Below are 144179 nucleotides of genomic sequence, written 5' to 3'. Positions count from 1 at the left end.
GTAGGTTTGTCTGGCTAGAGAATAGAAACAGCTTATTCAAGGAAGGTCAGGAAAAAGAGGGGGTGAAGAACTGATGGTGCAAAGCCCAGGACCAAGAATCGAAGTGGGATTAAAAATTCATTGGTCAGACATCTCTGGTCAGGGGAAGACCAAAGTGGCACCAATTATACGGTCTACTGGGGCAGTTAGGCAGTGCAGCGGAGAGAGGGGACGGGGCGTGGGACCTGGAGTCCAGAGGTCTGAGTTTGAATCCTGCCTCAGACACAACATAAAGCTGAACCCATCTTCCCCCTGTCCCCGAAAAAAATCCTTTCCCTCTTCTAAACTTCCTTATTTCTGGTGAAGGCATCACTGCCTTTTTTCAGTCTCCCAAGTTCATAACCTAGACATCGTCTTTGACTTTTCACTCCACATGTCCAATCGGTTGCCAAATTGTACCTTCATAAGAGAAGGGAAAATAATAAGCATGTACATAGTGCCTACTGTGTGCCGGGTACCAAGTATTTTTACAAGTATTATCTCACCTGAGCCTCACAACAAACCCGGGAGGTAGGTTCTACTATCATTTCCTTTTTACAGTTGGGGAAATCGAGGCAAGGAGAAGTAGAAGGACTTACCCAGGGTCACACGGGTAATAAGTACATGAAGCTGGATTTGAACTTAGAGCTTCCTGACTGTAGGCACAGAGCGGGCTCTAATGCGCCACCTATCGGTGCTATTGTATTAAATTACAATTTAATGAATTATTAACAGTACTCTAAGTGCTGCATCACCAGCTCCCTCACAACATCTGTCGCTTCCAACCTCTTGTCTCACAGACAGTCCCTAAGTTCAGGCCGCCATCATATCTCACACTGATTGTTGAAAAGGCCTCCTCGTTGGCCTCCCTGCCTCCAGCCCCTCTCTCCTCCACTGGGCTACCAGAGTGATTTTCCCTAAGCATAGATCTGACCATCTCACTCAATCAATTCCAGGGGCTCCCATTACCTAAAGATCAAATATAAATGTTTTTTAAACCTCTCACAAACTGTCGAGGACCTATCTTTCAGTCGGTCAATAAGTGTTCATAAGTGCCTACCATAGTCAGGCACTGTGTTAAGCACTGGGGATACAAAGACAAAAAAAGACAGTCCCTACCTTCAAGGGGCTTACAATCTAGTGGAGTAAAACAACACACAAAAGAGGGTGAAAAACGGGGTGCAGGGGAAGGAGGGAGAAGGAACAAGGTACCCAGCAGAAGGGGCCATGCATGATGGAAAAGTCCAAAAGCAGGGCCCCTGGTGGGAAATGGGAAGAAGACTGCTCTGGGCCCCCTCTTTAAACACTGCTTGGGAGCTTTGAACATTTATTCCCTGTAGGACCCAGAAAAAGATGGCGTTGGGCTGGATGGCCTTCTGACTCTAAATCTATGATTCTTCAGATTTTCCAGTTCCCCAAGCAGGCTGAGAATGAAAGTAAGGTCACCTTCACAACCCCCAGCCCAGGACTCTACCCAGGCTGCCATGCTGCCTGAGCCCCTCCAGATCCAGATTTTATCAGAATAACCCTCATCTATTCCGTTTCCCTGAGTGGGGGAAGGGAGGGAGGTCTGAAGGAGAAGGGGAGGGGAGTGTGGGAGGTGAGGAATCATGGTGGCTTGATAGCACAGTAACAGGACCAAAAGGACTGCACCCTCCTCTCTGTCCCAGGGGTGTGAGGGGTGAAAGAATACACTTGACCTACATGCTGGGCCTCCTGCAGACTTTACGGAAAGCCGACCAACGAGGTCTGTTCGGGCCCTCTGCCAAATCACTAAAGGGCCTTTGTTTGGAACAGTCACTGCTGAACATGGAATTCTACCTGCAGAGCACAAATGATGTTATCAGGAAGGCAGCATGCTTTCTCTTAGAATGCCCTTTCCCCTCCCTAGAAACACATCTGGCTGGGTTAGGAGTGAAATCAGAGACAGAGGAACAGAAGGGCTGTGTCTGAAGCTAACCCAGATCCGATTTGACATCTTGCCTCATCCACGCTGTACTGTACACATTGAAATGAGCACTATCCTCCATCCATCAAATTATTCAATCAACAAGCATGTATGAAACACCTCCTACGTGCCAGAGCCCCAGGGAGACAATGACAGAGAATGAACCCACTCACTTAGCTGCAGCTGTGGCCTCAGTTTCCTAAACTGTAAATTGGAGACAATAATAGCGCCTCCCTCAGGGCTGTTTTGAGCATCAAATGAGATAAGATGTAAAAGCACTCTGCACAGTGACTGCCTATGTTATGTGCCAAGGACATAACAGTCTTATATGTGACAATGTATGTAATTACATATAGAATATATAAATATATGTGCAAATACACATAGAATAAATATAAAAAGAAAGTGGTTAAATACAAGATAGTTTGGGAGGGAGCATACCAGCTGCTTTGGGGAGGGGTGGAAACCAGGAAAGGTTTTATGTAGATGGAGGTACTAGACATAAAGCTTGAAAAAAGAAGAGGAAGGAGGAGTTGAAGAGGAGGTGCCTTCTAGGCATGTGGGATGGCCAGTACATTGTTATCATGTCTAAACTTCCTTTTCTTGTTTTTCAAAGCCATTTATCATGAGAACTCACTCTAGTAAACCAACTTTATTTCCGCACTACTCCCCAACTCAAACATTCTATTACAATTGGTGTGGTCTCCTCACCATCTATGCACTCTGCTCTCATTCCTTTCTCCAGGTCATCCCTCACTTTATCACACTCTCAAAAGACCTTACTTAAAAAGGCCCTGCTCTCCCACTGCATCCAGGGCCATCTCCATCCTGTTCTATATCTTGTCACTGGACCCAGATGGCTCTGGAAGAGAAAGTAAGGCTGATGACTTTGCATAGCCCTCCCTCACTTAAATCCAATTCACTTGCAAGTCATGGCATCACGTTCCTGATGTCATGGTCCTTTTCAAGAGAAAAGGACATAGGGGCAGCTAGGTGGTGCAGTCAGTAGAGCACTGGCCCTGGAATCAAGAGGACCTGAGTTCAAATCCGGCCTCAGACACTTGACACATGTACTAGCTGTGTGTTCACATGTACTAGCTGTGTGACCTTGGGCAAGTCACTTAACCCCAATTGCCCTGCCAAAAAGCAAAAAAAAAAAAAAAAAAAAAGCAAAGGACAAACACCAACACTCTAAAATAGAAAACAAAACTAGAATAATGGAGGACTGACCATACCCCTCTCAAACCTAGAAAAATCTAACCAAAATGATAAGCAAGGAATAAGTTAAGGACCCAGATAGAACCTTAGGAAAAATAGATAATAGATCTCCAGTGATTAAAGAATGGGAATGCAAAGTCTTAAATGGCATCTTTACAAAAATTGACCATGTAGAAAAGCAAAAATACTAAAAAGCATAATTTACTAATTACAATACAATAAAAATTATGTTCAATAAGGTTCTTGAGGAAAGAATTAAAAGTAATTGGAGTCTAAATAAAATTATTTTAAAGAACTAGTTGGTCAAAAAATAAATTGTAAAAATAATAGAAAATTTCAAAGAAAATTACAAGAATGAAAGACAACAAATCAAAACTTATGGGATATATGGGAAATAAAACATGGGATGCAGCTAAAGCAGTTCTCAGGGGAAATTTTATATCTCTAAACACAACAAAAAAGAGAAGGAAGCAAATGAACTGAATGCTCAATTAAAAAAAAAACTTTGAATCAAATCAATAACAAATCCAAACACCTCAACTAAGCAACAAAGTAGAAATTGTAAAATTCGAAGGAGAAATTAATAAAATTGAAAGCAAAAAGGAAATAGATAAAAGTAGGAGCTTTTTAGGAAAAAAATGAATAAAATAAACAGCTTATCTGATTGAAAAGGAGAATTTGAAATTACTAGTGTCAAAAATGAAAAAGAGTTGAAAAAATTAAAGAGGAAGTAAAGGAAATTTATCAGAAATTATTTTGCCCAATTACATACAATAAATTGATAACTTTGAGGAAATAGATCAATATGTAGAAAAATATTAAAATATTATAAAAATATTAAATATACAGATTTACAAAAGAATATTTAAACAACTTAATATTAGGAAAAGAAGTGTTCATAAGATACAAATAAACTCTCAAATTAAAAAAAAAAACCTCTGGAATCAGATAGCTTTCCAAGTAAATTCAAAGAATAATTGATTCTAACATTTTATAAACTGTTTGCAGTAATAGGAAAAGAGGTTATCCTACCAATCTCTTTCTATGACACAAATAGTGAGTTGATAACTAAACAAGGAGAAACAAAGGAGGTAAAACTATGGATCAATATCCTTAATTAACACTGATATAAAAAAATTTACATAAAATATTAGCAAATAGACTACAAAAACATATTAGAAAGGTTATATATTATGACCAGGTTGGGTTTATACCAGGAATAAAGGATTGGTTCAAGAAAAGGAAGACTATAAATATAATAAATCAAGTTAATAACATAAAATAAAAACTGTATAATTATGTTAATAGATGCTGAAAATGATTTTGACATAATCCAACATGCATTTCTGTTCAAAAATAAAAACTCTAGAAAGCAAAGGAATAAATAGGAATTAAGGTCTATAACAATAAATTTTCCTTAATATAGCAAATGATATCTATGTAAAACCAAGAGCAAACATCACATATAATAAAGTTAGAGGCCTTTTCAATAGGATTAAGGACAAAGCAACGGTGGCCATTACCACCACTACTATTTAACACAGTCCCAGGAAGATTAACCATAGCAATAAAACATGAAAGAAAAATGGAGGTAATAAGTATAGGCAATGAGAAAACAAACTATCAATTTTTGTACGTGCTATGATGATTTACTTAGAAAGCCCTAAAGAGTCAAACAAAAAAAAAACTCAATGAAAGAATTGATGATGTCAGCAAAATTGTCTGATAGGAAATAAATCTGCAAAAATCATTAGAATTCCTGTATGTTACCAACAAAACCCAGAAGAAGCTAGAAAACAAAATTCCATTCAAAACTACATAAGTTATAAAATATATGGAAGTCAACCAACCAAGACATACCAAGGAACTCTAAAAATTCAACTATAAAACACTTTGCAGAAATAAAGACAGACCTAACTAATGGGACAAACATGAGTAGGATGAACTCATGGCTAATGTGATGGTTGAGCCAATATAATAAAAACGACAATGCTACTTAAATTAACTTATTATTCCATTCCACAGCAATCAAACTATTAAAGGGGTGTTTTAGCTTTATAAAGCTAAAAAAAATAATTAAGTTCATATGTCAGAACAAAAGGTCAAGGATCTCAAGGGTAATAATGAAAAAAGTAGGAAAGAAGGGGACCCAGCAGTACCAGATCTCAAATAATACTGTAAAACATTAAAATTATAAGGCAATGGTCAAAAAAAACCAGATAAATCAATCAACGGAGTATTAGGCACACAATATATTATTGTTGTTTGTCCTTCACTCTGGAAGAGGACCATGACATCAGGGAGGTAAGGCCATGACAGGCAAGTGAATTGGATTTAAGTGAGGCAGGGCTATGCAAAGTCACCAGCCTCACTCTCTCCTCTGGAGCCACCTGGGTCCAGTGACCAGATATCAATCAGGACAACTAAAGATGGCCCTGGAGGCCATGGCATAAAACATACAGAAGCAATGGAGACAGTAACAGCACTCTGTTCAACAAACCCAAACATCCCGGTTACTGAGGCTTACATTTGACAAAAGCTCTCTGGAAACTAGAAAGCAGCTTGGCAGAAATTGGATCCAAACTGATGTCTCACAGCATATACCAAGACAAATTTCATGAACACATGACTTAAAAATAAATGGTGACATCATAAGCAAATTCAAACAGCAAAGAAACTACCTTTGGGATCTATCTCTGGATAGAGGAAGTGCTCGTGATCAAACAAGCTATAGAGACAAGATAAAAGAAATTTTAAAAGATAAAATGGAAAATTTTGATTAAAGTTGTTACACAAACAAATCTGATGCTGTAAAAATTAGAAGGGAAACAGGTAATTGGGGGAGAAATATTTGGGGTAAGTTTCTGAAATAAAAGTCTCATGTCTAAGATATATAAAGAAATGATTCAAATTTAGAAGACCAAGAGCCATTCCCCAAAAGATAAATAGCCAAACAACATGAATAGGCCATTTTCAAAAGAAGAAATCTGAGCTATGAACAGTGTGAAAAAAAATGCTCCAACTCAGAAATAATGAAAAAAATTGAAAATTAAAGAAATTCTGAGATTCCACCTCACACCTGTCAGATGGGCAAAGATGACAAAGACAGGAAAGTGACCCATGTTGAAGAGGCTGTGGAAAAACAGGTACACTCACAGATTGTTGGTAGAGGTGTGAATTGGTTCAAATATTCTGAAAGGCAATTTGGAACTGAGTCCAGAGAGTTACAAAGCTGTGCCTACCTTTGGAGCTACTCTATTCCTACTGGCCCTATGCTACAAAGAGATTACAAAGAGGGGAAAGTCCTACACAGTGTCCGAAACATCTTAGTATAGTTTTAAGCTATACTCACTTTTACTTAAAGCTAGTATTTATATTCTATTAAATTATATTACATATAAAAATTAAAAATACTTATATCAAATATTTTATTTATCATTTAAACGATTAAAGCCTAAAACTACACTACGATTTTGGAATTACTCTGTACATACAAAAGCTGTTTTTGTAGTGGCCCCAAACGTTAAATGACCTGAGTGCCCTCCAATTACCGAATGGTTAAACAATTGATATTGACAAAAAAGGGCAGCTTGAGAGAAAAGTGAAGGCCTCCATGAAGTGAGGCAAAGAGAAGTGGGCAGAGTTGGGAGAAGAATTCATACAATGACAGCTACATCAGAGATAAAGATACCTTTGAAAGACTCCAGATCTCTGATCAAGCTAATGATGAGTACAAAATATGCCACGTTGCCAGAGATCAATGGACTTAAAGTGTGGAGACAGGTATTCTGGACATGGCCAATGTAGAATTTGTTTTGCTGGACTACACATATTTGTTATGAGGGCTTTATTTTGTGGTTGTTGCTTTAACTTAAATTTCTGTCAATTGTTCAAAGAGAACAGTGAGAGGAGACACTCATGTTCGCAAAAACTACTTTTGAAAAGTGGGGAGCTGCAGGGGCAGTTTTAAAGGAAATTCATTTGGAAGTTGGTCCAGAATGCACAGCTTTATAGACTAAACTCGAACGATAGAGAATTTTTTAAAGTAAAAACCAGCATTCTTAATCCTCTTGAAATGCGAGGCCTCCCATAGACATCTCTACCCCACCGTCTGTCCTCTCCCCTTGGATCCATCCTACTACATATGACCAAAGCAACCTTCCCAAAGTAGATTTCTGACTGTGGGAGTTTGGGAGCCAATACTGGCATCACCTGCATGTTGTTCAGTCATGTTCGACTCTTGGTGACCCATTTGGCGTTTTCATGGCAGAGACACCAGAGAGCTTGGCTGTTTCCTTCTCCAGCTCATTTAACAGAGGAGGAAACGGAGGTCAAGAGAAACAGACCAGCCCAAGGGTCACACAGATAGGATCAAAGATCTAGGTCAATTCCATTCCTCCCTGCCCCCCCTTTTTTCTTACACATGAATAAACTGAGACTCAAAGCTTTAATTACTCACTCAAGGTCACACAGGTTGCAAAGGCAGAATTAGAACCCAGGTCCTCCAATTCCCAACTCACCACATGGATACAGTAACCCAGCATTTATCATACTCCCCAAACAGAAGAGAGAAGACAACGTGAACTACAAATTACTAACACAGAAAGAACAAATTGTAGGCCAGAACCTTTCCCCATTATGGTTCCACGAGCTTTCTCCCAGAGCCCCTCCGCCATGGCAACATTCTTGGCAGCCCTGGGTGTATTGACTAGAATTCACATTGTAGCCCTTTGAGTGGGGTTAGGGGAGGAGAGGGAGGATGCTTCTCCCCCGGGAGAGCCAGCAAAAAATCAAGGTCATGGCCGATGGCTGCCCAGATGCCTGGGCACCCCCTCCAAGTCCCATGCTTTCTTCCCTTCCCGCCCCCCCCCCCCCTCAAAGATCTAGCAAGGCTGTCTCTCGGCCAAGGAGAGGCCAACAGCCTGCCTCCTCAACCCAAGAGAGACAGTGATACGGCTATGGTGATAAGACCAGAGAACTGGGTCAGGTATGTCATCACTGCCCACAAGGTCAGGGCAGGATTTCTGTCTTGACTCGGCCTGTTCCAGCTTGCTCACTCAACCTTCCCTCCCAATGAAGGAGGAGGAGGAGGAGGAGGAGGCCTATTACTGCAGAGCCTCACCTGCAAAGTAATGAGCTCCCTGTTACCCAGCAGCTTGGTCTGATTGTTACTTAATGGAAGTTAGGGTGCCCCTCCCTGAGGGGCCTCCATGGTCCCAGACACAAAGAAGAGCCAATTTATAACCATAGAACATGGATTCCATTTGCTGGCCCTCCCTAATGTCAGGGTGATGCCTTGGGAGTGGAGAGGGCTTCCTGAGTTCTTTCTATGCCCACATGCTTAAAAGTCACCAGAGCTACAGCATCTCAGATTTTGTAATTAGAGACCTCAGTGAGACTCGAGAACTCTTCTAGTCCAAAGTGTACCTGAAGATGGCTCCCCTGTATACGAAGGGGTCTTCCAGGCTTTGGTTTAAGGCCTCAATGAGCCTTGGAAGCAGCCCCTTCCCTTCTAATTCTCAAAAAGTCTCTTCTTTAACCAAATCTATATTTGCAACAACTTCCTAATTGGTTTTTCTGCCCTGGGCCTCTGCCTTTCCAGTTTATCCTCCACAACATTGCCAAAGGAATATTTCCAGTGTACAGTTCTAACATTACTCCCCTACTCATGGACCTTCACAGGCTCCCTGTTGCCTCTAAAATAAAATTCATCTGTTTTGGCCTCTTCTATATCCTGGCTTCAACCCATCTCTCTAGGCTCCTCCCCTAACGCAAGTTCAACCAAAATGGCACCTCGCCCATGGAAGACATTTCGTTTTCTGCCTTTGCCCGGGCTGCCCCTTGTCACCTCCAAATGCTGGAATTCATTGCTTATTGTGGAGGCTCAGCTCAGATGCCACCTCGGACAGGAAGCTGTTCATGATCTCCCCATGTGTGTGTCTCCCTGCCCCGCCCCCATCACCTTGAGAACTTGCTGGTAGTTGGTATCCATTGCTATCCATTACCCTGTATGGATTTTGTGGTTATTTATCTGTCTACCTTTCCAATTCTCTCCACACAACCCCTGACCCGCTTTTAGAATGTAAGTTCCTTGAGGCCAAGGGCAGCTTCATTTTTGTCTTTGTATCCTCAGTCCCTGAATAGATGCTTGTTGAACTGAATCAAATGCGGGCCTCAAAGAATCAACCATAGCCAAAACTCACCTGCTGTCCTGTGGCTGGCATTGATGCCAAGAGAATCAATCAGTCCATCGTTCCTGTGCCAGAAGCGGAAGACACAGTCAACTAGCCAGCACTTCTCAAACAGCTAATGTGTGCCAAGTACCATGCCAGGGACTGGGACACAAATCCAGAGAATGAAATAACCCCTTTCCAGAGGGCTTCCTTCCATTCTAATGGAAGCAACAGCAAGGACATGTGTAAGAAGATGCAGAATAAAAATAAGCTAAATAGAAATAAATATAATTGATCAGTAAACATCTATCAAGTGTCAGGCTCAGGACTGGCACTGAGGATATGAAAAGAGGCCAAAGACCATCCCTGCCTTGAAAGAGCATACGGTAGAATGGCCCTGGAATTAAGAAGGCCTGGAGAAGGCTTCGGGTAGAAGGTGGGATCTTAGTTGGGCTTCAAAGAAGCCAAGGAGGTGAGAAATCCATGGAGGAGGGAGAGTGTTCCAGGCATGGGGGGAATCAGAAAAAATGCCCAAGGGGACAGATGGAGGGTCTTGTTTCTGAACAGCTGGGAGGCCGGAGACACTGGATAGATGAGTAAGCTTCAGGGAGTAAGAGGTGAGAAGCCTGGAAAAGCAGGAGGCGTGAGTTGTGAAGGGCTCTGAAGGCCAACCAGAGCATTTTGTACTTAATCCTTTAGGCTCAGATATAAGGCAGGTGGGAAGGGAGGGCAGCTATGGAACAGGAAGTCATTGCACAGGAGCTATTTGAGCTCTATCCACCTGGTGAAGCAGAGGAGAGGAGAGAGTCCATACCAGGCCTGGGGGGCAACAACACAAAGGCAGAGATGGAAAAGAGTGTGGCGTATCTGAGGACAAGGAGAAGCTGGATCCCAGGGGTGAGAACATGGGAGTGTGGGAGGGGAGATGGACTGGGACCAGACTGCAAAGGGTTAAAAACAGTAACTAGAGGGATTTTATTTTATCCCTGAGGGAATAGGGAGCCACTGATGTTGATTGAGCAGGGAAGTCACGAGGTCAAATCTGTACCAGGTGAAAGGTGATTAAAGACCTGAATGAAGGTAGTGGCTGTGGGTGTGGAGACAAGGCCAGGTGTGAGCAATATTGTTCAGGGAGCTGGACTGGATCCGAGGGGTGAAGGAGAATTAGGGTCATTACAGAATGGTTCTATCCCCACTTAACAGATGAGGAAACTAAGTCTTGGAGAAAGAGGTCAAATAACTTCTGAGGTCACACAGATTGATAGTGTCAGAGATGAGACTAGAACTCAGGTCTCCGGATTCCTAGACTAGTGTTACTTCCACCCTTCCTGCCTCACAGCAGTAACAGAAAGAGACAAATGTGGTTCAATCAGGGAGCATTTACTAAGTGCTTATGGGTACTGGAGCTACAAAAGGGAGACTCTGCCTGCTCTCAAGGTGCTTAAGGAGACACTAAGAGGAAGGTGAGACCCTTTCAGTGAGAGACCTGGGAGACTGGGGCAGGGGGTGGGAGTGGGGAAGGACCTGATCCATCAAAGGAGATCCCCTGCTCCTCGCGATTCCCAACCACAAAGGGCCAAGGCCCTTACAGAGCAGTTAGCACCCATTCTGTCTAAGGGAAAAACATCCTAGGTCCCGAGGCCATAAAGTTCAGAAAGGGCTCACCCAGACGTGCCTAGGCTAGAGGACCTCTTTTCCAGAAGGTACAGAAGAAATTCTAGCTCAGCTAAAGGGCTCAGACCAGCTTCAGGGTCAGCCACCCTGGCCTGGTCTGAGATGACCTCAGTCTTGTGAAATGAGCCCATAAAAATCCCTCATCTCAACTGACCTAACTAGAATGAAATCTTAGCTAAGCTACCCAAGGGGCTGAAGACAGAAAGGTATTTCTGGCCTTCATCTTCCACTAAATAGAAAACCACTAGTCCATAAATTAAAAATAAAATTTTATAAACTAAAATAAAAGGTACCATAAAGAAAGGACTCAGCCAGGTGGGCTCTGGGCAGGAGACCAGCTAAGGAAGCTCCAGAGGCATGGTCCTGATCATCCTGAAGGGCAGGAATCCTTCCTCATTTTGGTCCCCCCTCACTACCCCAATGCCCAGCAGAGTGCCTCGAACTTAATAAATACTGGTTAGACTGAGTTTGGTTTAGGGGAGCTGGGTGGTACAGTGGAGAGTGCTGGACAGGAAGCCTTGATTTCACATCCTGCCTCAGTCAATTACTAGCTGCATGACCCTGGGCAAGTCACTTAAGCTCCTCTTCCGCACCTGGGTTTCTTGATCCTTAAAATGGCATTAACATGAGCAGCTGTCTCACAGGGTGGTTGTGAGGCTCAAATGAGATAATATACATGATATGTATTATCAAAGGAGGGACAGTGTGTAACACATCAAATGAGTTATGTATGTGATACATATTATCAAATGAGATAATATATGTAAACCTTAGGTGCCACATAAATGCTAGCTAATGTTACTGTTATTACCATCACCACCGTCATTATAATCACTCAGTTCACTGGAAGAGGTGACCTCTGGCAGTGGCCCCCTCACAGGGACTCCAGGAATGGGGAAATGGGAACAGGGTGGAGATAGCCATTCAGCTGTTGCATGCACAGGTTGTTCGGAAGTCAGATGGCTCACACTGAGCTCTCCTCTGCCTGTGATATAAACATAGATACAAGGTACAGGTTTTTACAGGCAAATCTGGAAACGGGGCCCTTCCAGATGTGCCAAGGCAAATACCAATCTGCCCCAAGAATATCCTGTGGACTGGAATGCCAAGAACTGCCCACCCAGGTTTGAAGGGCAGCCTATCTTTCACACAGTCCCCATGAGCACCAGGGAAGGGTGGGCAGCCCATCCAAGCCAATTCCAGCCCAGGAGGCCCAGAGTTCTCTTGAGCGTTCTCCTGGGGCTAAGCCCAGGCCAGATCTTCCAAGTCACTGGACTTCTGTGTCTCTCAGGACCTGCCTGAAGCCATGGAGAGATCATCCTTTAACTTGTTTTTCACAGCCTGCCCACAGTGAGTGGGCACCATGGGCTCTGTCCAGGCAAATCCAGGAAAGATTCAGCTTCCTTTGTGGATATGGCCACAATGCAGAAAGAAGCCTAATAACTGCCACTGCTTAATTAGCACCTGCCAGGAGCCACACCCCCGCCATAGAGGGCACGGCTGGCAGTCTGAGCATGGGACATGCCAGCTCAGCAGTTAGAACAGCCCCTGGGGACAGGAGGGTGGAAGGCCCCAACGAGCCCTTACACCTTGAAGTGGCACTTACCTAACCCTGCCAACCTGCTGAGCCAAGGCTTCTGCTCTCTGCACAGCAGAGGGACCAGATGCGGGTCCCTGCTTGCAGCACCTCGGGGTACAAAGGGAGGAGCTGGGACAAGCTGCCGACCCTTCTCGGGCCTGAGAATGCATGGGCCTCCCTGTGCCTGGGTTACAGCCCATGGATTCTTCTCAGAGCTCAGCCTCCTTCATCTCAGTCTGAGTTCTGACCCTACCGGATCTCTCCTTCCCCTTCCCACACACCCTCCTTCCTGGATTCAAAGCCTGGCTCTCCCTGGAGGCTCTCCTCCCACACCACCAACCATATCAGTCCCCTTTGCTTGACTGTTTTCTGTGCTCTGCCCACTAAGCCTGGACCCTCTTCACTCTGCTTTATCTCACTGACTGCAGTGGGTTCCACTACTCCCGGATTTAGACAATCCAATGCTTTCTGGACAGTTCCCACGAGATGGCCAGTGGACATCCTGACCTGGCCACTACTGAAACATCATCTCCCCTAAGCTTCCACCAAGCCTCTCTACTGCTGTCCAGGATGCCACTGTCCTGCCGGGCACCAGAGTCATCACCATTTTCCCTCTCACCCCCTCCAAGTGTCATGAATTCTAATTCCACAGTACATCTCACAGATCTCTTCCGCCACCCCCACCCCCCCGCCCCAACCCCTTCAGCTCCATTCTGTGGGTTGGCTTCCTCCATCAGAATGGAAGCTCCCAGAGGGCAGAGACCACTTTTTGCTCCTAGTTGTATCCCCAGTGCTTAGTGCAATGGTACATGGCACATGCAAGTGCTTAATAAATGCTTGTTGCCTTGCAAACATCTTCTCTCTCCTCACATGGCCACTCATTCACCAATATTATAAAAGACTCTTTTTGGTCTCCCTGCCTCCACTATACTCTCCTCGAGGGTTGGGACTCCCCTCTCCTTCCCCCTTCCCCCTTCCCCCTTCCCCATTCTTTGTATCTTCAGTGCTTAGCCCAGAGCCTGGCACACCACAGGCACTTAATAAATGCTTTTTGACTGACTGACTTAACCTCTCCAATCCACAGCTGCCAAAATAGTGCTCCTAAGTCACAGGTCTGAATGCTGTCAAAAACAAACACTTCTAAAGCATCTAAAGCACCTACTGTGAGCCAGGGAATGAGGGAGGAAGGAAAGGAGGAGGGGAAGAAGGCGGTGGGGGGGGGGGGAGATGGAAGAGAGGAAGGAAAGAAGGAAGGAAGGAAAGAGGGAAGAAGCATTTAACTGCTTACACGGTGCTAAGCATCAGTGTTACATAGACAAATGAAATTAGAGCCTGCCTTCAAAGAGTCTGGGTGGTGGGGGGAACCATTTTTAGTTCCCTCCTGCTCCAGATCCTTCCTATTATCTCTCCCAGCAAACACAGCCTCTGATTTCACAAGCCTCCCCTTCACACTCTCTCCATTCCAGTCATGCTGGATTACTGACCAGCTAGGCCCCAAACACCATTTCTGGGCATTTCCACTTCCTCTATGCTCATTCTGCCTTTCAGAATCCCCTCCTTCCTTCCTAGGCCATCCTACGCATCATCTCTTCCTTCTAGTTCTCTCTGCTCCCAAGGCCCTGGGAGTATAAAGACAAAAACAGAAACAGCGCCTGCCCGTGAGGAGTTTCCAATTTCCCAGGGTCCTCTCCCCTTCCTCAAATTCTCCTAAAGATTTCGGTTCACATCCCCCCTTTACCCCCACCTGAGCAAGGGTGTTTCACACTTATCCAAGCACGTGTCAGAGGTGCCCCCCCCCAAAAAAAAAGCCATAGGACCTCCTGGAGAACAAGGATCCTATTTTTGCTTTGCACACAGTAGGCACCTAGGAAATGTGTGAAGAGTGTGAAACTGGATGGACAGCTTGGGGTAGGGACTAGAGTTCAGGAAGACCTCGCTTCAAATCCCACCTCAGACATTTCCTGGCTGTGTGAACAATCCTGGGAAAGTGACTTCACCTCTGCCTCAGTTTCCTCACCTGTAAAATGAGGGGGCTGAACTAGGTCTTCCCTTCCTTCTTCCCTCCCCCTCTTCCAGCCCTAGGGTCCTATGATCCTAAATGTCTAAAATCAATTCTTTACCCAAACATTTTGTGTGTTCTGACGATCATTATGTTCCATGACCCCCCCCCCCCCCACCCATGCTTGAGTGTAAAGCACATCAAAAGACTCTTCCCAGCATCCCATCCAAATGTAATGGCATGAGAACTAACTGCTTAAAATGAAGCCACCCCCTTTGTTTTCTAGATTTCTTCTTTATGCCCCTCCAAATATTTGATGAGCCAGCTACACTGGCTGTTACACACAGACACAGACACACACACACACACACACACACACACACACACACACTCACTCACTCCCATCTCCCAACTACAGGCCTTTGCACTGGCTGTCCCCTGCCTAGAATGCCCTCCCTCCTCACCACCACCTCTGAAAAGCCCTCACTCACTTCCGTGCTCCCCTTCTGCAGGAGGCCTTTCTCCATCTCCCCAGCTGCTAGTGCCTTCTCTCCTTCTCTGTATCCTCAGTGCCTGGCACATAGTAAGCACTTAATAAATGCTGGCTGAATTGCCTGTATAACTTTTATATATCCAGTGATTTGCATGTTATCTACCCCATTAGAATACGAGTTCCCTGACTTCAGGAACAGGTTTTTTTGTTTTGTTTTGTTTTGTTTTCTACTTGGCCCTAGTGCTTAGCACAGTGCCTGGAAAACAGTTGGTTCTTAATAAATGCTCACTGGCTAATGACTGAAAAACAAAACATTTTGGAAAGGTGAATCATGGAACAAAAAGAATCTGGGGGCAGGGGGAACAACACAAAAAACCTGGGCAGTTTTATTATGATTAAATTTAATATCCTCCCTTCCCCCCTTTCCCCACCTTTTTTTTAAACAAAAGGTACATGGCAGCCATTCACAGTTCCACAAACAATTCTCGCTTTCATTTTGTTTTGGGTGTTTGGCTGTTGATTGAATTTATAATCTTTAAAAACCTTAAGGAAAGGCTGCTCAAGACAAGGTCATCATCATACCACTAAGCGAGCTGCTTAAGGCAATGTCAGGCTGCCAACATTAACGTTTGTTAGGAGTTGGTTCGTGTGTGTTTGTTCTCATCAGCAGTTCCTAAAAATGGCCTCATTTTAGGACTGAACTTTCTAAATTAGGAGAGCTTGTGAAACAAAGGAACCCACTTCCCTGCTAAGCTGCTGGGCTAAAGAGTATTCCCATCTCAGAGCTGGCTGCAGAAGTGGGGTGAGCCAATGGTTAGGACGTGGCCACAGCTCAGATTGATTTCAAGCTCCGTTACGGAAACGAGACTGAGTTTTACTTCATCACCAAAAGCCAAGGTCAGAGCAGGAAGATCCAGGCTCTCAAAGCATCCTATGCACCCATGGTGGGAGGCCCCCTATGTGGAAGGCCCAGTCTAACCGTGCCATGGCATTCAGCTGGTGGGTTTAACTCAACGAACACTTAGTGAGCATTTGGTACACAGGGCACAGTGCCCAGCTCTTGCAAGGATTCAAAGATGAATAGTACTGTAGGATCAGAAACTCGGAGATGGCCCATTCCATCAAACATTTTATGGGAGGAGTGAGTCCTAGGGGAGTGAAGTGATCTGCCTGAGGATAGACAGTTTATAGCTAACATATATACAGCATCTACTATGTGTCAGGTCCTGTGCTAAGTGCTTTACAACCATTATTATCATCAGATCTTCACAACAACCCTGGGAGGTAGGTGCAATTATTATCCCCATTTTACAGGTGAGGAAACAGAGGCAAGCAGAGGTAAAATGACTTGCCCAGGGTCACACGACTACAAAGTGTCTGAGGCTGGATTTGAAGCCCAGGCTACTGATCTGCCAAGCTAGCCAGCGCTCGAACCCAGGCCTTTTGATTCCAAATCTAGCCCTCTTTTTCTAATGCCACATCTGGGTATGTGCCATGTGGCCCTCAGGAGAGTGTAAGCTCCCTGGGGGAAGGGGTTATTTTCATTTTTGCCTAGCAAAACACCCTGCACGTAGGAAGCATTTTTAAAACACCTGTTTATTTGAATTTAACATGTACCCCAGATGATGAGGATGTCCCCTCAAAGAGAAACCATGTAAAATGAGACTGGCCAGCTGTTGAAATAACAACTTCTCCTCTGGAAAAAAAACAAAACCAAAACAAACAAAAAAACCCAGTGTGTTAAACAGTTGTTAAACTGAGACTGGGGAGACTCCCAGGATGCCCTTGAGAAAGCCGTGACTTCTTGGACTGTATCATAACTCAAGGTCTTGACCACCTTTGGGGTTACTACTCAGCTCTGACCAGCTCATCTGAGAGGACTGGACAGCGAAGAGACTGGGAGGGAGCCCAGGATCTCTGGAACCCTCAGCTGGAATGTAACAAATTGTAAATCAGACTCTACTCTCCATTGTACTCCATGAGTCCAAGACAATGCCACCACAGAAGAGTGGAGGCTGCAGGAAGCCTGCAGGAAGGATGGCCACCGGAGAACAGAATCTGTCACTGTTTACTCTGCACCATCCAAGGGGGAGAGACCCTAATCTGATGGGCAGAAATATTTACCCACAAAGAGCTTTAGGCCTGTGAAATTAAAGCAGATGCCTCCCATTTCTCAGCTCTAAAACAGGCACCACAGATTTAGAGAGAGAATGGACCCTTCTTCAACCTCCTGATTCTATAATAAAAGAAACTGAGGCCTACAGGCCTGGAAGTGAATTGAAGCAAGTGTCAGGGATGGGCGAGAAAATGGAAGTCATTTGTCTAGAGCATAAAACACTTGAAAGGGAAAATGGGCTGGTAAGCAAAGTAGGAGTCAGATGATAGGGTCTTCAGTGCCAGGATAAGGCATTTATGCTTTATTCAGCAGGGAATGGGAGCCATTGAATGTTTTAGAGACAATAAATGACCTGATCAGAGGGTTACATATTATGATATTACAGGTGGGTTCTTGCCTTGCCCTCTCTTGTCAAACTGACATTTGAGTGGATATAGGTTGTCCCAAAAGGCCTGGAGCAGTTTCATTACCAAGACTTTTGGGACACCCTGTATTTGTCTCTGTCTTCCTACTAAATACAAATTCCTGGAGCACAGGACAGTGAGTGTCTCATGCATCTCTGTAACATTCTGCAAGGCCTAACAGAGTGTCTTGCACATGGTAGGCTCTTGATCAACGTTTCTTGTATTGAAGTCACATGGATTTTATAGGGCAATTGGGTGGCACAGTGGATAGAGCATTGTGCCTGGAGTCAGGAAGACTCATCTTCCTGAGTTCAAATCTGGCCTCAGACACGTACCAGCTGTGTGACCCTAGGAAAGTCACTTAACCCTGTTTGCCTCAGTTTCCTCATCCATAAAGTGAACTGGAGAAGGAAATGGCAAACCACTCCAGGATCTGGCAAGAAAACCCCAAATGAGGTCACAAAGAGTCAGATACAACTGAAAGAACTGAAAAATAACATAAGGTTCTTAGAAAACTTCCTGACTTTTTTCAATATTTACGAGTTTTATTGATTTTTTTCTCTTCCATCTTTCTTTTTTAAAAAATTCTTTGTTATAAGGAAGGGCAGTCTGAGAGGAGGAAGGGAGAGATTATGTAGAGAAATATAGATGATGTAAAAGCCAAAGATATCAATAAAAATTTATCTTTTTAAAAAAGAAAACTTCCTGATCTAGCCTCCTCTTCACCTTACCAGAGTTGACCTGTTTGCCCCCTCCCCCCCAAGTCCCTCTGGACTCAATAGTTTCTAGGCTGCCTCTCCAGGCCCAAGTCTTACTTCGTTCCCATGTTCTCCTGGGGGCAGGGCTATGCCTCAGTGGGTGACCTGGGCCCCAAAACTAACCATCTCCAGCACCAGCCCTACCCTGAATGGGCCCCACCTGTCCAGGAGGTTGGTCTCTTGGGAGGCCTGGCTGGGATCAGAGTTTATGGTTCACAGAGGGCAGCTACCTACACACAAACTTTGGTCACTTGCTGGAAAGCCAGGAAAATCAGAGGCAAATATGGGTCATCATTAGGGTGATTTAGTTTGTCTCTTCGGGGGTTTTCCCACTTTAGTCACCAGGCTAAAGCTGTAACTCAAAAAACCACGTAGAGTCTCGGACTGTTCTTATTAAAAAGAGGCAGCCTCAATGAAGGATCTCTCTCTCTCGATTATGTCTCGAGTCCCAGGAATGGGGTCTGTGTTGGGTGTTTGTGATTTTCTAGTCTGGAAAAAATGTCCCCTTGAACAGCACATGGAGAAAGCTCTCCCATAGGTAGCTATAAAAATGAAAGAAGCCCCCAGTAAGAAACCAATTCAGAATTCACCATCGATGGACTAAGGCAGCAAGAAGCCCCCTACCCACTCTGTGGATCAGCCAATCTGTTAAGAAGAGCATCACCTGGTACTCCTTAAGACCCCACAAATTACTGATGCCCCGTCAGCTAAACCAGCCAAGTCGGAGGTTTTTAGCCTCTTCAGTGTCATGGGCCCCTTTGGGCAATCTGGAGATGCCTCTGAGCCATTTCAGAATACTGTGTTTAAATACATAAACTATAAATGCAGGATTGCAGAGGAAACCAATTACGTTAAAATATGATTATCAAAATAGTTTAAAAAAATAACAGACCCTATGATAAGAACCCCTACCTGCTCTATGCATAGGGAGCTTCCTCCCTGCACAAAACCTCAATAACTCATTGGGCTGAGCGTTAGTCACTCAGAGGGCTGAGGTCTTCACGAGGAAAGCCAGGCAGCCCCATGGACTTCAATTGGCACAGTGACTGCTCCAGTCACCCCACTTCAGCCCCAGAGACCTGGAAATCTACTTGAAAATAAAGGAGCCTCTTTGGAGATGTTTGCCTAGGGCCCCGAATGACTGAGGCCAGAGCGTCATCAATCACTCGTTGTCTCTTTTCTCTGAACAGCCGCAAACCGCTCACTCAAACTCAGGAGAAACAAGGGGCCCTCACAGAGCACTCACTCCCAGGCTTCTTGGGGACAGCTGGGACTAAAAAGAAAGATGCAGAAACCTAGACAGAACAGGAGCTCCTTATTTAAAAAAGTTCTGAAAAATAGATGAGTGGTTTTATACATCTACGCACATACGTATGCATTTGTATGTAAGTGTGTGTAGGTATGCACACGTGCACCACGTATCTATATCTGGATAGACAGAGTCTGGATGAGTACCAGCTACCGCCACTTTGGTCTTCCTTTAGCTCCAACAAAATGTGCAGCAAGACAATGGTGTCTGTGATCATTCAGGCCTGCTACCTCATCTTGCGGATGAGGAAACTGAGGCCCCAAGAGGTTAAGTGATTTTTCCAGGGTCACACAGCTAGGAGTAATGTCTGTGGCAGAATTTGAACTCAGGTCTTCCTGACTCCAAGGCCAATCTCTCTTCACTGCACCACCCCACTGTGCACGACACTGCGTCATTGGAGAAGAGGCCCTCTTTCCCAACACGGCGGGGAATAGCTCGAGTGCTCTTTTCTGCATGGAGAGTAAATCTCCAAAACAGCAACTACCTAGTATGTGTCAGTTTTTGGCTAGAAAATGGCAATACGATTAGTAACAATTAAAGCCTTTGTTTCCATAACACAGTTTTAAAACTATCCTGAAATAGATACATGAAAAAGTAAATCTGACCCCTCGTGACATCTCAGAATGACTCTGAGGCCCACGGCAGGAGGGACATCTCCGCTAAAGAAAAGATCCTGCCTCTCGCTGACAGGCCAGGGTGGGGGCTGCTGTTTTGTTTGTCTTTCATTTTCTAAGAGGACCACGGCATCAGGGAAATGATGAGGACACGACTGGCAGCTGACTTTGATTTGAGCGAGGGAGGGCTGCGCGAGGTCGCTAGCCTCAGGGGAATAACACCATTAGCACCACCACCACCACCACCACTACTACTACTGCTACTACCACCACCACCACCACCACTATCACTACTACAAGGGATATAGGCCCAAATAAGGAGGTGGAGGAATGCAAATGGAGAGAAGGTAGCAAATAGGACCAATTCTGTGGAGGTGGTAACATATCAGAGGTCAGGGAATTGAGAAAGGGGAGTGTCCAGTGGGGCTGAAGGTGTCCAGCCTGGGTAACATTGCAGGACGGAGTCAGTATGCGTCAGGGATGGGCCCTCGAACCCAAGTCCTCTTGACCTTGGGCTGGTTCTCTATCCACTGCGCCGGACTGCCTCTCAATGTGCTCAGTCCTGGTCAAAAGGCCTTGGACATTCCTGGCATATTCAGTGAGCAGGGACAATGCAGTATGGATCAGGCAGGCGCGTTCCAACTCAGAACACATGCAACAGGAATGATTAGGAAAAGGGATGACGGGGGCTGGTCTGACTGTTCTGGGGGCCAGCAAGGACCACTCCCTGCCTCTCCCAGCAAGGGACCGTTATCCCTTCCCTGTGGTAACTCAGGGTCAAGCCAGGCAGGCTCCTGCCTCCAAGACCCACTTCCTTATTCTGGGATTCTCATTCTGTGGTCTTTCCCTAACTTTCCACATAACAAAAATACCCCAGTGAGAGAAGGAAAACAAAAACCACATTAAAAAACCCACTAGGAGCCCTCAGAAAAACCAATAACGGTGATAAGATGCCCACGTCACCCGCTCTCTTTGCCTCCCAAACAAACACAAGACTCTTTCTCCCATTGTCACCAGCAGAGTAGCACCTAGGGCTGGAGGGCACCAGGCCTCCCTCACCCCGCAGACCACAGGCCCCCAGCTCCGGGGTTTCGAGGGGCCTTACATACTATCTTCTGGGCCAGCTCCCTCATTTTACAGGTGAGGAAGCTGAGCACCAGGGAACTGAAGTGGGTTTGAATCCAGGTCCCTAGATTCCCCACGCAGAGCTCTCTCTCTACTGACTGTGGCTGAAATTTTATGGTTTCTTTTGTTTTGCTTTGTTTGGGGATGCGAGGGAGAGGGGATGCCAAGAAACCATGACTTCACTGGTGTAGGGAACACCCTGTGCTCAGCAGCCCTTCTGTACATCAGCCTTAAGGCAGGGGGTTCTTAACCTGGGTGCACAGACTTAGAATTTCAGGGATCCCTAAGTTCAGATACTCATACCAATAGGCAACATTGATATAGTACCTACTGTGTGCCAGGCAATTCTTATCTTATGTGATCTGCACAACAACCCCGGGAAGTAAGTGCTATTATGATCCCTATTTTACAGATGGGGAAACTGAGGCAGGCAGCAGTTAAGTGACTTGCCCAGACTCACCCAGGACAGATTTGAACTCGGGTCTGTCTGACTCTAGGCCTGGCATTCTATCCACAGTGCCACCTAACTGGATGAGGGAAAAAGCTCTAACTGAAATGTTGCCTTTCCTTTTAATTTTAAATTTCTCAACATACATTATTCTGAGAACCATTAAGAAGGTGAAGGGAAACCACTGAGAGGTTAATTCACTTTCCTTGCCTGTAAAATGGGGACCTTAAATAGAGGCTGTGGGAATATTTCTAAATTGTTCGGCATAGTGCCTGGCACACAGTAGGTGCTTAATAAATGTTTGTTGTCTTTCTTCCTTGACAAGGGTCACACTACTGACCCATCAGCCAGTACTTATTTAGCCCCTACTGTGTACTAGGCTCTGTGCTAGGCCCTGGAGTTACAAGCATAGACAAAGAATCAATTCCTTCCTCACAAGGAGTTCACAAGGATAAAGCTGAGAAACAGATATACACACAGATGTCAAATACAGCGTGTCCCAAAAGTCTTAGTGTGATCTGAAGCTCTAAGAGCTTAATGTTCAATGGACTAGCACTAAGGCTTTCTGGACACCGTAGACAAGGTTCTATGGGTCAGGCAGGACCAGCCGTAATGAGAATGGATCCGTTTGTGTCCGAGCCCAGGTCTTCTGCTCACTAACCACTCCACCACACTCCCTCTCTTTCTACCTCATGTCTGGAAAGGGGGAGAAAGAGTTTACCGGAACTCTACAGGGAGCTGGAGGAGGGACCCTGGGGTATTCTCCGGCCACACCCTCTCCCCCAAGGGCTGCTCACTGTTACAAATGTGAAATACAGGGAGAAGCTGAAGGATCTGTTCAAGGTCAGTGAGCCATGATGGGAGGAACCTCCGCTGAGGGCCACAGTGACTACTTCAGCAAAAGACACTTGTGTGGGGACGGAAGCATGTGGTGATTCTAGGAGACATGTGGGGAAGTGACAACAGTATACCGAAGGTATCGTCAAACCTTTTTTCTTTTTTTCCAAATAAAGCTGATCATGTGGAGTCTAGCAATAACTAGGTGGTGCTTTAAATAAAATGCTGGGCCTGGAGAGCCAAGTTCAGATCCAGCCTCAGCCATTCACTAGCTGTGTGACCCTGGGCAAGTCACTTAACCCTGTTTGCCTCAGTTTCCTCATCTGTAAAATGAAGAATATAATAACAGCTCCCTCCCAGAGTCCTTGTGAGGATCCAAAGAGATAACATTTGTAGACTGCCTCACAAGAGAAGTGTCATATAAACACTAGCTGCAAAGAAACCGCTTTGCATTTTTTAAACAAACACCGAATTTCTGCATCTGAATGAATGCTGCCCTTCAGGTGGGTATCTGCCCCGGGTAGATCCACACACATTCCAAGCCCGAGCATGCTCAGAACATCCTTGGAATTAACTCTTCTATGGGAACTGCTCTGGGGTCAATTCCACAGGGAGTCGTCATTGTACGAGGTGCTGGGGATGAAAAGGCCAGCTGAAGCCCTGCCCTGTAGGGGCCACACACACACACACACACACACCCCCACAGTATCTACACACACATGCATATACCCTCCCTCCCCCCGCACACACATCTACACACATTTATCCACATATACACACACTCCCACACCTTTATCCACACAGATGCATATACCTCCCATACATATTTATACACACATACGCATACCCCCCCCCACACATATCTATACACAATACGTATATCCACATATACACACACATCCCTATATCCACACACATATCACATACGTATACCCACCCACACACATACATACAAACATATCTACACGCACACAGAGTCATGCCCACAGAAAGCAATCTGCCTTATTCCTTGGGTCATGGCGTCATGGCTGACAATCTCTCTTATTCCCAAGACACAACTCAGAATAACTTTTCATGATTTCCCAAAATGAGTCCACCCTGAGTGAAGCCTGGCTACCACTGGGCATATTCAGAGAACCCATTGGACTAGGCTCTGAGAAGCTGCTTCCTGCAGAGGGGAGGTCCTGGCGGGGTTTGTAGAACAGAAATCAGCTGGATCACTTTAGAGTCAACTTTGTTTATATTCAAGACAAATAAAGAAGGAGAATCCCGCAAGAGCTACGGTTTGGAGTTGGGAAGGGCCCTGGGGATCATCTGGCCCACAGCCCTCTCATTTGACAGGGCAGGCACCTGAGATCTCAGAGTGGGAAATGCCTCAGCCAAGATAACATAGGGAGGCCTTTTGCCTGAAGCTTCAATGCCCCTGCCACTCACTACACCCTGGAGGAACACCCAACTCAGACTGGCTGTCATGACCTATCTCAGTCTAGGGAACAGACAATAAAACACACCTCCCTTCTCTCAGTAGAGAGAAGAGGTGACAGTTCCTATCAGAAAAGAATGCAGGCTGTCAAATGGGCTGCTGGTATCCCAAGCAGAGCTGCCCGGGTACCCTGCTGCCCTGCCTGATCCTCTGTGAATAATTCACTGGCTCATGGCTAGTTGGCACATGAGGGCACCCGCCTTCACAGCCAGATGTGAAGATGGGTCAAGGACTTTATTCAGTGAGGCTGTTGGGAAAGGCCAGGAGGGTGGGCCCCAGACCCTCCCTTTTCACTACAGAAATTTGTTGGAAAGTCTTTCCCTTCTTAGCCTTTCATTTCTCTTTAAAAAGAAAAAATCTCAATGAAGCTTCCAGCTCTGTGACTTTCTAGTCTTATTAGTTGGGGGGATGGGGTGGGGAGGGGAAGTTTCATGGCAAAACAGTGATTACTCCTTGTTTTGAAATTATCTGTGCCACCATGGGACTCGATGACGAATAATGACAGTTTGAGTCTCACAATCCTAGGTACTTCCACACATGCAAGCCGACAAGGGGGATGGGGGGCAGGGGGCAAGGTTAAATCAGAGAGATTCTCACAGGATCGAGGAGCAGATAAATAACTTCCAACATCTTGTATTCATCCCCTCATCTCCCTTGCTACAGACACTAGCCCATCCAGGTCCTCAGCACATCTCATGTGGACCGTCACTCCTACTTGCTCTCCCAGCCTCTACCCAAGCTGGCGGCTTTAAAACAGTACTTTACAAATCGCCATCTCCTTTGATCCTCACAACCCTGAGAGGCAGATGCTATGATTATCTTCATTTTGCAGATGAAGAAACTGAGGCAAACAGAGGTAAATTGACTTTCTCAGGGTCACACAGCTCATGCCTGAGGCTGTATTTGAACTCATGTCTTCCCGATTCCAAGCCCAGTGCGCTGCTAGTAAGTAGTGGTTGTAGTAGTGATGGTGGTGGTGGTTATAATAAGTGGTGGTAGTAATGGTAGCAGTGATAACAATACATTAATTTTAACATAATTACATAATAACTTTACTATCTCTATTATACATATAGGTCAACCCGTGCTTTAAAAGAGCACAAAGTGGCCTCAGGCATTTTGAGGAAGGCAATATGTGTGGAAGAACCAAGGAAGATTCCAAGAAGGAGATCAGTTTGAGCTGGGCCTTGAAAGGTAAGATTAACAGGGGGACCTAAGGAGAAGGATGGGCATTCCAGAGAGAGGGCACAGCATAAGCAAAGATGAGGAAGCAAGAAAATGCAAAGAGGGAGCCGAGTTACTGTATGCTTGGCCTATAATAACAATGATCCCAATGGGCCTGAAAAGGCACAGGACTCTCACTGCCTTTCAGAATCTCTTAAGGGGTTCCCTACTTTATTCAAAAGAAATGGTCCTGAAAATCAATTCTTCATGAAGCAGTCATTCCAAGTACATTTGGGGAGCTCACTGTTTAAAGGAATCATCCCTTGCTCCTTTTGCAGAATGAAAAATTCTTCCTGGCCTACCGAAATCCTTCTCCTCACATCCATTCTTATTTTGTCCCCCTGCAAATGTGCTCTGAAATCCATATAGAACGCCAACAAACACCCAGCCCAGAACACAGAGCCTCAATTGAGCTAGGACATCAGGGTAAACAATCCTTCCTTCATTCAGATCTCTCCCCTTAAAGAGTAGGTCTGCCCTGAGAAGGGGGAGCCCAGCCAGACAGGCTAGAGGATCCCATCACTGCCACCAAGCTGCTCCTGTCAGTACCAGAGGCAACAACAAGTGGCCCTGGGTCCAGACAGCTTAGTTGGTCCATGGGACGGTGCTGAGAAATTCCACCTCTGCTGATTCTCCAAGACACCTCCACAGTCACCAACACCCACCTGCGGGGATGGCAATATTCAGGGGCTCCAGAGCAAGTAGCAACTCAGTTCCATCCTGAAAGGTGCTTAAGAGGACAATGCACTCCTGTATCAGACTGTGCAGTAATGTGGCTGGATGCCCAAATTCAAGCACCTTCATGAATATGTCTCTTTGAGAGAGGGCTTTTCTGACAATGCCTCTGCTACCTTCCTCACTGGTCTACTGTGAGGCTCAAATGAAATCATGCAAACCATAGGGCACCATATATAAATAAATGTCAGTTATTACCGCTAACTCTACCACCACTTCCTGGCTTCCTTCCAGACTTAGCTCATATCTCACCTTCTGTATGATGCCTTTCACATTACCCCCAAAGTTGGTGCCTTCCCTCTCAGATTGTCTTTCATTTGGCTATATATCTTATGTGAACGTAGCTCATTAGAATGTGAGCCTCTGGAGGGCAGGGACTACAACTTCGCCCTGTATCCCAAAGCACTGAGCACGGGGCCTGGCATGAAACAGGCAAACTAGCCAAACTCATACAGGATGAACTTGAACCCAGTTTCTCTGATTCCAAAACCAGTTAAACTAGTTGGCTTCTATTAATGAATAAATGAAAAAGCGCACCATTTATTTGGGGGAGGAAATTTCCTAGCAACCTCCTCTTCATCAAAGGCACCCTGGAGGAGCCATCGTTAATCCAGAATGACTGAGGACTCTGAGGTCGTGAGGACAGATGCCCAATACTATAAAATCTACCCTCAGCAGACCTCTGCAAAGACATCATTTGTACCCCCACACCTTCTTGTACACACAGTCTTATAAAGGTTTTGCAGGTGTATCTGTGAACCAGAGAAAAGGTTTGGGGGATTTTTACTTCAGTGACATAAACCACCAATTTTCTCCTTTGTTAAAAAGACCCATTATCAAGATATAAATTAAATACCTTTAGCTAGTCTTCTTGCAATATGTATGTATGTATGTATGTATGTGTGTGTGTGTGTGTGTATATATATATACATACATATTACACGCACACATACACACATTTTTCCTGAGTACAACACGTTTGGGACAAAGAAGAGCCCAGGAAAAGTTTTTCTCTAGTTTTAGGAGGCAAGGGTTCAAGACACCCCTACTTCAGAGCATGCTAAGTTCACATCCATTTTGCAAAAACAGAAAACCCGAGGGAAGGTGACTTCAACATGTCACATGGTCTTTCCTATTACTTAAAAAGTTAAATGAGTTTGCCCACAAATAAGTCGAATTCCTTCCAACTCACCCACCATCCCCTACCTTCAACCACATCACCTTCTCCATATCTTACCCTGTGCTGATTCCCTCTTTAATTTCGAAATGATGCATTGTCTAAGATATCAAGTTACCAGGTAAAGGAACTGTCTAATGGGGTTAGATGTTAATAAAGCTACCACACAATTTCACAACTAAGAAATGATCAGGTTTTTTGGGTAGCTAGGTGGCACAGTAGATAGAACACCAAGGCCTGGAGTCTGGAAGACCTGAGATCAAATGTGACCTCAGACATTAGCCAGCTGGGTGACCCTGGGCAAGCCACTTAGCCCTGTTTGACTCAGTTTCATCATCTGTAAAATGAACTGGAGAAGGAAATGGTGAATTGCTCCAATATCTTTGCCAAGAAAACCCCAAATGGAGTCATGGAGAGTCAGACACAACCGAAAAACAACAATAGCACGTGCCAGGCACTGTGTTAGGCACAGGGAATACTTCTAACAACTTTTGTAAAACGAATCAATATAAAATTGAATTGCAGTTGTACCACATCTCAGAATTATGTGCCTGGAAAAGATGCTCTATAAACTAGTTCACTAACTAGTTGTGAGATGTCTAGGTGACCTCTCTGGGCCTCAGTTTCTTGAACTGCAAAATGAGATTTAGATCCCATGACCTCTGACATTCTGTAACTGGTCTAAATTCATATGGTACAATCATCACTCATGTGTTTACCAGCATTTGAGAATGAGGTCTATTTAGCTGAAATATGCCCCTATAAGGATCAAACCTTTCTGTTTGTTTGTCTAACTCCAGTTCTTTGATGGAAGGAGAACCTGGGTTAAAATCCAGTTCTGCCATTTATTACCTGTGTAGACTTGAGAAAGTCACCAGACTCCTGAGCCTCCAATGTAACATGATGAGACCGGACCAGAATCGGGGGTTAAGTGGGAGTCTGTGAATTTGGTGGGGTTTTTTTAAAATATAGATAGATAGATAGAGAATTCTCTCAATGTGGTTGGGTGTCTTTGTCAAAGTATGTATTTTATTTTATGAAGTTAAAAACATTCTCTGAGAAAGACCCCACAAGTTTGTAAAGCATTTTACAGTAACTTGTTTGATCCTCACAACAACTCTGTGAGGTAAGGAGTGTTATTCTCTGCCATTTTACAGATGAGGAAACTGAGGCAAAAGGTGGTTAGTGTCTTGTCCAGGATCACCCAGCTATGGAAGGCAGGATTCAAACTCAGGTCTTCCCAGCTAACCTATAAGCATGTCTCCACCTAACCACTATGACTGAAAAAAGGTTTAGAGACCCTGAACCAGATGATTCAAGGTCCACCTTAGCTCTCCATTTTTGATTCCATGAACCCGATTCAAAAGAACATACATTGGGATAGAAGATTATCCGATCCCTCACCCAACATTCATGCATTCCACAAGGCTTAGTTAAGCAAGTGCCTAATGTGTGCAGGTAGCAAGGTAGTCAACGAGCATTTATAAAGTGCCAGGGGTTTGCAAAGCCGCGGGACACAAATGGTACAAAACTGGTCCCTGTTCTCCGGAGCTCACGTGGTAAGGGGGGAAACCAGATACAAACAAATCCGTCGGTCCTGGATGCACACTGGGGAGGGCCAAGAGAGCTGCCGGGGAGGGGGAAGGGTCTAGCAGTTGTGAGTCGGGTCCCGGGCACCAAGGGCACAGCTTCTGCCCCCAAGGAGCGGAAGTTACCTTCTCCTAGGGAAGCCCTCATAGGTGGGCGCAGGTGAGCGGAGCTGTCCGAGCAAAGCCAAAGTCCTTGGGCACGGGGATGGGGCGGGGGGGTGGGGCGCGGTGGAGAGACAGGACAGCCCGGGGCATAGGAGGGGGCGTCCTGCAGATGACAGGTGGCCAGTGCAGCCCTGCGCCACGGGGAATCCGGGGGGAGCTGGGGAGGGTGATCTGGGAGGAGACCCTGCCTCTCTGGCCCAGGCTGGGATCCTTGGGCTCCAAACGCTGGGGGATGGCAACTTGGGAAGTTCCCGGCGCTGCTCCGGGAGGGCTCTGGGACTGTGGATAAGAGGGACGGAGGGTCTGCTCAGCCGGCGGGGGTGGGCGCAGGCATAGAGGCCGGCACTCTGACCTCCTCTCACCCTCACCCGCCGCCCAGGCCGGGGTCCCGGGTCTCGGGGACGCCCCGCACGGACCCGGCGCTCGAAACCCGGATACTAACCAAGACTCCAGGAGCCGGTGGGCTCCCCGGGGCAAAGCACAGCCAACGTTGGGGAGGTGGAAGGCGAGGAGTGGGGCGGCTTTCTCAGCTATCCACCGCCCCCCGGGGACGCGGGGAGGCCTCTGGGGAGGGGGATGCCTTGCTCACCCCCACCCTCGCCCGCCTCCCTTCGAGGCCGGCACGCACAAAGCCGGGGGAGGGGTCCCCCTTCGTGCGCTCCCGGACGAGCCCCCCGCCCCCCAACGCCCCCCTGGCGCGCAAATCTGGGGGTGGGGGTAAACGACAAAGGCGGAGAGGGGCCCCTCCCCCACGCACTCACCTCGCGGGCCTGGGGCTCCCGGGCCGGGACTCGGGCAGGGCGGCTGAGAGCGGGAGGGGCGGGGTCTGGGCGGGACCCGCAGGAGGAGGGGCAGGCTCGCCCCTCCCGCTCCCCATACCCCCGAGGCACGGGGGCGGAGCCGCGGGGAGCAGAAGTGGGGGGTGCTTTCCTTGTCTCCCCACACACTCTCTCCCTCTAGGCGCAGACCACTCCCCCAAAGCCTCCCCCTGTGCCTACCCTGCAACCCGGGCGGCCGGAGCCTGGAGAAAGTTTGCTCGGGGCTGGGCCCGACTTGGCCTTGACCTTGACCCTGATCCTGACCCTGACTCCGACCCGGCTCGGTAGCTTCCTCTTGGGGCTCTTGCCCGCCGCCCCCTGAGTCTCACCTCCGTTACGTTCCTTTCCCTGGTGCCGACCCCACTCTCTCTGGTCAGTGGACGTCTCTTTCCTCTTCCTCCTTCCTCCTGGGCCGGAGGGGACTGTGTTGGGACCTGGGGGACGTCCTACTTCTGCCTGGGGTCCCCCCTCTAACCTAAGGGCTAGGGACCAGAATGGCGTCTTTAGGCGTCCTCCCTCTCTTGGATGCCCGAGCTCACTAGCTCCCTTTACAAATATTCTCCTTTGATCTCTCAACCACCTTGGGAGGTAGGGGATGTTAATACCGCCATTTGACAGATGCAGAAACCGAGGCAGACACACGGGGCTACGTGCCTTCCCCAGGTCGCTAAGTTCCTAAGGGTCTGAGGCAGCATTTGAACCCAGGTCTCTTTGAACTCACAGTCCAGCCCTGTATGCCCTGCTTTCCCTACGGAGCTGCCCCTAAGAGGATCTCAGATGACCTCTAAGTCCCCTTCCTTCCCTGAATCTATTACCATTCCGGAGCCCTTTGCCCACGGCCAGTGGCCAGGAGGGCATTTCGCAGGGGAAGGTCAGTACCTAAAAGTTTCTCAGCCAGCTAGTTAGCCTGCCTGCCCTTAGATGCTGGTGCCTTTCCGGAGACATTCTCCTCCACCCCCATCCTGCCTATATCTTGTTTGGAGGGGCTCATTGGCATGTTGGCTCCTCCATTAGACTCTCAGGTCCTTGAGGTCAGGGACTGTTTATAGACCAGTGCCTAGCACATAGTGGGTGTTTAATAGGTGATTACTGTCCCACTGAAAGAAGCACTAAATCTGGCATCAAAGGATCTGTGTTCGAATCCTGCTGCTATCACTTAGTGCCTGTGTGACCCTGGGCAAGTCACTTATAATTCTCTGGACCTCAGGCTCCTCAAACTTCTAAATCTATGATTCTGATTCTGTGTTCCCAAAATGGAAATCATTAGAATTCTTCCAAACCTACCTGTCCTTCTGACTTCCCTGAGTCTTTCCTGAGTCTTTGTGGACACCAGTCACTCAAGTTTGTATCCTTGCCTCTTCCCTCCTTAAAATACAATCTCCCTGGCTTGGTATTTAAAACCCTTTATAGTCTAGGCTGATTGCACACTATTTCCGCTAATCAGACTATCCTCATTCCATTTCCTACCTCCACACCTTTGCAAAGGCTGTCCCCTAAGCCTGGAATGTTCTTTGCATCCTCTGCCTCTTGGAATCATTTTCTCCCATCAAGATTCAGCAAAAAATGCCATGCCTGAAGCTTTTCCTGATATCCCCCTTGTTAGTACTCTCTCCCCCTCAATTAATTTTATATAAACTTACCTATGTATGAGTTGTATTCACTCCCACCATGTATACACACCCAAATAGAAAGCAAGATCCTTGTGAGCAGGTTTCCATCTCTGCATCCCCAGTGCCTAGTACAGCATCTGGTACAAGGTAAGTGTTTAATCATAATTATTAATAATTAAGCTAAAAGTTTCTTGAACCAAAGTGAGCACACACAATAATATTTATTAGGATACTTCAAGGGAAATCTGAAATGTTAGCTGCCATAAGCATTTATCAGTCTATGGACAAACAACAGCAACAGTAACTATCCAGAAGATGAACAAAAATGAATCAAACGTGACATACGATGAAAAATCTTGGCCAAAAGAAACATCTAGACTGGATAGGTAAATAGAGATCACTAGAGAACATGGTGCCTGCTCCATGCATGCTCCAGAGCTCATGCAAAGCCTCAGGAAGCTGGGGTACAGTGTATTCTGGCCCTGCCTGCTTGGTCCTGAGAGAAGACTGGAGCTGGGGGGAGGGGATGATTTTCAAGTGGGGAGTGGTTGTTAAGGGTGCCTAACGGAGCTAGCATGAACACCACATTTAAAACATCTCATTCTCTAAAGTCAGGAGTAGGAAATCCCTTACTATTTGATCCCCCTTGTGAAAGGCACCAGACTTGGCAAGAGTTCAGAGGACTGGATGGGAAAGATGAACTCTGGGCAATGATCCAGGTGGGGCTAAACTATAAGGGGGTCCATGTAGACTTAGTATGACCTGTAGCTCCATTTGTCAACGCTGCACCCTCCGATTTACAGAAATTCTCTTCTGCACCCAATCTTCCCTCCCAGAGATCACTCAGTCACTTTCTGGGTGGTCTGCTTCCTGGCCCTGACCCTCTCCCTGAAGCCAAAGGCTGTCTGTTATCTTGATCAAGCCATCTTTCAGCCAGCAAGGTCCTGTCCAGCCAGCTGCCCTGTCTCCTTTTTCACTGCATCTGTGACAGTTCTCCAAGACCCCAAAGCCAGTAGCCTTATGCCTGCCTGGGCTCCTGGTAACAAAAAGCTTACCCTTCCCTAAGGTGGCTTCTCAAATTTAATTTCTACAAGAGCCACTTGCAAAGCCAATTGGTAGACATTAGCATCTCTCAATTTAAAAGAAACAGATTGCCTTCATTCAGGGGAAAAACAAAACAAAACAAAACATTTTATTTTACCAACCATGGACAAATACAAAACATAGAGACAAAAGTAACAGAGAAAATATTTCCCTCATGGTGCAAATAATCAAAAAGTAAAAAAGTAACTGGAAATTATTGCCATGTGACCAAATCCTCCTGTTATTTGCTTTTGTTCTTTGGTTCTTAGAAAATCCAGTAACTCACTTCTCTGGTGAGCCTCACCTTCCTCAAGGACCTGTAAGGATCACTCTGTTTGATGGATGAATGAGGGCGTAGATAGAGTAGTCTTCTTGCTCCAGACCCTTGAAGTCCACATGACTCCCTAAAGGCAGAACAGTTCTAATTTGTCTTTGTGGTCCCAGGGCCTTGCCCACAGTAGGCACTTTATAGATGGGAGGAGGGTCAGGAGAGTTCCCTGGTCAATTTGATGAGCTTCCTGGGAGAGAAGACTTGGTTTGGGACTGCCTACACATTCCTCCCTATGCATGGTGTGGACAGACATGCCAATGTGCCCATTCATAATGTTAGTGATTGAATCTCAGTGAAGAGGGACGAACTGCTTGCCTCAGACTGTCAGGGTTCAGAGCCATCCCTTCGAGACGAACTGAAAAAAGCAGTCTTCCTTACAGACTTAGTCTGTTTCCTTTTTCTGAGCACAGGCCATTTACCCAGAGAGCTGAGTTGAGGGTGGACATTGGGTGGGGCCCCTCTGCCTCAGTACAGCTCCTCAGGGCTTGTCCTTCCACTGGGCTCCTCAGAAGGCAGCCTCTCACCTCAAGACCTTAGAGGTTCATAGATTTAGAGTTGGAGCCCTTATCCAGCAACCATACAGTCAAGCCAATCAACTGACAAACTAAATTAAAAAAAAAATAAATGTTTAATAACTATTATGGAAATATGTTTTGTATGATTTCACATGGATAATGGGTTCTGTATCCTGCCTTGTCAATGGGTGGGGGAGGCAACAGAGGGAGGGAGAGAATTTGGAACTGAAATTTTTTTTAAATGTTCATTGATATGTTTTGTTTTTATATCACCTAAATTTCTCCATGTATCCCTCCCTTTCCTCCCAGAGAGCCATCCCATGTAACAGAATATTTTTTAAGAAAAAGAGAAAGAAAAGAAAAACCAGAAAACTACTCAATATCTTCCCCCACCCAAATCTAAAAACATATGCAGCATTCCACACCTGTTGACTTCTGAACTTTGCAAAGGAGTAGGAATAGAGTTCTACTCCCATTTCTTCCTTGGAGCCATCAAGGAGCAGTTCTTAAGCATCATCATGTGCCAGGCACTGAATGAAAGAATCCCTGCCCTCAAGGACTTTACATTCTAATGAGTAAAACTCACATATACAGAATAAGTATAAAGAAAATGTGTTTGTTGTTCAGTCATTCAGTCCTGTCTGACTCTTCATGACCCCATGAACCACAGCACACCGAGCTGTGAAGTCCTCCACTATCTCCCAGAGTCTGTCCATGCTCATGTCCATTGCTTTCATGACACTCTCTATCCATCTCATCTGCTGTCCCCTTCTTTTGCCTTCAGTCTTTGCCAACATCACGATCTATTCCAATGGGTCCCATCTTCTCATTATGTGGCCAAAGTATTGAAGCTTCAGCTTCAGAGATTGACTTAATTGCTTTAAGTATTGACTGATTTGATCTCCTTGCTCTCAAAAGTATTCTCCAGCACAATTTGAAAGCATCAATTCTGTGGTAAAGAAAATAAATATAAATAATTACGAGGGATTTTGGGAGGGAAGATGGACATTGATGATTGGAGGGATCAGGAAAGGCTTTATGGAGAAATGAGGCTTGAGCTGCGTCTTGAAGGATGACAGGCATTTTATGAGGCAGAGTTAAGAAGGGAGTACATGACCAGGATAGAGGAAGGCATGGAGACAGAAGGACCACCATGTTTGAGGACAAGAGAGGTCTCTTTGACTGGGATTGGGAATGAGGTACAATAAGGCAGAAAAGATGGATTGGGACAAAGTTATGAAGAGATTTTAAAGCTAAAAGGAGGAATTCAGATCTGATTCTAGAGGCAGTTGGCTTCAGAGGTGAGAGATGTTGTGAAAGTAGAAATACCAACTGATTGGATACTCAAGATGGAAGGAGAGTGAGGGGTCAAGGACAATGCCTTTTGTTGTTGTTCAGTCATTTTCTGTTGTGTCTGACTCTTTGTGACCCCATTTGGGGTTTTCTTGGCAGAGATACTGGAGCAGTTTGCCATTTCCTTCTCCAGCTCATTTGACAGATGAGGAAACTGAGGCAAACAGGGTTAAGTGTCTGTTTGAACTCAGGTGCTCCTGACTCCAGTGAAGGCACTCTATCCGCTGCACCACAATAACCTGGGAGAGTGGAAGGAAGTGGTGCCTTTAAAAGAAGCAGGAAGTTTGGAAGAGGGGAGGGTTTGGGGGAAAGATAATGAATTCAGGTTTGGATATGGTGAGTTTGAGATGTCTCCAAGATATCCAATTTAAAATATCCAGCAGGCCATTGGTGATAGTATATAAAGAGATCATGACCTTGAAAGAGACCCCCCAAGCTGCCTTCCCTAGTCCCTTCTGGCCCACGGAGTGGGTGGCTCCTCCTGACTCAATCACTAATCCCTTTTGGCTCAGCCCTCAAGCACAGGAACATGCCAGGGCCAACCAGAAGCCTCAGACTGTTAGTGTCCTTTAGCCAGGAGCCAGCGTCACTCCCTGAAGAACCATGGCTGGGGGTGAGGGTGGGGGGATGCCTCAGTCCAGCAAAGGAGGAGGTTCCTTAGATTAATCCAGCTAACAACTGGATTCCCAGCTCTTGCTAATTATGCTCATCAATATTGATTCCAGATGACAGCTTTTGTTACAGGGATGGGGAACCTGGGAGGGGGGCTGAATGGCAATCACTAGTCAGTCAATAAACATTGATTAAATGCTTACTGTGTTCCAGGCTTTATGCAAAGCACTGGGGGTAGGTAGAGACACAAGTGGGTACAATCTTTGTTCCCAGGGAGCTTACGGTCTAATAAGGGAAGACAACATCCAAAAGGAAGCTAAAGGGAGTGGGATGGGGTGGGGAAGAAGCCTCAAAGCAGGACAGCTGGTGGGAAATGGGGAGAGGACTGTGGCCTTGAGGCCATGGCCCTGCCCTCCAGGCAGAAGGTCAGATCCAGGCAGCTGAGAACTCATGAGGACCAGGCCGATTCCATCTTTCAGCACAATGAGATTTCCTGATGATGAGTTTCCTGGGGAAGGAAGGTGTGAATGTCCAGAGAAGTCCAGGGGCAGAGGAGCTGGTGGGGAACGGAGCCTCTCTCCTATGTCCTCAGATATGGTCCTTGTGTGTTTGGCTGGAATGAAATGTTCTCTTTGTAATAAAGGAATGTTCTTTCAGAGAGTGGGAGAGTGTGTTGGGAAATCACTGGGGTCTAAAATAAAAATCTCAAAAGTCATCCATAATTTTTTTTAAGTTTGCCAGGTAAATAAACATGAAAAGAAGGGATTTTTATTAGTACACAGATGAAAAATGACCTAATCCCAGAGGCAGCTGGGTGGGGCACTAGATAGAGAGCTGGGCTTGGAGTCAGAAAGACCTGAGTTCAAATCCAGACTCAAACACTTCCTGGATGGATGACCCTGGGCAAACCATGTAACCTCTCCCAGCCTCTATAAAACCTTCCTCCTCTGTAAAATGGAAAATTATTCTAATTAAAATAGGAGCCTCCCTCCTAGGGTTGTTGTGAGGATCAATTGAAATAATATTTGTAAAATGCTTGGCAAATCTCCAAGCCCTCTCTAAATGCTGGCTGTAATCATAACCCATGTGATAGGCTCAGGATCATATACTCATTTTTTCTTCTGTGAGTCAGAGATTTAGGCTCTGTTGGCAGTGAACACTGGCTGCCCTCAGCTCCTCTCCACTGGGAGCCCCAACTTACCCTAGCCAACTAGCTACTCTGAGCATCTCTGAGTGGGATGTGAAAAGGTCTAGAGAACACTGGATGTCCCTTTTCTGCAGCAGATGTAGATTTGGGGCCAGAGTCAGACCCACCCCATAAAGCATTTCCAAGGCAGAAGGGCGATGTCATTTTGCAAACACAAATCAGTCACAAGGATTACCTTCCTAGGCTTGGAGGGGAAGCCAGGGGCAGGGCTGATGCAGGACAAAATGAAGTAAAGCCTTATTATGTCAATGGGGAATGACCCTTTGGGATCACACAAGCCCAAACCCCCTTCCCTTTCCAGATGAGGAAAACTGAGTAGTCTCAGAGAAGTCCAGTGACTGGCCCTACTCACACAGCTAGTAAATGTCAGAGCCAGGAATAGACCCCAAAGCCCACGGCTTAGATTCGCATGTTCTTTCTACTACACTTGGATGGTTTGTTTGTTTTCCTTTTCATATTGAAATCTATTCTTACACCACCTAAGTATCAAATCATGTCTCTTCTACCTCCAGCCACCTAAGGTTTTGTTTTCCGTGCTTTTTCCTGGCTTGGTAAAATACTGTGATTTCCTTGGAAGCTGATCCATTTGCCACACCTTAGAATGCTTCTTACCAAAAAGGAGTGGCCAGGATTGGGTGAGGCACCTTCAACCTGGATGACTAACCCTGGCCTTTCTTTGGAAAATCCCTCTGCCCACAACTGTGTCTTCACCTTGAAAATGTCTTGACTGGATTGTATTTTTTATTCTCTACCCACTTTACCAGACACACCTACCCTGGGCAATCAAGTACATGCAACTGCTACCTCTATTTAACCTAACCCTAATACCCTTCTGAAGTGGAGGTGATGAATAGATCTAAGGGATTAGATCTGGTAGATAGAGTGCCTGAAGAACTATGGACAGAGGTCTGCAATATTGTGCAGGAGGCGGCAACAAAAAAAATCGCACCCCACCCCCCACCAAAAAAGAGCAAGAAAATAAAATGGTGCTTGATGAGGCTTTACAAATAGCTGAAAAAAAAAGGAAAGAAAAAGGAGAAAAGGAAAGATATACCCAACTGAATGGAGAATGCCAGAGAATAGCAGGGAGAGAAGTGAGGTTTTCTTAAAGGAGCAATGCAAAGAAATAGAAGAAAACAATAGAATGGGAAAGATGAGAGATCTCTTCAAGAAAATTAGAGCTATCAAGGAAAAGTTTCATGCAAAAATGGGCATGACAGACAAAAATGGTAAGGACTTACCAGAAGCAGAAGAGATTAAGAAGCGGTCACAAGAATACATAAAAGAACCATACAAGAAAGATCTCAACTTGAAAGATCACTTGAGATCTCAAAGACCTCAAGCGATAACCACAATGGTGTAGTTACTGATCTAGAGCCAGACATCCTGGAGAATGAAGTCCAGTGAGTCCTAGGAAGCACGGCTAACAATAAGGCCAGTGGAGGTGATGGAATTCCAGCTGAGCTAAAAAAATGATGCCATGAAGATGCTGCATTCAATATGTCACCAAATTTGGAAAATACAATAGGGGCCACTGGAATGGAAAATGTCGGTTTATATCTCAGTCCTAAAGAAAGGCAATGCCAAGGAATTTTCAAATTACCAAACAATTGTACTCATTCACATGCCAGCAGGTTTATGCGTAAGATCCTGGAAGCCAGGCTTCAGCAATATGTGAACCAAGAATTACCAGGAGAGCAGGCTGGTTTTAGAAGAGGCAGAGGAAGTCGAGACCAAATTGCCAATATTTGCTGGATTATGGAGAAAGCAAGGGAATTCTAGGAAAAAAAAAACCATCTACTTCTGCTTCATTGACTACAATAAAGCCTTTGACTGTGTGGATCACAATAAAATGTGTGAAGTCCTCAAAGAGATGGGAGTACCAGATTATCTTACTTATTTCCTAATGAACCTGTAAGTGGGCCAAGAATTAACAGCAAGGATAGAACATGGAACAACTGATTGGTTTAAGTTTGGAAAGGGAGTATGACAAGGTTATGTATTGTCACCTTATTTAACTTATGCACAGAGTACATCATGAAAAATGCCAGGCTGGATGAATGAAAAACCAGAATTAAGGTTGCTGGGAGAAATGTCAACAATCTCAGGTATGCAGACAATACCATTCTAATGGCAAAAATGAAGAATTAAGAAACCTCTTGATGAGGGCGAAAGAGGAGAGCATAAAAGCTGGCTTTGAAGCTTAATATCAAAAAAACTAAGATTTTGACAACTGGTGCCATCACTTCCTGGCAAACAGAGGGAGAAGAAATGAAGGCAGTGTCAGATTTTACAATTTTGGTCTCAAAGATCACAGCAGACGGGAACTGTGGCCATAAAATTAAAAGACACATGCTCCTTAGAGGGAAAGCTATGGCAAATCTGGACAGCAGACTAAAAAGCAGAGCCATCACCTTGCCAACAGAGGTCTACATAGTCAAAGCTATGGTTTTTCCAGTAACGATGTATGGCTGTGAGAGCTGGACATAAGGAAAGCTGAGCACCCTAGAATCAACACTTCTGAATTATCATGCTAGAGAAGACTTTTGAGAGTCCCTTGGACAGCAAGGAGATCAAATCAGTTGATACTTAAAAAAAAATTAATTCCGGCTATTCACTGGCAGGTTGTGGGGAAAAGGAGGTTGTTGCTTCTGCATAAAAGCCAAGTTGCTAAACAAGATGCAGGTGCTTACAAGGCAGCTGGAAAGTATAAAGAAAATGAGGGAAAGGGGGCGAGGTAATGGGAGATGTAAATAGGGTGGAGAATCACGTGAGGAGTTTAGGCATTCTGGATAGGCTGTGAACCCTGTGGTACTCAAGCCAATGGGGAAACAGGGGAGGGAAATGCGAATCAGGAATAGGGAATAAAATGCTGTGTCTTTGTTTCAAGGGGCGCACCTACTTGTAAGAACTTTAAATGAAAGACCTTCCTAAATCAACAGCGGCTTCACTGAGTTCTTGCTAAGATGCTTTTTTTTTCTTACAAGGTCAAATACATTAAAGCTGGAGCTTCAATGCTTTGGCCACATAATGAGAAAATGGAGCTCATTGGAAAAGACCCTGATGCTGGAAAGATTGCACACAAAAGGAGAAGGGGAAGGCAGAGGACGAGATGGAAAGTGTCATGGAAGCAACAAACATAAGATTGGGCAGACTTCAGGAGGTAATGGAGATAGAAGAGCCTGGGGTGCTGGGGTCTGTGGGGTCATGACGTTGACTGAGTGACTGAACAAGTCCCCCCAGCTCCCCTACTCTCTCTGGCCGTCCCAACTTTCCTGCTGTGCCCTTTCCCATGCTCTTGCTGCTGTTCATCAAATTGTCCTCCTTTTGAATCCCTCTCTTCCATCTCCCCCCTCAAACTGGGTTTCTGCTGAAGCCTCCGGCACTCTTGCAGCCCTCTCTCCACAACTTTCTCCTTTCCTGCCTCCCTGATTCTTGAGGACAGGGTGGAAGACAGCCTTCCCCTTATTGTGCCTCATCTTTGAAGTTCATATATTTGACCAGGCAATCCTTGCCCCATCCTTGCTGTGATCAGCTAGTGAGCTCTCGGGCAGTCTCCTACCTTTCTCTAGGACTTTGCCATCTGGCTCATGTTAGAAACATGCTTGACACTGAAATTCAGGTATCAAGGGCAATTTATTATTATTGAGGAATTCAAAGGAATTGGTAAATGTTCCGGGCCAGGAGTGGACTCCGTCCTTCTTTAGGAAAAGGGAGTGGAGTGTACAGGAGTGAGACCGACTGTATTCTGTTAGACTGACAAAGATTGACGCATGGATTGGTCTGCTCCTTTCTAGGTCACAATCTTCCCTATATGCCCCCAATGTACAACTCCTTGGCATGTTCCCCCCTTCTCAACATATGTCCCATGTTCAAAAATGGCGGAAAACTCCCTGTGGGTGTGTAAGGTAATATTCAATTAGCCAATTAAGCATGCATGGTAGCCATTTGATCCAGTTTTCTCTTCAACCCTGACCATTATCTGGCCAGTTTAGACCAGTTTTGCCTACATCCTGAAACTGTGGTTTCTGCAAAACCACAAACCCTATTCCCATTGGCTGAGGACTCTCATTCTAGTTAATTTTTACTCCTTCTTTGTTCAGGCTGACACTTCATTAATTATTCTGTGTAACTCAATTAACTCTTCTGTGGAAACCTAACTTTCCGTAACTTTTACTCATCTCTCACACCCACAATCTTCCTCAACACCTTTCCCTTTGTCGCCAGCCTCATATACTTCAAGGTCCCTATTGATGACCCTTTCAATTTAGTATTTTATTTTTCCCCAATTATATGTAAAAACAATTTTTAGTATTGGGTTTTTTTTTAATTTTTGAGTTGCAAATTCTCTTCCTCCCTCCCCAAGGCAAGCAATTTGTAAAACATTTCCATATTAGTCATGTTGTGAAAGAAAACAGACCAAAAAACACCCAAGAAAAATAAAGAAAAAAAAGAAAAAGTATGCTTCAATCTGCATTCAGACTCCATCAATTCTTTCTCTGGAGATGGATAACATTTATCATCATAAGTCCTTCAGGACTGTCTTGGATCACTGTATGGCTGAAAATAGCTAGATCATTCACAGTTGATCCTCATGTAACATTGCTGTTACTGTATACAATGTTTTCCTGGCTCTGCTCATTTCACTTTGTATCAGTTCACGTAAGTCTTTCCAGGTTTTTCTGAGATCATATTGCTCATCATTTCTTATAGCAAAATAGTATTCCATCACAATCATATACAACAGCTTGTTCAAGCATTCCTCAGTGCTTTAAGAGAGTAAAAATAATTAGAAACATAGAATCCCAGGATGCCAAAGTTATCTTAAAAAGTGGTTTTGTTGACAACTATTTGTATGATTCTAGGACAGCTAGGTGGTGCAGTGGATAGATGCCACGCCTGGAGTCAGGAAGACCTGAGTTCAAATACGGACTCAGACTCTTACTAGCTTTGTGACCCTGGGCAGGTCACTAAATCCTGTTTGCCTCAGTATCATCATCAGTAAAATGAGCTAGAGGAAGAAATGGCAAACCACTACAGTATCTCTGCCAAGAAGGAGAGTCAGACACAACTAAAAATGGCTTAACATTTGCATGACTATGAGCAATCACTAGACCTTTCTGGGCCTCAGTTTCCAGAAAATTAGATGTAGATGACATCTACATCCCACCCAATTCTAAAACCATGTGGTTCGGCAAGTCCTGCTTTTTACTTGGTTTCTGGGTGACTGAAGGTAAAGTCTTCCCCCTCTCCCAGCTTCAGTTATCTTATCTGTAAAGTGAGGGAATGCAGCTCAGTGATCTCATCCCTCTCCAACCTTTGATCCCATGACTTCAGCACTGTGGGCTAGTCTAACCCCTACCCCCAAAGGAAACTCCACAACAATGTACCTGACAAGCCAAGCAGTCACCTAGCCTCTGCCTGGAGACCTCCAATGGCAGATAGCCCAGGCTCCCCAGACAATGCACCTGACAAGCAGTCACCTAGCTTCTGCCTGGAGACCACCAATGGCAGATAGCCCAGCCTTGCCAGGGGCAGCCTCAAAGAGACAAAGCTAGACCAGCAGGCTCTAATTCTGGTTTAAGATCTTCCCACTTTAGAGAGAGGGGAGAAAGGCGCAGGAAGGGGGCTGCAAAGCTCCCCACCCAAACAGGAAGCAGAAAGAGGAAGCCAACGAACTCCCACAGCTCTGGGTGATCTCAATATTGGGAGGGAGGGAGGTGTCAGGTTTCTGTAAACCAGGAAAACTAATGCTGCCAGGTCTAAAAGGAAAATGGCCTAGGAACAATCTCAGAAATTCTACACCTAAGGAAAGGACCTTGACACATGCACCTCAGCTGCCAGTGTTCTCCCAACCTTATTAGAGACCTATCCTTCTATAGCTACAACCATTCACATGGATACACTAAGGATCAATTACTTCAAATACATCGATAATGGAGCAGATTGTCTGAGGCTCAGAGAGGTTAAGCCACTTACAGTGGTCACAGCTCACAAACGTCAGAGACAGCATGGGAACCCAGGTTCTTGTGACACCAAGGTCAGACACCCAGGCCATACATCTACATCTCCTAGAAGAGACACAGCTGGAGGGTCCAGGGGAATGAGAACAGCTGGAAGGCAGGGGCTATGTTATTACTGTCCCCATTCTATAGATGTGATCACTGAGGCAGTGAGGTGACTTGCCCATGGTGACACAGCTAGTAAGTCTGAGACACTTCCAGACTCAGTATCCAGAGTCTCATCCCATATTACTTGTTCTCAAGTACTCAGAGTACAGACCCCAAGATCATGGATTTAGAGCTGGAAAGGGCTTCGGATCCCATCTGGTTCAACAGATCAGGAAACTGAGACTTGTGGGAGAGAATGGAAACCAATAAGGTAACATAACCAGATGATCCAAGAAGGTGCAGTGAGAAATAAGGAATAAACAACAGCTCTGTTAGTTTCCATAACCAGCATTTTGTTCGGCCAAACCTAATACAAATATTTAATCAATCAAACATTTTTAAAGTACCTACTATGTGTCAGATGCAGTGCTAAGAACTTTCAAATATCTGAAGCACAAAGTCGGGCCCTGTGTTCTTTTAAATTTCTTACTGGTCACGGAGCATGCACATTAGAGAGGCCGTGATGAGAGTGAGAAAGGTGCAGGTTAGGAAGATCCAGGTGTGGATGTCACCTCTGACCCTTATCAGCCTGGGCAAGTCACTTCATCCGTCTGCCTCAATTTCCTCAATTGTAAAGTGGGAATAATAGCACCTCCCAAGGTTGTTGTGAGGATCAAATGAGATATTTGCAAAGCTTTTAGCACATAATAAGGGTTAAATAATAACTTATCATTATCGTCCACAATTATTGGCCATGACTTACATGTCATGAGATAGATGGCCCTCATTTGTTCTTAACTAGTGCGTTTCCTCACTGCCACTTTAAAGTGTCTCTGAGAACAGATTCAAAGTTATGCATGTGTGTATGTTTTTTATTTTAATTAATTAATTTTTAGCTTTCAGCATTCAGTTCCATAAGATTTTGGGTTCTAAATTTTCTCCCCTTCCATTTCCTCCCTCCACCCCAAGATGGCGTACAATCTGATATAGGCTCTACACATACATTCACATTAAACATATTTTCACATCAGTCATGTGGTCAAGAAGAATTGGAACCAATGGGAGGAACCATGAGAAAGAAGAAACAAAAAAGGGAGAGCAAATAGACTGCTTCGATCTGCATTCAGACTCCATAGTTCTTTCTCTGAATGTGGATAGCATTCTCCATTGTGAGTCTTTTGAAACTGTCTTAAATCTTAGAAGAGATGAGTCTATCAAGGTCAGTCATTGCACAATGTTGCTATCACTGGGTACAACATTCTCCTGGTTCTGCTCACTTCACTCAGCATCAGTTCCATATACATGTTTAAATATGTATATAACCGATATAGCGTGTGTGTGTGTGTGTGTGTATACACACACACATATGGAGAGGGAGACACACAGAGAGAGAGAGAGAGAGAGAGAGAGAGAAGGGAAGCTTCTATTTCAGTTTTGTATTTGTAGTCTCAGCATCTAGCACGTGCCTGGTGAACAGTTGGTGCTCAATAAGTGCATGTTGATTGATTGGGTATAGGTCACCCGGCAGAAGGAAACGTTGCCCACGAGGCAGTGAGCCCTGAGGGCCAGAAGGTCATTGCCCCTCAGACCACTCTACCAAATCACAGGTCGCCATTTTCCTCTGGGCAGGCAGGTCAGCTGTGTTCAGAGGGCAGGGCACTGCTTAAGCAGAAGCAGGTTCCCAGACAACATTCAGAAAGCATCGTGTCCCGAGGAAGAATTTCTTGAAGCACCAGGCAGCCAAAATATTAAAGCGTAACTTTATTTGATGCAAACTTTCTAAAGTACAAAAAGTACATCTTCCAAACATCAGTCACTGCCTATTGTCAAACACGGACATAATTATGTACAAAACAAATGAAAAAATTATTCATTTTTTTCAATGTAAAAATAGAGACTATTTCTCAGTCTGATATCGCTAGTTTTGTCCCACAGAGGATAGAAACCGGATGAAAAGAACATCATTCATCCACAGGGTTTTTTTTTCCCTAGAGTTTAACACAAACACGCTTTTAACCTCTGAAAAATTCTGTTTTTACTAACATAAAGAAAATAGTAGTTAGCTACTCTCTAAAATGCCTATTAACATATTTGGTTTTTTTCTTTAAGAAGAGTCTTTACTGCTTGCTGGTGTCAGAAGAAAATTCTAACGGAATTTGTGGAGGCCCAGAAAACTGCTATATGTTGGGGGAAGGGAAAGAATGGCTAGACCATGGTTTCTCTGACAAAGATAGAGAGTTCTTAGTGGACCACAAGCTCAATATGAGTCAAGAGTATGATGTGGAAGATGAGGAAAATTTAGATGACATTGGGAGGCATGGGTCTACACAGCTGTCTAAGTTGTAAATTTAATTAACCAGGAGTTAATAGTCTCTCTGTATTCTGCCCTGGCCCAGTGTCGGAAGTCAAGATTTCTGGATATCACATTTCTGCAAGAATATTGACGAGCCTCAGGCCATTCCAAGGAGGGTGACTAGGCAGGTGAACCGCGATCACACACCACAGGACCACCTGAAGGACGTTAGCCTGAAGCAGAGCAGACTCAGGAGGACCTGGGAAATGTTTTCAAGTACTTGAAAGGCATCAGAGTGGTTCTCCTTGGCTCCAGGCGTCAGAACGAGGACCAAAAGACGGAAATTGCATAGAGGAGGATGTTGGCTTGATGCCAGGAAAACCTTACAGCAAACTGAAAGTATTTCAGAGTGAAAAGCGCTGTCTCCGGAGGTAGTGAGTTACCTCTAACTTGAGGTCTTCAAAGCAAGGCAAGCCTGGATGGCTTCACTGGGTATGCTGGGCAGGGGGTTATTCCCCAGTTAAGGCTTGGTCTAGATGGCCACCATGGAGCCTTCCAAGCCTGAGATTCTGATTTTTTTTGTACTCCTCCCAGCATGCTCAGCATTAGTCAGATACTTACTCAAGTAAGATACTAGGTCCAATTTGGGATGCTGGATTTTGGGTGAAAAAGGAACTATCAGGAATAGTGAATTATTCTGAGGCAACAACACAGGTATTATGAATTCAAGTTGGTGGATTATTTATCCCTGAAATAAGAAGGGCAGGACTCACACAGGAGGAAAGGGCCCAGCTACTAAGAACAAAAGAAAAAGAAAGCTAGTTTCCATTTGTCTAAGGAGCTCCTGTGGACAAAGACGTTCCAGGCTAGAAGGGTGGGTCGGAGAATAGCCTTGGTTATTGGAAACAGTTGTAGAACGTCCTCTGAAAATCTAGATGAGGGTGCCCAGACACATGTCTGAGAGAGTCCAGGCAGGGCTAGACCACTCTCCTAAACCCACAATTCTGAGATCTGAATCAAAGGGATTTACTTACGGTAAGACAACTCCCTTTGTTTCCATCTACTGGGAGAAGGAAGATAACATGGCATTAATAACCTAACACCTCATGATAATTCCCAATTTGGCTTACAAAGCTTCTTGAGAAAGGCTATTTTACACGTGTCATCAAAAGAAGCATCGCTGAGATGTTTATATCGTATCATGTTGTGTCAGATTGAGAATTCACGGGTTCCTTATCTGCATAAACAGAGGGGCACCATGGGAGATAATTCAAAAGTTTCTCTTGGGCATTGGAGCACATGTCTCGTTATTCATGGTATAATAGGTTGGTGTCACATACTCCCCAACCCAACCATTACTCATTGGGCCAATGGAATTCCACAACAGGGAAATATGCTGGGTGGTAGGGTCAAGTCGATTCATGATGAAAACCAGGCTGCAGGTTACTCACCAGAATCATTGAGAATTAGGGCTTGTTGCTGTCAGGGCTTTTATGACGAGATGCAACGTGTGCTCGATTCCAGGCCAGGATCGGCAGTGCATGATACGTGCACCATGTTGCAATCATGAGGCTCACTCAACAGGCATCTTTAGCACTCACCACCTGGGGAGCACCATCCTATCCCTGCCCTCAGGGGGCTTATTGTCTACAAAGGGGCCTAATGCCATACCTGAATGGCTATACTATGAAATAACTACTGAAATTACTTCCTTACCAACAGATGGCTTGGATACTGTGAATGAAAAGAATCTGAGGAAGGCCTTTGAACACTTTTCAAGGACTCATCCAGGATCATTTCAAAATCCTTAATAGAAGGGATTTCTAGGAATGAAAATATCCACAGCAAATTAATACTAAGCATCAATGTTCTATTTACTAATTCTTATTAAGCTAAACTCTTCGGGAAAATGTACTATCAGCACCCTCCAGATACAGCACCCTAGGGCAAAGTCCTGGTTGTCCCACCACAGTTATAGGTCTAATCTTATTGAAATGAATGCTCAAGTGGCACAAATTGTAATCCACCCATAGCCACCTATAAATCTTCCACAGGAGGGGGGCACAAATACTATATACAGAGATGAATTAAGGTCAATAGCCTATGACCCTCTGTCTACAGACTGGACTTCCATTTCCTAAGTGATTCCAGCTTGTCCTCCAAACTTCCTTTTCTAAATTTCCCTCCTAAGTGACAAACTTCTGTGGGAACACAACCAGTTCAGGTCAGGACCTTATCCCACCAGCAATCTTGTGTTCGTGTTGATTTAACCTACCAGTGAACTCCTTTCAACGGTATTAACTTTCTCTCAGGGTGGGGAGAGGGAGAATGATTATGAAATGTAGAGCCCACCAAGGATCTGACTCCTCTAAACCCATCACTCATCGTTGCTCCCCCTCCGGGGTAGTGTTGACCCAAAGGCAGCTCTGGCTTTAAACCTGGGAGAGAAGACACTGCCCCATCCCCAGGAATGAAAACAAAAACAGCAAGACTGGGGAATTGGATAATTGGGTTTTGTTTTTCCGCTCTACCTGAATCGAACTTCCATAATGAGGTTTTGTTATTTTGTACACATGTTAAAGCAACATTGGCATAACAGATAAAGGGCTAGACTCCGAGTCGGAGGTTTGAGTCCTGCTGCCGAGGCTATGTCAGTTAGCATCTCAGCTCCCCAGAAAACTCTCTGAGACAAGTTACAAAAAGGATGCCAATGTGGATTGGTAGGAGTTCCCCCATAAATTAAAATTGCAGGTCTGAACCAAAACAAAACAAACTGAATTCCCAGGGCATCAGAAACACCCACATTACATATAAAGTATCAAGACATAATCCAAAGCAAAGGGAAGCTTTTAAAATTATCTGCTATTTCCAATAAGATACTTGGTGTCTCCATGGGTGCATTAACTGACTCTTCAAGATACTGTGCCAATGACCAGCACATACCGGGTGACTTGAAAACCCACAGAATCTTTTTATTTTGCTGTCTTCTATCAATAGCTTTCCCTCAAGCTGCGTTGTTGTCCTCTTGGACCCAAGCCTTTGTAGAAGTGGGTTCCTGTGCCCTAAAGGCTGTCTTTAGGTCTTCAATGTTTGTTTGCCACAATTAAGAAATTGCCCACATAACAAGGCCACAAAATGAATCATTTTGTCACACTAAATTTTGGTTTACAAGTGGCTGAGCCATGTCAAACTTTCACTCAATCCATCCTTAACTGAAGGTATTTTAATCAGCCTTTCTCTTGTTGCTGACTCAGGATATTTTTTATAATATGGTTGCTGACTGTTGGCATTTCTCTTGGAAATTTCCTGTCTTTTGGTCACTTATCTGTTGGGGAATGATTCTTGGTCTCCTATATTTGTATCCCATCTCTACAAATCTTGGACATCAGACTTTTATCAGATACATTTTGATGTAAAACCTTTTCCCTAATTCAATCAGTTTCTAAGTAATTTATTAGTACCCACCATTCCCCCTGCACCATGGTATGTGCCAGAGATACAAAAATGGCGGTTTTTAATATATTCCAAGCTGAAGTCATTTGCTTTGTGCAAAAATTTGGTAGAAATCATCCCTTTGCCATTGTATGTTTTGTGAGGCATTCTTGGACTTCAAGAAGACAAAAATATTCCACCTTACAAATGAGCTGTGTAGCCACCAAGATGGGAGTAAAACTCTGATTCTGGAGGCCAGCCCAAGGCTGGGGGTGGGGGGAGGGAATGGGTCTCTCTTTCAATCAAATATATCACTTTATGGGGAAACCTGTTGCTTTTCATCAAGCAACTTGACTATATCCAAGCAGCTGCACATGGCCACATATCTGATGCCAGAGAAGAGATAAGCACGTTCCTGTAACTGGAAGCTACCAGCTGTCTGAACAAAGCCCTGGGCCAATCATTTCCATTAGGGAACACTTGGATACAAGCTCTTTTCCCCAAGAGTTTATGACTTAAACAGCTGTATTACTTGCACATGGGGAGATGAGAAAGTCTGTCTCCTCTTCCTCTTCTCCCTTGCTTGTGGCAAGTCCCAGGGGAGGAAAGAAGGTTCTCTTATTACTGTGGCTCTTTCTTTCTCTTTCTGCTGCTTCCCCCACCTAATGCTGTCAAGAAGACCGGAAATACATAGTCCTAATTCCCAAGATGGTAATATCTCAACAACGTTAGCAGTGACTTCAAGTTGGAGAACAGCAGGATCGCTGAGGAATCCATGGTTACCTGAGCTTCACCTGAGATACAGCAATACACGTGGGATTCAATGCTAAATGCTAAAAAGAAATTCTGGCCTGGAAAACAGAAATCATGTCAAGTTTTTTCAAAGACCAAGGCTTTGCCTGCTACCTGACCCTTCCAAAGCAGTTTCTTGCCTCCAGGGTTCAAAGCCCCAGTTTGCTGGGTAGAAGATGTGAACGGAATCTTTCCTTGAGCAGGGAATCAGGGGGAAAAATATTACAACTGGTCTAAAAGTATCTTTTTAGGAAGGTTTTTGGTTTTAAGATTCTTAAAAGTCAGTGAATCTAAGTGTGTCGCCTTCTTTAGTAGTAGTAACGTATAAGGTGATGCAGAAAGATAATCACTCACTTTCTGTCCTTAAAAAAATTGCCTCAGTCCAAGCACATTCATCCAACAGCCAAGTCAGTAATTTCAAGCCATTGTGGTGTATTTTGTAGAATTTCCCCTCCTATCAGTGGAGGGCCCAGTTTTAGAACCTGATAACAGATCAATGCTGATTTTGGCACAATTATGTCAGTATGGAGTTGAACGGGTGGCTTGATGGACCAAGAATACCCAAGCCTGACATTGAATGCTAAAGACATAGAATGGTAAGGCACCAAAAGAAGGCCAAACAATCAAAAAGACTTAAAAGCTCATCAACACAATGACCAGCCACCATTCCAGAGAGCTGATGCTACCCACTGCCCGACAAAGAGGTGATGGACTTGGTGCAGAATGAGACCTGTGGTTTTTGGACATGGCCGATGCAGGAACCTGTTTTACTTGACAATGTGTATTTGTTATAAGGGGTTTTCCCTCTGTGGGACAGCTCTCCTGTCTTCTAATGGGAGGCGGGGAAGAAGATGGAAAGAAAAAATATTTACTGAAAAAAATCAATAAAGCCTTAAAAAGCAAGAGAAGAGCCTTCCTGGCAACATTCTGTAACACGATCCTAGAGAGATGGTTTGTGAACCATGGCCTCACCATGCCAGACTGGTCTCATTTCCTTTTCTGACACCAGTAACCAGACCCTTATGCCACAGGAATGCCAAAGACACAGTTTGCTTAGACATGAGCAGAACATTGGGTGAGTTACACTCTCCTTGTGGATGAGACAGGAAGTTGTGGGCTGGATGGAGGCATAATTGGATGGATTTGCCTGGCTGAATTACTAGGGCTTAGAGAGTTGTAATGAGTAGGTCAAGGTCAACGGGGAAGGCAGAAGCCAAAGGATTGGTGGTTTTTATTGGAGGAAGGTATAGAAATCACATTTGGCAGATTGGCAGATAATGCAAAGCTGAGATGGACAGCTATGACACTGGATGACAGGATTCAACAAAACCTCACCAGGCTGGAACATGGATGGGCTGACTCAAATAAGCTAAAATGTGATAGGGATAAAGGTGGACATTAGCTGAAAAAATCAACTTCCCAAGCACAAGACGAGGAGCTAAGGTAAGACAACAAATGGTTTTTGTGAAAAAGATCCAGGGAATTGGGGGGGCACAAGTCAACGGTGTGACATTGGAGCAAGACAGCTCTCCCAGGCTGCATGAGGGAGGCATAGTGTTCTGAATGAGGGAGCTCCCTCTCTCCTCTGTCCTGCTCAGTCCGTACCTGGTGGACTGTGCTCCCATTCTAGGAAGGATACGGACCCAGCAGTCACAAGAGGGCAACCTAGGTGATGAAAAGACCAGAGATCATGCCATATAAGGATAGGTCAGAGGAAATGAGGAGGCTAAATGTGGAGAAAAGAAAACTCAGTGGGGACAGGAGAGCTGTCCCACAGAAGAGGGATTAGCTTTGTTCTGCTTGGCCTCTGAAAGCAAAACTAGTGGAGAAGAGGATTTTGACTTGAGGTCAAGAATAGCTTCTTCAGGGATAGAGCTATCCTAACATGGAGTGGGCTGCCCCTCACTGGTGGTCTTTAGGCAGAGACCAGATGGATGATGAGTATAGAGTACGGATGATGAGAACAGAGTAGAACCAATACCTGGGTCAGATAAAGGTTTGGATTAGGTGATCTCTAACACCATCATCTCTTTAATAAAACAAACATATGCTCATGTGACCTCTGACTTAGTGGAATCATGATTGAATCATGGATCATGGATTGTCTCGACACAACTTTCTTTGTAAGAGGATGGTCATGTATAAGAAAAGGACTAGTTCTGGACACACATTCCCAATCACCTGTCAGTCTCAGAAGATCATAGATTTCTGGCTGGAAGAGATGTTTCAGAAGTCATCCAATCTATCATTTACATATAAGGAAACTGAGGCCCAGAGGAGGGGGCAAGGGGCTTATTGAAGGTCACACAGGTAGTTAGTGACAGGGAATCCAGGCCCTTAGACTCCAAATTCAGACAAATTCCACTACACTGTATTGCCCATCCAAACTTAAGTTTTACAAGTTGTGTGTGTGTGTCTATGATTATACAGATGATGATTCCAGTTCCTTTCATCAAAGGAACATTTCCCAGGGACTGGGTGACAATTCTAGACACAGAAAACCTATGTCTATAATTTCTTTAAAAGTTTTTGTTCCATGAATCATTTCAATTGAAAATCCACATCTCTACCTTCTGTGCTAAGTATAACCAAATGGACCTAGAGACATAATGAAAATGAAGACAGTCCTATTTCTCTCTCTCCCTGAATGCGGTTGCTTTTTGAATGCCTCTTCCCTTCTGCCCCACTTGGAGATCCAAGGCTGAGTTATAAGTATAAAATGGTAGGAACAGGTGAACATGGTCAAAGGAATCAAGTTAATGTGGGGAGATGGGCATCCTGTGCTTATCGGCTCCCCTTGTGAAGCTCTCTGAAGAGTCTGCAGATGATGGGTTTTACCAAACCCAAGGGTGGAGGGAGGGGCAGGAGAACTAGTACTGGCCAAAAGCTCCCTCTAAACATCCAAACGCAGGGTTTTCATTCCTTCAAGTAGGCGAGGTGATGGGGCAAGGGGCTGACTGACACACAGGCGCTGTCCGCTGTTGCTAAAGTGGCAATGCATTAGAATCCTCTGTCAGGTTATAACGGGCCAACCACCGGGAGTTCGTCGGTGAAACTGTGCCCACTGAGTCCAGCTTTACATGTTCCAGAATCGACACACTTGGAAGGGAGGACAGGGGGCTCCTCTTCACCTGCAGAAAAGAGAGAAAAAAATGATGTGGGGAAAAGACAGTGTGCCACAGGCAAACAACTTGGCCTTTACTTATCTGTGAGCACATTGTTGCTTTTCTGTCTTCGTATTCCCAGTACCTAGAAAAGTATCTGGCATACAAGAGGTGCTTAATGCATGTTTGCTGAGTAACTATCATTTCTCCCCCCAACTTCTCCTGATTACTTTGTCAATATTTATTTTCCATGTGCACATGCTTTTTCTTCCTAGTAGACTGGAAGCTCTTTGAGGGTACACACTGTCTTTTCCCTCTTTTTGTATCCCTTGTGCTTAGCACAGGGCCTGACATATATACATGCTTAACAAATGTTTAACGACTGGCTGAGTACATTGGAAGCTCCCTGAGGGTCGGGGTTCTTTAGTTTCTGGTTTTGTGCCCCTAGAGCCTAGTTCAGTGCCTGATAGAAGTAAGTGCTTAGTAAATTCTTGCCAAATTAAATTGATGTCATTGAAAGAATGCTGAAATTGAAATCCTAGACCTGAGTTCAAATTTATCTCAGGTCTTTACTTGCCGTGTGAACATGAGTAAGACTGAACCTTCCAGAGTCCTGGGTTTTTAATCTGTAAAATGTGGATAATAATATCTATAGCGTCATCTACTGCAGAGGGTTGGTGTGAGGAAAATGCTCTACAAACCCTAAAGCTCTTTAGCAATGTCAATGGATAAGAATTAACCTGTGAGTTTATTTATATAAAAATAATAATAATACCTAACACTTATATAGCACCTACTATGTGCCAAACACTTTATAATCCATGTGAACATTTGGGGTGGATTCTCTAAATTTGCACATCCTGCATTTCCTTTGAGCTGTTTCAATTCTGCTTTGCTCACAGAGCACAGCACCTTCCCTGATGTGGGCACGCCATGCTGGGCAATCCTGTACCATTGTCTCCCATGCCACACAATCAATTCCACAGCTAATAAATGCCTGAGGAGGAATTTGAACTCCGGTCTTCTGGACCCTAGGCACTGGGCCACCTGGCTGCCTTACTAAGAATGTACCAGGTACTGGTGAATATAAATATAAAAAGGAGTGAAGTCCCTGACCTCCAGGAGCTTATAACCTAAGTGGAGAGAAATGATGATCACAGATAAGTGCATTTCCTATGAAAACATAGTTTTTAAAAGCGAGCAAAGCCCAGAGTACATACAGCGTACCTGAACTCTGACCTCTGGAATAAGCCGCAACGTCTGAGCACGAGAGGTGATGGAAAAAGTTTTAACGGCAACCAGGGATGTGAATACCGTCCTGAAAGGCCACATCCAAGTTTACCCGGGGACACTGAAAACTTGTGGGGTCACGCTCAGCACATACAGGCACACTCTATCACATTAGGATGTGGTTTGGAGCAATTGTTCCTCCAAGGCACACTGTGATGGACATTAATTATCCACAAGCAAATGGCGATTTCCTCCACACCCAGGTTCCCAACTTGGACTAATCCACTAATCCGACGTGTTAAGAAATCTTTGGCGGCTCCACACCACCTCCGGGATAAAAATCCATCGTTCTGCTATCTGCAAAGCCTTCCATGATTTGTTCCCACCTAGATTTCCAGTATAATTTCCAATTATTCCTTTTCCTGAATCAGCCTGCCTGCTGCTCCCTGTGCACAACAGCCAATTTCCCGCCTTTGTGCCTTTGTCCAGACTGTACCCTATGCCAAGAATGCATTCCCTCTGGCTTCAAAGCACAGCTCATTTATTACCTCCCATATAGGACCTTCCTTGACCCTTACTGGCATGTACACTGCCCCCACCCCATATTGAAATTGGGGCAGTGAGGCAGCCAATAAAGTACTGGGCCTGGAGGCAGGAGGACCTGAATTCAATTTCAGCCTCAGACCTTGTTGGGTGACCCTAGGCAAGTCACTTCACCCCGTTTGCCTCAGTTTCCTCATCCATAAAATGAGCTGAGAAGGAAATGGCAAATCACTCCAATCTCTCTGCCAAGAAAACCCCAAACGGGGTCACAAAGAGTTGGACACAATGAAAAGAATGAACAACAACAAACTTCTTGAAATTAATTTTGTATTAGCCCACCTCCCTCCACATAGATTGCTTCCTCCCAGTAGAATGCAAGCTCCTTCAGTGGCAGGGTGTTCTATTTTTCTCCCTGCACCCCCAAAGTCTCACACAGTGCCACGCGTATTTGGCCAAGTGGAAAGCCAGACCTAGGATTTCACTGTGGGGAGGGGGGAACGTGGGAGGAGCTCTCAGTGTGGACGTTCCTTCTGACAACACGTCTACAACTCTTGTGTAACTTAGAGGGTCAGAGCTGACCGTGGCAGGAAGAAAGCAAGCAACTCACCCAGGGTCACACAACCAGCCTGGATCAGCGACAGTCCTGGAACCAAGGTCTTCCAAGGCAGAGGCTGGCCCTCGAGCACCTGCACAAAGCTAACTCCCCATTTTGCCATGACACACACTTGATGTTTGATAAATTGACACTCACCTAAGCCTGAAGAAGAGGAGACACTCCCCGTGATGGAAGAGGTTTCCATTTGGTCTATCAAAAGTCCTTCCATCAGAGGCAGCGATAATTCTGATGATGGCACAGAAGAGTCATAAATGCCGGAATCCCTGGGCATATCGGGGGGACTGACTGCCTTCACAGTGTGCAACAAAGGTCGGAGAACACAGCTGCCGTCATGAGGGTCTTGGGAGTCCCCGTCTTCTTCCAGGCTTAAATGGGGCAGGACCAAATGAGAGTCTGCAGCACCAGCACCAAGGATGGGGGCTTCGGCTTTCAGGTAAAAGTCGCCTTCAGCCACCTGCTTGCAGATGCCATCGTTCAGCACCAAGCCAGAGTCCAGTTTCTCCATGATGGGCTCCTGGTAATGTAGTGGGGGAGGAAGGAAAGGAAGGAACTGTTTCTCAAACCAATCGGGCTCTTGATCAATAAGCTGGTGCATGTTGCAGATTGCCACATATAGAGACCGCCCAGACTTGCTCCGAAAATAATTCCTCTTGCTGAGGTTGACGGGATAGAGGTCTGGATCCTGTGGGCTGAGATCTCGAGAGTGCAAGTGAGAATAGAGCTGGGGGAGGTGATCCATGAGCTTGTACTTGGTGCTCAGGTCCAGCACTCCGGGAACATCGCCCTCGCAGGAGTAATCGAAGTAGACAGCGATGTATTTGCCCAGATCGGCTGAGCTCTGCTTGGCCTGGCGGAGCTTCTCGGCAATGGTGGCCACAGCCACCAGGAAGAGCTCGCTTCCGTCAGCCTCGCCTCTCCTCCCTCCCCTGTGCTTACAGCTCTTCTTCTCAACAAAGTACTTCATCCCCTTGGAACACACAACGATGACAAAGTGGGACTCCCGGATCTTCTGGATGACCCACTCCTTCTGCCCCTCCCGGCACATCTTGAAGTCTTCCCACAGATCCAGGGCAACCTATAGGAGAAAATGGAACCTTGATTGACAAGAAATGAACCTTAAATGAATGGCAAGAATACATTACACTGGAGGAGGGAGGAGAAGAGGGGAGAAGGGAGAGAAGAAAGGGAAGAGGGGAGGGGGAAGAGGGGAGAAAGGAAGGGGAAGAGAGGGAGGGGAAGGGGAAGATGAGAAGAAGAAGGGAAGAGGAGGAGAAGAAGAAGAAGGAAAGAGGAAGGGGAAGAGGGGAAGAAGAAGAGGGGAAGAAGTAGGGAAGAGGAAAAGGAAGAGGGGAAAGGGGGAGAAGAAGGGAAGAGGAAGGGGAAGAGGGGAAGAAGAAGTGGTAAGAAGAAGGGGAAGAGGGGAGAAGGGGGAGAAGAAGAGGGGAAGGGGAAAGGGGGAGAAGGAAAGGGGAAAGAAACATGGCCAGAAGCAGGACAAACCCATCTGAGCCTGTTGTATCCTGTGCCTGGCACACAGTAGATATTTGCTGACTGGCTGAACTCTCCAAGGCTGACACGGACCAGACAGCTTTAGATACTGGAGAGAAAACTACTGAATGTTTCAAAGAAAGCGAATCCTGAATGTGGACATTAACACAAAATGGAGTTAGAAAACTGTCCAATGGAAAAAACAAAATAAAAACTGTCCAACACAGGATGTGTAATGAGGTATAGCGGTAATCAGTATCTATTTTGATGTTGAGATCGATCCTCAATATGGAGATAGATGTAGCTAGGTATCAGTATCTAGATATCTATTTATATGTGTGTATTTTTTTGACCTGGCCAGCGGAGGAATGTCTTGCTGGACTATACTCACTTGTGTTTTGTTGTTGTTTGTTTGGGAAAAGAAAACAAATGGCTGCTATTTAAAAAACAAAGAAAAAACCAAACCACTCAAGTGCTTACTATGTGCCAAGAACTGTGCTAAGTACTAGAATAATCAATACAGAAAGTGAAGAAAGACCCTGCCCTCAAGGAGCTTCTATTCTAATAGGAGGAGACAAGAAGAGACACAGATGGGGTCACTCCCTGAAGTCACTGAACTGTAAGGGACTTCACTGGCCATCTGAATAGTGGCCAGTCCATACCTGTGTGAGGATCCCTTCCAGACAGATGGTCACCCAACCTCTGCCCAAAGACTTCCAGGTGGGGGATCCCCACCTCCTTCACAAATGGCCAGAGTCCCAGATGATGTTTCTGCCTCCCCTTCCCCTCTCTTGTGTGCAAACTTTGGAAAGGCTTTGAGTATGGTGTCCTTCGAGGGGAAAAGGGCTGCATTTGGAGTTAGAACCCTGCCTCAGACACTTGCTTCCTTTGTGGCCTTCATCAAGTCATTTCCCTGGCATGTGAAAAATGAGAAGCTGGAGTAGATGTCCCCTCTGAGGTCCCCCAGTTCTAAATCTAGGATGCTGTATGTCTGTTGTCTGAGGACCAGCCTAGACAGAGCTATAATGGAAGACCCACCCCCTCAGCTTGGTATTTAGAGTAATAAACTGTTTTCAACCAGAGATCATTCAGAGCAAAAGAGAAAGGTTGCCATCTGGGTCAATGGAGGGGGTCGCCATGCGGACATGTAAAATGTTGATTTAACTATGGCAATTTTTTTTAGACTTCTAGGCATTCCCCATGAGGAAAGCCCCTCTTGCAATATAGATGGGTATTTACAGTCTCAAAGAGTTGCCAGGGGCACATGGAGGGTAAAGGACTTGCCCAGGGTCACACAGCAAGGATGCTTCAGAAGCAGGATTTGAACTCAGAGTCTTCATGGCTTGAGGCCACCATGCCTCATGTCATATTCCTTCAGGATACAGAAAATGCTCATGTCTTGGTATCGCATGGTGTGTATAAGGAAGAAGAGGCATGACTGGGAGTCATTTGAGTTGCTTTTTTAGCAGGAGGTGGGAAAGTAGATCTGATCATGGTCTCTGTTCCATGAAACTGTGACCAGAGACAGGCTGTTAACAACCCAAATGCACAGTCTCCATCGCCTGCTCCCTCTGCATGCAGAAGACACAACATGTTCAATGACGTGGAACTGTCTTAGGGTATTTTTTCTATCTCACTATTGTCACACAAGTCAGATGAATGGGAGGGGGAAAAGTGAATCTATGGTGACAATCCTGCCGGATCCAGGGGGCTGGAAGCTGTTTCTCCAGGAGCAGAGATGGCTGGGCAAGGATCCGGCCACTGCTGGCTGGCTCCCCCTGTGACCTCTACTACACATCTGTGAAACAGCTGGCCAGGATGCAGGGCACTAATGATGCAAGGCGTGGAGGTCAAGAGGCCGTGTGTGTTTGGTGGTCAGATGAGGTGAGGAAGAGGAAGGAATGTTTGCTGAAAGAGGACAACAGGAATCCAGTCTTGCCACAGACTTGGCTCAAAAAACCAAACCTAGGAGGGGAGCAAATCTCAAAAATAAACAGGAAAATGGCCAGGGATTGTAAGTAAGTAATCTGAACACAAGGGGGCAGTCTTATCATGTGCAGCTTTAAGAGGGAAACACCAGTGTTGGGTCACACCATTACTGGAAAATTAGTCTTGAAGGGTGGGGTTAAGGATGGGAAATAGACAGCTTAGAGTGTCCTGCAAAGGGCCCTGGACTGACTTTAAGCCAAGAATCCTTCCCCTTCTTTGTGCCATGGGCCCCTTTGGCATCTGGTCCAGCCAATGGATGCCTTCTTAGAATAATGGTTATGAAATGCATATGGTAGAATAGATGGCATCACAAAGGAACCCAACTACAGAGACATCCATCAGTCATCCAGATATTGAAAGAGCCAAGGTCACAGACCTCAGGCTAAGGGCCCCTGCTCTAGATACATGGGAGCCAAGCAGACTCAAGAGGAATGCTGGAGTATCTGAAGGAGTATGTGTCACGGGGATGAGGCGGGATCAGCAACATCTGTACAACTTGGGCTCTCACTCAGAGAGTTTGCCTGGGCATGGAAAGAGCCAGTGACTTACTCAGGGTCACACAGCTACTGTGTAGGTGGGACTCAAACCCAGGTCTCACAGTCTCTAAAGCCAGTTCTTTGTTCACCGACCCATGCTGCCTCTCGCTGGTAATAACCACCACCATCAACCTAATAACCACAAATAACTGACTTTTATATGGTGCAAGGTACATCACAGACATTGGATTGGCTCCTCATCCCAGCAGCATGAGGCTACACATCTCTTGCTCTCCCAGAACAGACACCATTTTCTGAGAAGGTCCACAGTAGTGGTGATTTCAGGAAGGGCCCTCCCAAGAAGGTCACACCTGTCCTGTTCCCTGCTGGGCAGGGCAGTGGCATCACTTACCTCGCAGCCACAGAAGTCCTGAAGGAAATAGGCAAAGCACTGGATGACGGTCATGTGTTTCTGGCAGTCTTTGCTGGAGTAGCAGATGAACACTTTGGGCCGAGGATGGAACCTCTCCCCGGGGGCCGCGGCCGTGTACGTGGATGACTCTGAGCTCTCCTCATCTAAATGTGAATATATATTTTCTAAATTGAAAAAGAAGATACAGTTGGCACCCAACGGCAACACTTCTCCTTTCCCTAAGGACTAACAACATAAGCTTGTCCGTGCGTGTTGAATAATGTACGTATTTTCAGACTTTTCCATGTATTTATCAGTCATACTGATTTTGTCCTCTTTTTAAAAAATCTTTAGATGCTATTTGTTATATGGGATATCTCTTTGAGAGGGAGAAGAAGGGTGGTAAATGATGGTGATATAAAAAAATCAATAAAAATGCATTTTCAAAAAAGAGCAAACAGCTCAGGTTTTTTCCCCATGAGAGGCATCCCTCCACGCAAACCCCACAAGCCTTCACACGATCCCCACTGGTTAAAAGGATGGTGTATTTGGCAGCAAGAACAGACACCAACTGGACTTGGCAGCAAGAAAGAGTGCAAAGCCAGATACTGGCCACCAGGGGGCGCAAGTGCACATCACTTTCTCAAGAACATCATGATAAAAGATGGGAGCTAACTTTTGGCTGAGAACTTTTTGAGAAGACAGAATCCTTTCTTCCCTGAAGTCAGTCACATGTGGGCCAAGGTTCCCACACTCGCTAAATCTACACTTCCCCCATGTCGGAGTGAGCCGTGTCTGTGCTGATAGGAAGCAGAAGCGTTGGACCATGTTTTAATTACGCCACCCATCACTTCTCAGCTGCCCCATCCAACTGCACTTCCATTTAAGCAAAAAGCAACTATTAAGCACCTACTGCATGCTAGCCACTGGGGTTATAAAAGAAAAATGAAACAGACGATGCCCTCAAGAGGCTTACATTCTCCACCTTCTCGTCTCAGCCTCTTAAAATTCAGAACCTCCTTCAAAATTCAGTACAGGGGTCACCTCCTCTAGGAAGCCAACTCTGATGCTCTTACCCCATCCATTCACCTCCATTTTAGTATTCTCTCCCTCCTGAAATAATTCCTTATCACAGGGCATGACTTTTAGGCCTAGAGAGAGTTAGATGGTATAGTGGGTAAAGTATTGGGGCTGGAATCAGGAAGACCTGAGTTCAAATATGGCCTCAGACATTTACTAGCTGTGTGACCTTGAGTTAGTCACTTAACCTGTTTGCCTCAGTTTCTGAGGATAATAATAGCATCTACCTCATAAGAGTGATGTAAGGATCAATGCTCACAAAATCAAAAATCCAAGCCTCCTCCCAGTAATGTCAATAAACATTTATTAAGCATCTACTATGTGCTAGGCACTGTGCTAAGTGCTGGGGATACAAAAAATGGCAAAAGACAGTCTCTGACCTTAAGGAGCTTAAAATTTAATGGCACAAGCCTAAAGTGTTTATATAAATACTAGCTCTTATTTTTAATTATTCTTTTTGATGACAAACACCCTGAGAAGAGAGACCAGTTCTTTTTTGTATCCTGGGGCCTTCCATGGCACCTTGCCCTTTTTTGGTCCAAGTCTGTGATTTCATTGGCCTATAGAGTTTCCCGGGAAGGCACTCCCATGACCAATGCAGACGCTACAACGGTAAGCCTTAGCACATTCTGCCTGGGGTTCTCCTAGTGACCTCCCAGTGGTTACTCAGCAAACATATGCCAAAGTTGGGACTTTGAACCAAACTTGCGCTGATTTAAAGACCAGCTCTCCATCCCCTAGACCATGCTGCTACTTATTAATTATAAGCTTAATAAATATTAGTTGAATTCAATTCTTCCTAAGGGTGGTGAGGAAAGATACCACAGCTATCCAGATAAATATAACGCAAGGCAGAAAGTTATGTTGTTGACTCATTTCAGTTATCTGATTTTTTGTGACTCCAGTTGGGGTTTTCCTTCTCCAGATCATTTTACAGATGAGGAAACTGAGGCTGACAGGGGTAAGTAACTTGCCCAGGGTCACAGAGCTTATTTGAACTCGGGTCTTCCTGACTCCAAGCTAGGCAATCTATCCACTGTGCCATCTAGCTAAAAGTAATGGAAGCCAAAGAAATTTCCAGACAAGGTACACTAAAAAGATTAGCAACAGGAGAAAATACTTTCTCAGGGGAGGGCTGCAGGGAGAAGATAACGCTGGAGCTAAGCTTTGAAGATGTTTCTGAAAAGTGGAGACAACACGTGTGTCACACTCTGTGATGGTTGATGTGTCTTATATAGTGTACAAAAGGCAATCACGCTAAATAAGCCAGAGTCAGTGGTGGAAGGCCTTGAGTGTCAAGCTCTGGAGTCTGTATTTTATCCTAGAGGCAACAGTGAGCCACTGAAGGCATCTGAGCACTCTCCCGAGGGACATGATCATTCTGGTACCTTAGCAATGTGACTTTGGGAGCTACGTGAATGTGGATTAAAGAGACAGAAGTAGTCAAGAGACTGACTAGGAGGCTATTAGAACAGCCTAGGGGAAAGGCGATTAAGGGTCTGAGGCAAGTTACTACCAGTGGGTAGAGAGAAGGAAGGGGTTGCCAAAGATGTCACAGAAAGACAATCACCTGGTCCTGGCAACTTATTGGCTGGGGAGAGGGGTGGTGCAGAGGAAGATAACCCCCAGTTTGCTTCTAGTCCTTGGGATATGGAATGGCCAATTCTGTGTTAGACATAAAACCAGGCCACAGGGTACTCAGACTTCTCATTTTCAAATGTGTTTCCTTTTTTTTTTTAAACATTCATGGTGCTTTTAAAAAAATATTTTATGGGGATAGTGAGCCCTCCTGCCCCTACTGAACACTCTCTTAAAACAATAAGCCATCAAACTAACCAAATGGGCAAGTCTGCCTGAATGTACATGCACCACTTCACACCCATAGCCCCCCACCTCTACACACTGGGATTTTACTTTTAAAATTGATGATGGTGATCACTTCCTATTCCATCACAATTTATAATTTCAAAGCTCTTTCCTTGTATGAGATGGAGGGTGCACAGTTTGGACCTGTGATGGGAATTCTCAGGTATGAAAACTCTCTCCACCAATAAAGCTCAGCAACTGAATGTCTTAAAGGGCTCCCTGGCACTGACAGCTGTACAGCCTTGCCTGCAGTCAGAGAGCTAGTGTATGTCAGGGCTGGACTCAAGCTGAGGTCATCTGGGCTGCAGGACTGGCCCACTATCTACTGCACGCAGCTGTCTCCGCGCTTCTGAACAGGAACCCAAACCTGAGCGACGTCTCTGCCTTCCCAGGGCAAGTGAGTGGCTGAGCCGACCTCAAATGCAGCTGGTCCACCAGGTATCTCTCCAGAGCCCCCATTGCAACCCTCCCTGGAAGGCAACACTGACCCGAGAGTTACCTTGCTGCTTCTTGCGACACATCACGGTGAAGAGCGTTGCAAAGGCAGAGATGACGACCAATGGGACTGTGATGGCGATGGCCCGGATGGGCCCAGCCCAGGGAGAATGCACTAGGGTTCGAAAAGGAAGGATAGCCCTCAGATATGAGACACGCAGACACAGCGGCACCACCACCACCATCGCCATCAAGCCTACCCACGTTTCTGAAGACTTTCAGGCCCCCACAGCACCGGGGAGGAAAGTGGTGCGCTTATTGTAATTATCAGCATTCTAACAATTATCAGTATCATCATCATCACCATCATAATGATCATCACAGTAATGACATCGCTACTATAATCACATGATCATTATTATAATCATTGTTATCATCGTTATAATAATCACCATTGTAATGTATCATCCTTATAATAAGTATTAACATCGTTATCACAGTCATTATAATTATCATTTTAATTACCATTGTAATTATATCATGATTATAAATGATCATCGCCATCATTAGAACCATTATCATCATTATAATAATTACCATTGTAATATATCATTCTTATAACAATTATTATCATTATCATAATCATTATAATTATTGTTTTAATTATCACTGTAACTATCACCATCAACTATTACCATCCTCATCATTATTCTAATTCTGTAGATGCAGAAAGTGAAGCTCGGGGTGTTACATGGCTGGGTTCAGCTTGCTCACACCATGAGATGAACTCTGCTATTCCATTCGAGGCCACCAGGTGGCACAGTGGACTTAAGAGTCAGAAGAAACGAGTTCAGATCTTCCTTCAAGACACTTACTAGAAAGACATTTCAATTTTCAGCCTCAGTTTCCTTATCCATAAAGGAGGGACTGGGTTCTTGTGAGGATCAAATGAGATAAAGGTGCTAATAATGGAATGATCTTAATAAAAATTAATGAGATAAAACACTTTGCAAATCTTTAAGCGCTTTGTTAATGTCAGGCATCACCACCACCACTGTTACTTTTGTAATTATTAATACCCCCCAACTCCCTTAAAAACAGCTGCCGCCATTTTTATCAGCTCCATTAAAAACAGCTGCTGCCATTTTTAATCTATCGGCTCACAACTCCATAGGTGAGCAGGACCTGAGAGGCCATCAAATCTGTACCCTCAGTTTACAAATGAAGACACAGGGAGGGTGAAGTGAACACACAGGTAAGTAAGCAGCTGAGCCAGGATTTGAACCCAGGTCTCTGACTCCAAACCCACTGCCCTTTCTACCGTGCCATGCTAGTTTCAACTTATTCAAAGGGATTCATAGAGTCCCTTTTCTTTGATGCAGGAACTAGAACAGATCCCCAGGAGAATCTGTTAGACTACAGGTAACTCGGGGGAGATTGTCTTAGAAGTTCAGAGCCAGAAGGGAAGCCAAGTCAGACACATGCACCTTCAGACAATCCTGTGTTTACAGAGGGGATGTGACTTCCTCAAGGTCACGTGTGTAGTAAGCATCAAAACCTTTCCAGAAAAAATGGGATCTGGTGGATGTTTCTCAATGATGATCCAAGGGGCAGGGGAGGCTTGGAAAGCCTTAGATTCTTTGTCTTCTAGGGACCCAAAGCAGGGTTGCTCTGAGAAAAGAGACTGCTTACCTGGCTTGAAGGCATAATGCATCATTTTTCTGGTTGTATTTGTGTCATCCACAAGCTAGAAGGGAGAGAAGACTCATCTTAATAAACTCCATTATCTAATTCTGAACATCGTAGCTTCTCCCTCCCACCTGTGCACATGTGAATTGACAATCTTAAACAGTCATCTTAGCCAGGATGAAAATGAGGAGGGCAAAAATTCCACCATGTGGGGGCAGATAAAGGAAGGACAGGTAGGGCGCTGGGCTTTTGAAATAGAAAAAATCCCAGGATTGTTGATTGATAAGTGTTTGGAGGTAATTCAGGAACTGAGTTTAAGTCTTAAATAGAATTATAGAGACCATCAGAGAGAGAAGAGAGTGAGGCGCCCAGTGTGGGAAAACTCACATAGAAACCATGTCCCTGCTGCCACATGCTGACTTAGAAAACCACAAATTAATATTATCTATGTCCTAGTGTGTTTATATTTATTTCCTTTAATATTTCCCGATTATATTTTAATCTGGTTAGGGCTGCACTCTGTGAGGTTTACCGAAAGGGTAACACCCCATTATCCCATCACTTGACAGATGAGGAAAATGGGAAAGCCCAGAACAGGTCCAGCTTTGGTCAATTATTTCAGAACTCAGCTGCAAACCTTCAAGGACACGTAGCTCTCATCTATGTGGGAACTTCCTTCTCCCTCCTGGGTCCATGACCCTTCTACCAATTAAGTAGTAGATGCTTTCCATGTTTTCCATGGCTGGAAACATCCATCATCTGGGGGTCAATCTTGTGTGGAGGAGAAAGTCCAAACTCAAAAACCCATGGTGCCTTCACCAAGTCAAGAAAATCACTGACTCACAGAACAATTCCATAAAGCAGCCAAAACCTCATGTTTTTAAGGCTAGAAGAATCTGCATAGAAGAACAGATATAGAGTTGGGCCTCAGAGGTCAGAGGCTACAACCCCCTCATTTTAGAGATGAAAAACTGAGACCCGGAGAGGGGCCTACAGTTACACAGAGAATTAGAAGCAAAGCCACAATCTGAACCCAGGTCTTTGACCAATCTGACTCTTCTGATACTAGGCCATGATACTTGACATTTCTGGTTAAAATTAAGCCCCCTTGCAAAATCTGTGTTGTTGTTCAGTTGTTTCCAATTGTGTCAGACTCTTCGTGACCCCTTTGGAGGTTTTCTTTGGAAAGATACTGGAGTAGTTTGCCATTTCCTTCTCATTTAATCACTTATGATTGCAAAATTAAAAGGATCAGATTTGGCCCTAAAGAGATAGGAGGGGATGCCCTCTAACTCTTCTATGCAGAAGAGGAGGAGGATGGGTGGGGAACATTGCCTCCTTCAGACTTTTTACACAGGTTGCTTAGATTTGCTTCACTTTTTTCATTTTCACTTCCAAAAATGTCTTTATTATAAGGGGGGTGGCTCTCTGGGAGGCAGTGCAGGGAGGGACAAGGGTACAGTGGGAAAGGTATTTGATAGAAAACAAAAGATAGCAAGAAATATTTATTTTAGAAGATTAAACCTGGATTCCAATGAACAGTTTCAGAGCTTTTTACCTCAATTATATAATCCCCTGGAGAGACATTCTGAAGGGTGCAGCTGGTTATCTCTGCATTTTGTTCCTGCAATATAATAAAAATATATATTTAAAAATTTACCTTCTTGAAAAGAGTATTTAAGATTCCTCCAGATCCATAAGGCCCATCCCTCCCTGTGCTCAAAGCAAACACAGATTTATCTTTGGAAAAGGAACCAAACAAGTCTGTTCACCTCAGGTTGTTAAAAGTTTTGGCTGAGTTGTCACACCTGGCCACTCGAGGTCCAATGTCCGGAAACAGTCAGTTCTAAAGAATGTTCTTACTTGAGGCCAAGGGAAGACCACTGAGCAATAAATAGGACACGGGGGGCCCTTTGGGAGCCATAATGGAGTTTTATCACTTAATGAGGCTTTAATTTAGGTCCATCTGCTTGGAAGATGAAAAACAGGAAGAAGACACATCCTTTTAGAGTCTTTGACTTCCTCCAAGGCTGCCAATAGTGGGCCTTCCCAGATGCTAGTGCTAGGTCCATCTTGAAATTTTTTGTGTGCCTTTGAGGATATCTGAGTATTCACCTGTTTATGTGATACAGCATTGCCCCCCTCCCCAGAATGTAAGCTTCTTTAAGGCAGGGAGTGTCTCATTTTTGTGTCCCCAAACCACCTAGTAGGTGCTTACAAATGCCTTTGTTACTGCTCAGTCATCCCAGTCATGTTTAACTCTTCGTGATCCCATTTGGGGTTTTCTTAGCAAAGATGCTGGAGTGGTTTGTCATTTCCTTCTCTGGCTCATTTTACAGATGAGGAAACTGAGGCAAACAAGGTTAAGTGACTTGCCCAGGGTCACACAGCTAGTGAGTGTCTGAGGGCACTTCTGAACTCAGGTCTTCCTGCCTCCAGGCCCAGTGCTCTGTGCACTATGGCCTCCCCTAGCCATCCAACAAATGCTTATTAGTTGAAATGAATGAGACGGATGTCCTTCATTTGGCTTACCTGCCTGCACGTCTTCCGTTTAAAGGGACCTTGGTGCTTGAGCTTGTAGTGAAGATAGTAAAAACGAAACCCAAAGTTATGAGGGGCGTGGTCGAAGGACACCTGCATATTCAGGCCTTGCTGGGTGATGTTGAGATTCCTGGGCTTCCAGACTGTGGAGACGGAGGAGGGAGAATGAGACCCTGGAGCATGGCCGCCAGGCCCGAACGGATGAATATGGGCACGCGGGTCAGGCTGTTAAGAGTTTTACTTACAAGGCTTACAGGCCAGGTTGTCCGGCTGGAGCAGCAATTCACATGCTAGCGAGAGAAAATTAAAAAAAAAAATCAATCATTTACCTGCTACCAGCATCTCACTGTGCAGGCGAAAGCAAATTACATTTATTCATTCAACAAACATTGGAGTGTAGTGTTGTGCAAGGCTTTGGGGAGGACACAAAGACATCAGGACACGTCCCCCCTCGAGGATCTGATCATCTTTAGGGAGAGGCGCATGAAATAATTAGCAGAATAAGATTAAATAACACGGAGAGGGAGGCATGCAGTAGTGGATGAAATTGTTGGACTTGGAGTCAGCAAGGTCTGGGTTTGCATCACGCCTCTGATATGAGCTGTGTGACCCTGTTTGCCTCAGTTTCCTCATCTGTAAAATGAGCCGGAGAAGGAAATGGCAAACCACTCTAATATCTCTGCCAAGGAAACCCCAAATGGGGCCACAGAAAGTCAGACATGACTGAAAACGACTCACCAACAAAACCATTCTATAAAGCTCAGAGGACGCAAATGGCTTTACGTGCATTCTCTCTTTTGACTTGCACTGCAACCCCATGAGAGAGGTGCTAGTATTCTTCCTATTTCTCAGACGACAAAACTGAGGCTGAGGCCTTGCCCAGGATCACACAGCCAAGGTGGAACTTCAAGTCAGATCTTCCTGACTCCAAGCCTAGTATTCTCCACCCTTTATTTTGTTTAATTGGAGCGATGTTTATTTACCGCTTATAATAACATGAATATTAGGTGCCGAAAATTAGTAACAGACATTTTACAATTACAGACTGAACACGGCCAAAAGTGTAAGCCCCAGTGATTTATTATTGTTTATGACAGCAACAATCTCAACACAATTATACATCAGGAGAAAAAAATACCTCTTACAAATATTCCCTCAAACAAACACCTCCATGCCTTAGAACTGCCGATAGCACCGAGAGGGTAAGCCTTCCTCAGGGTCATGCAGCAAGTAAGTGTCTGAGGCTGAATCTGAACTCAAGCCTGTCTGACTCCAGGGCCAGAGCTCTATCCACTACGCCACCCAGCTGCCTAAGGTTTTTTTTCTTGCTATTTTCTGCCTTCCTCTGTATCCTTAGCACATTGGGGAAAAACACGGGCACTACAGAAATGTGTGCTGACTAAACTTGAGGAAGCTCTCCAAAGCGGACTAAGAGCGTTGGCGAGGCACTAAGTTAAGTGACCTGTAGAGAGTGTGTCAGAGGCCAGACTTTCTGAACCCAAGGGCAGCTCTCTACCCACTCCCCTAAGATGCCTCCCATTCATTGATTGATTCATTCATTCAGGTGGAAAGGCAGGGCATGATGTGGACCAGTAATTTAAATGGTACTGGGAGATCCCATGAGGAAACCCACTCTGTAGATCCATATAAGTACAATAATTTATAATCTATAACTTAGAGTCTAAGAGCTGCCTAGGACGTCTCCCAACCCATCCACATTCACACTTTTGTCAGGAGAAAGCAATGTTTCCACTTTTCCCCCTCCCAATAACAACAGCCCAGCTGAACCCTAAATTCTGAACCACCTTCCCCAAGGAAGAACTCCACCCTAGGACTGAACAGTGGGGAGGTTCCTTCATTAGCTCACTGGCTTCTGGTCCCAGAATCTTTGCTATGAGCCCTTTGCCTTGGAACAGAGATCCCATCTCCATCCTGGGTACGAGCTTATTCTCCAGAGTGCTTCCTGGGCGTGTGGGCGTGTTATTGGCTACCACCCCAGAAATGACCCTCCGTGGATGGTGGGAGAAGCTGTACTTACGTCGAGTCCGGAAGAAGAAGGGGTGGTAATTACTTTCATTTTTAATGGAAGGAAAGGGCACGATCTTGACAAAGTAGTCGGTTTCAAATTTCATGTTCAGAAAAGGCTGAGATTCCATGCCCTGGAAGAAGGCAGAGAGAGCAGGCTGGGTGAGCGGATTCAATAAGTGACCCGGCCAGTGTTTGCTTGGACCCATCACAGGGAGTTACTAACAGATGATGGAGATGGGCCAACCCCCATCCCCCACCCTGGACTGTTCCAGGCCAATTTTTGGTTTCTATCCTACACATCCCTTGACAAATCAAGCCAGGCACCAACACTGCCATCAGTGTGGGGGTAATAAGATGCATCAGTTATTAACATTTTAGTTCAAATTATCACATGCACAGCCTCTCCTCTCTCCCCAAATCGTACTGGAAAGACCCTTATGCTTTGTGATAAGAACATTAAGAATTTTTGCACCTGGGGTAAATACAAATTGTGTTTACTTGGGGGTGAGAGGAGAAGCAGCAAAGAAAAAGACTACAAGGCATCAGACTGAGGTCACTTCTTGGGCAGTGGGAAGGCTCTCACTTTTGTCCAGCATCAGGTACCTTTGTTTTAACTAATAATTCTTTCTACCTAGGCACTAATTTCTAAAGTTCGTGCTCTGCTGAAGGCCTAAGAGTGCTGTTAGCCCCCTCCAAATTCAGCACCCTGTTGCAAAGCCTTACTGCCTCACCCTTGTTAGATGTCTGTGATCACTGTCATAGAACAGGGGCTGAGGAGTGTGCTCAGGAGGACAGAGGCAGCTTACTTAATTCCTTCTTCCTGGACAGGCTGGTGGGGCTCCATAGGCCTGTCCCTTCTCTAAACAACACCATGCTGTCACTAACATGAGACTTACGGTTCTTTTAAAACTACTGTTGAGCTGCTTCGGGTCCTTCAGGAACATCTGCTGGCACTGGCGGCCCTCCGACTTCAGCTCCTCCAGGACCACCCGAAATCCTTTGAGGAACTCGATGCCTGTGGGAAAACCAAAGGCTCCCGTTAAAAGCCAAACTGATTATTTCTGAGCACGAGTCCTGCTCCAAGATCACACACGTCCACTGGCCTGGCCCAAGCATCTCCTGCCGCTCACACGTCAGAGTTAAGGGAATTGTCACTCTGGCTGACATGGTAGAGTAGGGAAGGAGGGATGGGGATGGGGGGAGTGGGAGGGGGCCAGGAGAAAAGTAAAGAAGAAAAGGGCAGGGCTTGTAGGCAGAAGAGCCAGATTCAAGCCATGTCTGACACCCTAGCTGAGTGGGTCTGGTCATAACCTCTCCTAGCCTCAGTTTCTCTATCTATAAAATAATCATTGCTAGCTATTAGTCTAAACATAAACGCTGGCTAGTATTGTAAAACAGGGGATAATAGGGATCCACTTCCCAGCTTTGCTGTAAGGCAGGCTTGCTCGCTCGCTCTCTCTCTCTCCCCCTCTCTTCTCTCTCTCTCTGCTTTTCTCTGTCTGCTTCTCTCCCTCTCCCTCCATCTGTTTCTCTTACACACACACACACACACACACACACACACACACACACACACTGCAATCCTTACAGTCTTACAGGAATGACAGCCATCTTTATTACTGTTCTCGCAGCATCATCTTACCCTTGCCAAGGGGCCAGCTAAGTTTTCCCAATTTTATGGCCCCAAGCCTGTATCCTTCCCCCAATCATCCATCTCACTGGCTGCCACCAGGGGGCCCTATGTGAGGGTGGGTGTCAGGATCAGCCTAGCTCCATCACCGCTACTGGAAAACAATCCCAAGCCAAGGACGACAGACGTGGCAGACTCAGGGTCCTCAATGGTCCTGGGAGGTTGGGAGTATAAGGACCAAGGTTCCCATTTTACGGGTGAGGAAGCTGAGGATCAGCAATGAAAATCTTGAAGTAATCTGAGACCCCCCCAAGTCCACCTCCCACCCCCATTTACAGATGACTAACATGACTTGCCCAAGGTCGGGTGGATGAAAGTGGCAGATCCAAATCCAGACAGCCCGTAATTAGGAGGTGGAGGTTTGTGTGAAGGCTGCACACACCTTTCCCTTTCTTGGCCCCCAAAAGCACATTCTTTTTTCTTTCTCAATCACCCCCCTCCCCCCATTGTTATTAATGTTAATAACCCTATTGTTATTTTTTATATCGAAATGCTTCCCTTAGTTTCTGTTTTTCTAGCAAGAATATTACTTCAGCCAAATGCTATTTGGGTAACAGGCTTCAGCTGGACACACCTGACAGTTCAACAGACATTTATTAATCTGTGCTCTAGTGATCAGGTTTCTAGAACCCAAGATCAAGTGACCTGGGCCGATAATAGCAGCCGGCATTCATCCACCACATCTATCACTATCATACATCATCTCATTTGATCCTCACAACAACCCTGAGGTAGGTGATAGTATTTCCACTTTACAGATGAGGAAACTGAGGCACTTGCTCAGCCACACAGCTAGTGACTGAGGTCACATTTGAACTCAGGTCTTCCTGACTCCAGGTCTAGCACTCTGCCCAGCACGTCATCCAGCTCCCTACGGGATTTTTACACGATGGTTTTTTTCTATAATTCTTCCTGAAAAAGACATTCAGAAGTCACCCAGTGCATGTTCTTAACAGACCCACTCGTAGGACGCCAACCTACAGGGGCCAGGAAAGAGGAGTCATCGTCACCTGAGCTCCCATGCATGCCTCCCTATGTGCTCCCCCTAGGATTAAGCTCAGGTCCCCACCAAGGTGAACAAACACACCAGGCTTTGTGTCCTGGAGACACCCGATCCCAGCTCCGCTGTCTGATCCCAAATTCCTGAAGAAGCAGTCCTTTACTCTTCACTCCACTATGAATATCCACCTCCTTAGCTTCCGGAGGGAGTAGGGGTCCCGAGTCCTCCAAGCCTGTGACAGCAGAGTGTGAACTGGCAGGTCTGATCAAGGCTGGAGAGACTCCCAGGGCCAACCCGGTGATGGGCTCCATCCCTTTCACCGACATCATTTCCAAAGAACTAATGCATGTGACTGGCATCCATCTAGCTCTCAGACGTACTGGTGTGCCTGAAGCCCAAGGACCATCTTGGCTACGCTCACAAGGATCCATCCCCAGAAAGGTGGTCACTGGGGAATGGATTTTCTTGGGAAAGGGAAGGTGCAGTAACTCAACAAACCCCTCAAGATTTCCACTGGGTGGAAGGAATGCCTACATGGATATAGTCACAGCTCCTCAAAGCACAAGAAGAGAAGTGAGGGGTTCACATTCACACACACTCCCAGGAAAACAAACCAGCTGAGCCTGTGTGCACACTTCTAGAGGCAGGCATAGGGTTTCTGCTTCCTCCAAAAGTAACTGCATAGCATGCAATTAACTGGGGTGGAAATGTGGTAGGAAAGGCCCTTTTCTTCCCTTTATTGTGTTCTATCAAGTTCTCCCATCCTATGATGACCTATCCAAAGGAACTCAGACACAGAAACAGGTGGTCCTTGGGAGGTCATTTAGTCCAGCTGCTCATTTTACATTTGAGGAAACTGAGGCCCATAGAGATAAAGTAACTTGTCTAAGGTCACACAGGTAGAGACTAACAGCTGGGATTTCAACCCAGATCCTCGAACTCTTCTTCCCACTGGGCCACACCAACTCCCAATGGGTACAATCCACAGTCCTTGTGCCAATGAGGGGAAGGGTCGCCACATTTCCATTCTCCCTTTGTGGAGGCTAATCATAGGACCACAGATTTAGAGACAGAAGGGACCTTACAAGCTAGAGTCCAACTCCCTCATTTGACCAACAGGGAAACTGAGGCTAATCCTGGCCCAGGGTCACAAAGCTACCAAGTGTCTGGGAGGTGTGGGGGGGAGAGATCTGAACTATGATAATGTCCATCCCATTTAAGCCTCTGAACCTAGAGTTCTTAACCTGGAGCCTGTGACCACGTTTTAAAAAATATTTTGATCCCTATATTTTAATAGAATTGGTTTTCTTTGTAGTCCTATATATTTTATGCATATAATGATAATAATTATAACTAGCATGTCTATAGCACTTCTATCGATTGATCCACACCACAACCCTTTGAGGTAGGTGTATTTACTGTCTCCATTTTACAGACAATGAAACTGAGGCAGACGGAGATTCAGTAGCTTGCCCAAGGTCACAGAGCCAGTAAAAGCATCTGAGGATGCATTTGAACTCAGATCTTCCTGACTCCAGGCCCCTTGCTCTATCCACTGAACCACCTAGATGCCACTGTAAAACATTCTGAGAAGGGATCCATAGGCTGCCGAAGGGCTGCATGACATCAAAAGCTCAGGATCCCCTACTCTATATGTAAGCATGTACATGTATTCTGAGCTTATATGGGGAAAAAATCAATGAGAAGGAAATATGAATGGCTTTCTGTCTGGCAACACCATCCTCAGGAGTGCCCTGGCAATATCCCACTGCAGAGGGGATGGAGCACTGGACTGAGTCAGGAGATCCAACTCTGTATCCCAAGCTCTGCGGTCGTGGCCGGTCATTCTAACCCTTACAGCCTCATCTATAAATGGGATAACATCACGAATGCTGTCCACCTCACAGAGTTGGCGGGTAGAAATCAATTTAAAAATCAATTTAAGTTCTTAGTATTCAGAAAAAAAAAACTATTTTCCAACTATATCTAAAGAGAGAGACTTTAAAGCCTTTCATAATTAATTATCCCAGAGTGGAATGGAATTCCCACTCATGAGCAGTGTCCAAGTAAGGCTGGACTGACCACTTGTTGGGAGTTCTGTAGCAGGTGAGTTGGATTAAGTGGCCTCAAAGACCTCTTGTCTCTCTGAGATTCTGTGAAGGAAGGACCCCAATTCAACAATATGCCTGGGAACCACGTCAATAACAACGGGCAAGGTTATTGGTAATACCAAACCGCATATGAGAACATTTCATGAAAAACGAAGTTCAACTCCACAGTCAAGAGCCTAATTTCAAGCCAAGTTGCCACCAAGGCATTCTCTGCCAACCCCCATGTAATATTCCTAAAAACGCCATGTAATTTTCTTTTATTGCTCTTAAGAGACCATAGAGGGCTGTACATGAATCAACACCCGCCACAACCCTTTCTGAACAATGTTGGTAAAATTGACAGGCGTTCATAAAACATTTCAAAAAAATGTGTGGCCCTTCCTCCCCAGTATTTATTCAACAAGAGCTCTTTCTTCCAATTCACCCACATCTTACTTGATTGACCACAACTGCGAAGAGCCAACTCACAATGAAATGCAACATACCAACTGATTTAATGGCTTGGATTGACACCAGTAAGCTACTTCCTTTATGCTCTCTTTTGCTTTATGTTTCAATACTAAACTAATATCTAATATTTGGACAAGAGGCCCGTGAGTTCTAGCAGAGTCAGTATTGTGATGTAGTAGCCAAAGGCCAATGTCCTCTAGGCCCTCATAAAGAGAGGCCTAGTTTTCAGGATTGAGGAGATGAGAAGCCCACTGTTCACTAGACTGACCTCATCCTCTCAATGTCTCACCTCTGTCCTGGGTGCTGAGCTTGGGAAAGGACATTGATAAGCTGGGAAACTTTTCAAATGAGGGCAACCAGGACCGGTGATGGGCCTTGGGTGGAATCAAATCAACCAATCACTTAATTAACTTGTTAACTATGTGTCAGGCATGAAAATGAAACCATCCAGGAGACAATATGTACATACACAAGTAAATTTAGAATAAAATATAAAACAAACAACACCATGGTTTAAAAGGGGCACTATACCTCAGGCTTTGTGAGGCTGGACAGAACCTCTGGATGGCAGAGTGGGGAGTGGGGGGAGGGGAGAGGGATTGATAATTGTCTTCAGGCATGTAAAGGGCAGGAAATGGGATTGATTAGCCTGGTTCTGTCTGGTCCCAGAGGGCAGAGCTAGGAACCATGGGAGGAAGCGGCAAAAAGGCAAATTCAGACCTAGCCCAGTGCCTAGCACATAATAGATACTTAATAAATGCCTACTGGCAGACTGACTTGATAAAAGAAAGCTTCTTAACAACTAGCAACATTCAAAAGTGGAATGGGTGGTCTTGAAGGATAGCGGGCTTCTTCTCAATGGGTGTCTTCAAACCAAGACTGGATGACCGCTTGGGCCTGGTGTATTATGAAAGAGATTCATCAACAAGGTAGGGGTTGGATAAGATGGCAGTTGAGATTCTCTGATCATTTTCTGGGAAATAGTGGAGACCAACAGACCTAGGTAGACAGCCCCAGCACTAATAGAGGTACTCCTCTTCCTAATAAGACTCATGATCTCAGCTTATTGGCCTTAACTGACAGAGAAAGACTTCCTTCTACTGCGCTCAAAAGGGTCAAGAAACTAGGTTCTAATACTAAGGGATGCCTGGGAAAGAGACTGTTTCATGGACACAGCTTGGCTCCTCACATCATCATCTCCCTACGATCGTCACCCAGAAGTCATATGAGAAAAACGTGACCAACGAGTGTTTCCTCCACTTACCCAAGGCACCTGCTGTCCAAAGCACAGTGACGGCCACCTGGTCATAGCAGGCATACTGACTGATGGTGATATTCTGCACGTCAGCAATCACATGTTTTCCCACTGGATTCAAGTAAGTTGTACAGTCTAAGAAAGTGTGGAATGAGAAGTCACAATTTTAAAATGGCATCTTATTGGAGCCTTTTGCTTCTAATGTTATTTGGACAGACCACTGCTTACACATGGATGTGAACCCTCCCCCTGGAAAACAACAAGAAAAAGTGAAGCAGAGGCAATGAATGGATGCACTGACCGCATCTGGATGTGCATTCAGCGCTCTGTACCTGTGGTCCCCCTCCTCTTTACAGAGAGGAAAGAGCGGTGTTTTATGATCATTCTCCATTAGCGAGACCAGTCATTACAGTTATTTGGGCTTCGACTTCCTTTTGCTGCTGTTTCCATTTACATTATTGTGGTCCTCATATTCACGACTGAGAATAATTAAAATTTTTAAAAATCCCCCAGATTCATTTTACTCAAATCCTACAAAACCACGGCCAGGGAAGGGGCATCTCTGAAGGTGGGCAACCCTGCCAGACTTAAAAACATGTGTTTCCAATGCCCAACTATGACATCATGGGAGGGATGGGAGGGATAACACGGAGGGAAATCGTATATGGGGGGCGTTAGTGTTATGGACCCCTTGGGGTTTACATTACCACCCCTAGAGGGAGGGGTGGGTAGGACTGGGTGGGGCAGCTGGGCAGAGTGCCAGGCCTGAGAGGCTCTCACGTGCTCAGTCTGGGTTTCTTGGTGTGGAGTGTTAAGTTTTTATGACTAATACTTTACTCGAGTAGTAATTATTCACACCGATTCCCCGCCCGGTTTTCCATATCACAGAGCAGACAAAAACAGCTGGATTTCACGGGCTTTTCTTTCGGGAAGAAATTTGGGTACTGAGCCAAGTCAGTGAACATGGGAAGCCATGGGGCTAGCTGGCGAGTCTTGAGAAGGTATGATTCCATGACCTGTTTGCAAAAGGGAATATTCTGTAAAACTGCTAACTAAAACAGCTAACATTTAATTATCCCTTTAGGGTTTGCAAAGTACTTCACACTTATTATCTCAACTGACCCTCACAATAATCCTGAGGTAGGTAGGTGATGTTATCTCCATTTTACAGATGAAGAAACCGAGGCAGAGAGCTGTTAAGTGACTTGTCTAGGATCACACAGCTAGCAAGACCTTTGCCTAGGTGGCTAAAATGTGGATCAGTCACTCAGACCATCTGCCGGTACCAAACCAGGGCGACTAGAGAAAAGCTTCCAGCCATAAGTCAGATTTGCTCAGCTCAAATGCTTCAGGATTGGAAGACACGGTAAGGAAAACTGAGGCCTGGAAGGGCATGTGACTTTTCCAAGGCCACACAGGCAGCAAGTGGCAAGGCCAAGCCAAGATTTAAACCCAGGTCCTCCCATTTCAAGACTCAGTCTTTTCACTATACGTTGAAAGCAACAGTTGTTCTTGACTCACTGCCTATTTCGTGTGTCCAGTCCAGCTCCTTAAACTCTCACTGACTTAATGTTAAAAAATCATCTACAAGGAGAAACTGCGGCATGGGGATTTAGCTAAGCTTCCATACTCTAGCTGAGTGCTGAAGTACACCATGGAACCCTGGAATGCAGACGTACTTTCTGGAAAGTTCAGCAATCTCCTTTGCTCTTTACTTATGTGGGCCCTTGGCCCAGAATGTCATCTTTTGTCAAAGCACCTGACAGAACCACTGTTGGTTCATGCCTATGGCCAGAAAGAAAAGCATTGTGGCACAGGAGTAGTTAGAGCACTAAGCCGGAGTTCAAATTCAGCCTCAAACACTTACTAGAGCTGGGTGACCCTGGGCGAGTCACTTAACCCTGTTTGCCTCAGTTTCTCATCTGTAAAATGATCTGGAGAAGGAAATGTTAGACCACTCCAAATGGGGTCACTGAGAGTCAGACACGACTGAAAAATGACTGAACCACAACAACATCGCTGGGTTTAACATTATTTTATGTTTTCCAAGTCAAGTTGGTTACTTACTGTCATACTTAAAGGTGACATTAGGCAGCCCACTGTTCCTGCTGACTGGTACCACTCCCTATGGAAAAATAAAGGAGAGAATATGACACTGAGGAGAACTGAGGTGCTTTTGAGGTCCACTTTCTCCCTGAAGCACCAGAACCCCAGCCCTGAGAGGGCTGGAAGAGGCCCCCAAGGCATCTCAGCTCAGCTTGCACCACAACCAGAATCTCCTTCCATACCACACCCAGGGAGTGGGCTGTGCCAAAGCCTCTGAGTGTCCTCTCCCAGGCAGCCCCATTACCTGATAGACATCTCAGCCTCTTAGGAAGCTGTCCCCTGACATCCAGCCCAAATAACCCTTTGAAACTTCCCCTGATGCCCCCTGTTCTGTCCCATGAGACCAAGGGAATGAGTCTCATCATTTTCGACATGACACAGCCTTTCCAACCACTACCGGAAGACAACTTGCATATTATTTCCTCTCTAACTCCCTCCATCTCTATGCTAAGCGCCCCCAGTTTCTTCTGGCCTTTGCCCATCAATCAAGCAATTATCTCCCATGTGCCAGGTACTGTGTGTGTCTCGGAGGCTACAAGGGCAGAAATTAAACCATTCCTGCCATCAAGAAGCTCAGAGTCCATCGAAGACCACACACACACACACACACACACACACACACATTAAGCATATTTAACACATGTATACAGTGAATACCAGGGGACTTGGGGATCAGCAAAAGCTTCATGTAGCCTAAGGGTGTGTGTATCATGGAGCCCTTCCCAGAGGAAGGTTTATAAATAATCAAAGGAAATGCTAAATTTCCATTAGAGTGAAAACGAAAATGTCATTCTCTGCTTACCCATAGTACCCAGAGAGCTATCCGGAGCCCTCTTGGAGGGAGCCTGTAGAGCCCAGGTTAGGAAGCCTTGGCACAGAAGGTGGCACCTTCTTGGAGTCTAGCTTGGAAGGAAATTGGGGACCCTGGCTCCCTCCCAAACTATGCGTCCTGACTGGGACCTGCCCCTCTAACCATCCCCAGCTTCGTATCATTAAGAATGCCCCCCTGCCACACTGTCCTCTGGGAGCTGATGTCCACATCCTTTCCCCGCCAGGTTACAGAACCTTGCTCGCTCCCCAGCGGTCTAGGCGCAGCCCCTCTTTCTGAGTCTGCCAGTTAAAACAACAGTCTCCCCCAGACGCTTGGAGAATGGCGGTGGGGAGCAGTTCCAGCTGGAACAAACTTCACATCCTGCTCTGGTAGGAAACTTTTCCCCCAGACAACCTGGTTCGTAAAGAAACCATCAAAGCCACAACAGAGAGGAGGTTCCCCAAAGCCAAAAATACAGGTTTCTCATTCCAAAGGATAACGACCGAGAGAAGGAATAAACCAGTGCATTTAATGAGAAAATATTTCATTGCTTCCACGGCCTGGCCTTGCTTAGGATACACGCGATGGGTCCTAAAATCAAGGCTTTCGAGGCCCGCTCTCAGGCCTCCAGGCAACGCACCCGGTTCTGTATTTCTGCTTTAATAGGGACAACAACACCAGCAGATTTCCCCTGTAATTACACAGTCTGCCCCACAATAGAGGGGCTTAAGCCTCCTGCGGAATATCCTGTTCCCTGACATACTCAAGCCATATTCTCAGTAATCCCCTTCCACAGGAATGGCATCTAAAAATTCACGCTTCCTCTAATGCAGATAAATGGGTCTGAGGGCATTTATCTGCAGGCCCCTCCAAGGGGTGGGGGCCCTCAAGAAAGGGAGGAAGGAAAACCATGGAAAAACCATGCTGAGGGCATGGCTCATTTCCACTCCACTGGGGAAGGGTTGAAAAAAGCCTCCATGCTGGCAAAGGTGTGGGGGGAGCAAGCACACACACACACACACACACACACACATCTCTAACATGAGCCACCAATTTCCAGCTGACTCCCCAGCCCCCAGTCCCCACCCCCACCCCCAAGACGGTGGGCCAAGAAACTGGAGTTATCTTGATGCTAGCAGCTTGTAGTGAAATTGTATCCTGGGGCTCAGATGCCCAACTCTGATTTCTGCAACACACACAGATATCTGGATGGCCCAGCTGCAGAGAAAGAAAAGACAGGGCTCTAACAAGGGGTGGGTGGGTGAAGAATGGACATCATCATCATCATCACCACAGCTGACAACTAGAGGGTTTTCAAGTTTGCCAAAAGCTTTATACGCATTATCTCATGTAGGATCTCAGAGGGCAACACGGCGAACCAGAAACAAGGATCTCCTCATGACCTTTCCTTGGATCATGGCTTAGTGGGTAGGGCACTAGGCTTGGAAATAAGGAAGAACTGGGCTCAAACTTCACCTCAGACACTTACTATCTGTGTGATCCTGGGCAAGTCACTTAACCCTGTTTGTCTCAGTCTCTTCGCTTGTAAAATGAGCCGGAGAAGAAGATAGCAAACTACTCTAACATCTTTGCCAAAAAAAAACCCAAATGGGGTCATGAAGAGTCGGACGTGACTAAAACAACTGAACAATAAAAATTGTTAGGACATTTTGATCAAACAGAAAGTACAGCTCAATCAATCAGATTAGGCCGTGGCTTAGAGCAAAGACATTTCATTCTCTGGGAGAGCAATGAAGGAACTGCTGTTTCCAGCCCCTCCTCTTTGTGGAGTTGGGGGAAAAGGTCATGCCTAGGTCTTAGAACTCTACCCCAGTGGCCTTCTTTACAAGACGAAAGTTTTCTCTGTGGCAAACCCTGGAACTCAGCCAGGTTCTGACAACGGGCAGCCAGCCAGGCCCTTGCTGCGTTCAGACTCTAGACAGTCTCAACGGGTTCACATCCAAACTAGCTAAGAGATTCCTTTTCCCATTCCTTCGTGGGGGACGGGGTTCAATGGAAAAATAGCTCCCCAGGCAGAAGTTCTGAGGGTCAACAACTCATAGGATGGCGACATTTTGGGCAGAGATTCAGCAGACCCAAGGGCTCAGCGTCACCTGTCCAATGCTCCCTAACAGGCTGCAATCCACCTGCTTGTCCTTGAGGGTGCAATTCTACCGGGTCTGATGCCTGGGGGTGGCAAACTCTACAGGTGGTCACCACCCTTCTTCCACTGTGAGCCACTGATCACGGTGGATGGAAAACCGGATCCTATCTGATCTCCCCACAAGAGTGAAAGCATGGGGTGGAAAGAAGGAAGTCCAAGGGGCTTATGCCACACGGCTTCGATCTGGTGAGTAAAGCAGGCATCGAGGTCAAAGGGAAAAGGGCCAGGATCAGGGACTTGAAGAACAGAGAAAGGGCATAAGGGGCAGTAGCAGGGCCCAGAGGACCGGGCACTGGGCTTGGATGCAGAAAGATGTGGGTTCAAATCCTGCCCCTGAAACTTACTCTCACTGTGACCACGGGCAAAGTACTTCTACGAACCTGTTTCCTCATCTGTAAGTTGGGAATAATGATGCTATTACCTACCCTACAGGGCTGTTTTAAGTTTCAGATAAGATAATGCATAGAACCTCTATGCAGTCACTTAATTTCGTCTGCCAAGCAAGCAGGCGGTACAAGACGACTTCTCAGGTCCTTTCCAACCGTGAACTTAATTTATTAATGACCTTAATCTATTGATGCTATTGGGGAGGAGGGGGGCCGATCTGTGATTTCACTGGAGGACGGTGCTCCTTCAACTCTGTTTAGTTTCAGAAAGGTGTCTGGAGGACTTACACCATCACAAGCAGAATGTGTCGGATTGGGGATTTGAACCCTTGACTTTCTGACCCAGCAGACTCTCCATTCACTTTCTGCATCGCCTCTCATGTCAGAGAATATTAGCTTTGAGCTAGAAAGGCCCATTAAACCTCAATTTACAGATGAGGAAACTGAGGGAAAGAAAGATTAAGTGACTTGGCCAGGTTCACAAACAGTGGGTGACTCTAGAATAGGCGGCCTCCAACTCTGCAATGTTATTTTCCTTTTTTGTCTGTTATTTTAGACTTGGAATATATATTTTCCCCATGGAAATGTAGCTGTGTTCCCAGGCTAGTCTGGCGACCCTGTAATACGGCTGGACTATGGTGGCAGCGGTTGATGACTTCTAAGACAAAGGTGATTGGATGATGTGGCCAATGAAGAACAGTAATGCATTCCTGGATCACGGTGTCTGAAATGTGACACAGAACCTGCCCAGGATCATCAAAGCCCTCATCCCACGCCTACATGGGAAGGAATAAAGCACCTAGATGAAGCCTGAAATGTATCTCTCGTGATTTTGAGATCCTGGTAGGAAAAAAAGGCTTGGAGAGAACCATAAGTGTGGTCTCATGGCCAGGGAGTCTCCAAAGGGCACTGATTTTAAGAGGGACAGGAGAGAATGCTGACAACGTAGTAGGAAATGATGTTGATGAGAAAGAAATGGAAAAACATAAAAAGAACCAATGTGGCTGCATAGAAAGCTCTCTGAGAAGCTCTGCCTTTATATGGATATTCTTTTTTAAAGTAGGAGGAAAGGGACAGTTAGGTGGTACAGTGGATAGAGCACCTGCCCTGGAGTCAGGAAGACCTGAGTTCAAATCCAGCCTCAGACAATTACTAGCTACATGACCCTGGGCAAGTCACTTTACCCAGATTGCCTCCAAAACCAATAAAAATAAAAGTAGGAGGAAAGATGTACAAGCAAGGGCAAATTTAAGAGTGGCACAAACGTGCAAGAGCAGTGCAAGGTGGTAAAACATGTCTCCTCCACTTGGCTGAGAGAAGATGGCCTGTGGGTACAGAAGGAGCAGGCCTCGTCATCGGCTGATGGTAAGGTTCACTTGGCTTCAATGGGCCTCTTTGTTGTAGTGGAGGGTGCTCTGGGGGAGGGGATGGTCAGCTGGGAACTGAGAGCGATGTGAAAAAGAATCAATCTTACTTTGTTTTTTCTCTTTAAGAATAGGGTCTGGAAGGCTCACACCCAGAATGAGCTAAAACTTGTGGGGAAAATGCTAAGGAAACAAAAGAGCCTTTAAAATGATATTTAAGAGAAGATGAGCAAGAGCCGGCCTGATGCTTTGGGCAAACTAGCAGAAAACATGGCATAAAGGTTTTAACCCATGCTTGCCTCCTGTCTCCCTTCCAAGGAGAACAACACCCAGACACTGGCTCACTATGAAAGACATTTACAACCTTTAGATTCACGCAGAAGTAAGACTGGCTGCCTTCCCAAGTAGTGAGCTCCCCATTGCTGGGATACTCAAACAGAGGCTGGCTCCACAGCATCCATGAGGAAGGTGACAGACAGAAGGAATCTCTGTACTGGATGCCTGGGGGGGTGGGGGGTGGGACAGAATGACTTCCAAGGCCCCTCCCACCACCGAGACTCTGTAATTTTGTGACTTAGAATCCCTGGCCTTTGTTTGTAGAGGGAGCTTCCCCATGGAGAGTTCCTAATACCAGAGTAATCACAGGTTTGGTCCAAATAATTTATAGCCACTTTCCCAACCCCCTTGGATGACTCAAACTTACCTCCTTCACTGAACGTTTATTCGCTTCTAGCCACTTAGGGTGTTATAAAAGAAACATAAGCCTCAGGTCCTGCATCCTTAGGACCTGGTAACTGAGGGGAGGACAGGACATTCACAACAGCCACGTTTACAGAGTCATTTGACAAGCTGTGCAAAGTTATTTATAAGCCTCTCCCTTGCCTCAGTTTCCCCAACCATAAAATGAAGGGGTGGGCCTGGAAGGCCTCCAGATTCCCTTCAAGCTCTGGATCTCGGAGCCTGACATCTGACTTGGGTCTCACGAAAAGCCTACAAGGCAAGTACGAGCGACATCACGATTCCCTTTTCACAGATGAGAAGACTGAGGTCCAGACAGAGAGAGTGACCGGCCCATGGTGGCACAGGCAGGGTTCTAGCTGTTTCCTTACCCACATCCAGGGCATAGAAGCTGCCTAAGAGAAGGGACTGTTCTATTTTTTTTCTTTTTTGGTATCTGTATATACTTGGTGCCTAGAACACAGTAGGTGCCTAATAAATGTTACTTCATTGACTGATTGATAAGAAATACAGGGCGGGGTCAAAACAACTGAAGTAAGACAATGCTCCTGCAGTGTGCAGGTCAGACGGCAGACAGTCATGTGGATGGCAGAAGAGGGGCTGGTCCCATGTCTTACATTTGCATCATTCACAACCCGGGGTCTCCCCCTCTGCCCAGCCCAAGGTGTCAGCTCTCCCCCACCTACTCCACACCGAGCCTTGTGTTTGCAAGAGGGTCCCCTTCAGGGATCTAGGCCCCACCCATCCTTTGCCCTGGCATCTCTGCAAAGACCAAGGTCTCTGACTTCTCACACTCTGGAACTGCTTTTCAAGGACACTGGAGAAGAAGGTACGGCTTCAAGAGCCTTCCTCTGAAAAATGGGCTGAAGGACACTCCCAGGTCAGAAAACATACCTCCCTGCTGCCCTTGCTTGTGGCTAGGAGACTCTAGTAAAGCCCCAGTGCAAAAAACTTTGTGGACAATAATTGAAGAGCTGAAACGTCCCCAGTGCTGAAATCCAGTGGTGCAGAACAAGGTTCTTATTCAAAGGTGAAGCAAGAACTGACTGACCCCCTTCCTATGCATTTAGTCCTATGGTGGGAGGGGCTGTGACCTCTGTGAAATGACAGCTCAGGAGGGCTGGAAGAGCAGGGACTGGCACATGACCAGCATCGGGCAGGGGATGGACCAGCTGATCATCGGTGAATGGGAGAGAGGGAATGTTAACAGAAGGGCAGTAAGGCTGGCTAATCTCAGGCAGTGTGTAGCTGGGGCAGCCCCTGCTTTCATCTGTCTTCTCCAGGGGTAACTGGGTGGTACAGTGGATAGAGCACAAGACCTGGAGTCAGGAAGACCTGAGTTCAAATCCAACCTCAGATGCTTACTCGCTGTGTGATCCTGGGCAAGTCACTCAACCTTTCTCCACCTCAGTTCCTGCATCTATAAGATGGGGGTATTAAAAACACTTATTTCCCAGGGCTGTTGTGAGACTCAAGTAATATAATCTTTGTTTAGCCCTTTGCAAACATTAAAACACTATATAAATGTTAGATATTATTACTTGCCATCATAATCCTCAAGAGGGGCCAAAATCAGAGAAGGTTGGGAATTGTTTTGATGAAATTTTGCTCAGCCATGTCTCACTCCATTTGGGGTTTTGTTCTGTGAAGTTTTGATTCAGTCAAAGTCCTCCCTCGAGGACCTAAAGGGCCACAAGTTCCCCACCCCTGTTCTAGAGTACCTTCCAACTCTGCCAGTCTTCCCCCAAACTAGTACTCCATATGGTAATTATGATGTGGTTAAGCTAAACCAGGAAATCTAATGACTTCCCCTAGGAAGCCAGGTCCTTCTGGTACTATGGCCAGCTCTCTATCCACTCCCGACTGGATGTTTTAAAAAAATTTTTATTGCCATCTTATTTTCACACCACGGTCATTTCTGGATGTACAATGCCCATCCCCATCTCTCATCATGAGCCCTCCCTTGTAACAAGGGAAAACAGTGAAGTAAAACCAACCAGAACGGTCTAATAGTGTATGTACCACTCTATACCCATAGTCCCCCGCTCTTCTACTGAAAAGACAGAGGTTCTCTCTTATCTCCTCCAGGAGTAAGACTGGCCAATATAATTACTCAGCATTGGGCTTCTTACTCAGCATCTTTTTTTGTTTACTTACTTCTAGTTATTGTGCCATTAACTTTATATTGGACCCCACTGTCCTATTGGGATGGACATCAGCCATGGGAAGAAGTAGCTGTAAGTCATTTTTGTAATGGGGACAGGGATTCTTATTCCCCACTTAACAGATAGGGAAATTGAGGCTCCAAACATTAGGTTTCCTGGTTTACCCATTTCAAGTTCCCAAAATCAGGGGCCAGAGTATGAAATGTGATCGAGGTCATCCAGCACTCATAAAATAGTAAAACACTCAGCCAATATAATGACCTACAAAAGAGAGGCCAGGTTTCATTTTCACAAGTCCCACATTAAGAACCCGAAAGACCGGCTTAGCATTGGTGGAGATTTCCTGGCTCAGGGACAAGAGCCCATGGCCCAAGAACGCTGAGATTGGACTATTTACCAAACCGAGTCAATGCCTACAAACAGGGCACGGCCTAATAAAATCCCCCTTTCAGGAAACATTCCCAAGCTTTTAGCAACCGAGCGCTCTGATATTTAATTAGCCCACAATTAAGAAGCCTTGTTTGTCATGTCTAACTTAAGAACGATAAATATGAGCGCCATGGCCTCCGGGTCCCACATTCTTACTTAATTGATCCCGAACATCTGCTGAACAGGCCGCTTTTAATTTGTTCCAAGCCCGACTAAGCAGCAAGCCTCTGCTGCCTGGAGCTTTGCTATAAAATGCCTTTGGTCTGCACACTCCTAGGAACAGAGACGGAAACAGTGAATGAGGAAACATAATGAAGAAAACATCTTTTACTAGGAAAGAAAAAAAGATAAAATTTAAGTGTCCTAAAGTAACAAAATTCAAAGTAGAAAAACACAACACACCATCTTCTGGTCTTCCAACCAGATGGGGAAAAGCAAAAGCCTCGAGCAAGAAGAAAAGGAAGCCAAGTTATGAGGTTACTGCACAAAGGGCCCCTGAAGCCCCTGACCGTTGAGGGATAGCAGAGGAGGAAGCTAGAGAAAGGAAAAACTGATGTTTGTCTAAGGAGCCTTAAGAGTTCTAAGCCATTTGAAGGCACTGATTTCACCATTAAAGTACTTTTAACTGTCCTTCTACTGACTTAACTTAACTGTGACTCCGTGGCTAACACCTGTAATTTTTGGTGTGTCAGGTTTCTATCGTTGGATTTTGAAATAATTATATTGTAGCCTTTTTTTTTAAGTGGAAGGCAGACAAAATGAGGCATTTAAATTTTGTTTAGTAATTTGAATTAACTGCAATTCCCTTCACTAGAGGAAGCTTGCAACATTTCAACTTACTAATTTTAGTCATAGAAACTTTGGTTCAAGAGACTTTAATTTATATTCTCCAGGAAAAAGTTTTCATTTCTATCACAAGAGCCAGAACTGCAGAGCTTATAAAAGAAGATTCTTGGCTCACTGGATCAATGAATGGACAAGTCTTTATTCAGCATCTACTATGTGGCAGATACTGTATAAGTAGGGACACAAAGAAAAAGCCAAAAGGTCCTGCCCCTCACAGAGTTTATATTCTAATGGGAAAGAGAAGCTCTACCTACAGAAACACATACAAGAAAATAAATCTAAAGTATCTTTGGAGGGGAAGACACTAGCAAATGAGGAAAAATGGGGAGGGGAGATTGGAAGAGGTCTCCTCCAAAGCTGAGTCTTGAAGGAATACAGAAATTCATAGCTCTGGGGCTGGAAGGGTCTTCAGAGGGCACCTTGTTCAAAAGCCTCATTTCACAGTTGGGGAAACTAAGGACCAGGGGGTTAAGGAGTAATAGCTAGCATCTACAAAGCCTACAGTTTTACAGAGTGCTTTATGAGTTTCTCATAGATTCAATCATCTCATGGATGATTTAAGAGATTTGTCCAAGGATACACAGTGAGTAAAAGTTCCCAAAGGCAGAATTTCTAATATACAGTGTGGGGGATGGGGTGGGGGATTCAGGCAGCATGGGGAGGTGTGGACAGAATGACACCTGAGTTGGAGTTAAGGAGACACTGGCGGCAACCTTGAACAAATTACCTCCCTTCCAAAGCATCCGGTTCCTCCTCTCTAAAATGAAGCTGGTAATTATAGCTCATGTTTATTCCCTGCTTTAAGGCTTGCAAAGCCTGTTACAGACATTAGCTTCCTTGATCATCAGAACAACTCTCTGAGAAAGGTTCTATGGTCATTATTAGCACCGTGCACGGCACACAGTAGGTGCTTAACAAATGTCTTATTGACGACTGACTGATCTCTTTTTAATAGACAAAGAAACTTGACGCAGGCAACATGCCCGACTTCCCAACGCTTTGAAGTATCACATTGGTAGGCTTCAAACCCAGGCCTTACTAATTTCAAAATGTACTTTAAGATTTCAAGAAGAATTTTTTCTGCCCCTTCGCTCCCTCAAACCTTAAGGAACTATGGGCATGTAAGTTGTTATCATTACCATTAGGAGATCAACGGAGGCAGGGAAATAACACAGACTAAACAGCATGAAAGGGTCATTTTACTACCCTGGGGCTCTCCTCTTTTTGCAAGGCACCAATCCATTTCAGATATCCCTTTGACATTTTGGTCATTAAAAGTGTGACTTTACAAGAATGCCAGCTTCTTCTAACGCTGGGCCGTTCACTTTTTTATGAAGGAGAGCAGGACCCATCTGGCATGTCTGTCCCTGGGACCTAAGGATCTTTAGCTAATTAGAGAGATCTGGTTGGGGAGGTAGGAAATCACTGCCCCCAGAGGCCAGCCTTATGCATCTGACCAAATCTGTAATCACGATTCATCTCTCATGTGTTGCTAATCAGCACACACATGGTACCGATTTCACGGTCCCCAGAGGAAAGCTGAAGGGACAATTGTTCGGGATTTCTACCATCCAGGAGAAGGATGCCTGTTGGCCATACAGCTCTTATCGACACAAGGGCTTTCTATCTGACATCTAGGCCTAAAGTCCCTATTTTCTAAGCTCAAACAAATTTTAATAGTTAAACTTACTCTGCATCACGATTCAAATATAGGATTTGTGTGGGAGGGATGATTTCCCCAGAGGATAGTAACATGTTCAAGATGTGCTGGCATTGCAAAAAAAAAATTTCCGAATTGATAATTTTTTAAACACCTATTCTGGACCAGGCACTATAAGTAACAGTAGCAACTGACATTCCTCTGGAGCTTGGGAATTTGCAGACTAGCTTATCAGCCATGTTGTCTCATCTGAGGCCCCTAACGATTCTGCGAGGTGGGCATCACAGGTGACCACAGAATCAGGGACTGGAACTGTCAAGGACCTCAGGGGCCAACCAACCCCACTCGTTTAAAGAAGCCAGATTGAACACCAGGAGAGAGAGATGATCTGTCCAAGGTTATGGCAGTGTAGAGATTCAAACCAAGGCTCTCTGACTCCAAATCTACTAATTTTTTTATTGTGAATTTAACAATTCGCAACAAACACAAGCATTTCTAGTATATAAAGGACAAGAAAGAAAAATGTGTAAGAAACTGGCATTTTCCACTGCACCATTTGGAGAAACTGAGGCTCAGAGCTAATGAGTGGCCAGTGCGAGCCCAGATGGAAATCCACATCTTCCAGGCACGAAGTCTAGTCTTTACGGTCCCTGACTTCCCCTGTGTTGTAGTCCTTGCCCTTGGACAACAGGCATACAACCAGACGTTGGATACCACCCCCCCCCACCACGCACACACAAATAGAACACGGCCAATCTCCCTTCCCTCCCCTGAAATCACCCTCCAGCCCCCTTGGCAGCCTTGCTGTCTCTCCCACATGGGGCAACCCGGGCCTTGATACCATTTCCAGCAGGGCCGCAGTCTACACACACGTCCATGGGACCCATCCTACAACGAGAAGGGACTGTTTCTAGGTCTCAAAGCTTTAAAAAGCGAGCTATAAAATGGGCCTTGAGAGCCAGAGCCAAGCTGCGCTCACCGACGTGCACACGCAGCTTCCATCAATGTTAATGAGAAACGTATGTGAGTGCGCAGAGCATTTCCCAAGCAAGATCCTTCGTGTAGGAACAAACTATTGCATCCGATTCTTGGTTGCCTTTTTTGTTAAAGGCACAGAGCTACTCAGACACAAATGGACCAGGTTCTAGTAAATAGAAAAGAGAAGGAAAAAACAAAAGGAAGAGAAATGGGGGGAGGGGGAAGCACCACAAGAAAAAAAGCCAATGAGCTAACAGGGCATGGACTGCAGACAGGAGGACTTTGCAGTGGGGGCCCAGGTAAAAAGTATTCGTTAGAAAAGCCTAGTTTGGTATCTCCAGGAGAGAGCAAAATAATGATTAGACGAGAGAGGAAACTTAAGGCTATAAACCCCATCGTTAGGACTAAGCTGGGAGGAAATGTTAGGATCAAAACATGAGCACTAATAAAAAGCCTTCAGACCACACAGAAGGAAGGGGCGAGCGGAATTGTTCTGACTTCAAATACAGCGAGGCATGGCCCGGGAACAGGATATCCAAAGACTGTATCACATCTGGAATTGTGCTTTTATAACACAAAATGCCTTTGAGAAATTGCAGGAGGATGGGAAGAAGGGGGGGAGGGTTTTGATGTTACCTTGGGAACCGAACTCACTCTAGCAAAAGCTATTCTGTGAGTCAGGTGTAAGACGTGGGCTTCCTCCAAAATGGATTTTATGAATTTGAGAGTGAGTCACCAAAGCATGTGGGGAGAGGAGGGGTGGTGAGGCTAGCCGCAGCATCTCAGCAGCCTGCTGGAACTCGCTGACCCCCACCAGACAGCGCAGCCAAGGGGTCCCCACTCCACAGCCAGTCTAGAGCTAAGAGAAGTCTTCAAAATATTAATGGGAGAATTGGCCCAGCATTAGACCAAAGCCTTGGCATCCTTCAGGCACTTCATGCAACACAATGAGCATTTATTAAGCACCTACTATGGGCCAGGCACTATTTGAGGCCCTGGAGAGCCAACGACAAAAATGGAAACCCGCCCCTAACTTCAAGGAGCTTCCATTCTAATCCTCCCCCTGAAAGAGTCCTAGGATTGTAAACAACTAACCTGAAGGTCAGTTGTGTCCTGTGTAAAGTCTAGGCCAAGACAGAGACAGATCCTCGAGAGAGATGATCAGACAGAAATTTAGCAACGAATTTCAAGTCTGAGGACCTGGGTTCAAATTCTGGCTCTACCACACATGGTGTGACCTTGGCAAGTGACTTAGCTTTTCTTGGCCTGTTTTCCCATTTGTAAAACACTGGAGTGGGACTAGATGATTTCTATGATTCCCTTCTAGCTGTAAACCTCCGTGTGTGTATGTATGGTTTGGAGTTTGTATACATATATACATATACACACACACGTTACATGAGTTGTATCTAAAAGTTTCCTATAGTTTTATGTTATGGTTTTCTATATGTCATATATGCTGTGTCTGAAAGTTTACTATAGTTTTCTATATTATAGAGTTTTCCATATATGTTATATAAGTTGTATCTGAAAGTTTATTCTAGTTTTAGCGATGCTCAGGTGTAGAACAAGGCCCGATTTTGGCACTGGAGGGCCAGAATTTACACCAACAAGCATTTATTTCTCCTCTCTGGGCCTCAGTTTCCCTCACTAACAAAACGGAGGTCCTAGAAGAGAAGGCCTCTGCAGCCCTTCCATCTCCCAGTGGCTCCGAGGCTGGCCGACCCTCTTCCTCTGAGGCCGTTTCTGCTCCGGCTGGGCACAGCACTCAGGGCCTGGCCGGGGGAATGTCTCCAGTCCTTTCCCACGAGCCCCTGAGAGAGCTCTCCAGGCAGCAGGATCCCACATTTAAAATCTGGATGGAGCCTTGGAGTCACTGGGTCCAAGTCTCCCATCTTACAGATGAGGAAAGCAACTTGGTCCCCGAGCCCTCGCCAGGCCCTTTCCTAGGACAGCTGTCTTGTGGCCATGACCTCCTTACCATTTCCCCATCTCAGTTCCCCACAGATTGTCTTCACCAGCCGCAATGCCCATTTAAGCCTGTGCCCCTCCTTTTCTCCACAAGGTTCAAAGCCTTCACGTCTGTTTTTGTAGGGAATAGAGAGGAGTCTTCAGGAGAATGAAAATACTACTTATAAAATAACACCAGTCACTAGGCAGGAAGAAACCTGGCTATGGAGTCAGGTGACCAGGTCCAAATCCCAGCTCTGCGGTTGGCTACCGGGTGACCTTAGGCCAGTCATTCACATCCCTGTGTCTTGGCATCTGGATCTATAAAAGGAAGGGGTTGGTCTAGATGGACTCTGAAGCCCCTTCTAGCTCTAAATCAATGGTCCCACAGCCTCCCTGGGCCTCAGTTTCTGGGGTCTCTCCCAACTCTAGATCCTCTCACGATTTCTCTGGACTTTGAGTCATTTGAAGGTTTGCAAAGTGCCCTAATGAATGACATGATCTCACTGGAGCCTTGATACCGCCCTGAGGGGCACCTTTGTTATCTTTACACCCCCATCTTACACAAAGTGCTCAATCCCAGAGGTTTACGTGTCCCAGGCAGGGTCTGAAGCACTCCTGCTCCCCCTGACTCTCCCTCTCCCGAGTTCTGGGGGAGTGGCAGAGCTCAGCCTGGTGCTATATCAGTCTGGCTCACCAGCCCTTCCCTGGAATCCAGTTGGGCTCCTGGATGGATGGGGCCGAGTCTCATAGCAATGCCCGTGGTGACCACAGGGAGTCCTGTCTGTGACCTCTGACACCCCCAAAGGCAGCAAGCCCACCCCGCTCCCTCCAGGTGCTCTTATTTACAGGGCTGCCCCCCACAGCCTCACTCCCCAGCTTGTGTATTAGCTTGTCTGGGAGGCCGGACGTGTCAATTAGGCCCTTCCTCTGGCCTGGGGAAGCCTTTGTGGCTGTGCTAACATCAGGAACGGTTTGACTTCCTGAGCACAATAAGGCCCGACCAGGGGGTAAGCTGATTGCTGACCCGGCCAGGTCACTGGACTTCCTTTAGACAGAGGGCCTCAAATGTTAACAGCACGAGGAGATGCCCACAGTCACCTTCCCCTCCCCTAGTCACAGTCCTTCTCTGTCATCCCCCAGGCCCCTGCCCCTAAGAACTAACTCTATCAATATTTCAGCATGAGCTATAAGCTATATAACGTCTATGATTCAAAGCCAGCCCAAATCCAGCATGCGCCCCATTACACTTCCTGTGCGGCCCTGGTAAGTCACTACCTGTTTCTGGGCCTGTTTCCTTCTGTGACAAAACTGAGAGGGTTGACCCATAAGAGCCCTTCCACCTCCAGCCTCTGATGTTATATGATGGACTCAAATCATTCCTAGGAAAAAGGTCAGGGAATGAAGGCATGGGATTCAGAGCCGGGGTTCTGTTGGGAGCTACGACCTTAGACGACTTCTAAAACCTTACAGACACAAACTTTTCCTTCTGTGCCTTTAAAAGGGAGACCAAAAAGTCCATTCCCTGCATAAGCATCACACGGCCTTGTAACCTGCCTGTATCCCTTCTAGGCATGTGCTTGGCTGCGTTAACTTTTCCTCTTTAAATACACACACACACACCATACACACACACGCACACAGATTTGCTTATGTAAATATATATGTACACACACACCCCTATGTATATTTACTTAAATCTATGTACGTATGAATATATATGTGAGTATGTGTGTGTATATAGGCATATATAATACACATATACAAACATGTACATATAGAGACCCTTTTGGGGGAGTATTACAATCATTTTCAGATGTGCTCTCCCCCAGCCACTGCCCAAGAATTGAGTCCTCTCTTTGAAACAAAGAAAAACAGGTTAAGCCAAAACAACCAATACCAGGACCGGGTCTGACAATATACGCACCATTCCGTTCCTGCGATCTCTCACCTAACTGCTCTGATGATTGTAGATGATTTCCAATTCAACAAATTCCCCTCAAGCACCTTCTCAGTCCAAATAGACGTAAAAAGCATAGATGGCCTTGGAATGATACAGGAATTTATGAGATCCAAGCTGCCAAAATAAACCAGGCTATTTTCTCAAGGAAGGATACAGTCTTGCCTGGATAGAAAGACTCTCAGAAGACACTAGTGATAGTCACTTGTATATTGGAACACACTCTTAAGTCTCTAAGAAGTGGCCTCGAGTATACGAGCAAACAGTGAAATAAAAAGCCAGAGAAGAAAAAAACCTTTGGCAAGTAGTAAGGAGAGGAGCAGCAGCCAGGCCGCGCCATAGTGCACAGAGCTCCACACCTGGAGTTTGGAAGACTCATTTTCCTGATTTCAAATCTGCCCTCAGACACGTAATAGCTGTGTGACCCTGGGCAAGTCACTTAACCCTTTTTTGCCTCAGTTCCTCATCTGTAAAATGATCACAGCAAATACCACTCAGGGATAATATTTGTAAAGTGCTTAGCATAGAGCCTGGAACATAGTAGGTACTAAATAAATATTATTATCATCATCATCATCATCATTCTACCAAGGCATGAAACAACCCAGTTGGAGACAGTTCATTTGTCTGATCCTGCTCTATCTAACAGGAAAAAGTGTTACCCACCCAATATAGGTGTACTCAGTCATTGTTGGTGGAACTGCTGGTTGATTCTTTTGGAAGAACAATCTGGAGGTCAGCACATAGTAAAAACCATAAAAACCAATCATAGCCTGTGACCGTAGGAATTCCATCAGGCAGTCAGGTAGCTCAAAGGAGAGAGTATGGGCCGGGAGTCAGAAAGACTACCTGGGTTTAAATCTGACCTCAGACATGTACTAGCTGTGTGACCCTGGGCAAGTCGCCTCAGTTTCTTCATCTGCCCAATGAGCTGGAGAAAGAAATGTCAAAACACTCTGGTATCTCTGCCAAGAAAACCCCAAACGGGGTCATGAAGAGTCAGACAGGACTGAAAAATGGCTGAACAACAATCCCATGACTGGAAATACCCCTTGAAAGCATTATTAAGAGAACAAAAAAAAACATCTGTTCAGAGACTTCCCTATTAGTGATGTAGGCAACTGAAAAAAAAGCTAAAATGACCTAAATGTCAACAACAACTTGGTTTTTGCTTATCTGTGTATTCCTAGTACTTAGTATGGTGCCTGGTACACAGTAAGTGCTTAATAAATGTTTATGCATCCAGCTATAATAGGGGCATTAAGACCAAAAACTTTGAGAAATGCAAATAAATCTGCAAAGAGCAAACCCATAACCTAATGAACACATTAGCCACAATCACTTTAAAGGAAATGTGAGTAAGGAGAGATGGACAAAGAACGGTGAAGGAGTCTTGGAGGAAGGGACTGAAAGATGCTCAAGCACGGAAATGAATTAATTTAAAGGTAAACAGTCACTAAATAATACAATTATCATCAATGTTAAGATTTTTATAAAACAATTTGAAATTTTAAAAAATCATCCATTTGAATTGCAAAATTAAAATTTGTAGACCATGAAAAATGATGAATAGAAAGATTGCAGAGAAGTATGGGATGATCTAGATGAACTGATGCAAGGGGGAATTGGCAGAGCCATGAAAACTATATAGTGTACACGGTAATGTATATGCAAAGAATCCAATGAAACTGCCCTCTGGAAATTATAACCAAGCTTGGCCCTGAAGGAAAGCTAAGAAAGGGTATCTTCCTCCCTTCATTGCAAAGGTGTGGGTCCATGGCTGAGGACTATTATAAACACTATGAATTGGTATATGTGTTGGTATTGCTGAACAGCCCCCCACCCTTTCCTTAAAAGAGTTTTGGTCAAATCAGGGATAGTGAGCCTGCCTTCAAGACAGGTGTTGCCACTGATTTATAACAGCTGGGTGATGGGACCTAGGGCATTAAGAAGTTAGATGGCTTACCCCATAACCCAGCCATTATGCATCAGTGGCAGGGGAGGGGTCCACCTGTCTTCTGAGAGTTCTCTATACCACGGGTGTCAAACATGAGGCCCAGAACACTCTGGAGTATGGCCCAAACCAGATTAAAATGTAATTGGGAAATATTTAACCCAGTAAATAAAAACACCACACAACATAGATAACGTTACTATGTTAACAGGTCAGTAAGGGCGCTCAGGGACTCTTAGGTATGGCTTAGTGGCCCTGTGCCTATTTACAGTCACGTTCCCTTGCTGTGGCGTTAAGAGATAAGTGGAGAGGGAATTCAGAAATGAAGGTGACAGAGAAGCAAAAGGCATCAATAAGCATAATCAATTTTTTAAAGGAAAAGAAAAAGTCTGTGGGCCAAATCCAGTGATTCCTGCCCTTGTGGCTCTGTGTAGCTTGAGGAAGCCCAACACCTCCTTGACCACATAGGGGCTGTTTTGGCTCATAGTAAGTGTCCCCAGCTCCAAGCACAGTGCTGGGTACACAGTAGGGGCTTAAAAATGATTGACTGCTTGACAGAAAGCAGAATAAGCTGTTCATCTCCCACAACTACCACCAAAAAAAAAAAAAAACCCTGAAAATCACTCCTGCACTAAATCTATTCAGCTAAGACAAGATAAGGAGAAAGAGAAGGTCCTTTTACTGTGTCAGACTCATAAACTTCTCTGACAATTGGGAATCTAGAAGAGTGGAATCTCGGAAGAGTGAGAAGCATCCCCAAAGGGGTGTTTTTCCCCCAGCTTCATTTATTACACTACCCAATTAGAAGGATCTGCTCAAACATTTGTGCTCCCTAGAATTTTTTTGAGTCTCCTGCTTCTTGGATGGAAGCCAAAAACCTGCCCGTGAAACACTAAGTAATAAATCTAAGAGGACCTCTTTCCTAAATTTCCCGTGATGTCATGTTGAATCGACTTTTTTTTCCCCTGGACATGGCCACACCAATTAGGGTCCATAAAAAGAACAGGAAATACTCTGTTTGCCAGGAAGTATTGTGTTGTACTTTACTTTCTTAGAAGAACTCAAATGTTATTCTGAAGTTTGAGGAGGGGGAGCAGTGCTTGGGGAGGGGGGAGGAGCCCAAACAAATGCCAATGTCGTGGTTAATTTTACTGCCTTAACACTTCACCTCCAATGCTGCGGGTTCCCAGGGCTGGGGGGAGCCCTTGTTCTCCCCCGAATTTCTGGCACAGATTGGGGGCAAAGCGCTAAATGAGAGGCTCAGGCCATGGTGAGGGGCACACAAAGAAACACTCAGCATGACCCGAGAGATGTGAGAGCAAGTTTCGTTCTCTAATTAAGAAGGATGCTGAGGGAGGTTTGAAGGGGCCAAGGGGAGCCACCAGCCCAGCCTACTCCTCTCATCAAGGGGAGATTAAATATCTCCTGCCCCTCCGTTATCAGGCTTCCTGGGGGTGAAGGTCTACAATATGCAGACAATGGTGGAAATCAATTCAAATCTGACGACAATATAGTTCCCATAGCTCCCTGTGGGACAGATAATATAGGCTTCTCAGGAAGGGGATATGGCTTGATATCTATATCTCCTTCCTGAAATACATAAACACATATGAACACATATGTACACATACATGTAGAAAGAGGGAGATGAGGAAGGGAGAAAAAAAAGAGAGGGGACAAGACAGAGAGAGAGAGGGAAAGAGAGGGGTGATGGGCGAAAGAGAGAGGGTATGAGGGGGTGGGGACAGAGGTCAGGGGGAGAGGCAGATAGAGACAGAGCACACATTTGTGTTAAACTCATACGTAGGAAAGATACTGAAAAGACAAGGGAAAATCTGAAAGGATTCCTAGGAGTGTGTGGCAGGCCCCCGCATCACAAGGAGTTTGGACATCAAAACTGGCACTATACTGAAGAAGCCTCATTGGCTCCCTATTACCCTGAATCAAACACAAATCCTCTGGCCCTCAGAGCACTTCACACACAGGCCCCACTCTATCTTTTCAGGCTGATTTCATACATTCTCACATACACACTCGGGGAGCAAGTTCTGGCCAAACTGGCTTACCTGTTGTTCCGCCTACATGACACGGCATCTCCCACCTGCATGCTCTGGCACAGGCTGCATGGCCTTCCCTTCCCTCCCTCCCTTCCCCCACAGTCTCCCTCTTCACCTTGTAATTAGAGAAGTCCCCAGCTTCCTCTGGAACACAGGCATCTTTTACAGGAGGCCTTTCCACATGTTCCCCCTTGCCAGTGCCTCCTGAAATGACTGGGGATCTACCTTGAATATATTTTGTATTTACTAAACTGTGCATTCCTTATCTCCACTTAAAATCCCGTATTTCCCTCCAACCTCAGCTCAAATGCCACATCCTGCATGAATGAGGCCCCTCCTGATGCCACCAGATTTTCCATGTGTCTCCTCGTCTCCGCTCATTCGGCCCCTCCCCAGTTCTGAGTCTCATCACCTAGCACCTGGACCATCCACCCTCCCTCTGTGAGCTCCCTGCTCCGAGCCTCTTCCATCCATCATCCCTAAAAGCCTTTGTGCAGTCCTGTTAATCAATCAATATTGACTGGCATTTCTCTGTTCCAGGCATGGGATGCATATGCACCTCACATTTACCTTAAACAGGTGATATTTTTCCTTCTTTGAATGTAAGCTCCTTGAAAGCAGGCAGGGTAGGGAATGTTTTGTTTTTGTCTCTGCATCCCCAGTGCCTGGCACATAGTAAATCCTTGAAAACACTTGTTCATTTGGTCTCTACTCTCTTTGGAGGTCTCCACTTAGGAGGCAGATCCTGGGTCTCTCCAGGCCACAAGAATATCGTGGGCCAAATGGAAAACCAGAATGAGATCAACATTCTAAGCTCCCCTCCTAAGTACCATTCAGCTGGGGCTGAGTCACCGTTTTGTTTTGTTTGTATCCAATAAATAAACCTGTTTAATTACCTTCTCCTCGTCAACTATTTCTGAACTTGTACCCTCTTGTTAGTCTTACAAATAAAACTCAAAAAAACCCGCTTTGCGGTCTGGAGTGTGTGGCGGAAAACAAAACTAACAGAAGGTAGAAATGGGCGTCCACTTACAATAGGAACAGCAGAAAAGGAAAAGGGAATTAGGGATGTGGAGGCAAGCTGGCGGACAAAGCTCCTTACTGCTCCTTCTCTGAGGCCCAGGGACAAGAGACAAATTAGAAGCACGGGATTTGGCGAGAGGGGGCCTCAGAGGTCACTAACAGTGGAGAGAACAGGGAGCTGATCAGTCGGGAGAGGGTCTTGGCCCAGTGTCACCCAGGCAGCCAGCCGGATCTTCCCCTGGGTTTCTGGGCTCTAAACTGGGGTCAGCGTCACAAAACTTTGATTCCTGGGGAAGCTGACTCCTGTCTCTGGTCAAGTCCTTAGGCAGTAGATGTGATAAAGGGGTCTAAATTAGATTAAATTAAATAAGCATTTATTAAGTGATTTCTGTATTTTCTTATTTCTATTACATGGTTTCTACAGTAAATATATTTCTATGTAAATTGATTTCTGTAGCACAGTAGAAAGAACACTTCAAACCCAGAGGATCTCAGTTTGAATCCCAAGTCCACAAATTAAGGTATTTCTATTGTGCCAAAAAAAATCCCACAGATTTGAACTTTTTCTCTTTCTGAGCTAAAAAGTAGTTTGGCTGATCAACATTACTTTAAAGTCACAAATGCTCTGGACGTTTGTGACATGCATCTTGGGATTCTCCTACAGCCTTACCCATGGTTAGGCCTTTACTAAACGGATGGTAACAGAGTGCTCAGTTGGGAACCCAAGTTTTATGAGTGGGAGCAATGACCACTTCTCAATCCCCAGCCATCTTTGAGCCTGCAGCATTTGACAATGCTAACCTTGCCTTCTGTCCTGGATACCCTGTCTTCTCTGGGATTGCATGACCCTGTTCTGTCTGTCTCTGTCTGTCTCTCTCCCCCTCTCCCTCTCTCCCCCTCTCTCCCTCTCCCTCTCTCCCCCTCTCTCCCTCCCTCCCTCTCCCTCTCTCCCTCTCTCTCCCCTTTCCTTCTCTTGTTTGTCTCCTATTACCTGTTTGTCCATCCTTCCTCCCTCCAAGTCTCCTTTACTGATACACTGTCCGCATCACTCTCCCTAACAACTGGGAGGTTCCCAAGGTTCTTTTCTGGTCCTTCTCTATACATTCTCACTTCATGATCTCACCAGCTCCTATGAGTTTGATTATCTCTACACCAATGGCTGCCAGATCTCTACATCCACCCCATTTTCTTTCTTGAGCCCTAGTCCTGATAGACATTTCCAACTTAGAAATTCAGACTCAACACATCCAAAGCAAGAGTCACAACTTTTACTCCCAAATCCACGTTCTTCAGCATTTCCAATTACCAGTTCTGATATCATTCTCTATTCCTTGCTCAACCCATATATCTGATCAGTTGCCATCTCTTTTCACTTCTAGCTCCACAACATTTCTTGTATGTCTCCTCTCCTCTCACTTGGTCACCATCTTTGTCCACACCCTGAACACCTCGTGACTAGACTCTTCTAGAGCTTTCTAATTGGTTCCCTTGCCTCAAGTCTCTCCCCATGCCAATGACACTCCACTCAGTTGCCAATATGACTTATGGAAGGTTTGGGTGGGGTCATGTCCCCTTCAATGGTGCTCAATGGCTCCAACAACTCCCTGGTTACTGCTTCTTTCCATGTCTCTACAATCCAGTCACACTGGTGTTCTTGCTGTTTCTCATACAAAGCCCTTCGTCTCCAACTGCATGCCTTTACCCTGGATATCCTAGAATGTTTCTCTTCTCCCCTCTGCCTCCTAGAGTCACTGGCTTCCTCTAAGACTCATCTCAAACAGCACCCTCCTCCCACCCACACTCACCAGTGCCTTCCTCTCTCAGATTACATCTCCCCATCTTTTGTACACCAATACAGCCATACATGCGCTCTCTCCCATTAGAAAGAAAGCCCCTTGAGGGCAGGGCCTGTTTTTGCAATTCCTTTGTATCCTCAATGCTTAGCACAGTCACTGGCCCATAGTAAGTGCTTAGTAAATGCTTGCTGATTGATACCACAGGGAGAACCAGGATGAACACAAGAGTGGCTGAATCTAGGTAATCTCAGAGGATTCACTAATGTTTCCTAGAGAATCACTAATTCCAAGGACCCAGCCCTTCTCTTTATGATCTCCTGAGAGCTCAGCATACAAGTCCTGCCTACAAGGAAACAGAGAAGTTCAGATGGGTAAAAGAAAACAATGAGTGTTTTCTAAAGAAGACCTCGTCTTGTTTTCTGAGGAAGGACAATGAACCAGAATTAATCAATTATCAAGTGTGAGGCAACCAGACACAGTGGAGAGAGCTAGACACAGAGGGAAGAAAGTTCGGTTCAAATTCCAAGTGGGATCCAGGCTGCAAGGAACACCAAAATCGATGAAATCAGAATGGTTTGATGGATTCGAATCCAGTTGAATCCTGGGTTTGAATCCAGTCTCTGCTGCTTTCTAGTTGTGAGACCCTGGGCAAGTTACCAGTTAGCTGTAAAACGGGGATAACCCATCTCCCAAAAGAATGAGGAGCAAATGACAGAACAGATCCGAAGTGCTTTGCAAACCTTAAAGCCCTTGGTAAATGTGCCCCGCCCCGCCCCACCCCCACACCCATCCTTTTCCTCTCCTGGAGTTCTTGTAGTAAGATTCCCCCTTCCTGCATGCCTTCACGCTCTGACTCACCGTATACAACTCAGCTTCCCACCCCCTCCGTATGAGATCTCCTCATGCTTCAATAATCTGTACGTATCCTGGCAAACTCTCATAGTGATCTAAGACATCCATGGGCCATGTGGCCTAACTACAGCATCTGACAGCTGCATTTTAAAGTGGGCATTTAATGAATTCTATTTGGTGGTAATGAGGCTATAGCCCCTGTTAAACTCTTGCATTCTGTGATCTAGAATCCCCAAATCTGACAATGAGGAACCTACTTGTGTCTTAAATATTTGTTCATTTGTTTCAGTCATGTCCAACTTTCCATAACCTTATTTGGGGTTTTCTTTGCAGAGATACTGGAGTGCTTTGCCACATCCTTCTCCAGCTCATTTTACAGATGAGGAAACTGAGGCAGACAGGGTTAAGTGACTTGTCCAGAGTCACACAGCTAGAAGTATCTGAGACCAGATTTGAACTCAAGGAGATGAGTCTTCCTGATTCCAGCCCTGGCACTCTATACACTATGGCGCCCCCCCCAGCTGTCCATCTTATATACTAATGAATGCCAATTCTACCCAGTCGGGAGGATACCATGATACCTAACCTGAACTTCCACCCTGAAATCAGCAGCAAAGAAAGTCACCAAGGAGAATGATGCAGGGCGCACTGGAATCCTTCAGTCCCTCCCAGTAACTCTATCAGGTATGAAATGACACAAGCAATGTGATTGTCTCACCAATCTGAAAGGCAGCACAGAAGTGGGGGCCTACGGGTATGGAATGGTGCACCCGCTATTACAGCTGCCACGTTGGATAGTTTCCTGGAGTGGCTTTCTTTTGGAGGGGTGCAGGATAGTGCTCTCTCAGCAGGTGGGTGGGAGTATACACAGAAATGACATCTACAGCAATGAACATCATCAATTAATCTTTTTTAAAAGTGCAATACTATTTTGGAAGAAAGACTAGGATGAAAAGCAACTAGTCCACTTTGAGTGACACAAAACACAGAGTTGTGCGTTGAAGATTTTACTTACCTTTTTAAAAAACTACTACTTAAAGCCAAACAAAGTTATTTCAGATTTTATACCTAAAGATAAGAGCCAACCCATTCCTTCCGGGAATTCGGAGTAAGAGTCTGCAAAAGATGTACCAGATGTGCCAGAAATTCAGCCTGTTGCTTTTATATGAGGACTGGGGAATAACAGGAGAGGAGCATTTTATTAAAAATGGAAAAAGGTTATTGGCTTGACCCAGCTAACGGATCACACTCCTCTTTCACCAATGATCCCAGAGCGTAAAAGGTAGCATCCAAATCTGCCCTAGCTTTGGCAGACACTGGATGGGGGGTGGGAGGTGGAAAGGGGGAGGGCATGACATTTCTCCAGTTGTGTTCCAACTGCTGCTGGCATGGCGACCTTGTACCAAACAAATATGGCTGCAGATGCTGAAGATACCTAAACTGGCCCATTCTCCCCACCCCCCAACCCCGGGTGGTATTGGCATAAGGGAGCAGAGACGGGTGGAAGACTAAACCACTCCCAAATTCCAACTCGGCCTGAGCATTTCCACTTTGAAAACATTTGAGCAGAAAGAAAGATTCTCGAGACACTCTCAGATACCACATTTGATGCCCCAAAACGTTCTGTAAATGTTGCTCTCAGGGAGGCACACAGAAAGATTCCTGGCTTCTTTGAAGATTCCTAGGTTCTGACTGAATCAAGCTACGGTCATAGGATCCCAGATCAGAGACTCAGAACTGGGAAGAGACCTCAGAAGGTATTAAGCCCAACCTCTTCATTTTACAGAATGTGAAACTGAGGCTAGGGTAATGAAATGATTCATCCAAGATCATACAGCCAGAAAGTGTCAGAGGCAGATCTGAACGGAAGCCTTCCTGACTCCAAGCCCATGGCTTTGCCCACTAGACCACGCTTCTTGGAATCCAGGCACGAATGATATGTATCATCTGAAGACCAGTTCCAGCTAAGTTTAGAGAAGCCAATCTCCAGAAGGGTGGCCACTGAGGGAGATAAAGCAGCTCATGGAGCCTTCCTATCAATGTGTGTGGTTTCTAAAATCCATGGGAGGTGGTCCATGAGATAATGTGTGGAAAGCTCTTTATAAATCTAAATGTTTTACTATTAATATTATTAATTATTGTGAATATAGGGGAGGAGGAATAACCATGTACTGGCAGGAAGCATGGTACAGTGGACAGAGTACTGCTACTAGCTCTGCAGTCCGAAGACTTGGGTTCAAATCCCAGCCTTGATGCTGACTACCTCTGTGACCATGGACAAGTCATTTAACCTCCGAGTCTCAGTTTCCCCATCTGTAAAATAAAGTGGTAAGACTAAGTAGGCTCTCAAGTCCCTCCCCGTTTTAAGTCCCATGATCCTCCATGAGCTGTAAGGGCACTCCAGCTGGAGATCTAAGGCTGTTCTCCTCCACCCGACTTTGTTACTAGGATGAAATCTTGGCCCTTGGGAAATCCAGGAGAACAAAGCCTTTTTCGTGTAGACCCCACTTACTGCAAATTCAGCGATAGCTACGTTTACCTTTACACTCACTCCAAACAAAAGCTCTGCTGGTCACACTCATGGCATAAATAGGATTACGGAGAGGATATTTAAGGGAACTGCTTTCAAAACACACTCAGACACTTGAGAAGGAGGCAGCTGTACAGCCGCAGCACCAATTACGAGTCACAAATCTATTCATGTGAGTGTGTTCAGAGAAAGGCTGCAAGCTAGAAAAAAACTCAACAGAACCACTCTAACAATTTAATGAATGCAAATGAAAACTTCAAGGTCCCATCTACGAATATATACATCCACTGAATGAAGAAAAACAAAAATGAGCCATTTTGATGCCGGCTGGGCCGTGGGGAAACCAGTACCACTTGCTCGGTGTTGGTGGCATCTTTCTGGAGGGCAGTTTGGCCACATGTAACAAGACCTACCCAAGTGTGCATCCCCTTTGCTCCAGTTAATTCCACTGAATACACCCCAAGGAAATAACACTCCCCACAAAGCAGTATGTACAAAGCAGCTCTGTTTGCAATAGCAAAAGACTTGGAAACAACCCAAAAGCCCAGTAGAAAATGGCTAGGCAAACTATTGGGGATTAACCCAATGGAATGCCATGGAGTTTTAAAAAATGGTTAGTCTGGGCTTGGACTGTAACTCCAGAAACTATGCCCCAGAGCCAGAGGGAATCAGCTGACTCCCCTTTGGACCTCTCAGCCTAAGGCTTGATCGGTGTATCAGTGAGTACAAACTCACCTAGCCCATTCTATCTGGCCAGTCCCAATCCCTACTGTGCTTACTCTGCCAGTCCCCGGCCATCCTGCCCTACCACACATGCCTTTCCCCTTTCCACCTTGTGCTCTAAACACAATAGTTCTAGAAAGGGCATACACATCAACTGCTCACGGACCAAGTCACCATCCTTGTGACCCTAAAATTCCCTTCCCTGACCCTATTTCTCCTTAATGTGTTATATCCTATTAGGATGTAACCTCCCTGAAGGCACTCAATAAACATTTATTAAGCATCTACTACGTGCTGGGCACTAGGCTGAACACTGGGGATACAAAAAGAGGGAGATACTGTCTCACTTTTAAATGTTTAAACCAAGCACCTAGCACAGAAATGGTTAACTCACCGAGGGAAATATTAGGTTTGAAAAAAGGACCACAATCCAACGAAAGATGGCGTCCCCCCAAACTGTATCCTGGGCTTGCTTTTCTCCTGCTCTCTCCCTCTTCTGTGGGTCGGATCATCATGGCTACATAGACGACTCCTAAATGGATCCATCCAGTTCTTGTGCCTCTCCTGAACTCTCAACCCCAAATTGCCAAGAGCCTGTCAGGAGGATGTAAGCTCCTTCAGGGTAAGGGCCATTTTCCTTTTGAGTTTACATCCCCAGTCCCACCAAAGCAGTTCCTTGCACATAGGACGCACTTAAATTGTTTCACATGCCCTACATCCCAGCCAAAATGGCCCAGAGAAGAAACTGCCTTTCGGCTTTCTTTGTATCTCCACCCTCAGCACAGTCCCTAGCACATAATAGGGGCTCCGGAAATGTTTGTTGACTATTGACAATCTTCTCAACTCTGCAGGTTGTTTCCCATCTCCAGGCATTTGTACAGGCTGCCCTCTTCCTCTCACTACTGCCTTTCCTCCAAGGCTCAGCTCAGGTGGCATTTCCTATGAGAAGCCCTTCCAGATTCTGCCAGCTAAGATTATCTTCTCCCTTCTCAAATAATCCCAGAGGCCAATTTTTAAAATAACATTTTATTTTCATGAAAATCCACCTTCTCTCTCTCTTCTCCCTCTCCAGCCCCAAGGAGAAAGCAAGAAAATGAAAATCTTTATAAATTTATATAATCAAGCAAAACAAATTCTCACCTTGGCTCGCCCCCACAAAATATGCCTCCACCTGTCCTCTGAGTCCATCCGCTGGTCGTGGCAGTGATCAGAGTTCTGAAGTCCTTCAAAGTTGTTTGCTTTTACAATATTGCTGTTACTGACTAAATTGTTCTCCTGGTTCTGCTCACTTCACTCTACATCAGTTCATTCGAGTCTTCCCTGGTTTCTCTGAAACCATCCCTCTCAAAGCACTGTGAATGGCCTCCCCTTTAACCCTATCACTTCCTACCTCATATTATACTCTCAGCACAGTGCTGCATCCCTCCAAGAGAATCTTAGCTTCCTGAAGGAATGAAAGGGCACTTATTAGCGCTCATTATGGGCCAAGCCTTGTGCTGACGGATGGCTGGGGATAACAAATAAATAAAAAGCCAGCAGTCATTGTAGTTAACGGCAGCCGCTTTGTATTGAACCCAGATCTAAGGGTGCTTAAATTCCTATCTGGCTTCTGCCATTTGTTACACGTGTGGATTGGATTTGGGGCAGATCACTTTACCTCTAGGCCTCAGTTTCTTCATCTGTAAAACAGGAAGGTCAGACAAGATGGCCTCTCAGTTTCCTGCTGGCTCTAAACTATGCTCCTCTGCCTACATTGATATTAATATAAACAGCTTAGAATTCATGAGGTTCTTTTTTCTTTAGAAGTTACTTAACAGGGGCAGCTAGGTGGCACAGTGAATAGAGCACCAGCCCTGGAGTCAGGAGGACCTGACTTCAAATCCAGCCCCAGACACCTGACACACTTACTAGCTGTGTGACCTTAGGCAAGTCACTTCACCCCAATTGCCCTGCCTTCCCCCCTCCAAAAAAAACATCTTAATCATAAGTAATGACTGCCTGTTTTTTAAAAGGCTTTCTAATCGAGACCATCTTTCTCCTGTTGGCACACATTAATGAGGTTTATTTCTCTACTACATACACTCAGGACAAGGTGTCCACCCTCTGTGGATGATTATGGGTAGGCGTGGTCAAAAGTGGTTCAAGATGAGAAGGCAAGGAGAGGTCTCTATTTGCACTTAGGGGAGGTACTACCTTTATTGGTAAAAATCATGGTTCCACCCTCTCCAAAAGCAGTTTTTGAGGCTAGCCAAGAACTTGATTTTGAATATGAAGTGGGAAGCCCTGCCACACCCTACCCTAACCACCTCCCCCCTCACCCCAACACATACACCAGATTCTCTCCTTTGTTCACTATTTAGCAAGGCTGTTAGAGAACAAGATGCTCACAAGCCCCAGATCCACATCCGACACACTCAGGCTAACACCACTAGGTTTCCACCAATAAAACTCTGCCCTCCTCCCTAGGATCTCACAGTTTTATGATACATTTGGAAAAGCAAAGCCACTTAGGAGAATATAAATCCTTGGGAAAAACAGGTTTAAGCACATCTGAAATGGGGCCAAGACAAAGGTCACATGTCCAATGTAGAACGTGAGACTGGGGGCTTAATTGCTGTTTTTCTACTATACAGTTACTAAAAAAGCAAGAGGAACAATCCCAGCCAGGTTCTTTTATCACATGAAGAAGGATCTGTCCAAGCCGGGAGAGTGAGCACAAACCGCTACCCCTACCGCCCTGTCCCACCTGGCCTTTCCAGTCTTGGCCTCCATTCAGCAAATGGTCTGTCCATTCTGGCATCCAGGATAGCTATTAAACAGCATCGACAGCTGACCAGTGAACATCGAAGGCACAGCCTTGTCAAACGGTTATGGATGTGAGGCAGGAAAGAGTGATCAGAGAGCCAGAGGCAGCATGGTCTCATGGAGACCATGCTGGCTGGGCCTGGAGTCAAATCTGGCCTCAGATAGTAATTAGCCGTGTGACCCCAGGCAACTTCATCTCTTTGCCTGCCTCAGTTTCCTCATCTGTAAAAAGGGTGAGACTCAATGTCCTCTCAGATTTCTTCTAGCTCTAAATTCCTGGCTCAATTGTCTGTTATATGCTCTGGGTGAGGAGAGAGAATATGGATTCTTCTGGACTGAATCTCCACACAATTCCTCTAGTCAGCCCTCACAGAGTACAAGATGGTCCTCTCCAGCCATATTCCTCTACCCTGGTATTAAAGTCTCTTATAAGGAAAGTAACTGAGAGCTATCTTAAACCCTCACTTCCTCTCCACTGAAGCATATTCCTTCTCTCCTATCAGTCAAGTTCCCAGACTCCTGGTGGTGGAAAGGACCTCAGACACCAATTAGTCCAATTCCCTCAACCCAAAGACGGATAGTGACTCACTCGTAGGTCACCCAAGGTAGCAGTAGCTTAGTGGGGTTTGGAGCATATTGTCTGGCCCCAAATTCAGGGCTCTTTCCACACTGGGTCCGACAACCATCCAGATCCTGAGATATGTTCAGCTCTGCTACAGGCAAAAAGAAACAAAGAAGCCTCAGTCCTTAGCCTCAAGACATGTACCATTTCGTTAAGAAACAAGAGTAATGCAGAGGAAAGATAGCCATGACCTCTCCTTGGGCCCCCATCCCTTCTCTTCACTTCAGGCAGGCTGAGCCCACCACCCTCCCTTCACTCTCTGATCTTCAGTCTTTCCCTATGTCCTGATTCCTTCATTCCATGCTGACTATAGACATGATCACCTTCTCCACCTTTAAAACAACTCTCCCTTACCCGTATGTACAAAAATATTTATAGCAGCTCTTTTTTGTGGTAGCAAAGAATTGGAAATCAAGGGGATGCCCATCAATTGGGGACTGGCTGAACAAGTCGTGGTATATGAATGTAATGGAATACTATTGTGCTATAAGAAATGGGGAAGATACGGACTTCATAATAACCTGGAAAGACCTACATGATCTGAGGCTGAGTGAGGGGAGCAGAACATTGTACACAACCACAGATATACTGATTCTGTGAAGACTAACCTTGATAGACTTCTCTCTTCTCAGCAATACAAAGATAGCCCCAAAGGTCTCATGATGGAAAGAGCTATCTACATCCAGATAAAGAACTATGGAGTATGAATGCGGATTGAAGGAAACTATCTGCTCTCTCTTTGTTTTCTATATCTTTTTTTTGTTTGTTTTGTTTCTTCTTTCTCATGACTCACTCCATTGATCATGGTTCTTCTTTATAACTCGACTATTGTGTAAATATTCTTAATGTGAAGGTATATGTAGAAGATAGATCAGATTCCATGCCTTCTTGGGGGGAGGTGTGGCCAGAGTGGCCTTTGTTTTCCTTGAGTGACTCAGCTTACCTCATTGAGCCTTGCTGGTTGCTGCTGCTTCTCTTCCGGGAAGAGGAGAACTTCCTGTGTGATGAGTCATGGGGCTGGCTGAGGGGAGCTGTTAACTCCAGAGCCATGCTCTATTGGGTGTCAACCTGGTCTATGCTAGGGGGAGGGGCCAACTCAAGAACCAATCGGCCCTGGTCATTCAGGCAGCGCTTGAGGATATCGAAAACTCTGTAAGAGGGGAGAAGACAGCTTGAAGATCCTCCTTTCCTTTTCCGGTTGGAGCCAGAGACACCTACAGCCGAAGCTGAGCTGCCGGTAGCAGAGCTGACTAGAGGCTAGTGGGTAATCTTCTTACCGTAGAGGGGAAGCATGTATACGATTTTGCCTTATACCATCTCGCTTCTCTGTGGCCTTTTGGTTACCCTTATAAGGTGGACTTATTGGGCCTGGAAGCTTTTGATGAAAATATCAAAATGGGGACGCTGGTTTGTGGGCTTGTTATTGTGGAGTGTAAATACATGCTTTAGTTCTCCTGCCTTCTGCCTAGAGAATTCCTTGTATCTTGCGGTTCCGACCTTTTAGGCACATATGAGATTCTCTTTGAAATCATAAATTCTGCCTTCCTAATATATTTGGCGACGAGGATGGGATCACTAGGTATAAGATCTCTTTATTCAGAAGCAAGAGAACTTCAGAGGAGGAGATGAATATCCCAGGGTGGGAAGATCCATTTTATTCCTCCCTAGCAAAGGAATTGGCTAAAAAAGCCGGACCCTGTGAAAACCGGGAACCAAGGCTACAGAGAGGAGATCCTAAGGATTTGGAAAGGTGTTTACAAGAGGTTGGGATTCAGTCAGGGACATCACTAACTAGGCAAAGCTGGATAGTGTTATCAGCCTACCGGCTAGTATATGAAAGATAGAGACTAAGTGAAAGAGATGGGGGCACTCCTACCCCACAGCAAGAAGGGGAATCTCAGAAGGCAGGAGAACTAAAGCATGTATTTACACTCCACAGTAACAGGCCCACAAACCAGCATCCCCATTTTGATATTTTGATCAAAAGCTTCCAGGCCCAATAAGTCCGCCTCACAAGGGTAACCAGGAGGCCACAGAGAAGTGAGATGGTATAAGGCAAAATCGTATACATGCTTCCCCTCTACGGTAAGAAGATTACCCACTAGCCTCCAGTCCTTGCTCAGCACTCCAGTCAGCTCTGCTACCAGCAGCTCAGCTTCGGCTGTAGGCTCTCTGGCTCCAACCGGAAAAGGAAAAAGGGGTCTTCAAGCTGTCCTCTCCCCTCTTACAGAGTTTTCGATATCCTCAAGCACTGCCTGAATGACCAGGGCCGATTGGTTCTTGAGTTGGCCCCTCCCCCTAGCATAGACCAGGTTGACACCCAATAGAGCATGGCTCTGGAGTTAACAGCTCCCCTCAGCCAGCCCCATGACTCATCACACAGGAAGTTCTCCTCTTCCCGGAAGAGAAGCAGCAGCAACCAGCAAGGCTCAATGAGGTAAGCTGAGTCACTCAAGGAAAACAAAGGCCACTCTGGCCACAGGAGGGGGGAGGGGAGGGAAGGGAAGAGAATTTGGAACTCAAAAAACCTGTAGAACTGAGTGTTGTAAACTAAAAATAAAAATTAAATTAAAAAAAAACAACTCTCCCTTGACCCCGCCATCCCCTCAGTCATTCTCCATCTCTCCTCCCTTTCAATGCTAAACTCAGAAAAAAATCATCAGGGATTCCCCCACTGTTCATGGAACTCTCCTGCCTGGCATTTGAAGCCCCTACAATCTGGTACCACTCTATATTTCCAGCCAGACTGCATATTACTTACTTTTGCATTGTTGGTTCTGGCCAAACTGGACCAGTCTGCATATTAGTGCTTATGTGTCTTTGTGTCATTTCCCATACCTAGGAGGATCTACCTCTCCTACTCTTGGTCTGTTCCATTGTGACCCACTTTTTAAAAGCCAATGCAAATGCCACCTTGGTTTCCTTCAGTGCATCAACAAAATTACAGGGGTGTGTGGCCTCTGCCGCATTTCCATTTTAGCTTCTCTCATTGCACATCAACATTGTCCCCTTTAAATTGACCCTAGTAGAGAGGGGGCTAGTGTGGGAGGAAGAACTCTTGCAGCTAGCTTCTGGTCTGAAACTTCACTTCTGAGGCATGTGGCATATTTTAATCCCCCTCTGACTCTCCTCAGGCATGGTATCCTCATCTGGGGGAAAAAAGTAACCACAGCAGAAATAATACCTTCCCTCTGAGGCTTGTCATGAAGATAATCTAGGTAACACAAGCAAAGGGCACTGAGGGACCCAAGGAAGTAGTGCAGCTCTGTGTAAACACCAGCTTTTAATCTCTATTAAAAAAAACAGGACTGTCTACTTTCCTTGCTATTTGTTCAGCAGCTAGAGGTGGAAGATTCTGACTCACAATAGGATTTGAAGACTTAAAAAATAAAAAAGCTTACAATGTTTTTCCCCCATGGTTCATACCTTCCTAGGGCAATATACCAAATTCCATTTTAAAAATGGAATTCAGAATAAGGCAAAGCTTTGGAGAACGTCATCTCAGAGAATCTGGGCTGCCTGGAAAGTTACGAAAGACAATGAGTTGGTCCAAGACTTCCTTTAGCTAGAGCACACCGATGTTCCCCACTTCTGCCCTGTTGACATTTCTTGGAAAATGAACTTTGAGGGGTTGCTAATGGTCAACACCAACAGAAGTGAAGCAAAGAGAAGAACTCTATCATTTACAGATCATGTCCCTCCACTCCTATCAGCCCACTCACTGATGTAAGATAGTCTGAAAGGCCGAGTATGTCCACTTCATGTGGTAAAATGCATTCATTAGTTCCCTTGCTATTCACAGGGACTTTCCTGAAATCAGACACTTTTGCCCCAGACCAGAAGATTGAAGAGATTTGAAATGAAAATATTTCCTGTCCCCTTCGCTGCCAGTTTCTGTTCCCAGAGTGATCTAACAGATGACATCCAGTACAATAAATTCTTTTATTAACCATAAATTTGAGACTGCTTTAGGGATTTGGAGTGTTCAGTTTCATGCTGAAAAAATGTAATGTTATCCACAGACCATCAGCAGGCAACAAAAACAGAGGCACAGGTTAGGGGGCTTTGATCAAATCATAGCAAAAAACCATCTTTTCCTTTAAAATAGCCCTTGCACTCAAGGCATTTTTTTCCCCAGAGAGTACCACAAAAGTTTCATCATTTGTCTCCAAGAGCTTGATTTTTTTGTCCCAACAAAAAACTTCTTTGACTCCATCCCAAGTACAGGTTTCTGCTCACGGGAAGCTCGGTTAAACACACAGGAAGCTGGGATTGTGGAAAGCCTGGGGGAGCTTCAAAATTCAAATGTGAAGATTAGAAGTCTAAACCAAATTCCATGCTTCTTTAGCCAACACGGCTTGACTTCCTTTAATTACAACCAAAATGTAAAAGCCCCAAATTAATCCTCCAATACTGAACAAAAGATATGGTCTATTCATATGGCATCTTTGAAAACCTCCCTCTTGGGCGAAATCTGCAGACTGTGTATACTTGGGGAGGGAGTGCCAGAGCCCACGATAAGTGTCCCCTTCCTTTCAAATCAATGCTGCTGATAGGACAGGAATCTCTGGGACCAAACTAGAAATGATTATTTTCTTTGCTGTGACCCAAGCAGAGCAGACTGAAGAGAATAAACAAACAAACAAACCTTCCTTCCTAGTTATCACTTCCTCGGAAAGGCTCCAGGTGGCCACTGTCAAATTTGCATACAATGACAATCTTCATTCCAGCTCCAGAGGCAGAATCCACCCAAAACTAGATGACAAGAAGTATAGATGGATGCTTTCTGGGCTCATCTGATCTGGCTGCGGATCAAAATCCGATATATTTGGTGCCAAGAAAGAAAAAAGAAAAGTTGAGCCTTTGCAGTTCATTCTCTAGGGTGCTGAAAGTCCCCCTAGGAAATCTCTGAGTGAGATTTCACGGCCAGTGGTCCTGGATCAAAAAAGGAACCCGAGTGAATGGGACAGTCCCTGAATTATTTTTACAAATGCAGCTCTTGCCCCAGCCTAAGCCCCAAGGACTTGCTTTTTCCCGTAACTTATGAATAAAAGATAAGAGGCTTTGTTTGCCCGGTTTGCCTGGTGCGATTTAAGAATAACAGCTTGTCACTTGTTGACATTTTAACTTACTCCCCCCCCAGCCCCCATCAGCAGCATTAACTTTACTTGTTTCTGGGCATTTAAATCCTGCAAAAATGAGAGAGAAGCCAGAAATCCTGAGCAACCCCACTTAAATTAATAAAGGGGTGCTAAGAAAGGGCTTCTGGAAAATCAACTAATTTAATAAATAATGACGGGGCCAAGGGAGCAGAAAGAGGTGGGGGTAGACCTGTCTGAACTCAAGTGCAAGAATTTCTACTGTCCTAGAAAGTTTTGCTCATTGGAAAGAAATGTTTGATTACCCCCACTGGGCAGAGGGCAGAGGACAGACATAAGGTACTGCCCGATAAAGATTTCTGGCAGAAATACATTCCAAGCCCCAGACGGTGAAAAGTTGACAACTGTTTGGAACAACCCTGCATTCTTGAGTTCCTTCTAATTTCTAGAAGGTACCAGGGACTTTTGAATAATCTTTAAAAGAGGAGATTAGAGATCAGCAGGACAGCTCTAATGCAAGGCTGTACTTTCTTTAGGCTTTTAATAAGGAAAAAAGAGAAAAGGTTTGATAAAAAAAATCCCTATTAACAGCAACACACACGCACATACAACCTCACATACAATGGACAAATTGCCCAGCTCTAAATAATGCTGAAAGATTAGATGGGCTCCACGTTATAACCATAAAAGTCATCTTTTAATGGATATAGAGGTGCTCTGATGTTTGTTACCTAGAAGGATGAAGACTCCTAAAAGAGAAGTGTATTGAACCACCTTCCCTTGCACCAAAAATACTGTATTTAGAAAGCTGAAGTAAGGCTGTGTGGGAGATATACGATTAGGTGGCTACCATCATAATCTTTTAAAAATTACCTTTAAAATATCACCTTTCCTCAGCCCCATTCCCTTCCCCTTCCTCTCAAAAAAACTTCTTTCAAATATTTATATAAATCTTGAGAAACCTGAAAAGGGGGCGGGGGGATGCAGAGATGTTAGGGAAGGGTAAATAAGAAAGATACTTAAGGGAAAATCAGGATTTGGTCACACAAATCTGGCCTGTCTAATGCCAGGTCAGAACAGAGTCTTACAAAGGATTTGCACCCTGGATCACCTGGGGGTATTTGAGGCTGGGAACCTCCATAGCCTTTCCTTACACAAAGGCAAGAATCAGCAGAGCATAACCAGATGTTACATTTTCTTTGCTTACTTTCTGTAAAACTCCATGACCTCCCTTCTCCAATTAAAAAAGCAATACCAGGTTTTTTTGTGTCAGAGTTTTGTTGTGGTGGTGGTGGTGGTTTTTTTTAAAGCCACAGGAGCTATCTTTAGTGAAGCATTCTAAGGATTTTCATTAATTCATAGTCAGCCAACCAGGACCTTTCCCACAGTCTCCTACAAAAAAGTCAGAGAAGTCACTGATTGCTTGGTTGGATCTGAATATGATCACAAGTCAGATCAGAAATATCTCCTTCCTCCCACAGGGAGGTGAGAAATTAAAAATCAAAGTTGCCCAAGCAAAGCTGGCTGAGCAAACAGACGCCTGGATGCATTGCATTGCCCACAAATCCCCAGTCTAGAAAAGAAAGCCAGGGGCCATCTTTGTTTTTTATGCCTATCTTGAAGCAACTTCAGAAAGGAAGATCTATTTAAGAAACAGATGATGTTGTATCCAAGTGACCCCATTTGGGGTTTTCATGACAATGATACTGCAGTGGTTTGCCATTTCCTTCTCCAGCTCATTTTACAGATATAGAGGGAAACTGAGTTAAATGGCTTGCCCAGGGTCACCTAGCTAGTAAATGTTTGAGGCCAGACTGGAACTCAGGAAAATGAAAGAAATAGATGGTGCTTGTGCCAAAATGATCAAACTGTTTCCTTACAAATCATGGGTATGCAATGCATGTCCTACTACTCCATTTGATGAGTCCAGTGTCAAGAACATCAGTGCTCCAGGAACACTCAGTCTAAATTAGAAAATTATGTTGGTGACTTAAAGACCAGTCAGCCACAGCAGAGTTGTAACCAGGGAATAGTGACTGGGCCTTTGGGTCAAGGTGCCAATATAGATGGGGGCACATTTCCTTCCAATGAAAAGATCCCCACTAGAAGGGAGGGGAGCTCATGCCCTGGTAAGATTCATGCAAATATCTTACATTTCAGACATTCAATTAGCTGAGGATTTTCCATGTACCCCTATAGTCCCCAATAGTCCTCTTTCCACTTTTTGATTAAATACCATGCTGCTTGGTTTCTATCCTAACACCACCCACAATAAATGAATTTCCCCAAGGTCAGAAATTCCTAGTTCCAGCAGAGAACAGCATGCCCAGCACTGACCCACATCTTGATATACGTTGACTTTGGCAGTTAATATTGTGCACAGATTACAGGATCATAGACCTGAGCTAGAAGAGATCCCAGGGGCCATCTAGGCCAACCCCCTCACTTTACAAAGGGAGAAACTATGGCAGTGACTTGCCAAAGGTCATACAGGTAAGGTCTGTAACTATACTCCCAAGAGATCAAAGAACCAACGATGCCCCTTAGACTCCTGATCAGAACAGAAAACTCTAGACAGGACATCAAGTCTTTGACCCTTCCCCTACACCTACACTTGAGAGCGCGCGCGCGCGCGCGCACACACACACACGATGCTACTTTTCAGAAATCTAAGCAATAACTCTAGTATTTTAGGAGGCAGATGGGGTTTGTTATTGTCCTGCTACTAAAATTTCTTTTCTTATTTGTCATCATCACATCCCTCCTCTGTCATCAAATATCCAGGTAAGGGCCTCCTCATTTTAGAATAACTCCAAACTCATTAGTCTGCTATCACTGACTATAACGTAGTCCTTAATTTGAGACAACTGAAACATGTATTTAAGGGGCTACTACATGCATGCTCCAGGCTCAAAAGAGGAAATAAAATATAATCCCTCTCTCAAGGAGCTCACAGTCTAAAAGAGGGAAATTATTTAGCATTATATTTTATGGATAATTACATGTAAGGCAGAATGGGTTAATTAATCAATAAGCATTTATTAGGCACTTATGTGCCAGGCATCATTCAAAGCACTGATACAAAGACAAAAATAAGTCATTCTCTGCCTTCAGGGAATTTATTCTCTTGGGGGTGCTGAGAGACAAGCAAACCAGCAAGCATTTATTGAGCACTTACTATTTGCCAGACCCTGTGCTAGGTGATCTGGATACAAAGACCAAATGAACTAGCCCCTGCCTTCAAAGAGCTTTCATTCTTTTTGGGGAGACAACATAAGAATAAACAAAATACATACAACATAAATTAGGGTGAAGAAGAGAAGTGCACTAGTCCTTGGAAGGGATGAAGAAAAGGGGAAGGTTTTGATGGAGCAAAGTTCTCAAGGAAAGCTGGGATCCTAAGTGGAGAGAAGCCCAGATTTTGTGTTATGAGGCACATATTACTCTTGGCCAGGAAGGCAATTCCCTGGAGGATAAGAGGCTCTTGAAGGATGAGGCTTTGGGAGGCAGAGATATGGACTGGGTAAGGTTGGAAGAATCAGGGTTGATTGAGGGAATCTGAGTGAAGATCTGGACAAAGCCTCCTTTAGTACCTCTACATTCTACAGATTACTCTCTAATGGTATTTTATCTCTTCCTAGGCTCACAAGTTGAACTCTCCTAGTAGAATGTAAGTTCCCTGAGGCCAGTTCCTAGCATATAGTCAGTGTGTGAATTCACCTACTTGATAAATCCATGTTGATTGATACTCCTCCTACCCCTTCAACATAGCTGCCCCCACGCCCACCTCCACCCCCTCCCAGCTCTGTCCACTGCCTCCCCCTTACATCCTCTATACTCCTATAACTGTAACTATCACTTACCTCAAGGCAGAGGACTTCCCAGCTTACACCACCAGACCATGCCTCTTCAGGGTGAGCCAGTCTCTCATTTCCACCTGCCTGCTGAATACCAGCAACTCAAAATTCAACACGTCCCAAGCAACTTATTTATCATCTTCCCTTCTCCTTGACTTCTTTCATTTTATTAATGACCGCACCATCTTCCCAGTGCGGCTGCAATCCCAGAGTCGACTTGGATTTTTTCTTGTTTCAAATGCCTGGGCCCCCAACAGCTCACCAATATCCATCTTACCACTAATAATGTATATTACATCTAACATTTATGAAACACTTCATGTATACATATACACACATATACATACACATACATATACACACATATACGTATATACGCATATACACACATACACACACACATACATATATATATATATATATATATATATATATATATATATATATATATATATATATATAAGATCTCATTTGATCCTCACAGAAACCCTGTGAGGTAGGTGATGTTGTATCCATTTTACAGATGAGTAAACTGAGGCTTAAAGCAAAGTGACACAACTAACTAGGCATCTAAAGGCAGGACATGAAATCTGCAATCCCTCTCATCTTTGCTGTCTTCTTCACTGACCATTCAATAATTAACTCAAACAGCAGGACGCCAAATAAATCCATGAAAATCACCAGCATTTGTATTAATAAAAAGCAGAAGAGGAAGAAGGAGACCTGCCACTGAAAATAACAAAAGTCCATTAACTTTCTGGAGGTGACCCACGCAAGACATACAGAGGACTTATGGAAAGACCACTAGATTTAGAATCAACAGATTTGGGTTTGAATCATGGCTCGGACACCTGCTAGATATGAGATCTTGGTTCAATTGCTTTGTCTCTCTATGCCTTGATTTCTTGGTCTGTAACATGACAAAGTTGGACTACGTTGACATTCAAAGTCCCTTCCTATTTTAATTTCATGGTTCCAGGTTCTCTATTCTCCAAATCCAAGCTATCCCATATATCACTCCCTAATATTCCCAATGCATGCGTGAGGACTTCCTCACCCCTCTACTCAAAAGCTTTCAGCGGCTCCTCACTGCCTGTCAAATAAAGTATGAACTATTTATCCCAGCCATAGTTGCACTCCACTGTTTTTTGTTTGGTCAATCTCATCTAGGGTTTTCATTCAGTTCAGGATGCCTCATTTTAGGAAGGACTTTGATAGGCTGGGAACTTGCAGAGAAGACAGCTGGGCTGGAGATAGACCTTGAGTCTAAACCACACAAGAACGGATTGAAGAAACTGGGAGTGTTGAAGCTGGGGAAAGGAAGGTTTAAGGGTGCCCTTGACATCTGGCTAGAAGTGTATAAAGGGCTGACTCAAGGAAAAGGGATTAGATTTGATCACTGTTTTGCCCAGAGGGCAAAACAAGGAAATAGGGGCAGAAGCTGCCTGCTAGGGCTTTAAGTCAGGAAACAGCTTCCTAACAATTACAGCTGCCCAGATAGTGAAAGGGACTGACTGCCTTCGGAAGGGGAAGCTTTCCTCTCTCCGGAGGTCTCTGAAACAATGCTCCTCAGGCTCTCTGTGTCTTTGGGTAACCACACCCCCACCCCCACTTGACTTGTAAATGCTATAAAGAAAAGGGACTAGGTCTTATCTGAGATTTCTGTCTCCCTCAGAGGTCAGGACAACTTTGAAAAAAGTTTTTTGAAATAAACTGAAAATCTAGAGCCCAGAATTGCCTCTCCAACTATATAGCATTTGTCTATTCCACACATTATTACAGGATGCCTTGTATCTTTCTATAAGGATAGGGCTCAAGGCTCATAGGGTTGTTTTGGGTTTTGCTTTTTTTATCTTCTGGGGTATCTAGCATATACCATGGTACCAGGCATGGTAGAGACTAGGTTAATACCTTGCTGAGGCATGGCCCGGCAAACGTCTTAAGACCTGGGTTTGTATTCCCATTCTGTGTGGGCTTGGGCGCACAAGCCACTGAACTCTCTGTAAAATGAGGGGGTCCATGTAGAGGGCCTCTCAGGGCCTCTTCCAGCTTGAGATCCTAATAACCTGGCAGGAATCAGGGCACCTTGTGGTTTTTTCCAACTGCCCACCCCCCATGGCTGGAATGTGCTTCTTCCTCCCTTCTGTCTTCCATTCTCTTTGAACTCCTTCAAATCTCAGATCAAATCCCACCTTCCTTCTGAGATTTCCTTTCCCCTACTCTGTCCATATCTTGTATGGACATGGTCATTGTATGCTGTCTCTTCAGTTAGAATGGGAGCCCTTTGAAGGCAGGGAATGTGACTTTTCCCTTTCTTTGTAACCTTAGTGATTAGCACAGTGCCTGCAAAATGGTGTTTTCTAAATACTATAAATGTTTAAACTTAGAGAAACAGCATGGCGGGGACAGTATTCAATTTGGAGTCCAGAAAATCCTACCTCAAACTCTTCACGAGATGTGTCACCCTGAGTGCCTGCTTTCTAATCTCTTCAACTTGATTTCTAAGATTCCTTACATCTAGATCTATGACCCAAGGAGTCAGGAAGACCCGGATTCGGATGCTGCCTCTGATCCTCCCTAGCTGTGCAATCATGTGCAAGTAACCCAACTATTCTCAGCCTTGGTTTCCTCATCTGTCAAAAGGGGATAATCCCTACAGCAACTGACCTCCCTGCTGTTGTGGGCTTATCTAGCATGATGTGTATAAAAGCCCTTTGCAAACGTTAAATTGCTAAACAAAAGTCAGTTATTGTTAGTCACTTTCAGGCCTCTGGGTTCCCTCAGCCTAAAGCAAACATGTTGGTTTATTAAAGAAACACACTTTTGAGACTTGTCACTGATTCTCAAGCCTTTGGTCCCACTGTCCTAAAAGGAGGTAGAGGAAAGGTTTCAGCCAGCCCCAAGAGGATGCTGCCTAGGAAGTGCATCTGGCAATAATGTAAAGGAAGGTCTAGTTTGGACTTTTTTGTTGTTTTGGTTTAAACATTTGGTCTTAATTGCACAACATTTTCCTTGGATAAAGGGAGGATTGTTCCAGGGGAGGAGACCAGGAATCACCTGGACAGATTAAAGTCGTGGGGAAATGGTTTCTAGCCCATATGGTCCTTTTAAATAAAATGCCACTCTTCATTCCAGAAGCACTCAAGGAAATCCTCCCTTTATTCTAACAATGTCTCACAAACTGAAAATGGAAAGGGCGTCCATCACTTCAGGTTGGAAACTTAATGGAAATGAACTATGCCTTTTTAAAAAAAGTATAATTCCAAGAAAGAAATAAAGTACAAATACACAACACCTGGGGAAATGTTTAAGCCTGATTTTTTTTTTGGAGGGGGGCAGGGATAAACTGCATTTTCACTTTTAAGGGGTTATATTTAAATTCTAATCCTGGGTGATTTCAAAGGAATTCATTCCGAGTATTCATGTTAAGTGTGAAAGGTAAATATCAATCTAAACATTTTAATTAAAGCTAAGAGTTTCTGAGGCATCTTAAACACATACACACCAGTTTTTCCATTGTTTGGCTGAGTTCTAACTAGTTTATCAACAATGTTGTAATTTTAAGGAGAAGCAACGTGAGTCTTAGCTACCCTAATACACTATCTGCCTGGAAAAAAAGGAAAAGGAAAAGTTACACTTTGTCTAACTTCCCTGACAATACTTAGCATCCCTTTGCCTTCAGACTTTTAATGAGGGAATTTTAAAGCAGCTGTTACACTGTTAAACAGAACGCCTGTTTCTGCACTGTGAGATTATTTCAAATTAAACTGGGTTTCTCAGATATACAAAGCAAATGTAGTTTTAATTTAGTCTATGAATCAGAAAAAATACCAGGAAATTTCAGTTTTAGAGGCAAATTAAGTGTTTACACCAAACCTTTGTTTTACCACCTTTCAAATGATTTATTAGAAGAGACAGCTGGTAGCTATTAAGTACCCCTCTAAATGTTGCACCTTTAATTAGCTAAAATTTACATTCCTGCTAACATTACCAAGGAATGAGATTAACTGACATTGCTAAGAAAAAAGAAGCTATGTTTTATCCATTTTGTTTTTTTTAAATCCATCGCATCAATGGCCCAAAAAACATTAAAAATCTTTCTCCCTAAGAAATTATAGTCATTAACTTGTTCAGGTCCCCACCAGAAAAAACCAAAGCAAGGATTTGGAGGTTAAAATCCAGCCTAGTTATCATGCTTTTGAAGTTTCTTGCCCAGGGTTTAGATCTGCGGGCATTTAAGAAAACATCCCCTGGGGAAGAATAAAGAATATCATCTGCTTCATGATTTTCTTAGCAACCTTTCAGTAAGTAAGACGGCTATCCTAACTCTGGATTCTAGAGGCAATAACAAGCAGATGAAATGTACAAGTAAACAGAGCTCAAGACCAGGGATGCAATGTACTAGTAAAGGAAGCTTGAATTTCAGATAAGATTTACAAGTAAACAAAGCCCACTCTATGTAAATGACATTTCACCCCTTCCTAACCAAGTGAGAAAAACTCATTTGGGAAAATTTTTGCTCATAGAAATTCAATGAGCTTAAAGAAATATTTCGGGGAGGGGGGGAACACAAAACAAAAAAATGCACTTGTTTGGTTACATATTTCTTTACTAGAAAAACACATCTCCATACATATTTTTGAGGAGGATCCCAAGTCACATCCAAACACTTCACTTTAACCTGTCCCCCAGCTCTAACTTTAAACAGCACTAAGAAGCTCTCTTTTAAATAGGGTATGACTACTCTAGAGCTGGTGTCTTTTCAATCAGTTAGTGTCCCTGCAGTGTTTAGAGTGGCAGAGGGGAAGTGGCCTGTGGTTAAACAGAGGAAATACCAAGGAATTTTAATAGAGCAAATAGTCTCTTTACTTCCTACAGGGTAGGACTTCAAAGACAGTCCTGCCCCAGAGGAGACAATGTGTTACAGGGGCCATCAGTCACTTAATAGTATGTCAAGTCTATTCAAAACTTACACGGAAGCCAAGATAAATACTACACAAGGAAGACAATATCCAAAACGGGTCAGGCGAGTTAAGCTCGCTAGAAATGGAAAAGCCGGGCCATCGGAAACAGATCAACTGCTCCCAACTGTTTGTTTAGGAAAGGAGACCCTTAAAAGTTTATGAGAGACTTAAAACTGAAAAGATCTTCAGCCATCTGTGGTTAGCAAGAAGCGGGAGGCTGAGAGCACGAGGCTAAACCTTAGGGAATTCAGGACAACACTTTCTCGGTGGAAAGATTCACTAAGCTGGATTTTTTTTCATGGTGTTTGGGGGAGAAACAGCCAGAGCTAGCCTTGTGGGGTCCTGAGTACATCAGGCTGGCTCTGCTTGGCCCCCAAGGCAATATTAGGAACAATGGATGGAAATTGTGAAAAGACAGACTTAGGCTGGACATTAAGGGAAGACTTGCTAACAATTAGCCTCTGCAAAAGTGGAATGGGCCGCCTTGGGAGGGAGCTGGTGCCTGTTTGGCACAATTTTCTCAGGGATGGGTTAGTTGGCCTGAAAGGTCTCTGAGCAGCCTTCTGACTCTAAAATTCTGTCCATTTGTAGTTCTTTAAAATAAGGCGGCCATAGTTTCCAACTGTCCAGTAATGGTCCATCAGTGCAAGGGGTGGGAGAGAGATGATGAACCCAGAAGCAGAGCAACAGGGCTGTTTTAGCCTCAGCAGCAGCAGCAGCAGATTTGAGGGCATGGGCATAGGATATTGGTGAGACTCACCAAGATCAGATGAGAAATGAATATTACAAACAATAGGGGCATAGACTCTATGATTCCATGAGAAATTAAATAAAACAAATTAGGTTTAGAAAAAAAAAGCATCCCCAGGCAAATTCCAGCCTATAAAACCCCTCAATTCTTCACTAAGGACAGGATAGAACTCCTGTGGAAAAAGGAGGGGGCTGAAAGAGATGAGCTTTAAGGTCCCTTCCAGCTCTAGAATGCTAAGCCTCTAGTAATGAGTTCCTTTTTATGATTCTAACTTGGGAATTTCTCTCCTTTGCAGATCTTTTCAAAGAAAAAGAGGTGGGACTGCTAAGAAAAAGGTGGAGAGGAGAAGGCCACTGGGATGATGCTGAAAGCTGAAAGAGCAGCAGGAAAGTATCAATGCATCTAGCAGAAGCATGCCCTGGCAGTATGTCCAGAGGCACCAAGGTATCTTTCACTAACTGCCAGGAGGGGCAACACTAGGCAGCCTGCTGGCAGCTAGCATGGCCAAAACACTTGTTTACCCAGCTCAAAGAACCAAATGTCTGCTGCAGAGAGATGAGCTTTCAGTGAATGAAAACAAATCCAATTCAAAATTGAATAAAATTCCTCTGGGCCTTCAGCCAAGAGGCTATTCTTGGGCTAGACTTTTATCAAGTGCCCTAAAGTTTAACCAGCTGGAACTTCATTTTTGTTGAAAGTTTTTGACCTGTGGAAAAGAAGCATTTTTGCTTACAAATGTGAAATTGGGATTTCACCAAAAAGATGAATATCTTTAGCTTAATTATTCTCCCCAGAGTGATGAATTGGATAGAGTTTGAAGGCTGAAGACTTGGGTTCAAATTCTGCCTCTATTTCTCACTACCCAGTATAAGCCTAGGTGAGGCACTTAACCTCCCTCAGACTCAATTTCTTCATCTGTAAAATGGGGGGACTAGATGACCTTTGAGATCCATTTCAGCTCCATAATCCAATCAGTCAAAAAGCATTTATTAAGCACCTTCTATATGCCAGGCACTGTGCTAAGAGCTAAGGATCCAAAAAGAGGCAAAAGACAGTCCCTGCCCTTGAGAAGCTCACAATCTAATGGGGGAGACAACATGCAAATAAATATATAAAAAGCAAGTTATAGATAGGATTAAATAGGAAATAATGAACAGCGAAGGCACTAGAATTAAGAGGAGTTGGGGAAGGCTTCCAGTAGAAGATGGTATTTCAGCTGGAACTTAAAGGAAGCCAAGGAGGTCATTAGTCACATCAGAGGAAGCAGAGCTTTCCAGGCATGGGGGATAGCCAAAGAAACTGCCTGTAGCTGAGATGGAGGTCTCCTTTGTGGAACAGCAAGGAGACCAGAATCATTGGATCGAAGAGTAACTGTCAAGGAGTAAAGTGTAAGAAGATTGGAATGGTAGGAGAAGGACAGCATATGAAGCACTGTGAATGCCAAGCAGCATTTTGTATTTTAATCCTGCATGTAATAGAGAGCCACTGAGGTTTAATGAGTGAGGGGGAGAAGTTAGACATGCACTTTAGGAAAATTGCTTTAGTGGCTGAATAGAGGATGGACTGGAGTGGGGAGAGACTGAGGCTAGCAGGTCTGCCAGCAGCTACAGCAACAGTCCAGGCTTGAGGTGAGGAGGGTCTGTACAAGAGTGGAAGCAGCATCAGAGGACAGAAGGGGTGTATTTGGGAGGTGTTATGAAAACAAGAGCCTTCAGCAACAGATTGTTTGTGGAGAGTGAGAGAGAGGGAGGAATCCCGGATGATGCCTAGGTTGTGAGTCTGAAGGACTGGAAGGATGGTGATACCCTCTACGGTAATAGAGAAGGCAGGAGGAAGAGAGGGTTTAGGGGAAAGATGAGTTCTGTTTGGCACATACTGAGTTGCAGATGTCTACAGGACATTAAGTTCAAGATGTCTGAAAGGCAATTAGAGATGTGAGATTGGAGGCCAGGAGAGAGATTGGCAAATTTGAGAATCATAAGCGTAGAGGTGGTAATTAAATCCATGGGACAATGACATCAAGTGAAGCAGTCTAGAGCGAGAAGAGAAGAGAGCCAGGGACAGAGCCCTGAGGGACACCCATAGTTAGAGGGTATGATCTGGAGGAGGATCCAGCAAAGGAGACAGAGAAGGAGCAATCAGAGAGTGAAGAAGAGAACTGAGAGAGGGGTGTCCTGAAAACCTAGAGAGAAGAGAATATCAAGGAGGAGGGAGAGTGATCAACATCGTCAAAGGCTTTGGAGAAGTGAAAAAGAATAAAGATTGAGAAAAGACCACTGGACTTGGCAACTAAGAGACCACTGGTCACTTTGGGTGGAATAAGGTCAGAAGCCAGATTGTAAAGCATTAAGAGGAGAGTGAGAGAAGGTGGCCTGTTGTAGGTGGCCTTTTCTAGGAGGTTAGCTACAAGAGGCAGAAGATGAAAAGTTAACAGAATGAAAGGGTGAAACGAGACTGTTTTTGTTTTTCAGGATGGAGGAGACATGGGCATATTTGTAAGCAGTAGGGAATAAGCTAGGAGAGAGGAAGAAATTGAAAAGAAGTAAAGAGCGGGCATGACAGAAGGAGTACTCTCTTGGAGGAGATGTCATGCAAGGTATTCTTTGACACAGGCTCCCCACTCCCCCCACCTTGTTACAAATATATTTCAGTTCTGAGAATCCAAGGCTTTCCAGTTCACTCCCACTGAATCTGCAATATGGTATAATAGAAAGACGACTGGAAAAAAGTCAGAGGCCCTGAGTTCAAACCCCAGCTTTTCCACTTACTTACCTCTATAATGTTGGGCAAGTCAATACAAAGACAAAAAAAAAAGTTCAACAGTCCCTGCCCTTATAGGGTTTACATTCTACTAGAAGCAGAATACAAGCAGCAGCAACAAATTTAAGCAATGCCTCGATGAATGGTTTATGCATTTTGACTTGTTAAGGGGGTAGGATATGGGACACAATATTCAAAAATCAGCTTGGTTGAACAATGACTAGAATTTCTAACGATGACATCGTTTACATAAATTTGCTTCTAAAGTCTAATTTGCTTCGATGTTAATGGCGGAATCTATTGGCAATGGAAAAGGTCTAATCTAATAGTGATGGCAGTGAGAAACAAAGACTTTCATTCAGAATGACTCCTTAAGGGATAGGCCTAATTTTAAAATACTAAGCAATCTAACGGGCTCTCCACAAATCTTAATGATACCTTTGCTGTTCCCTCATTTTTTCTGTCATGTGTGACTCTCCATGATACCATTAAGGTTTCCTTGCAAAGATAATGGAGCGGTTTGCCATTTCCTTCTTCAGCTCATTTTACAGATCAGGAACTGAGGCAAACAGGGTTCAGTGACTTGCCCAGGGTCACCCAGCTAGTAAGTGTCTGAGGCCAGATCTGAACTCAGGAAGATGAGTCTTCCTGATTCTAAGCCCAGTGCTCTATGGTACTGGGCCACCTAGCTACCTTTAATGACACCTACAAAGAACCTATAAGACCAAAGTCATGTCAAATGTTGGACTTTTCCTTTCCCACTAACCAAGCCATGAGTAGTGAAGACTACTATGCCATGTCCTCCTTTAAAGCCTCAGGCTCCACATATGGAACGGATCTCAGAGACCATTTAGTCCAACCTATAACGCATTGAACAACTGTTCCCAATACAACCTCCTAGACAAGCAGAGCATTCAGGCACAACGGAGACCTCCAGTGACCAGGAAGTTACTTCCTCCTGAGGGCAGCCCAACCCCTTCATTTTACAGATGATGAAATTAAGGTTCAGAAAAGCAAAGTCCTTTGCCCAAGGAAGCAGAGCCTGGATTCAAACCTGTGAATTCTTTCTGCTACCCCATTCTGCTTCCCCTTTCCTGGGATCACTCAGTACTGGTCTCCCACCTTTCTGACTTCCCATAAGCCCATACATCTATCCCACCCATTACATGCTGTCTGTCTAGAAATCTTACTCCAACTAAATGCTAAGTTTGTTGAGGACAGACAGGAACCAATCATTCACTTCTGTATCTCTGGAGCACCTCTCAGTACACTTACACAGAACTTCAACAAATACCTATGGAACGGAATTAAATGGATCACAGAACAAGGGTTACTGGGTGTGACAACTCAAAGACTTCTTCCATGCTCCAGCTGGAGAAACAAGGCAGTAGCTTTTACCAACCGAGGGAAGAGAGGTCAGGCTTTCTGACCCTGTCAGAATTTCGTACAACACATCCCACAGAATCTCCAACCAGGGCAGGACCTCTGAGGTCACCTAATGTAACCCATTCCACAGGAAGGCTCTTGTTTTTAACAAGGGTAAACCTTCTGCTCAGTTGTTTATGAAGCTTTTTACAACTATACCTTTATTTTTATAAAAAGGAAACACAGGAACCTTCCTTTTACTGGTAAATCAAGCCACTGAGGCTATTACCCACAGGAATATTTTTCAAAAAAATGAATGAGAAGTTATGTAGAGGCAAGCAAGGAAGCCAACCAAAATAACCCCTGATTAGGATTTTTTTTTAATGTGACAGCAAAGAGTTAACCTGGACAAGCGGATCAAGTGCTGGATCTGGAATTAGAAAGCCCTGGGTTCAAATCTCACCTGAGACACGCTGAGTAACCACTTATTAGTCTTAATTTCTTCCCCTGCAAAATAGGGACAATTCTAGCACCACCTTCACAGGTTTGTTGTGACACTCGGATGAGAGAATGTCAAATATTTTGTGTAACATAAGGGGCTACATTCATGTCAGCTCTTATTAGGACTATCCGAATCAGAGATGGGACAGATTTCTGAGGACACGTAGTCTCTCCTCCTCGATGGAGATTATTACAGATACTAAAACTCTTGTTTCTGGTTTTTTTCTTGAAATCAACAAGCATTTATTAAGTGCCTAGTACCTACCAGGCCCTCTGCTAGGAAAACAAAGCTGAAAATAGTCCCTGTCCTCTGTCCTCAAAGAGACTGTAGTCTATTGAGGAAAACATATACATAAAAGGTGTCCCAAAAGTCTTAGAGCAGTTTTAAGCTATGAACAATTAAAATTTCACTAAGACTTTGTGGGACATTCTATATACGGATTACCATCATAAACAGCAGAGGTAACTGGGGGTAGGCTGAGGTGGTGGTACTAAAGAACTTCATGCTTGAACTGAGCTCTGAAGGGGGCAAGTGGGGTATAGAGAGGGGGTGGCCCTATGTGACTTGCCCAAGGTGACCTCTCTAAGTGGTTAAACCCAGGTTTTCTGATTCGAAATTTAGCCCTCCTATTGAACTAAGGAATGCAAATGATTATTAAGAGCAACAAAATCTCCCAAGTGCCCAGAAGGAAGAATTCAGAAAGGGATGGGAAAAAGTAAGATTTTATTTATATCTTTTATATTGTTATTATCTTGTTAAATGTATTTTTCCATTTGTATAAAATGTCAACAGTATGGATTTTATGGGTTTACGTATGATTGTTGCCTACCTGACCTCAGATGAGCCATGTCCCACCTCTATGGTGCTGCTTCCTTACACCTGTAAAGGGAAAGGTTAGGGTGCCTTCTAGAGGATCTGAAAACACTGCTAGCCAAAGTACTTAGCTGGCTCACAAAGAGACATCTGCCATGGTCTTAGGCTCAAGGCGTTAGAGTGGAGTCCCCTGATTTTAATAGGAGGCTCAGATACAGTGCCACCCTCCACCTTCCCAATGCTAGAATTTCCTGCACAGAACTGTTTTAGTATATAGAGCTCTTAGCACACTGCCTGTCACAGTGTAGATGCTTAAGAAATGTTTACTGACTATCATCTCTATGGATTATATTGCTATTCTCTATTGACTATAACATAAGGACTGTAATCTCAACTGATTTTACTCACTCTATAATCTTGATTGATCATATTGACAATTAGGACTACAATTCTATTGATTATATCAACTCTAACGCAAGGACTATGAATTATATTGATTATATTGACTATGACATATGGACTATAATCTCTATTGATTATGTTGGCTATAATATGAAGACTATAAACTACAATGACCATAAGGAAATCTTAGCAGGAAGCAAAATCTGGACAAAGTTCTGAGTGTGTGTGTGTGTGGGGGGCATTATGGGCCAAGCACTGTGCTAACAGCTGGGAATACAAATACACAGATTCTCTCCCTGAGGGACAGTCTCTTCCCCATTGCTGGTAGAGAGCTTTAAGACTTAAAGACTCCTCCCTTCAATGTTTAAGAGTCTGCCGGGCCTGGGTTGCCACTTCCCTCACAAGGACTCTTTTCTAAGACAGTCTCTCTTGTTCCTCTTCTGCACAAATCCCTACTCTGCCGGTTTTTGAGGCCCAATTAAAGTCTCACCACCTCCTTGAAGGAGGTCCCCGAACCCAGCGACCCATCAGATCCTGGGATGTAGAAGGAACCCAAAACCAAGGAAACCACAAACCCAATGACTATGACAACTTGCATAGAAAGCACAATAAACACAGAAACATCCAGCACTTCATGGGACCTTTGAGGGCATGGGGGCCAGCCCCCCAGGTTACAGTTGAGTAACATTAAGTGACTTGCCAAGGTCACATACCTAGTAGGTGCAGAGCCAAGATGTGAATTCTAGTCTGGTGCCTCTAAGTGCAGCATCCATCGCTGTACCACACTGCTTTCCTAATGTTTGCTGCTAGGGCTCAGTAAACCTTCCTACCCCATTTGAGTTTTTCTTAGCAATACTGGAGTGGTTTGTGATTTCCTTCTTCAGCTCATTTTACAGATAAGGAAACTGAGGCAAACAGGGTAAAGTGACTTGCCTAGGATCACACGGCTAGTAAGTGTCTGAGGTTGGATTTGAACTCAGGAAGATGAGTCCTCCTGATTCCAGTCCCAGCTCCCTATCCTAGCTGCCCCTGTTGTGATATTAACACTGTACTTAAGAGTTAGAAAGCCCTTCCTTCAATCCAGTGCCAGTTCTAAGGCTTACTAGCTCAGTGATACTAGTTATGTCCATTAGAACATAAACATCCCTAACACCCAGCAGGTCCTTAATAAATCCTTCACCTTGGAATCACTGTTTCCCTGTCTACAGATTGGTGACAAGAACTATTTAGTATGGACCATTCATACTAGCATCACTAAAAGGGTCATTTTGGTAGCAAATGTTTTAAAAAACCTTAGAATGCCATAGAAATATGTCATTGGTGAGTCTGAGAAGACTTAAAGTGGACCCACCATTGTCCCCTCAGGTGGGCCTTTGGTTTTGAATTTGAGCAATAGGTCTTTGGTTTTGGTAGAAGGTGGCTCGCATGTCGCTTCTAACCTCAGTCAGTTTGGAAGGGTTATTTATGCCAGCCACTGCAGTTAGTTAAAGGTGGAAGGTGAGGATGAATAGGAAAGAAAGGGAAAGAGGTGGTGAGGCAAGGGCAGTAGGCATTTCCCACCTGGAGTAATGGTCCATCTATCTCCAGAAGGAAAAATGTCACCAGTGAAAAGTATCTTCTCTGTTGCTTCTGGTCCCTCCTTTCCCATCTATGGAGCCCCACTCAAAGGCCCCCTCTGCCTGATCACCCTAACTGCAACATCTTGCTTTTATGTCCAACCTCTCTAACTCATCTGTCCTACCTTCATTTTCCATGCCACCGGCACCACCAGGCTGTAGGGGACACTTCATCTCAACTGTGCATGCCCCTCCCCCAGAGTCTAATAAGATGTTGGGAAGGGTGGGGGCAGAAAATAACTGGATCTTTGAGGGAGCATGCCAGGGAGCCAGGGCTCTGGGCTACAGAAGGGCAGCCAAATTTTAGAACAAACCAATTCAGAAAGTCCATCCCTTGGTGAGCACTCATGATGAAAAATGTGCTCCCAACTTATTCCTTGGGTGGGGAGAACCTAACCTTGGGGCGAAGGACCCGGTATGTGAAGAGAGTGGTATGTCTTGGGGGAGATTGACTGCCCTAAATCCGACCTTCTTTTCAGGTTCTTACCCGGTGACATCTAAAAGCAGTCAAAGAAAAACCAGCTCTTTCAGAGAGAAGCTCTGAGAATACACTCATTTCGATCATTGGGTCAGGACCCTTCTTATGTGTGGCCTTGAGCAATAATACACTGCACCCCGGGAGCCTCAGTGTCCACATGTATAAAATGAGAGGCTCAGGGTGGAGGACCTCAGAGGATCCTTCCAGCTTTCAATCTAGGATTCTAATAATTAAAAAGACAAAAGGTATGTGTATGTGGAGGGGGGGGGGGTCCCAAGAAATCGGAAGAGATTTGCAATTCGAGACGGTGGAGGAAGCAGGAGGCCCAGCAGCCCCCAGGGAAGCCCCAAATTAACTGGTCCAAGCAGGGATGGTCAAACTCGTCTATGTAAAGCAGCAGCGGGATATTATTAACAAAAGGGGAGGGAGGTGAGGAAGGAGAAGGCTCCCCAAGCCTAGAGAACTCGCCTAGACCTCTCCTGCAGCCTCAGGTTTCCTCCCCCTCGCATTATTCCTCCTCAAACCACCACCCCACCCCCAGCCCCAACCACCACCCCCAGCTGAGCTGCAGGTCGGCAGGAGCAAAGACTAGCAGCTTTAAAGAGCCACAGACCGGAACCAAGGCCACAGCAGAGAAGTAGGGAGGGGGAAAAGAAAGGGGAAGAGAGGGAGAGAAGAGGGGGGAATAGATAAAGAGGAGAGCGGAAAATTATCTGGGGGGCAGGGGACTCCCCCAAAAAACATACTGAGAAAAGTTCGCGGACTCCCAAACACGCAAACAACAGTGTGGCTAAAGCCTGCAGACCCCACCAGCAGGATCTTCAGGGAGATCCCTCCGGATAGAAACAAAAGGTGCCGAGCAGGGGAGCAAACGGCGCCCCCACCCCTTCCCGCACCTCTGCGCCAGCCTCCAGGCAGCAGCCAGCACCAACCCCGGCAGTCAGCCCGCCGGCCGGCCTCGCCTCATTAGCAGCACAAAGCCCCAGTCTTCCGGCGGCCCCTTTCATCCCCCCGGGGAGCCCGAGGCTGGGCTGGCCCAGGTGCCCAGACGCCACCACCCCTTCTTCCTTCTCCAAACTCCCCCAAAGACCCCAACCGCCCCCCCCCCCGGGGCGCAGGGGCCCCGGTCGGGGAGGGAGCGCAGGGCAGAAGACCCGCAGAAAAGCAAGAAAAGCCCCTAGTCCTTCGTTCGCTTTCTCTTCCCGGACAGACAGCCGGTAGCACACACATACACACCTGTCCTGGCTCCACCAGGCTGATCAATTCTGGAGTGGAGGCGGAGGGGTGGCTAGAAGGGACACACATGGACACACACACACACACAGACACGCACACACACTCTTCCCCGCCTCAGGCTGCCATCTCAGGATCACGGTTCCACCTTCCAGCTCACCCTGTCCTCAGTTCTCCTGGGTCAGGTCTCTCGGCAGGAGGCGAGCCACAAAATTAGCCCCAAAGCGCCCTTGCTTCCTCTTTACCTCTCACTCAGTTTCCTTTCCTTCTTTTTTCCCTTCCTTCCCTCCCTCCTTCCTAACTTCTCCTCTTCCCCTTCCTTACTAACTCTCCCTTTCCTCCCTTTCTACCTCCCTCCCGCCTTCCTAACTTTTCCTTCTCTCTCTTTACTTCCTTTCCTCCCTCCATCTTAACTTTCCATCTCGCCAACTTTTCCTTCTTCCTAACTCTTTCCTTCCTTCCTAACTTCCCCATCCCTCCTACGTTCCTTTCTTTCCTCCATCCCTCCTTCCTACCTTTCCCCCATCTTTCTCCCTTTATTTTTCCTTCCTCCCATCCTTCTTTCTTCCCTCCCTCCCTCCTTCCTTCCCTCCTTTCCTTCCTCCCTCCCTCCCTCCTTCCTTCCCTCCTTTCCTTCCTCCCTCTTCTCCCTCCCTCCTGCCTCCCCGCCCCCTCGGTCCCTGCCGGTCCCGGGTCCGGCTCGCAGACTCACCCTCCAGCCGCAGGTGTCCCCGGGAGGCCCTCTCCTGCCCGGGCCGGCGGCCACGGCGAGCTGAGAGCCGTTCAGGCAGGCGTTGACGGTGAAGAAGAAGGAGCAGAGCTGCAGCCAGGGAGCCATGGTGCGCGGGTCGCGCCGGGCCGGGGCCAGCAGCCAACCAGGCAGAACGAGAGCTCGGGCGAGCGCAGCCTCCGCCGCCCGGTGGGCCGGGCCGGGCCCCCAAGCCGTGCGCCGCCGCTCCGGGACTGCACTCTGCTGGCCGCTGCCGATGCAGGTGGGTACCCGTGCCGGAGTTGGAGTTGCTGCTGCTGCTGCTGCTGCTCCTGCTGCCTCCGCGGAGCTCCTCTGGCAACCTGGGCGGGGGGCGGAGGCAGAGGAGAGAGAAGAGGAGGAGGGGTCGGAGAAGGAGGAGGGGTCGGAGAAGGAGGAGGGGTCGGAGAGGAGGGCTCAGAGCATGCGCTTCGGGGAGGGGAGGGGCGGGCCCGCCAACCCGGGGCCCCCTTCAACCAGCCCCCTCCTTTTTCCCGGGCTCTGCAGCACCCAGAGCTACACCAAGAAGGAAAAAGGAGGGGGAGCAAGGAACGGCACCCTGCCTTCCCCAGCCCTCTGGGACACCCCCGTCTCCCCGCTCCCACGCAACATTGGGCTGGTTTGTTCCGCTTGAGAAGCCCGGAATGTGGGCGGGGGCCCAGCGGGAATCCCAGTAAATGACTCGGCGGCTGGATTTTAATGAGGAAGGTGTTGGGGCTGCCAGGATGCCCTGGGATGACGGGGGACTCCACAGCATCCTTCTTGCTTTGCCTTGCCATCCTCCTCCTTAGTGCCCTTTCTTCCCTAAGTGTCAGGGTTCTCCCCGGAGCTCTCTGGGGTAGAGTCCCGGGAAGGAACACCAAATTTCCTCTAGGAGCGTAAGGCCTTCCACTTACCAGGAAGAAAAGTCCTGTCCCATCTCCTTCTCCTCTGCCAAGCGATATTTACCATCCAGGGAGGACCTAATCGAGGGAGGGGGGCGTTGTTAGTAAACCAGACATTATGGGTCACCCCGCCCCAATCCCCAGCTAGCTGACCGTTTATACCTTACCTCCAATAATCACGTTTGTGTCTGCGTTGTAGGTATCTATAGGTACTTCTTGTCTCCCCTCAAAGATTAGAAGCTCCTTGAAGGCAGGGACAGTTTGACTTCTTTCTTGGTAGTCTCAATACCTGGCAAATAGTAGTTACTTAGCAAATGCTTGTTTGTGGATTGTCAGGAAAGTAAAGTGAGCTCATCCTAGCCCCACCTCCTCAGCTCTGCTCCCTTTCCGCCTCCTCTCCCTTATTCAGCCCTTGAGTGGTCCCTCTGTAGATGCCGTTGTCCTAAGCATTAAAAAGTGAAGGAACCAGCCTTAGAGCTCTGCCCTAGTGGAGCTGATACAGTATTTCCTCTACAAAGAGGGCCTGCCACTGGTTTCCTTCAAATTGCCGGGACAAACTTTCCATGTTGGAAAAATTCAAGCCTTCATTGTGACCTCTGGAATCAAATATAAATGTCTTCATGCTGGGTTCTCACTGGGCCTTCTCCTAAGGCAGCCCAAAATGACACTTGCTTTTTGGGGGTGTGGGAGGGGGCTACCCTAGCAGTTCTGACCTTGTCACTCTTTTACTCGAGAAGCATCATTGCTCTTTCCCCATTGCCTTTAGGATAAATACAAACACACAGTCATACTGATCACAAACCACTCCCTTTAGCACACTCTACTTCCACTCACACCTTCAGATTTGTCCTTTGTTAGAATAATGTGCCATCTCACCTCTGTGTCACAATATTCTTCCTCACTTCCACTTCTGGGAAATTCTGACAGGATGGAGGAGGAGACAGAATACTAGTCTTGAAGTCAGAAAGCTCCGAGTTCCCATTTTCCCTCACACACTGATCAGCTGCTCTCCTCTCATCTCCTTACTTTCCTTGGCTATCAGTTCCCAATTAATAACTTTTGGTCAGATGCTCGCATCCTATCTTCTTATCTGAGCGATCTCAGGCAAATCATCTTTTACCTCCCTAGGCCTCAGTGCCCCACCCTGCATAGAGGTAAGGTTAGATGATGTCTGGGGTCCCTTCCCACTCTAAATTCTACGGTTCTCCCAGATTCCTTCCTAGATTGTGTCTTCTTTGCTAGAGTCAACAGCAGTGATAGGGAATGAAGAGTGAGGAAGTACAACACATAGAGGAGAAAAAAAACAAGAAATGTCATTTTAAGCCACTTACAAACCCATTACCTTGAAACACAACCATCTGTTGATATAGATATATGCAGATATATTTTTCAGTCTCACTTATCATAGTAGACCCCTATTACAACAGAAATCTTCATTCCAAGGATTGAGTTCTACTATGAATCAATGTAACTACAATGATCGATCTGACATGACATTAGTAAACCAGAAGGTTCATCCATCTAGATGTATTAGATGTATTATGAAGAAAATCCTAATAAAGTCATGCCCTTTCCTGCACCTGAATCAGCTCATAAAGCAGTGGAATATCAGAAGAGATTCGGGCATTGAGGAAAATCAAGTATAATGAAGAACCATGTTCATATACAATGATAGATGTTTTGGATCTGAAGCCTAGTTTGTATCATTTTGCCAACACATAATATATATAATTTATTATATCATTTATTATGATTATATATTATATTACATTTAATATATAAAATATATATTATTATAATTTATTATTACAATATATAATTTATTAATACATTTAATAACTGGGACAACTTCCTCTACTGCATGGGGCTCCCAGAAAAGCTACCACAGGTTCAAAATACTCTGTGGTCCATATACTCAAAATCATAACTCATGAGTCCCCCTCCCCCCAATGTGTTTTAATAATCACCCAAAGGACAGTTCAAAGCAAAGGTATTTAATAAAATAAGATAGGAAGAACAGCAGCAATAAAAACACCTAAAAACTTGGGGCACACTCTCCCACAAACATACACACCTTCACTAAGAAGAGTGGATGCCCATAGTGACTACATTTGGCTAACATACACAAGGAAGGTGACACACAAGGGAACATTTGTGGCTAGGGTGCTTTGGGAAACGTACACATATGTGTGGTCAGGATCTGTGAAAAATCAGCGCAGCTTATACATCTGATGCTGCAAGGCTGTTGATGTCCTCTGATGATGACTTCCCCTTTAGTCTGACCTCTACTGAGGGCATTGTCTCCATTAGGCATCATTCTTCAGCTTTTATGGTCTTGGCGGGGTATATATTCATTGGTACTCTCAGCCTTTTTCTGGTGCCACCTAATGGCCTGAGCTAGAATCCTCAGTTGAGATACTACTCTTCCTCATAAGAGTGGGATCTGACATCTCTCTTTTAGCTTAGAGCCTAGACCCTAATACTTTAAGCTGGTGCTCACCTCCCCAATCATCAGACTAGGAAAGAGAACCTCCACTGCTTTCTCTTTGTTTCAAAAACAATTTAAACAAGAATTTATATCAGCAACCAAAATTTTATCCTCTTGGGAAAAGATCTTTTAAATTGAATAGTCAGCTAATTAGTCAACTACTTAAAGTCTCCAGGCTCTAATTAGATAGTCTTTCTTTTTAAAGTACTTCATCTTGCTAACAGGATCAACGTATCTGTCCCAAAACTCCATCTGACTTAGGGTTAGAAACTTCCCTTTAACTCCTGTTAATTCCTAAATCACCAACATACATCCCTCTCAAACAAGTTCATGATGCTGAATTCCAAAAAAATCCAAAGGACTCTCTGGGTCTTAGGCACAATGGCTTACCTCAGCCTCCCAAGATCGTCTGGGTTATCATGCAAATGAATCCAAATAAGAACAAATTGAGAGAAAACAGTAAGGTCTTTATCCTCCTTCCTCCTGAGCCACATTCCTGCCTTTATCACATAAATGTGGCCAGCAAAAAACAAACAAACCCTCCAAGGCTTTGTTCTTCATACTTTAAACTATGTGTTTTATTTTGCAAAACTATCAGGATAGCTCATACTCATTTTGTAAGATCTTTCAGCAGCAGACTGACTTGAAATGAACAACACCTATATTATAATCCATGAGTCTGGCCCCAGCCTCTTTTTCCTACCTTGTTATATTCCCTCCCACAGATGTCCTAATTATTCCTGATAGTGGAGTGGGGAAAGAGAAAGAGGCATGGGAAGGTGGGAAGGAGAGAAGGAAAGAGAGAGACAAGGAAAGAGACAGACAGAGACAGAGTGGAAGGGAGGGAGAGACAGAGACAGAGAGGGAAGGAGGGAGAGAACATAGGGAGGTAAATAGAACATTTATTAAGTGCTAACTATATACCAGCCACTCTTCTAAGTGTTTGGAAATACAAATACCAACTAAAAGAAAGTCCTTTCCCTCAAAGAGCTTACATTCTAATGGAGGAAAACAATGCATAAAAGGGAGCTGAAAATAATTGGGGCTCTAGAAGAGAAGGTACCCACTTAGAGACATGGTAGAGAAGTCCAGAAAGTCAAGGGCAAAGCCAAAAGAGGATTGAAGGAGTAAGAATAACTGGCCTGGGCACTTCCTCAGAATGGTGATTCCAGAAAGATTTTGTTTGTTCTTCATTTTCAAAGAGGACCGTGACATCAGGGAGGTGATGTCATGACTTGTTAGTGAATTAGATTTAAGTGAGGGAGAGCTGTGCAAAGTCACCAACCTCATTTTCTCCTCCAGAGTCATCTGGGTCCAGTGGCTAGATGTAGATCAGGATGACTGGAGATAGAACCGGATATGCTGGGAGGCTGTGGCCTTTTTAAGCTAAAGTCTTTCCCAGGTCCCAGAAAGAACTCACCAGAAGGAGGGAGCTGAAGCAGTGGAAGGATCAGAAGCAGGTTTCTGAGGAATGGTGAAGTCTGGGAAATCAGGAACAGAGTCAGGCTACACAATACATTTTATTTTGATAGTAAAAGAACAAGAAATGAAAAAGGTCAGATACAAGATCTTGATTATCAGCATTTCTTTATGACTTTGATATGAGGATCCCAATAACCACTTTAGTCAGCAAACATTTGATCTCCTTCCAAAGAAAGATGGTTGTCAAAAGTAGCACCAGTTTAGAAACAAAGTTAGTTTCTGAAACACTCCAATGAAGGTTGGTGGAAGATTATGAGGAAGATCATAAAATATTAAAAAGCAATAGAAGAGAGATCAATTCTATAGTTGGCATGAAAACCAAAAGACACCATTCCAAGAACATTCCTAGATGATACTAGCAGGAAGACAGCACAAAGACATAAAATAGAAGAAAGCTGTCAGCATTTCTCTGCCTGTTTTCTATTTTCATTATCAGCAGCAGAGGAATGCACCACAGTTGAACCCTCAGAACTTAGCTCAGCTGTTTCTCAGATGACAAATACCACACAGTCCATCACTGGGCTTGTCAATGAAGCCTTCCTACTTAGCGGGACATGCCACAAATTGTACTGCATTGATATAGCTCTGGAGAACTTATGAGCACCTCCATATCCATGATGAGGAATTGAAGGAGTTCTTAAGATTACAGTTTTTTTAATCCATGAATTTTTGGTTCCAGAAAATTCTGCTTTTTGTTGCACATCAATGATGCCAAGTGGTAAGAAAATATGAAAATGAGAAGCTGAGATATGCAATTGGGACAACTCCAAGCTGACGTATTTAAAGAAGTTTTTGATTCCAAAAATGGGAAGTGGATAAAAGAACAGATGCCAACCCAGACTGTAAAGCCCTCCTCTAGTCACCCCAGACCACCCCTCAATCCCTCCTACAACCTTTGTGTACATAATCTCCATCTTGCCTCCATGAAGGCGCTCAGGTTCAATCTAGCTCAGCTCAGATTCAATCTAGCTCAGTTTAGATTGAATCTGGCCGGCTTGTGAAAACAGGTGTCACAAAGGGTGGGATTTCTTAAGACAACCCATTATGGTGAATCCCTAATAAACTTTGTCTTTTCCCTTGGCAAAAAAAAAAATACTTCTTAAAAAAGTTCGACCTACGTAATCCAGTTGCTATAACAAGAAGTCCAGAAACTTCCTCAGCCAACCCCCGCCCCAAAGAAAACCCACTTGATTTACTTGCCAAGTGAGAGATACAGTAGCCAGCAGCAGCACTGGTTTGGAAGACAAATTCATTTATACAATCTTATGGAGAATATTGAACAGTAGTATTTCTTGATGCAACAGTGAGAAGCAGTAGCTTAAAAAACAAGTTTATAGAAAGCTTGGCAAGAGAATCACCTAATCAAAGTCAGGGCATTTTAGTATGAAACCAGATGGGGGTCAACAAAGAGACAAGAAAGGAAAGAAATTTTCTAACAATTTCTTTTCACTCAAGGGCAGAGGAACAACCACATTTGGACACTAATGAATGAAAAAGCATTTTTAAATGATTGCTATATACAAAGTAATGTGCTAAGCACTGGCCTCAAAGAGCTTACATTTGAGTGGGAGAAACCATATCCATAGGGGAGCTGGTGTCCAGGGAGGGATACTTTGGTCCAAAAAGGTATAGGGATGATAAGTGAGGCATTAAGGGAATTGATTGACACAGATAATCCAGGAACAGTGTCAGAGATGATTTAAAGACATTTCATGATTCCAAAACAAGAGAATATGGTCATGGAAGGTGGGGAAGTTAGATGAAGGAAGGAAAAGAGAAAGATGGTTGGCAAAGAGACTGAAAAGAAGATGGCCAGAGAGAAGGGAGTGATGGAAGGTATGGGAAGAGGGCTTTCCTGAAAGTGTTCTGAGAGAGACAGCAGTAGGGAGATGATCAGAAATCATAGTCTTGGATGTACCATATTAATAAGTGGAAATGGCAGTAAAGAAAACAAAGATGAGTGGTACAAATAAATGAAACATCATCATCATCATCACCATAGCTCACATTCCTATAGCACTTTAAAAGATTTGCAAAGCACTTTGTACATGTTATCTCATTTGGTGGTCACAACAACCATGTGAAACATGGGTATTATTGCCCTAATTTTGCAAATGAAACAGATTGAGAAGTGACTTTTCCAGGATGGAACAGTTAATAAGTGTCTGAGTTAGGATTTGACCGAAGGTGGTCCTGACTCCTTGGCTTACTTGCTGTTTCTCATTTTCATTGGCTCTCCATAATGCTTGGAATGCACTCCCTCCTCATCTCTGCCTCCTGGCTTCCTTCAGGTCCCACCTCAAATCTTTACAAGAAGCCTTTCCCAATGACTTAATTCTAGTGCTGGTGGCCATTTCCAGTCATCTTGATCAATATCTGGCCATTGGACCCAGATGGCTCCAGAGGAGAAAGTGAGGCTGGTGACTTTGCACAGCTCTCCCTCACTTAAATCCCATAAGTCACAGCATCACCTTCCTGATGTCCAGGTCCTCTTTGAGAACAAAGAACAAACAATGAATTCTAGTGCTCTCCCTCTGTTAATTATCTCCAGTTTGTTCTGTTTACAGCTTCTTTGTTTGTTTGTTGTCCCCTCCATTATATTGTGAGCTGCTTGAGGGCAGCGAATGTCTTTCTCCTTTCTTTGTATCCCTAGCACTTGGCAGAGTGACTGACACATAGTAGGTACTTAAAATTGACTGACTGATTACAAATCTAACTACTGCATCTAGTCAGGACTAAAGGTGACAGGATTTTAAGGTCACTGAGAGATCAGTTCTCAAAGTTTCTGAAAGAGAGAACAATGACACCAAAGGCTTAGGGGGAAAAATTTGGACCTTCTTAAAAGTATAAAGACTGTAAGATCCCATTGTGCTTAGTATTTTAAAAATGTATGTGTGTATATATGTATATATGTGTACATATACATATATACATAGATACACATATAAGCTTTTGGTTTGGTTGAGCAAAGCTTGCTTAAGATGCACAAAGGACTGGGGTAGGTGGAGCCAAGATGGCGGCTGGAAAGCAGGGACCTGCCTAAAGTTCTCCCCCAAGACCCTCCAAACACCTATAAAAAATGGCTCTGAACAAGTTCTAGAACTGCAGAACCCACAAAATAGCAGAGGGAAGCAGGGCTTCAGCCCAGCACAGCCTGGATGGTTGTTGGGTAAGGTCTAGTGCACTGTGCTGGGAGCAGAGAGGAGCAGAGCCCAGAGTGGGCCGCACCCAGACCAATCAGACCAGGAACCAGCAGAACAGGCCTTAGTGCCCTGAACCAGTGAGCTGTGGAAGTTACCAGACTTCTCAACCCACAAACACCCAAGACAACACAGAAGGTTAGTGGAAAAAAACTGCACAGACTGAGTGAAAGGAGTTTGTGGTAGGCCCCTGCCCCAGGGGCAGGGGAGGTGGTGCAGCTCTGAGGCTGCTTACAGAGCCACAGCTGCAGTTGTTTCTAGCCCCAGGTCCACCTGCTAGGAGGAATTAAGTGGCAGATCAGAGCAGGAGAGCAGAGCCTGCTTAGATCTGAGTCATGGTCCGGGTTGGCAGTTCTTGGGGGAGGAGGAGCACTGGTGTGGCAGAGCTTGCTGTGTAGAAATAGCTCTGAAAACAACAGCGCAGACCCTCAAGCTTGGGACAAAGTACTCTCTACTCTACAAGCAGTCATACCCCGATGAAAAGCTCAAGGGTCAAGCAGCTGACTGGGAACATGAACAGGCAGCAAAAATGGACTCAGATTCAGACTCAGACTTTGGAATCTTTCTTTGGTGACAATGAAGACCAAAACATACAGCCAAAAGAAGTCAACAAAGTCAAAGAGCTTACATCAAAAGCCTCTAAGAAAAACATGAACTGGTCTCAGGCCATGGAAGAGCTCAAAAAGGATTTGGAAAAGCAAGTTAGAGAAGTAGAGGAAAAATTGGGAAGAGAAATTAGAGTGATGCAAGAAAACCATGAAAAACAAGTCAGTGACTTGCTAAAGGGGACCCAAAAAAATACTGAAGAAAATAACATCTTAAAAAATAGACTAACTCAAATGGCAAAAGAGCTCCAAAGAGCTTCTCCAATGGAGAGAAGAATGCCTTGAAAGGCAGAATTAGCCAAATGGAAAAGGAGGTCCAAAAGACCACTGAAGAAAATACTACCTTAAAAATTAGATTGGAGCAAGTAGAAGCTAGTGACTTTAGGAGAAATCAAGATATTATAAAACAGAACCAAAGGAATGAAAAAATGGAAGACAATGTGAAATATCTCATTGGAAAAAACCACTGACCTGGAAAATAGATCCAGAAGAGATAATTTAAAAATTATTTGACTACTTGAGAGCCATGATGAAAAAAAGAGCCTAGATATCATCTTTCAAGAAATTATCAAGGAGAACCACCCTGATATTCTAGAGCCAGAGGGTAAAATAGAAATTGAAAGAATCCACAGATCACCTCCTCAAATAGATCCCAAAAAGAAACTCCTAGAATATTGTTGCCAAATTCCAGACAGAGTTCCCAGATCAAGGAGAAAATACTGTAAGCCTCCAGAAAGAAACAATTTGATTATTGTGGAAACATAATCAGGATAACACAAGATCTAGGAGTTTCTACATTAAGGGATCAGAGGGCTTGGAATATGATATTCCAAAGGTCAATGGAGCTAGGATTAAAACCAAGAATCACCTACCCAGAAAAACTGAGTATCATGCTCCAAGGCAAAATATGGATTTTCAATAAAATAGAGAACTTTCAAGCTTTCTCAGTGAAAAGACCAGAGCTGAATAGAAAATTTGACTTTCAAACACAAGAATCAAGAGAGCACGGAAAGGTAAACAAGAAAGAGAAATCGTAAAGGACTTACTAAAGTTTAACTATTTTGTTTACATTCCTACATGGAAAGATGATGTGTATGATTCATGAGACCTCAGTATTAGGGTAGCTGAATACATACATATATACATACATACATATATACACACGCATATGTATATACACATATATGTGTATATATGTATATATATTATATAGACAGAGAGCACAGGGTGAGTTGAATATGAAGGGATGATATCTAAAAAAATAAAATTAAGGGATGAGATAGGAATATATTGAGAGAGGGAGAAAGGGAGAGGTAGAATGGGGTAAATTATCTCGCATAAAAGTGGCAAGAAAAATCAGTGCATTGGAAGGGAAGAGGGGGCAGGTGAGGGGGAATGAGTGAATCTTGCTCTCATCGGATTTGACCTGAGGAGGGAATAACATACACACTCAATTGGGTATCTTACCCCACAGGAAAGAAGGAGGAAGGAGATAAAAAAGGGGGGAATGATAGAAGGGAGGGCAGACAGGGGAAGGAGGTAATCAAAAGCAAACACTTTTGAAAAAGGATAGGGTCAAGGGAGAAAATTAAATAAAGGGGGATAGGATAGGAAGGAGCAAAATATAGTTAGCCTTCCCAACATGAGTATTGTGGAAGGGTTTTGCATAATGATACACATGTGGCCTATGTTGAATTGCTTGCCTTCTTAGGGAGGGTGGGTGGGAGAGGGAAGAGGGGAGAGAATTTGGAACTCAAAGTTTTAAAAGCAGATGTTCAAAAAAAAAAGTTTTTACATGCAACTAGGAAATAAGATATACAGGCAATGGGGCATAGAAATCTATCTTGCCCTACAAGAAAGTAAGGGAAAAGGGGATTTGAGGGGAGTGGGGTGACAGAAGGGAGGGTTGACTGGGGAACAGGGCAATCAGAATATATGCCATCTTGGAGTGGGGGGAGGGTAGAAATGGGGAGAAAATTTGCAATTCAAACTCTTGTGAAAATCAATGCTGAAAACTAAAAATATTAAATAAATAATAATTAGATTTGAACTCAAAAAAAGATGCACAAAGGCCTACACCCTATTTGCATAAATCCCAGGTACATTACTCCCCACTTCACTTCAGTTCTCCATGAAACAGAACTATCTGTACCAGTCAAGACAAGACTAACTGTCCAGTGTGTTCTGATCATTCAGCAAAGACAACATCTCACTCAGGTTCTCTCCTGCCTCATTTCTCCTAATTATTTGTCCTCAGTGAAACTCCTAGTCTCCTGCCCCTCTATTCTCGCAGTCTGACCTCCCCCTGCCTGACCTCCCTTTCCTTTCTAATCATTTTGACCCTATGGTTCACGAGTTTAACTGCACACAGTTCTTGACCTTTGCCTCTCTTACTCCCTTGTCCTACAGCTGTTGAAATCTCAGACTTGGTTCACCCCTATTATCCATCTTCTCCACTCCTACTTCTGGGCTACTGAATCCTGCTGCCCTGCTGTGGGCACCAGTGCCACTACAAGTTCATGTGATCAAACTGCAATTAGGTCTTCACTTCTATATGATGAACCTGTGCTCTTCCTTGATTGGCTTCCCCTTAGCTGTTGTCCTAAATCTTGTCTTCCCTCCTCAGGACCCTGGTGCCTCCTCCGTGGGGCAGAGGGGAGGGATATCTCTTAGCAGACATCCTGGCCTCCTGATTTATAGAGAACATAGAGGTCATCCATCAGGAGCTCCCTCTTGTCCCCAAAGCCACTCCTCCAAACCTTTCCATATCTTCATCCATCTTCTAGTTCTTTTGTTCAGTCTTTGATGGAAGCCTCTTTTCCTTGCCAAGGCCAACCTTTCATTGTTCTCCTCTAAGATCCTGTTCCATTGAGCATTCTCTCTTTTATCCCATCTGCAGTCTCTTCCTGTCGTAATTAGGCTGTGGCATGTTGTAGCTGTGATTACTCTGGCCTCCATCGCCTGAAGTACAGCCATGTTACAGTATCTACTAATTACAAACATGCTTGGATCTACTTTATTTCATGTAATGCCTTCCCCTCTCTGGTTGCTCTGTCCTCCAACTTAGCACGTTGGGTCCCCAGAGGGACAGCTGCTACTACTTAGCTCTAGGAGTAACCTTGTTTGTAGCTACACTACTTACCCTGCATCTCCCGAGCCCCAACTGGAATGCTTCACATTAACAATCAGCCACCTGGCTCAGCTAATCTCTAACAGAGGCATCTTCTCAAAAAGGCAAAGCAATCATAATAATTACGTAATCATTCTACCCCCAAACCTGGGGCACATTCCCCCACATACACACAGCATCTCAAAGTATAACGGAAGTGGGGAGACGTATGAGCGTTCGCAGCACCTAATATGTGTCAGGTACTAAGGACTTTCACAAACATCTCATTTGATCCTCACAATAACCCAGTGCTATTATTATCCCTTTTTTACAGTTGGGAAAACTGAGTGACTTACCCAGGGTCACTCAGACACTACTAAGTGTCTGAGAACAGATTTGAAGTCAGTTCTTCCTGACTCCAGGCCCAGCTCTTTATCTACTGAACCACCAGCTGCTTCTGGGTCTCCTACAAATTTATGTTCACATAACATCAACTATGTTCTTGGGCCTGCGCAGCAATCCTGCTAGACCTCCATTATCAACTCACTATCCCATTTTCCATAGCAGCTCTTCTAAACCTTTTCTTCTCTCTTCAAACCTCCCATGGTTCTTCCTTCACTCTCAGCCGAGAACCTTGCCTCATATTTTACAGAAAAAAT

The 144179-nt window shown here is 45.1% G+C and overlaps 1 protein-coding gene across 1 annotated transcript; it reads right to left on the bottom strand.

Annotated features, from left to right (window-relative positions):
• Window positions 1–52260: 52260 nt before the first annotated feature.
• On the bottom strand, window positions 52261–131842 carry IL17RD (interleukin 17 receptor D). The gene is made up of 13 exons (XM_036739459.1): window positions 131717–131842; window positions 77313–77370; window positions 75255–75380; window positions 69636–69754; window positions 68750–68870; window positions 66957–67001; window positions 66703–66854; window positions 65729–65794; window positions 64174–64228; window positions 62546–62656; window positions 59101–59285; window positions 54871–55810; window positions 52261–52373 (listed from the first exon to the last, which is right to left on the bottom strand). The coding sequence occupies exons 1-13, from the start codon at window positions 131840–131842 to the stop codon at window positions 52261–52263; spliced, it is 2217 nt and encodes a 738-aa protein (XP_036595354.1).
• Between the last annotated feature and the right edge of the window lie 12337 nt (window positions 131843–144179).

Source organism: Trichosurus vulpecula, chromosome 9 (genome assembly GCF_011100635.1).
Source record: "Trichosurus vulpecula isolate mTriVul1 chromosome 9, mTriVul1.pri, whole genome shotgun sequence".
Taxonomy (NCBI): Eukaryota; Metazoa; Chordata; class Mammalia; order Diprotodontia; family Phalangeridae; genus Trichosurus; species Trichosurus vulpecula.
The sequence above is the reverse complement of the archived record's forward strand: the minus strand, read 5'-3'. Positions and strand labels throughout refer to the sequence as shown.

Excerpts from the sequence above, each read along its gene's own strand:
- IL17RD (XM_036739459.1), bottom strand. The coding sequence starts at position 131,842 with ATGGCTCCCTGGCTGCAGCTCTGCTCCTTCTTCTTCACCGTCAACGCC. Across the intron at positions 69,755-75,254 it reads TTGGACAGCAGGTGCCTTGG|GCATCGAGTTCCTCAAAGGA; the intron begins GTAAGTGGAGGA and ends GTTTTCCCACAG. Across the intron at positions 66,855-66,956 it reads CAACCTGGCCTGTAAGCCTT|TCTGGAAGCCCAGGAATCTC; the intron begins GTAAGTAAAACT and ends CCGTCTCCACAG.